The 135,513-nt window shown below is 33.8% G+C and overlaps 2 protein-coding genes across 4 annotated transcripts; one reads left to right on the top strand and one right to left on the bottom strand.

Annotated features, from left to right (window-relative positions):
* Window positions 1–5,870: 5,870 nt before the first annotated feature.
* On the bottom strand, window positions 5,871–9,518 carry LOC145322656 (uncharacterized). The gene is made up of 7 exons (XM_080164834.1): window positions 9,391–9,518; window positions 8,102–9,040; window positions 7,766–7,874; window positions 7,470–7,591; window positions 7,052–7,165; window positions 6,706–6,790; window positions 5,871–6,441 (listed from the first exon to the last, which is right to left on the bottom strand). The coding sequence occupies exons 1-7, from the start codon at window positions 9,450–9,452 to the stop codon at window positions 6,193–6,195; spliced, it is 1,680 nt and encodes a 559-aa protein (XP_080020960.1). The 5' UTR covers window positions 9,453–9,518; the 3' UTR covers window positions 5,871–6,192.
* Window positions 9,519–32,662: 23,144 nt separating this feature from the next.
* LOC145322660 (peroxidasin homolog) lies at window positions 32,663–114,779 on the top strand. 3 transcript variants are annotated; one of them, XM_080164842.1, is made up of 52 exons: window positions 32,663–32,724; window positions 33,279–33,316; window positions 33,944–33,978; window positions 35,058–35,120; window positions 46,095–46,125; window positions 46,516–46,596; window positions 47,339–47,412; window positions 50,328–50,418; window positions 55,653–55,694; window positions 56,579–56,637; window positions 57,168–57,219; window positions 57,590–57,691; window positions 58,362–58,463; window positions 58,901–59,004; window positions 59,648–59,703; window positions 61,548–61,579; window positions 63,153–63,220; window positions 63,873–63,920; window positions 66,272–66,310; window positions 67,427–67,474; window positions 69,643–69,679; window positions 70,454–70,520; window positions 71,648–71,687; window positions 74,949–75,019; window positions 76,618–76,696; window positions 79,060–79,089; window positions 79,460–79,513; window positions 79,988–80,091; window positions 81,478–81,663; window positions 82,245–82,327; window positions 83,555–83,663; window positions 85,155–85,227; window positions 86,328–86,383; window positions 91,466–91,545; window positions 91,971–92,044; window positions 92,720–92,782; window positions 93,591–93,689; window positions 94,627–94,698; window positions 95,098–95,165; window positions 96,779–96,814; window positions 98,741–98,798; window positions 100,101–100,165; window positions 100,411–100,514; window positions 101,260–101,313; window positions 101,573–101,617; window positions 102,292–102,390; window positions 102,866–102,946; window positions 103,891–103,973; window positions 104,755–104,856; window positions 106,960–107,045; window positions 113,670–113,744; window positions 114,479–114,779. In XM_080164842.1, exons 1-52 carry the CDS (start codon window positions 32,682–32,684, stop codon window positions 114,481–114,483), a joined length of 3,546 nt encoding a protein of 1,181 aa, XP_080020968.1. In that variant the 5' UTR covers window positions 32,663–32,681; the 3' UTR covers window positions 114,484–114,779. The 3 variants fall into 3 exon arrangements, with proteins under 3 accessions (XP_080020968.1, XP_080020966.1, XP_080020967.1); XM_080164840.1 differs by having other exon boundaries at window positions 63,150–63,220; XM_080164841.1 differs by lacking the exon at window positions 79,460–79,513 and having other exon boundaries at window positions 63,150–63,220; window positions 79,060–79,143.
* Window positions 114,780–135,513: the final 20,734 nt, after the last annotated feature.

Raw genomic sequence — 135,513 nt, 5'->3', positions numbered from 1 at the left:
GATCACAAGGGATAAGACAATGAACATTAAATTGATATACATCCTCAAACTTCTGTAAATTACAAAAAAGTGGTAGAAACGTTTGGACACTCAACTTAGTGAACCAACTAATCAAAATTCAAAAAAAGTCCTTAATGTTCTTAAGTTAACGAATAAGAAAACGTTATTATAAAATGTTGAGGACTAGTGTATAAACAGCCCAATTCCCCCTCCCTCCCAGGGTTATATGGGGAGTTATCAATAAAAGATGAAGTCAGCAAAGAATGTCATAATGAGAAGAGTTCAGGGATACAGTGATGGGGCAATGCAAAATTAATGTGAAATTTAAAACCATTTTGTTATATTTGTGAATCTGAGCCTTTAAACCAGTGTTGAAATGTTACAAAATGTCTCCAAAACCCACCATTAATGTTGAACTTTTTACTACTGCATAATTCAAAATCTGTAAAATGTTTCAACCAATGACATGTCTGGAATGAATCTATAATGTTATCCTATTGGCTGTTTTAGAGAGTAAGTCTCTAGATTATCTTCATTTTCTTCGTATAATAGTTGAATACAATTCTCAAAAGATCCCAAAAGCTTGAATCTTTTAAAATGGTGTAGTTATGTGTTATTTGAAATTGTGTATTTTTCTCCCCAAGATATTGAAAATTAGGCAATAAAATAATATTTGCACTATCCCTATCCCCACTAATTACCAAGATATTAAATTAGAGTAGTATGGCCCCATCCCAATATTTCTGAAAAAAGGATTAGATTTTCTAAGAAATGTATATCTATCTACTTTAACATAGATCAAGTGGAATGATTTTTTCTCTTTAACATACATTCTTTCTCTCATTATTTAATTATTATTGTTATATGAATACGATTGTTTTCTTATTATACTGGATTAATTAATAGTTATTTATCGCATCATTTTATACACAGCCTCCGGCCCATCTGGGCTAACAAAACTGGTGTTGATTTTATGATTTTTATTTTAACACTCGTGGAAAATTGTCTGTAATGCGAAGGTATACATGATTTTTCAGTATGGCTGCGAACCGGTCCTAATCCAGTGGATTTTAGTCGGTTTCGAAGCTACACCTGTTAGGTAATAATATTGGAGAAGAAAAGAGTATTTTTAATTTATTTGATGACAAAAAATCTAAAATTTTCTCTAACAAATATAGTTTTATTACAACGTTTCCAGACATTTCTTAATTTTGATAAATTTACTATTATCCGCTGGATTAGAATCGGTTCTCATTCGTACTAAAAAATCATGTATAGCATCGTAATGCAAAAAATGTCTACGAATAATAAAATAAGAACAATAATCTTAATACCAGTTTTATTTTTCATTTTAATATCCGTGTAACGCTGTCTATATAATACGATGCGATAAATTACTAATATGCCCGTCTTAAAATTTTTTAATAATATTTTCATATTGAAATTAAACCTTAGAGAACTAATACAAAAATATTTATGCTTTCAGCATTAAAGAACAAGAATAGAATGAACAGCCAAAGATTATATTTTATTTGCAAATTTACATTGCAGTTCTAGTCAAATCATGTAAATTTGTATGAGTTTTAAAGTCAGTATTAGTTCAATTGATATATGTGATAATTTGAAGAAAATCGCTATGGAGAAAAAAAATAATAAAAGATATATTTTGCTATAAATAAGATTTAAAACAAAATTTAAAAATGTTAAAATGTACCTATAAAAGAAGTTGTATCAACTTTTTTTTTTATAGCTAGCCGGTTCTTTTAGTAAGTAGTAGATGTAAAATTTTTCATAGAATTCAAATATGCAATCGGTTTTTTTGTAGACCTCTTATTTTTTAAGTAATTTAAGTTTTTAAAAAAAATAATTAAGTCGGTTTTAAGGTACTAAAACGCAACAAAATAAAAGAAGAAAATGGTCAGTAAGAACAAAAATAGTAAGATCTTTAATTTGACACCTTACTTTTAAAATTCTGTTGAGTAATTATTGAAAAAATCTATTTTTTTAACCTCGGTATAATAAAAACTTTAGACCTAAATATTTTCTCAAACAGACATAAAAAACATGGGTTCATATATACCATTAGAATCAGAAAAATATTACGAATCCATTGTAAGCAAAATTGAAAAAAATTAAAAAATTACAGAAATGGCCAATTATTTTTTTTGTTCAGACAACACTATTGTCTTCCCTTTTTTACCCCCTCTTTACCCCCTCTTTACCCCCTTCCCATTTTTATACTCAATTGAAGAATTAAGACGTTGCCTGTACAACATAATATGATATTTTCATATAATTCCTTTTATTGTAGTTTATATACTATATTGTAAACTTTTTTTTTCAATTTTGCTTACAATGGATTCGTAATATTTTTCTGATTCTAATGGTATATATGAACCCATATTTTTTTATTTGTGAAATAATAAAATTAAGTTCAAAGTTTTTATTCTCGTGGGTTTAAAAAAATCGATTTTTTCAATAATTACCTGACAGAATTGAAAAAGTAAGGTGTCAAATTAAAGATCTTACTATTTTTGTTCATAATGACCATTTTCTTTCTTTTTTTTGTTGCATTTTAGTACCTTAAAATCGACTTAATTTTTTTTTTTTAAACTTAAATTACTTAAAAAATAAGAGGTCTACAAAAAAACCGATTGCATATCTGAATTCTATGAAAAATTTTACATCTACTACTTACTAAAAGAACCGGCTAGCTATAAAAAAAATAGTTGATACACCTTCTTTGTAAAATAATTAAATGTATAAAAGTTGTTTTATGTTTGAGAACTCTAGTGCCAAAAAAGTTATCTAAAATCAATATGTAGGACGCGACATCTAATAACATAATCGATTTTAAAATCTCAAAATGGAGGGAGGCGTTATTTGACTGTAAATTTTTAAGGTACCCGAAGGTTTAAGAGCATGTGACCAATCTTTTCCACCAATAATTTAAAGTTAAATACAATTGAGATGTTGCATCCTATATTTCTGATGAAATTAAACTTGCTCTTTCATTAGTTTAGAACAAATAAATTAGGGTTGGGCCGGATATCCGGTGTGGCCGGATATCCGGCCGGATACCGGATATTGAAACTATCCGGCCGGATATCCGGCCACACCGGATATCCGAATACCGGATATTGAAACTATCCGGCCCAACCCTAAAATAAATAATTACTAAATGTTAAAGAACTGTGTATTAGTCTGTATAATATATTTATTATAATATTTATATGAATAGTTGAAATAAATGTTGTAGAACTACTTAATTTTTAGTAGTAAAGTTACTCTATAATTCACTTTGTTTGTCTGTCTGTCTGTCAGCCCGTAATGCTATGGGAGAGATGTGATGTTCTCGGCTTCTATTGAAAATATTTTGTCCGTCTGTCTGTCGGTCATGCTTTAAAAGATGTAAACGTTGTTTGTTAAGGTTTCATGATTCTCTTTTAGTTTTTGCATATTCTTTCTCTATTTTTAATTTTAATGAGAAATGAATATCTGCTATTTAACTCACTCTGTCTGTCTGTCCATTCCATAATTTATTTGTGCTTCGCTACTTATCATCCTTGTTAATTTACTATTTTTTAAGTTTGTGTATTTAGTAGCGCTATTAGTTTTTAGTTTATCTCAATCACGACATAAAAGGAAAGTAACTCAGGGATCTAATGGGATAAGATAATGGCCGATAAATTGATGTACATCCCCTATGTTGTTACACAAAATTACCCCTTTTGTAGATTGCAATCAGTAGTTGGTTAAAACGTTAGGATACTTAAATAATAAATAAATCAATAAAAGGACACGTGACATTAACTATAAGATTGGGGGAAATACATTTTTCATAAAACAGGCCTCACCAAGCATGTAATATCTAGCAAAGAAATATAAAATTGTTGTTTAATCAGATCGATGTAATTAATTAGTTTCTGATTAGAAATGTAGAATTTATATTTTTCTATAAATAAATTTTATATATAAGCTATCATAGATACAGGAATATGACAATGGACAATAAAATTAATCTTGACCTCTAATAACCCCTGAGATTTGCTCTGTAGCTAGAGAACTATGTATGAAAGTAAGGTTGTAGATTAGTCTAAATTTTATTGTCCCCCCCCCCTGATAAGTTAGATATTCATAAAAATATTTAGAAGAGAAATTAGATTCATAAAAATTAATCAATCCGATAGAAACATGAACAATTTTTGCGTTAGTAGCGCAGCAACAATAAAAAACACCAAAAATTTTGAAATTAATTAATTTTCTAGGTTTGAAAAAGTAAAGTGTTACATAAACGTCCAAGGTTGGGAGTGAAGGGGTGTTTACCCCCTCAAATCTTTAAAACCCTCATTTTTCCCCACTCAAAAACATAATTACCCCCTTCAATATAAGAAAAAAAATAGATTTGTTTACCATCTTAAAACCTTTGAAGTCCCTCATTTTGCCACCGTCAAAATAAAAAGCTTGGACGTTCCTGAAAATGTTAAAAGTACATTTTCATTTCTGGTATTTACTTTTCTCGTATTCAGTCTTATTTGGTGGATAGGAACCGGTTCTCATCCATACGAAAAAACTATGTCAAGCATCGTATTATATCCAGCTTTCTTCAAATATAGAAATGTACAATCTATATCCGCGGAAAGCGGTTTATAATACGATGAAAGAAATAACTATTCTTATGTTTATTTTAGAAAATTACAACGAATTTGTGATTCGCGGACGGACGGACAGACCTTAATTAAAGATGAGCTTCGCCTTTAAAAATATGATACTAATAATCTTAATAATCTGAAAAAAAGGAGATTAAGGGAAATTAGATTATTATGAAAAACATATTTAATAAATAAATTTAATTAATAAAATTTTCCAATCAAATGGAAAATAATGTTTTTTTGCTCCGGTTTCTTGTTGATAAAAAACAAGATATTTTTTTGACACGTCCGTCTGTCCGTCCGTCTTTTTCGTTAATTTAGGCATATTAGAAATGTCCTATCCAGTTCGAACTTTGCATGGTGATTCCTGATCAAAGTAGTTAGGTACGATTAAGAAAGCGTAGCAAGTCTACAATCATTACCAGAATGTCCGGTTGTCCATTTTACTTTTTTAACAACAAATTTTTATGTGATCTATTTATTCGATTGATATGATTTTTGGAATACTGATTTCTAGGACAACATAGTACAATATTATAAGCAAAGAAACTCTATAATCCAGTCCTAAAAATGTAAGTATGCCCATTAACATTATCCTGTATCAAGCAGTTTTTCAACAAACTTACTTCAATTTTGCTTCGACTCTTATACATTTATGTTCTGATTATTCAGTTCTGACACTATCCAAGTGTTAATGTCCATTTGTCCTGACGTTTGAGAACTTCGCATTTATGGATGTTGTCATCCTTGTTTCTTATGCCTTTTTTATTAGATTATACTAGTTGCTTCGCACCTGGCCTCTAGGGGGGTATGGAATGTGCAAGAAAAATAGCCTAAAACAATCCCGAGACATTTGTACAGCTTATTTGGACCAGCAATTATCGAGATCAAGCTTCAGACTTTATTATAATAGGATTAAGTAGTAAAATTTTTGTTTGTATGATAAGTTTGCTAAACAATGAATCGATCGCTAATAAGCTTTATACTGGTCCCAGGGTGGTTTTAGGGCAATATTATCCACCAAAATAAAAAAAGTAGGGCCATATAGGCCAAGAAGTTCTTTGAATATTACTGATACAGACAAACATCCTGTTACTCTTGTTAGGATTCATAACAAGCTTCTTAAATTAAAGTATATTAACTTTGCTTTCGTGTGTGTATTATACTTCTATTTATTTATTCTTATTTCTATCTAATAAATAAGAAATTATATTTAAATTTTTCTGAATTTTTATTATATTTTATAATTATACTGTAAGTACAATAATTGAATAAACTATTTACAATTATACTTTATCACAGGCATAAAAACACTATAAAAATACCACAATATTTATGACAAAAAAATTTTACAAAACAGTTTTCTACTCTTTTTCTCTTGAAAACACTGAATAAAAAGACTAAATAATAATAAAAATAGAGAAACAAACAGCAAAACCATTCGATAAAATTTTTGTAAACATTTCTTTAGCATTTCAGTGAGAAATACTAAAGAAATAATAATATAAAATAATGTAAAACATGCAGAATTTTGAATCACTTAAATGGCCGCCACTGTCTTAACTTGAACATTGCTCCAGGAATGGGGGAAAGAATCAAACAACTCCTGAACCATCAGGAGAATGGGAAGGAGGGTGAAACTTGAGGAAATAATGAGCTCCTCCAGGAGAAGGTTGTATAGGGGTGGCAGGTCCAGCGGGTCCATGATGACCAGGACGGATAGGACAGCGAGCTCCAGGTCGGTCAGACCGGCTTGAGACATCATCTCAGCGATTGTAATCAGTCCGTGCTGAAATTTAAAAAAATAATTATTAGTTTAGATCTAGCTTACATAAAAATACTTTTTATGGAAGTTTAGATAGGTCCTGGAGCTATTTTTTCTTTCTAGAAAATTTAAGATTACAAGAGGCTAGTAATATATATTTATATAAACTTTTTATGGAAGTTTAGATAGGTCCTGGAAATACTTTCAGCTACATTTTTAGATTACAAGAGGCTATATCTATTTATCTTCTATTGTCTTATCCCTGCAGATCCCTGAGAAAATGTGTACCTGTAGTTCTGGTAAAATATCCAGCTGCTGTGGGTACAGAAATTCTCCCCCGGGGAACAGAAAAGCTGAACAATCAGGACGGTACCTAGAATTTGTTTAAGTATTATTAAATTAGAATTGATAATAGCTGGTGGAAAAAATAGAGAAAAAATATCTATGTTTTGATTTGAAAATAAAGTGAATTTTAGATATACAATTGGGAAATAAAAGATAGGTTAAAAAATGGTTAGAAGAGCCCGACAGGGGTTAACACTATAGGGGTTAGAGATAATTTTTATCAAAGAAGGGGGGGGGGGGCGATGATCCAATGGCGGCTATGCGTGAAAGCACTCGAAAAATTCTTTACCTTGCAATAAATCTGAGAAGTTTAAGCTGTCCCAATCCAGTTGTATTAACATGATGTTTTTGGCTTTCTGTCCAATCAGCATAACCCGGCAACTCGCGGATAAATCCTGCGTATCTGCAAAAAAAATCCGTGTTAAACTCTTGTGCTGGTATTATATTAATAGAATAGTAGATTCTAGAATTAAAATGGTTGAACTTTAACTAAACATTTCTCTACAAACAACTATTTATAAAGCTAGCGAGCTAAAAATCTCAAAATAAGTGGCCGGCATTAGTTTTAAATTTCATGAAAGCTTTGTAATAGTCTTGGGGTGTTTTTAGGTCATTTTTAAAACCCCATGCCCTTCCCTAGAGGCTTGAGTTAAAGCGACAAGTTTTTAATAAAATAGTTGACATGCAAATAAAAAGTTTCAACTTACCTTTGAGAAGATGATTTGCTGAGATCAGCAGAATTTGGAAGTGTATGTTTGACCAGGGCTGAGGAGATATTATTTGCGTGTCCGCGGCCAAGGTATATGGCAGGTACTGTCTCCATGTGGTCCTAAAACAATAATCAATTTTAATGTTGAATTTTAAGATCTCGTTAACCAATAATCTAATTAGAGTTATTTATTTTGTGGAAGGGTTACGGGCTGAGTATTTTGGAAGGTAGTTTTGTCACAAAAAAATGTTTTTTTCGCAGTTCATGAATATAAATAATTGAAGATTAGTTTACCTTGGTTAAAGCAAGAACTTGAGCTGGCAATGATAATTTTTCCTTTGGGGACTTCATTTCTCCCTTCACATAGGCCGGGTTCATTCCAATATCAAGACAACGGCGCCATCTACAAGATAAAAAGCAAATTAGTTTTGATTTGAAATAACAATTATTGATGATAAGCTTAGAGAAAAAAGAAAAAAAAATCAATTTTGAGTTTGACAGCAATAGTATTTTAAGCACATCGAGTAAAAAATTAAAATCATTAGAATTTTTATGACATATTCAGTAAATATTAATTTAAAGACAAGTAGTCTTTGATTCGCATTTAGAGAAAAATATTAAAAACATTACCTGCAAAGTTTACAATGGATCCTGCTTCTGCCAGTCAAATCGCAGTTATCACCACGGCCGCAGACCAACTGCTGAATATCGCGCTGCAACACACGACGACGGAAAAATCCCTTGCACCCTTCGCAGACAGCCGCTCCATAATGGTGACCTGGGCGTGTAGGCTCCTTGCAAACACCGCATGGCGGGCCGCCAGCTTTATCTCCGCTGCCGGGGGTTACTCTCGCCACCCTCTTGGTTGTCTCGCCTCCAGGACTGTTGGAAATTTGTTGGGCTGACAGCCACTCGCCAGAATTATACCTGGATTTTTCGCTAAACAGCATCTGGCTAGCCTGCTGCTGTTCATACCCGTATTCATAGGATAGTTTTGACCGCTTGGGAAGGTTGGGGGAAGCGCCGAGGTCATCCTCTATTTTGCGCTTTGTACCAGCTGATCCTTGCTGTTCCAACAGGGACTTGTAGTGGAATGGGGACAGGTACGGGGAATAAAATGATGGACTCTGGATTGAGTTGAGAAGACTGAAATATGGCGTGGCTGGTACCTCATCCTGCAGACGTTCTTTTTTCACAACGGTCTGGGGAAAATTAATCGCAGCTGCGGCAAATGGTGGTGTGTTTTCATTGCTGCCGCTGGTAGTATGTATCTCGGGTGGTGAACTGCCCAGCGAGTTTTCTGTCGGCGGGGAACTGTGGAGGGATGACTGTTCTGGTGAGGTCTGCAGGTTGCTGCTACTGGATGTCGGGGATATATTCTCTGAAGATGAGGGGGACAGGGACTCGGGTGTGTCCCAGGGACGGAATAGTGTGGGGGGCTGTGCAGCTTGCTGCTTGGGGGTTGGAAGCACGGCCTGGTCGCCACACAGGGGGCTGGTTATCTGTTTGTGGGGCTTTAAGGTGGAAAATGTTGGGGATTCAGGGGTTATAACTCCAAAACATGGTATCCTAAAAAGTAAAATAATATTTGTACAAAATATCTTTCAGAATATAATACGAACAATTTACAACAAGATACGTAATTTTCAAATTACTAATTATGGCTTCTTCAATAAACTTTTAGTTAAACAATAAAAGACGATCTTATAAAGACGGAAGTACAATATGCCCAATATAAAGAGAAGTTACGCTGATTTATAACAAGAAATTGATATTTAATTGGATGAACAATTATCTATAACGCTTATGAAATTCAATAAGAAATAGTTATAAAACTGTAAGAAATACGTAAATGAAATTAATGATTCGATAACTAACTATTTGTTATTTTCACATTTTATTGAAATAAAGAAATGTACCTTTTAAAATCTGGAGTAGTGCCGGTATCTAACAAGAGCGAGGATTTCATTGATAAATCCATGTTAAGTGAATTCAAAATTCAAACTGACACCACCAGACACAAGTCAAAGTTTAAATAAACTTTTCAGGCGGTCAAATTATTGGCCAAGATACGATTTAGATTTTCGTCATTCAGTGAGATTAATGCATCTCGGGTGACTTAAATATTTAATCTGGGGTTGGGTTGCAAACTGGGGGTGGGGAAAAATACGATCAGAATTACGTTGGTTACGTGCCAATGCGGGGTTGACAATAAGGGGAGATGGTTATAAGCGTGTACCTTAAAATAGGCGGAGTCAAGTGGGTGAGTAAAAGGGGTCAATACATAAGAGGGGGCGTTTTAGTGGTTACGAGATGTTAGGGGGTGGGGGGGGGGGGAGAGAAGGCAATTATAAATGCAGAAAGAGTGAAGAATTACCCCTCTGGGGTCAAAGCCATTACCCAATTTCCTTGTCCAAATTTAATACATATGGAGAGGCGAGGGAAACTATCGCGTAATATAGCAACCCATCTTAAAATAAGCAGATATTCTAAAAAGCAAAGCTTTCCTAATTTTATAGTCTAAGTATTAGATAGATATTGTAGAATCTCCTACTGAATTTGATATTTGATGATTCCTGAACAGTAAGGTACAATTTAGAAATCGAAGGAACTCAATAAACATTACCCAAAAATACCGAATGTCCATTTTAAACTTTAGATTTTCCCTCAGATATTTCGTATATTTTTTTTGTAGCGAATCTACTCTATAATTCTTTTTGTCTGTCCGTAAGTCAGTCAGTCAGTCCGTTACGCTATGGGGAAAACGTGAATATCTCGGCTCCTATTAAAGAAGGACAGCTGAAATTTTTAGTAAAGATTCCTATGACATATGCTCATCTAATCTACACATTGTTTTTTTCATCTGTCTGTTCTTAGAGGTGCCAGATCGACTCCTAGATTTTTACTACTGGCTGTTGTCATCCTTGTTTTTATTTCATTATAATTCTTAGAATGATTCCTATAGTGATTAGACACCATGTAGCACGAAAAGCTTCTTACATATACATCATTATTCTTATTTAATATTTTCTTTATTTTTTTTACCATACAAGTGATAAAATAGATTTTTTATATTTTTTTTAAAATAAGACATCTAGGACGAATACATTAAAATATGTCGTATCTAAAATAAAAGGATAATAACATAGGTTGTAAATACGTTTTTCTAAGTATGGCCTCACCATCAATGATTATATTTAGAAAATTTACATATAATTTCGATCAAATTTAGAGCGAAGCCAAAAAAAGTACTTTGATGTTACAAAAAAGACTTTTACGTAAATGTTTTTAATTCGGCAATTATTGTGAAATGTTATTTAGAGCATATGATAGGAGATCAATAACATATTATGAAAGAAATTATCAGCTTTTATTATCAAGCGTAGCATTTCCTTAGGTTAAATTATTAAATCAAACAACAGTTAGCCAACAATTGGAGAAGAAATCATTCTCTTAATAAAATATTTGCTTATTATCGGCGCTACTTTATATATCACACTAGCGGCCATGCCCCTAGAATCTAGAAAACTAGCTTAAAACCATTCAAAGACTTAAATCTGAAAATAAAATAGCCTAGAACCACCACAGGACCTATGTAAAGCTAACCTTAAATAGAGAAACCAATTAGATCAGTAGTTAATGAGATCTTAAGGTTCAAAAACCTTACTACTTATACGGAAAAATTGTCAATAGCTCCGCTGCTATTTGATATAGACGACTGAATTTTAAGTAAGGATTCCTCTAACCCTTTTTGTCCGCCTGTGTGAAAATTGCTTTAAATTTTTGAGCTTCGCAGCCTATGAATGTTGTCATTCGAGTTTTTTTAAAGTTTGGCTGAAATGTATATTAACTTCTTACATATTTTTCTATGACCTATAAGATAAAGACTCTATTTACAGAATTCTTTAAACGTTTTCATTAAATAAAGATATTGTTAAATGTATGTGGTTGAATCATATCTATAATACAAAGTAGCTTGATGTCTGTCCGTCTGTCCGTCTGTCCGTCTGTCCGTCTGTCCGTCTGTCTGTCCGTCTGTCTGTCCGTCTGTCTGTCCGTCTGTCTGTCCGTCTGTCTGTCCGTCTGTCTGTCCGTCTGTCTGTCCGTCTGTCTGTCCGTCTGTCTGTCCGTCTGTCTGTCCGTCTGTCTGTCCGTCTGTCTGTCCGTCTGTCTGTCCGTCTGTCTGTCCGCCTGTCTGTCCGTCTGTCTGTCCGTCTGTCTGTCCGTCTGTCTGTCCGTCTGTCTGTCCGTCTGTCTGTCCGTCTGTCTGTCCGTCTGTCTGTCTGTCTGTCCCATAAGATCTCGGTAACCACTGAACCGATCGGATTCTACTCTTCAGGGAATATACCTACTGGTCCTGTGGTGGTTTTAGGCTATTTTCTTGGGGGGTGGTACACCCCCAACCCCCCCAAAAATAAAAAAAATCCAATCCCCCAATTTTTTTTTTACATTTTTTGTAAAATCTCAGTAACTGCTGATCAAATTGGGCTCTTCCCTTCTGGGAATATACCTACTGGTCCTCTGGTGGTTTTAAGCTATTTTCTTGGGAGGTGGGACACTCCAACCTCCCCAAAAATAAAAAAATCCCCACTTCCAAAAATTTTTTTTCTTTAATTTTTTTAAACAAAAACCAGTAATTGGGGTGGGGGAACCCCACTGCAACATGGGGCAAAACCCCCATAAATCCCCCCCCCAAAAAAAAAATCAAAATATATTTTTTTTAATTTTAATTTTTTTGTATACGGCAAACAACCTGGGTTTAATTTGTACAAATTAAAATTTTTGTGCATAAAGCGCACAACCTGGATTTAAGGGGGGGGGGGGGGCGTAATGACATAAGCTCTTAAACCGTGAGCAAAATGGTCTAAATATTGAGCTAGACCCTTCAAACTTGGTATATAAGCTTAGTCCTATAGGTATTACATCTAAATGGCAAAAAAATCCAAAAATTTTTTTTTTTAGGTTAGGTTAGGTAAGAAAAACCCTGCGGAAATGGGGTTTTTAGGCTTTTTTTGGTCTAATTTGATGTGGAAACTTGCCTTAAATTGTTTTTTCTTAGGGTTTTAACTTAAATACACTGTATCTATTCATATGGACATTATTTAAGATGATTCAGCAAGTCGGGGACCGACCCCAGGGGGCTAGGTGGGTGGCCCGCAGGGGTTAAGTTCATTTTGCCCAATATATTTGTTGTGATACATCAAATTATAGGTTTTTTAGGTCAAGGAACTCAAATTCACAGCTAAAATAAGCATTAGACTAATCTGAAGCTAGCCCCAGCGGGCTAGGTTGGTGGCCCGCAGGGGTTAAGTGCATTTTTTCTAATATATATCTTGTTATATATCAAACTATAGGTTTTTTAGGTCAACAAACTCAAATTCTGAGCGAAAATTAGCATTAGACTGACCTGAAGCTAACCCCCCCCCCCCGGGCTAGGTTGGTAATTAAGGGAAATTATGAAACAACAAAAAAATTACAGTTTTTGTTGAAAAAGTACAGTAAAGTTGAAAATTAAAAACTTAGGTGTCAACATCTAAAAATGGTTTTAGCGCATTTTTCTTATGCTCAAATAATCAACCTTTTGCAAGAATGGCTGCTAAACACTTCAAAGTTGAGATATATAGCTAAAAATGTATACAGATACTATTAGGGACATGTACTAGAACATATCAAAGTTTGAAGGTCATATCTCAACCAGGGAGGGAGTACTGGCCCCCCAAAGTCGACTACAGAAAATCCATTTTTTAAAGTTTTTAATTTTCAACTTTACTGTACTTTTTCAACAAAAACTGTAATTTTTTTTTGTTGTTTCATAATTTCCCTTAAAAAACGAAGAAAATAAGCCATTAATCATTAAATTCTGATAACTATAAGTGGGGTAAAATTGCTTTCAAAAAAGTGCTCATAAAAAAAACACACTGTATATATAGATGTTACTAACTATACCGGCCATAAATAATAGTAAGGTATACCTAGTTGACATATATTTTATTCTTAAAAAAAGATTATTCAAGCAAATAAAGATCAAAGTAAAAAGGTTTCTCGTTTTTACATTAAATACATTTTTAAAAATACATTTAAATATCTTTTCTGCGATAAGAGACAGGCTAATTTATATTTATTTTTTTTCTGCCGTTTTAATTAAACAATTAGGCCTTTATTAAGCACCCTTTTACGTTGGTGGGTGCAATTAGTAATCTTATCAGATAGAGGGAATAGAAAAGAAAGAGGGCCATGCGAAATTAAATTTTGAGTAGGGTCAAATTCATGCATAAAGATTATTTCGGGGGGGGGGGGGGGAGGGGGGGTAGTTAAGCCAGGGAGTTAACCACCATTGATAAGACTTAGATATGTGTTTGAACAAGGATTTTTAAATTATACGCGGGAGAACAAAATTCATGATCGAAAAGTGATTAAGGTCAAAATTATGTAATAACAGTATTTTTGTTTACATTAAGGTTTTTTTTATATATCCATATTTAGTAAATAGGATGTTTATCAGTCTGTATTGTCTGCATAATATTGGTCTAGAATAGTTTGAAGTATGATTTTTTTGGTATTTCCTTATACCGTTTGGCGCGAAGCCCTTTAAGACTAGGGGCGAAATCATCCCTTTCTACTCCAATATGTATCTTGGGTGATGACATAAAAAGGTGGTAAAAAAATGCTTGTTCCCCCTATAACTGAAATCATTCCCTATTATCTATGCTTTAAGCTGTAATTCGGTCCCCAAAGAAAAGGACTCTATAAATGGGTGTTTATTACATCTTCCCAATTCTATAGTTTCCATTTTCTAAGCTCTCTGCAGCTCTTTTTAAGTTGCTAAAGTTAAGAAAGTAAATAAGGGGGTTATCCCTCCCCCCCCCCCAACCCAAGGCCCCTATTTTCTTCAAGCTACACATTGTATGGTGAAATCTTTGTACTTAACAGATTTCAGGGAGGGAAGGGACATTGGCCTTTAAATTTTACTGGTACCCAAAGTTTTAAAAACATGTCCACTCGTACTTTATTAAAATCTTATTGGTTGGTTCAAACTAGGAGTATCCAAACTTTTCAACCAACAATTCTAATCTAAAACTTTGGATAATTTTGTTCATAATCATTGGAGATATATGTCAATTTATCGTCCATTGTCTTATCCCTTTTGAACTCAGGGAGGGGTCAATGACCTGTAATTTTATAAAATCTAATTGGATGGTTCAAACTAGCAATGTCTCAACTTTTCAAACAATAATTTTAATAAAAAGGGGGAAATATTATTTATCATCCTTTGTCTTATCCCTTGAGATCCCTGATAAATTTAGGAGAGTTAGAACTGTTCCCCTAGCATTCCCTTGTCTATGCTCTAAGCTGTGTTATTAAGTTTTTCAAAGCTGCATGAGTAGTTGGTAAAGGGTAAGGAAGGATAAATGGATATCAAACTGGGTACTGGGTAGTTGCTAGGCGCAGGGTTCTTAATGGGCGTAATTTTTTGTCTTATTTTTCGCCTATGAAGGCTCCTTAAGGTGTTTCATTGATTACGCATAAAAATAATACTTGTAAATTTTATTTTATAGAAATACTAGCGGCTTCGCCCCTAGCCTCTAGGGGCTTTGACCCAAGAGGTGATACAAAATTTTTGGGTATAGTCCTTTCCACGACATATCTCCATAAGGAGCGATTCTTCGTATTTTACACAGTAGCTTTTCTCCTATTTCTAGCCCCTGCGGGGGGCTCTAACCCTGCGGGGCCAATTACCTAACCCTGTGGGGCAATCACCTAACACAATATAACCTAACCTAACCTAAAATAACCTATAAAAAGCCATTTAAAAAATACGAAGAATCGCTCCTTATGGAGGGATGTCGTGGAAAGGACTATACCCAAATTTTTTTTGGAGAAATTCGTAAAAGTACCAAGGAAATCTTCAGCAAAAAAAAAATGGGGGGGATTTTTTTTTTTTGGGGGGGGAGGTGTTGGGGGTGTCCCACCCCCCAAGAAAATAGCGTAAAACAACCACAGGACCAGTAGGTATGTTCCCTGAAGAGTAGAATCCAATCGGTTTAGTGGTTACCGAGATCTTAAGGGACGGACAGACAGACAGACGAACGGGCAGACATCTTTCTACTTTGTATTATAGATTACATTATCATAGTTTTATTTTTTTAGGATGTTCTAAATGCTTTTGTCTATTAATTTCTGCGTTGTAATTGTAGAAAACACTCTTGCAGATGTGATAAAACACCTTTAGGTCTCCAATAAATGGTTGCTATGGGTAAAGAGCTCTTTTGAAAGGGGGTTGCTAAAAGGCTTAAAAACTCGTCACCAAATTTATCGCAAAATTATTAGGGGGGGGGGGGGTGATTCAATTTGATAAGAAGGTGGTCGTCAGATAAGTTTGAAACGAATGTGATTTCATGTTCATATTTAAGTAACATGTAGTAAATTTCATCTTTGTCCATAAAAGATAATTTTGTGTAATTCTGCCACAAAAATATGCCTAGGAAACTTTCACCTGAACGAACATCCGTGTCAAAAAATTAAGGAGGGATAAGTCTTTTGGCGTTTTTTTTAACGATTTCTCTTGGGAGGGGGACGTGGAACCCTCTCCTAAAATAGTTATAAACCCGCCTAGGACCTATGAGAAGCTACCATGTAAAGGAGAACCATATCGGTTCAGTTATTATCGAGAGTCTTTGGTATACACAGAAAGACACACACAGATCCTGTTTCTTGCACAAATGTTGTCCTTGTTTTGTATTCATGCATAATAATCCCATCTTTTGTAAAGAAAAATCTATAATCCACAGATACCTAGAAATATAATTAATACAAATTTTATGTCAAAACTACTCTACAATGTACTTTCTGGTGCCAGAACGTCCGTCAGTTCTGTACACTGCCTGTACTATAGGTGTCCTAGTATGAATAAATAATTATTGTATGGTCCTTTCCCACAATATTCTTCCTGAGCACTAAAATTCTCCCCAATTCAAAAAAATTGAAAATATGCAGAAGGGGGTGTTATTTTTTTCTATGTCTAAGCCCGGCGGGGCTACCCAGTACCCAATATAACCTAACCTAACATGATCTAAAATAATAGATAAACAAATGAAAAACTACCCTTTCCACTCTTTTTGGTTAGCCGATTTTAACAATTCAAAAGTTGGGTATAGTCCCTTTCGCGGCAACGCCCCTTAAGGGGCGATTTGTCGTATTTTCAAAATGGCTTTTGATAGGTTAGGTTAGGTTATATTGGGTTAGGTGATTGCCCCGAAGGGTTAGAGCCCCCCGCAGGTGCTAGAATTAGGAGAAAAGCTATTGTGAAAATACGAAGAAACGCTTTTTAAGGGGCGTTGCCACGAAAGGGACTATACCTCAAAATTTTTTATCAAACATATCATATTCAGCTAAATAGCTATATTTAAAAATACAGGGTGCGGCACATAAATCCGGACAAATTCTAATTTTTAAACAAATGAACATAAAATCGTCAATTTTAAAGATTTTATTGAATTTTAAAAACTTGGAAGCAAAATAGGTATATGACTAGTAGATTATTCAACAAAATCGCCGCAAGCCTCAATCACCGCCTCTACCGGCCTCCTCAACCGCCGGCAGGTCCAGGTCAAAATGTACCTGTCCAAGCTGGCGTATTTCTCATTGATAGTGACAATGAGGGAGGTCTTTGTGGTATGGGCACGTCTATTGGTGCATGCTTCAAAATAGCCTCAGGCCCAAAAGTCCATTGAATTAAGATCGGGCTGCTGGGAGGCCACATTTCCTTAGGAACATGAGTAACCGCCAAATTGACAAAATCCATGTTTTTGCTCTCATTTGGGCTAGGATTTAGCTACAGTAGACTTTAAGTACTCAAAATGCGTGTCTCAATGAGCTTAAGACACACAAAAAATTTTAAGTCAAATTTCCGACTCCTTCCCTGTCGGGCTCTGCTGTTTGTGATTTCTTAAGGCTCAAAATCTTGAAAATCGACCTCATTTCGGCTAGTATTGAGCTAAAATGGATTTAAACACGGCAAAATGTGTGTCTCAATGAGCCTAAGACACTACAAAATTTGGGGTCAAGATTCCAACTCCTTCCCTGTCGGACCCTACGTTTTGTGATTTTGCGCATTAAACCACCGGCGCATTTGGAATCTGCCTTGTTGAACATATGCGCGGCCAGCTCGGTGTACACGTCCATCTTCGTCCAAAGATTTTTGTGTGCTAAAAGGTCATTACCTAAGCTTTCTATAGTGGGGTCAAACGTCCTGATTGGTCAAGTAGTTTTGACGCTATGGCCGTTTAAAGAATGTCCGGATTTATGTGCTGCACCCTGTATATAAATTAAAACTTATAATGAACATTTATTAAATTCTTAAAATTATTTTAATTATGTTACTTTTTACATAGTTTGCTCTTTTTTAATTTTGCAAAAAAAATCAATTACCTTGTTATTGTTGCGCTACTTATGAACAATTTACTTGTTTTCAAGCTCCGTAGAAATATAATTACTTGATCGAATTTTATTTTAAAGAATAAAGGATTACTTTACCTATAATTAAATAATATTAGATATTTGGATAATTAACTTATCTGAAGCTAATATAATGAATGTATACTTATTGTCTAAACAAGGATGACAACGTCCACAAAAGCGAAGCTCTAAAATCATAAGGAAGAACAAACAAACAATTTCTCTTGTAGAGTTTCACATCTTAATAAACAGAAAATTAATTTGTAGGTCTATTACAAAACTGTACATGAATAGTAATACAGGCTACAGTAAAAGGACATATTTAATTTTTAGGATTTGATTGTAGAGATGCCTCGTTTATAATATTGTACCTTGTTGTCCTAGACATCATTATTCACAAATAAGATGTATAGAATAATTATACCATACTAAAATTTAAAAGTTAAAATGTTAAAAGACTATATGAATAATCTCTTTATTTTAGCAAAAACAGCACATTGTAGAAATAATCAGACCCCATTATTGGTCAGAACGTGTACACTTGTTGTACTAAAGGGCAGATTTTTTCATTTCATCCATACTAGGTCAACTTAAGGTTAAGAATTTTAAAATTTTGTTTGCTTTAAAATTCAATGAGATATAAACAAACAAGGATGACGACATCCATAAAAGCGAAGGACTGAAACGGTAGGACAAACGGACATTAACACTTGTATGATATCTGAACTGAATAATCAGAATTTAAAAGTATTAGAGTCGAAGCAAAATTGTAAGTAAATTTGTTGAAAAAACTGCATGAAGCAGGATAATGTTTATGAACATACTTACATTTTTGGACTTGATTATAGAGCTGCTTCGCTTAAAATATTGTTCGTTGTTGTCCCAGGAATCAATATACCAAAAATCAGATCAAACGGATAATTAGAACACTTGAAAATTTGTTGTTAAAAAAGTAGAAAAATCAACATTTTTAAAATGGACGTACGGACATTCTGGTAATGATTATAGAGTTGCTACGCTTTCTAAATCGTGCCCAACTACTACAGGAATCATCATGCAAAGTTTGAAATCGATAGGACAATTCTAACATGCCTAAATTAACTAATAAAAGCTATCTATCTCGGACGGACGTACGGACGGACGGACCGACCCTAATTATAGAAAAGCTTCGCTTTTAAAAATATGTGGATTTTTTGGTTGGAAAGGTAACTGCTTCTTTATGTACCATCTAGAGTAATAAATCTATTTTAAATAAGCTAATTTTAAGCCTTTTTCATCAACCCAGATTTTCTTCATTTTCTTGAGTAATGACTAATTCCGTTTTCGTGTTTTTGATCTAAAAGTCAATATAAAATTCAATATTTAATTAATATTTTACATTTTCATGTAAGGATCAACGAAACTCTTTATTGCGCCTATAAAAAATGACGTCATACAATACAAATGACGAATGATAGGCCATTACACAGAATAAATTACCAATCACACGCCAGTATATAATTTAATTGACCAATGGTAGGCCAGTATAACGTTATTTTTTATGGACCCTATAAAAAGCTTAAGTTGATACCTGCCAAACTATTTTGGAATAGCTACTCTATAGTTATTGCATAAAATGTTGCAACTTTGGCTACTCTATAATTTACTTTGTCTGTCTGTCTGTAGGCCCACCTGTAAGACTAATGGTTTGATGTGATTTTCTCGGCTGCTATTTAATACAGATTGCTGAAAATTTTGGTGATGATTCAATGCAGCAATTAGCATCAAGTATGTCTGTCAGTCTGTCAATCAAGCTTCAAAAGATACAACTATTTAGTTTTAGTAGCGAAGCTACTCTATAAAATGAAATATCCGTATGTCCGTCTGAAACGTTTTGGGGTAGATGTGATTTTCTCGGCTCCTATAAAATATAAACTAATGAAACTTCTTGTTAATATTGGACTATAATTAAGGAGCTAATAAAAATAATTAGCTCTAAAATTTCCATTGTGGTCGAACTGCTTTTTTTGCAGGTTTTAAGCTATTTACAAAAATTTTATGGATATCGAAAATTTAATCAAAATTAATAATTAATTTTCTTGTCGTACTGTAGAAATACACATGGCGGTCGACTGCTATTTTGCAGGTTTTTGTTTACTTATGGATTTTGTCATCCTCGTTTATAAAGAATTTGTGATTTCAAAAAAGATGATTTTTAGCATATTTCATCTACTTTTTTTCATGACAACTGAACATCTGAGCTGGATCTTTAAATCATTTTAGTGGTGAGCCAGATCGGGGTGAGCCGAATTTCAGCCAATCACAGCGCGGCATTTCATAAAATGCTGTGCTCTCATTGGTGGAAAGTTGGCTCACCCCTATCTGGCTCACCACTAAAATGATTTAAAGATCCAACTCTGCTCTTTAACTCAACTTGTCTGTCTGTTTGTCAATTAATTATTAGTTTGTACTTTGCTATTTTTAATACTAAAATTTATATAAAAAATTTGAGATAAAAAAATGCAAAAAATACAAATACATCACAGATAAAGATAAAAGTATTCTTTATTTTTTGCAAATTTGAAATTTTTTCAATATTTGTATAGGTAATACTGATATGTCATGCTATATTGGATATTTTAAGTACACCACAATGACGTTATCTTTCCAATGTTATGTGCATAATGTTTAACTTTGTTAATGGTATTAAATGTCTTATTTCTTATTTTTGAAAATAAAACTTTTAGATTAATTTCAAATATTTCTATAATTGGTCGTTTGATTGAGATTTGTGTGAATATTTTAATAAGTGAACCTTGTAAAAAGTATTTTGAAACTCGAGAGAAAACAATCGGTATACAGAATGTTTACTACTGTACGTGTACATAATCGGTCTCTGAATTTACCTGTCACATTATTATCATGTAGATACGGTTTTAAAGACTTTTTCATTTAAAAATTACCAATACCTCATAAGGGCGGGTTCCTCCTTCGATTTATGTGACCATCTACAGAATCCAGAGCATCATCCACGTGTAATGAGATGCGATACTCAAACACCCAAGGATATTAGGTTAAGTAACATACATCAGACAACCAACCCTTTGATTGCACGACCTTTGTCTGAGAAGTCTTAACTGTGCATGGAAATGAGTTGCTCCTGACATTCCCCCTACTCTTACTATTTATGTCGTGCATCTGACATAGCTGCAGTAGGAACCATTGTTACGTCTTTAGTTATGACGCAGTGTCGGCCCGAGATTTGAACCTATCACCTCCCCGGCGACGAGGTGATTCGCTACGTGTTGAGCCACGATCGCGAATTTCATTTAAAAAAGACTTGTTCTTAAAAAATAACAAGGATGACAACATCCATAAGTAGCAAAGCACAAAAAATAATGTTTAAGAATACAGTGAAGGAGATATAAAGACTGGCCATCAAAGTGAATTAAATACTGGATGCTCAGAATAAAAGAATATTTTAATTTGATATTATTATCCCAAAAAATTGGAAATTGAATAAAAAAGTTACTTGTCCTTTCAACTACAGATTCAAAAATTCCTTAGAATGACGGAAATTTAATTTTGATACTCGTATATACAAAAAGTTTGAAAATTAGACCAAAAACTCCGAAGATATCGGGAAAAAATATATAGATAGCCGAAAACCAAAAAAACAGTCCGACCGCCTTGGATGTTTTTATAGCTAAATATGCTCCATAATGATGGAAATGATGACAAGAAGTTTCAGCCTTCTATCTTAAGTAGCAGCTGAGAAAATCACAATTACACATAAAGCTATGGACTGATTTAGCAAAATTGTGAGTAAATTTGTTGAAAAACTTCTTGATACAGGATAATATTTATGGACATACTTACATTTTTAGGACTTGATTATAGAGTTGCTTTGCTTATGATATTGTACTTTGTTGTCCCATGAATCAGTATACCAAAAATCAGAACATTCGGATAATTAGATCACATAAAAATTTGTTGTTAAAAAAGTAAAAAATCAACATGTTTAAAATGGACGTACGAACATTCTGGTAATTATTATAGAGTTGTTCGCTTTCTAAATCATAACTAACTACTACAGGAATCACCATGCAAAGTTTGAAATCGATAGGACAATTCTAACATGCCTAAATTAACGAAAAAAGCTATCTGTCTCAGACGGACGGACGTACGGACCGACCCTAATTATAGAAAAGCTTCGCTTTTAGAAATAGGTAACTGTGATATGATATAATCAAAAGATTAAAGCTCAATTTGCAATAAATTGTAAAATCATATTGTTTGCATCATATTTGCAAGATTTCAAGTTTAAAATAATTTTATAGCCACTGAATCCACTGATCTACATTTTTGGAACAGCTAAGCTTATCTTTTTATAGAGTAATTTAGAGTACTTATGGCCGAACTAGCCGCTGTGGTCTCATGAAGATTCCTGAAATGATAAGATTTATATTATTTTTATAATAATAATCATTATATCAATTTTATAATCAAAGTGATGACTAAGGCACGATCTATCTATGTAACTACGACTAAAAAGGGTATTTGCATTCATATAAAAAAGTTAACAAATTCTTCTCAAAAGGTATTTAATTTATTTTGACACAAAATGATATGAGATATTTTGAAGATTCTTCCTATGATTACTAGGTAAATGTTCATTACAACTACGGCTGGAAAGTAAAGTTAATCTTTTTTCAACCTCTTAGTTTTTCGTTTCTTTCGTTATTTAATAGAACAGGTAAGGTTAGGTTATATTGGGTATGGGGTAGTCGCTCAGGGTTAGGACCCTCCGCAGGGATTATGAAAAGTGTTTAACAGACACTTTGAGGTAGAGCACTGATGTGGATTCTTAAAATAAGATTGCCCCACTAATCGCTTAGTGGTGTAAAACTGTTTTCGTGAAATATCCTCCAAAATCACATAAAAAATCTACAAAAAAAATTAAATAAAATCTTATGTTAATAACCCTTCTATGATTTTGTTTAATTTTTGTAGATTTTTAATGTGATTTTGGTGGATTTCACGAAAACAATTTTGCCCGACTAAGCGATAAGTGGGGCAATTTTTTAAAAAGAATCCACCTCAGTGCTTTTTTATGAATGTTGTTATCCTTGTTACCAGATCAAACAAATGCAAATTATTTGAACCTTGAAAAACTTTGTGCCCACAAAATAAAGTTTTTTTTCGAGTTACGCGAAGATTTCTTTGAATTTGACAGGATTTACCTCTCCTCATTTTATTTCACTCTAATTCTCTCATTTTCCACTTGGAAAAAGTTTTTGTAAAAGCGTAGCTTTTTTCATTTAGGATAGGTCCGTTTGTGCGCCTTTAGCCAAAAGTTATGTTGATTGATTTAGTCCTTCTGATTTCAAACTTTTCATGATAATTCTTGTAACACTTAGAAGCCATTGTTCTACATGATTATAATAACATAATTAATTTGAATATTGAAGAGGGTGATTCATAGAACCTTGAGGCATAATAAATATGCGCGATATCTTTATTATTCAATATAAGTACTTCCATAATAAGAATATTGTTTAGACTTTTGAATAATAATCCTTTTCTTTTACATAAAAAGTCACCCTACTTTATTTTTGTGTGTTTGTTTGGTCAAACTGTTTGATAACTTTAGCCTCACTTTAATGGATTTTGTTCTACTTGTTTTTAAAAAGTTTTCTAGTTTGCATACGGTTTCACACAATCCTATCCAATTATTCTATTATGTAAAGTAGTAGGATTATTTTGTCTGTTCATGAGATCGTGTTGAGTTCTCTCTTTCAAGAAAGATTGAGATAGGTCCTAAAACTAATTCAAAACCAAAACTGAAGTCAATGAAGTATTTAAGATATTGATGATTAATTGTCAAGTGTCAATGGAAGAAGACCATCCCGTACTATCAATCACTATAAAAAGTCAAACTGCCATAGACAAATTTTAAATTTTTTGATTTTTCAGTCAGCAATAATGAAAACTTTTTTTAGTGACATATATTTGACATTAACCATTGGTTGGTTCATTAGTTTGAGTATCAAATGTTTTAATTATTAATTGTAATGCAAAGAAGGGATAATTTTCTTTATTATCATTGGGTATGTATATGTACATCATTTTATCTGCTATTGTCTTATCCCTTTATATCTCTGTTTTTACGCCTACCTTTGAACACAAAGTCCCTAGAAGCCAGGGGCAAAGCGTTAAATTAAAAAAAAACAAGGAAAAGTAAAAACATATAATATAATTAAAGATATAGAGATACATAGATAATGACAGAATAGATAAAACAAACGTGTGAGAGAAGGAGAAATTGAAAAAGTTTTTGTATGTCTGATGTAGGAAATGAATTAACAATATTTATGTAGAGGAGAGAACCAGAGAGATAGGGGGGGGGGGGAGGGGAGGGACAATGGACTGTTTGTACACTAGTCCCCAAAGTTTTATAAGAACGTTTTCTTATTCGTTGGCTTCATAATTTTGGGGACTTTAGTGAATTTGGATTGGTTGGTTCATTAAGTTAAGTGTTCAAACCACTAATTCTAATCTACAGAAGAGGTAATTTTGTGTATTATCCTTGGGGATGTACATCAATTTATCGGTCATTGTGTTATCCCTTTAGATCCCAGGGAGAAAACAGGAAAAGAGTTGAACTAAAATAAAGGGAGAGGAGAGATTGAGGTCCTTGGACGATGGTTGGATAATTCTGGGTCAGATTTTGGTCACTACACATTTTGTACATGTTTTTCTCGCCCTTAACAATTTTAAAAAAAGGTTTACTTTCTTAAATGAAAACAGCATAAAGTGCCGCTAAAAAATGACGTCATACAATAAAATGACCAATGATAGGCCAGTATACATTGTAATTGATCAATTGTAAATTATATACTGGCCTCTTATTGGTCATTTTATTGTATGACGTCATTGCTTTGGAGGCATTGTACGCTGTTTCTCTCAAATGGAAAAACAAAGAGATTTTTATTAATTATATCCTACTATATAAAGAAGCAATATCTTTTTTGTCTGTAGCTTAAGATTTCGATATCTACTGAACTACTTAATTCTCCATTTTAAGAAAGCATCTTAAAGGTCTCTGTGTGGTTATAAGTTACTTTTTATATCTAAGTTTGGTTTCAGGCTATTTCTTACTTTCTTCCATTCTCCCTCGAATATAGAGATTTTAGATGCTAGGAGCTCAGCGGCTTGAATTTATATAAAAGCTGTATTTTTGTGATTTTTTTTGACCTTATACTGTACAAGCTTGTGTACATTCTTTGTCTATTGCTTTGATGTCATCTCTAATTTGTGTACATTCTAGTGACAAGGCTTCGCTGTCATTCCTTAGACAAACAAAAAAAAGATAATTGCAGGATAAAGGGTCATAGAAAATGTAATCATATAATAAAGAATACTTTTTTTCTTTCTTCCATACTTTTTAGGTTTTTTTTTTATGATTTTTGTTACTTTTAGGGCTTTACACAAATCCAGGGACTTAAAGGGATAAGACAATCCTTTATAAAAAAGTACCAAAATTTATTGAGTTTGTCTGTTTATAACGAAAAATCTCGGTAACACCTGAACCGAAATGGTTCTCCTTTACAATGTATCTTCTCATGGGTCCTGGGAGGGGGCGTAGCCACTGGTAGGTGATAAATTGATGCACAGCCCCAATTACAATAAACAAAAACATACCTTATGAAGTCAACAAAATGTTTATAAAACTTTGAATTTAAAGTCCATCACCTCTCTCCCTGGGCTAACAATTTTTCTCAAGTTTGTTTACGTTCCCATGACAGTTGAAGGAATGTTTTTGATTGAATTTTGTGTTAATTAACTTTCTAAACTCTAAATGTTCTATGTAGTAAAAAGATTAATGTGATGTTTTATAACACGTCAGCACATAGTTATTATTTACTTTCCACGGATAAGGAGGGATAAGACAATAGACGATTAGTTGGTGTATAACCTTAAATCTTATTATAAATTTACTTTTTGTAGATTTGATTAAGAGTGGAAAAGTTTAAACACTGATAAATTGTACTACTAAATCATGATTTAAGAAAATTCCCCAAAGTTTTTAAACAACAAATTAAAATCGTGGTTATAAAACTTTTAGGACCAGTACAATTTACAGTTCAATGTCCCCTCCCTCCCTGTTACTCTCTCAATCCTACACTTATTATATCAAAAGCTACTATTTAATAGGAACGTAATTAAACAACCAACATCCTTTATAATTACAAAGAATTTTAAAAAAAGTAATGTCCTGCCAATAATGTCCGTTGAATTTCCAGCTATAATTGTTTTGGCCGTTTTTTCCCGAACCGTCAGAACGACAAGGCCCTGGACTGACACTTACCATGGAGGGATAATGCACTTGAAATGCCTAAAACTTGCATGCAAAAGCTATCATTTATAGGAAAAAATCTATTTTAGTAAGTTGAACTGCTAAAATATAGGTTTTAATGATGTTAATATTTTTTTCCAAAGTTAGATATAAAGATGTTTTATCTATCAATAAAAGTTATTGTATTCAATACCTTATTTTTAGTACTTATTAGGGATTACTTAAGCATATATATTTTTCCAATATACTTTAACAAATGATTGGTCAATACATAGACTAATTTACCAATGACAGGCCAGTATACATTTTAATTAACCAATGGCAGGCCAGTATGAAGTAATTTTTTATAGGCACTAAAAAATCCTCCTCCCAATAGTCCAGAAAATCAAGTAAAAATAGCCTCTCTTAGGATAAACCTAAAATCTGACAGGAATAGATATCATTTGCTTGAAAGTTAAATAAATGTTATTGAATGAATTGTTATTTTAGCCTCGAGGTGCCGAAGGCACGGGTTACAAAAACTGATTTTAATCTTATGATTGTACATTTTTATATTCGTAGAAAAGTGGATATAATACGATGCTAGACATAGTTTTTTCGTATGGATAAGAACCGGTTCCTATCCACCGGATTTGAATGAATACGAGAAATGTTATTAAATGACAAATACTGTACTTAAAAATACTTAAGTTGGTGCTATGATAACTTTTATCTTCTTCTGTTAATAAATATAATTTATGATCTTATGTCAAGGTCATAAAAATGCTGGGATGAAGAAAAGTGCATTTCATAATGGATGTAGAATATATACGTGGATATTATGACAGGGGAAAAATTACCGTCTGTAAAAGTTGCTATTTTCCCTGTCATTTTTTAGTCAAGTAGATGGGGAAGGAATGGTGTAAGGTGTGGTATGGTGGAGATCGTTATTTAGCCCGCTACAATTTTACTTTATTAGAGAACATGAAAATCTGGTGTAAGATCCAAGTAATAATATATCCATGATTTTCGTTGGAAAAAGTGATACAAAATGAATTTGATATTAAAGTTTCAATATTTTCGTCATTATATCTATTAACTAGCGGCTACGTCCCTAGAGGTCTCTAGGGGCACTTGAGGAGAGTAGAGTCGAATAGGATAACCTAATTTATTATTTTAGATTTTAAAAGAAAAAGAAAGAAAAAATTTAGTGGGCAGAATTTTTATATTTTTTTTTGGGGGGGGGGGATTAATTTTTTTCTAGGGGCGATTTCTCTTGGGAGGGTGGTGGTACCCTCCCTAAAAATAGCTATAAACCTTCCCGGGACCTATAGGAAGCTACCCTGTTAAGGAGAACTCGATCGGTTCAGCGGTTAGCGAGATCCTTCGGTAAAAACACACAAACACACAGACACACAAACACAGACAAACAGACATCCTGTTACTTTAGTATAAGGATTTTTAAACATCTTTGTGCTTTTTTTTTTTTGGGGGGGGGGGTTTAGTTTAACTCCTTCCAACAAAATTAAACCTATTAATAAAATAATCAATTATTTTTAAAGAATTCTAGAATAGTGTGTTCCTTTTAAGATCCTTTTAAATGCTATTAGAGTAGCGTGAAAAATTCTATATTGGGAGTTCTGAGATTTATCAATTTATTAGCATTGTAATAATTGATTTATATACTATCAGTATAACTATATGCATGTCATATTTTTCGTAGCTAGGCTACTGTACTTCTATGACATGTCTGTCCGTCAGTATGTTCGTTTATTTCAAGAAGGTCATGTTTTCCAATTGTTCACCGTTAACTTAAATATTTTTTTTTATTAATTTAAGCATTTATTATTCTTTTTCTACAAAACGAATTATGCGACGCAAAAAATTCTTTTTTTTGGTTCTATCCATAATTAATATTGCATTTAGTTATTTCAGTGATGATACTAAGAGTAGGCATTAAATCAATTTCAACTATTTGTATCAATATTGTATGTATCCCAGTCATAGAAAATTAAAGAACACTGACGTCATTGTAGAAAATATTTGTTATTGCTGCTTTAGTAAAATATTGTTCTTGTTAAATCGCCAAGTGAGTAAACCTAAACTGCGGCTGTAGCTACTAAACTTAGCGCAGCTGCTCGCCGTTGTAAAGGTTATGGGTTCGAATCTCGGCCCAATCCGCCATAAAGCTGTACATACTGCTGCGATGTCAGATGCATGACTTCAATGTCATGGATATCAGGGGGGGGAAGGCATTCCTTGGCCAAAAAGAGGCCCCTGTTCCAACTTATTACCATGCACAGCACAGTTAGAACTTCCATACAAAGGTCGTGCATTCAAAGGGTTGGTTATCTGTAATATTCGGGATGTTCGTGCCTTGGCTCCTACTCTAAATGTCTTGCCATACGTGATTATCAACTGTTCTAAGAGGTATCAATCAGATTTAGGTATGTATAAAGATTGTTTTTTAACCCAAAATTGAAAAATCTTGTTTTCGCTAATTATTGACAAAATTGTCCTTTTAGATAAATAATAAATAAATACTACCTGACCCCTTATCTACAAGGATCTGTGAACCCGGCTAAATCAGCTGTAATGCAGTTTTTCAATTGATGTTGTCCCCCCAACCCATGTTTATTTATCACATATATATGTAAATATGTGAATTAAGTACGCTGCTTCAAATTTTGTGGGTCGTTTAGGACAGTTCTGGTTTTATCATGTACATGTAAATATTTAATTTATACTTGATTTTGTTGCAATTGGGTTTGATAGGGCATTTATGACAGCAACAAATTTTATTTTAAAAGTTGGGAAAGAAACAAATCAAGACTGTTGTATTATAGTCGTAGCATGTACATATCGTATAAAAGTAACTAAACATATTTCTTTTTAATAATAACATAAGTTTTATTACTGTACATTGTAGGTTTTATACTATTAGTATAAGATTTCTAAGCTTTACATTACAGTTTTAAATATTTACATAAACAAAAAAGCACATTTAGAAATATCTTGTGTCCTTAACATGCCATTCAACGTTAGAATTAAAATTTGTATATCATCCTCATTTTCCTAATTATGCACATCTTATTTAAAAAAAAACATGTTTATATGTTGAATGTCAGTAATAAAAATTAAAAACAAAAAAACTAACATAACTGAAAGGAGGACAGACTTATAGAGTAGCTTCACTACTATAAATCATGACAAATAAAACCATACCTCTAAAATAAATGAAGGGTAAGATTACTTATCAAATTGTTTCACATTAGTTCGGCCATCACTATTTGTTACTGCATTCATTCTTTGTCTGCAGCATTGGATCAGGAATGATGAAATGCTTAAAAAGGAAAACTTTTTCTCATATTCATTTGAATCCGATGGATAGGAACCGGTTCTCATCCTTATGAAAAAACTATGTCTAGCATCGTATTATATCCAGCTTTCTACGAATATAAAAATGTACAATCATAAGATTAAAACCAGTTTTTATAGCCTGTGCCTTCAACATCTCAGGGCTGAAAAAACTGTTTTTAATCTTATAATTGTACAATTTATATCCGCGGAACGCCATTTATAATTAAATACAAATTATTATTTACACTGGATTAAAACCAGTTCTCAGCCATAGTCATGTATAGCACCATATTACATACTATTTTCCGTGAATATCAGAATAAAAATCTCCAATAAATACCTGGGTCTTTGGTCCCTTGGGCTAACAAAAATGGATTGAATCTTAAAATTTTCTTTTTAATATCTGCGCAAAGCTGTCCATGATATTTGCTATTTTCTCTCTCAAAAGTTTAAGTTTCTCATAGAAGCTAGTTGCACTGTTACTAGTGATAAGATTCAATAAGAAAAGGCAATAATTTAAAGGTGATGTTATTTCTAACAACAATAAGATGCTAAATCAGAGACATGGAACCATGATTCTAACCAAAAATTCAAAGTCAAATTTCCCCCCAACCCACTTGATTTATTTCTATCCTTCTTACCCACTTTGCTTTAGTTACGTCACAAAACAAGTTTTACTCAAATACAATCTTTTTCTACATATACTTGTAGAATATACATAGATATTATGACAGGGAAGAATAATTGATGTAAATTTATGTTCCTATTTCCCCTGTCATTTATTGGTAAGTTCGTTCATCCAGATGGAGGGAAAGTGGAAGAAGGGGAATCGTAATATTAGCCGCTGCGTGTTTCATTTATTAGAGAACATGACAGTCTGGTGTAAAATTCAAGTACTAAAAAATCTATTTTTGTACATGAAGTCCGAAATTATTATCACTGTCATTATAGACCTTGTTTTTATCGTCTCAATTTAATATCCCCGCATCTATATGTAACAAAACACAAATAACACATATTAGTCAAATTTTAACATCATTGTGATTACATTGTTAAAATATGCAAGATTTTGTTAGTTTTTATTATAAAGTTAGAAATAACAAGGATGGCAACATCCATAAAAGCGAAGCACTGAAACGGTAGGACAAACGGACATTAACACTTGTATATTGTCAGAACTGAATAATCATAATATAAATGTATAAGAGTCAAAGCAAAATTGTAAGTAAATTTGTTGAAAAACTGCTTGATTCAGGATAATATTTATGGACATACCTACCTTTTTAGGACCTGATTATAGAGTTGCTTCGCTGATTACATTATACTTTGTTGTCCCAGGAATCAATATACCAAAAATCAGAACAATCGGATGATTAGATCACATAAAAATTTGTTGTTAAAAAAAGTAAAAAAATCGTCATGTTTAAAATGGACAAACGGACATTTTGGTGATGATTATAGAGTTGCTAAAGGACGGACCGACCCTAATTATAGAAAAGCTTCGCTTTTAAAAAGTGGGTATTTAAGAAAAGATTTGTATATTCGACTATAGGGTGTATGCACCAAATATATTTTTGTACAATAGCTTTTTGAAATTAAAATAAAATGTTTAAAAAAATTTAAGATTTACCCTTTTATAACGAGTAGTAAGGAACTTTGTGTGAAGCTTTATATCTAACTAGTGGCTTCGCCCCTAGCCTCTAGGGGCTTCACCCCATGAGGTAATGGAAAGTCAACCCTCCAGAATAATTTTATAGTTATATTTTCAAAAAAGTTATTCTTTGCCGAATTACTCTTTGGTAAAATTAAACCCAGGTTGTGTGCCGTATGCACAAAAATTTCAATTCATAAAAATTAAACCCAGGTTGTTCACCGTATATCTCGTACGGGGTGAGCATAAGCGAGTACCCTGCATGTGGCGCAAGCTCTGTTAGTCCCACTGATTGACCACATATACACAAAAATTGAAAACTCTCCTCTGTAAATTATATTTAATACCTATAATTGCAACAACTTTTTAAAGATGTCATTTTTAAAAGTTACAAAAAGCCAAAAAAAAAAATTTTTGGTGAAATTTTTTTTTTTTTTTTTTTTTTGGGGGGGGGGGTTCATGGGGGCTTCGCCCCATGGTGCAGTGGGGTTCCCCCAACCCAATTACTGGTTTTTGTTTACAAAAATAAAAAAAAATAAAAAATTTGGAAATAGGGATTTTTTTTATTTTTAGGGGGGTGGGGTGTCCCACCCTCCTAGAAAATAGCCTAAAACCACCAGAGGACCAGTAGGTATATTCCCAGAAGAGTAGAGCCCAATTTGTTCAGCAGTTACTAAGATTTTACAAAAAATGTAAAAAAAATTTTTGGGGGGGGTGGTTTTTTTTAGTTTTTGGGGGGGTTTGGGGTGTCCCACCCCCCAGGAAAATAGCTTAAAACCATCACAGGACCAGTAGGTATAATCCCTGAAGAGTAGAGCCCAATCGGTTCAGCGGTTACTGAGATCTTAAGCTTCAGACGGACAGACAGACGGACAGACGGACAGACGGTCAGACGGTCAGACGGACAGACATCAAGCTACTTTGTATTATAGATAACTACTGAACTCAAATTTAAAGAAGTTCATTTTTATAGCCTCTTCCTACTAATTGGAAAACTAGATGCTAGTAGACTAGTAAATATCATTATGAATAAATAACGAAATCTAAACCTGAAATCAATATAATTTTTTACCTATTTTGTTAAAATATATCTACATAAATATTCAAGATTTTTTTTCAAAATAAACATATCTTAAAACCTTTTTTGCATTTAATAAGAAGAATTTATGAGCCTTAACTAAGTATATAAATGGGATTATTCTTTTAAATAAATGGAATCACGTACAAAACACATTAATTTCCTTACATTTATTTTGAGGTTTTTTTGAAATATCTTTACATTCTAAAGATATAGCACCTCTATGTACAGTTTACTTTGGGTTATGCTAGGTTAAGAAGATAGTTAGATAAGTTATGAAAGCATTCCGCAAGGTTTAAGCCCCATAATCTAAATTACTAATAATATTTCAGGCTCTACACGATTATAAATGTTTAAACTATGTTTTGTTTGTCTTTTTATTTTTCATAAAGGTAATCAGTTTTAGCAGTAAATCTACTTTATAACAAGTACATGTCTGTTTATCGGTTCGTAACACACTCAAAAAAATAACATAGAAATGTAACTACTTCTTGCAAATCTGGAAGTATAAGAATAAAAAGAGCAATTATAAAAAATGCTTTACATGCTTTAGCTTGTATGTAATGCATGTATGATTATTCTATAGAGTAACATACACAGGGTTTTACCGAGAGATAGGTAGAAGGGGGGAGGGAAGCGCAAATCACACCCGAACATTTTGATCCCTTAAACAAAAAACATAGTTATTTATTCAGACAGATTTACAGTTGTGAAAAAAAAGATAAATGTCAAAGCTGAAATGTATTGGCCATTTTTTCTCATCCTCCCCCTTAGACCCCTGTAAAGGGTGAATTACCCCTAGGCGTTATATTCACCCCCCTTTATTTTTTCTAGGGGGGTAGATGCCCCCTTCCCCTTCTGCAAGCCTCTGATTCTATAAATTTTGCTGCAAACAGACAGAAGAAAATGCATAAATTTTAATAAAAATATTATATTTTTTTGTTAGGTTTTTCTTACATAATTGAGGGACCTTCTAGCATACAGGTCTAGTTTTTTATTTATTTATAATATAGTTTTTTTAGTAGCAAAGCTTCTCTAGATTTTAATTTACCTGTCCGTTCCTCCGTCCGTCAATCCGTAATGCTATGGGGGAAATGTGATTATTTTGAATGTTATTTAATAAAACAGCTGATTTTTTGTGTGTGAAGTTTCCCTATACGAAGAAGCATTCAATGTATAATTTACTTGGTCCGTTGGTCTGTCAGTAATGCTACAATTATAAAACATATCAAATATTTTTCTATCCATGATACATTGTGCTTCGCTGCTTATGTTTGTTGTGATCCTTGTTATTGTATAATTAAATGATACATGACTCCCAGAGGTATTAATAGCACAGATTATACCACAGGGGAGGTCCAAACATTCATACCATATTTTTTTTATTTAAGTAATAGGATGTTTGGAGAATCGGACTTTGTGTTTGTCCTTTAGGATCTCGGTAACCAATGAATCGATTGAGTTCTCCGGTATAGGGAATCTGCTCAAATTTCTTGGGATCATATAAGATTTTTTTTCTCTCGAATTTTCCTCTTATAGGTGTTAAGTGCGCAGCCGCTTGTTTCTTAAACATAATATGTCAGTATACGTGAAAAAAATTATTCTATTTAGGTCAATAAAGGTTCCTCAGCTATTTTACGTTGCAGGTTAATTTCTAGTTGTTTTTAGTTTCATATGCGTAGCATTTCTATATTTATAAGTATCCTCTTCCCTCACTGATTGACTCAATTTTTCAGCATATCGTTTTAGAGTATATGCTTTTAGAGTGACATTAGAGTCAAAACTATTAGAGTATCCTAGTGTAAGTATATGTCAGATTACATAGTTTTTTCAAACTAGTCTATTGATAAACATCATTTCATAGTAGATATAGGTTTCTAATAGTTGTGCTGAATGCTTGAATGTCAACGTAGATACTAGGCAAATTGTCAAATAGTTTTAATATGGACACTAATTTACAAACACAATCTCGTATTCGTTGGCTTTCTTAACTTTAGGGACTTCATTTAATCTTTGTTGGTTGGTTTCAAATATCAATGTATAAACTTTTCGATCTATTATATTAATTTACAGAAAGGGGAATTTTATTTGCCAACTTTTAGGATATACATTAATTTATTTTAAAAAGCAAAGCTTTTCTATAATTAGGGTCGGTCCGTCCGTCCGTCCGTACGTCCCTCACAGAGAGTTAGCTCTTTTCGTTAATTTAAACAGGTTAGAATTGTCCTATCGATTCCAAACTTTGCATGATGATTCCTATAGTAGTTAGGTACAATTAAGAAAGCGTAGCAACTCTATAAACAATACCAGAATGTCCGTACGTCCATTTTAAACATGTTGATTTTTAACTTTTTTGACAATAAATTTTTGTATGTTAAAATTATCCGATTCTTCTGATTTTTTGAAAACTGATTCCTATTACAACAAGGTACAATGTTATAAGCAAAGCATCTCTATAAACAAGTCCTAAAAATGTAAGTATGTCCTTAAACAGTATCATCTATTTATGCAGTTTTGCAACAAATTTCCTTAAAATATTGTTTGTACTGATGCATTAATATTCTGCTAATTCAGTTCTGACAATCTACAAGTGTTAATGTTCGTTTGTCCTTCCATTTCAGAGCTTCGCTTTTATGGTAGTTGTCATTCTTGTTTATTGTGTTATCCCTAAAGAGCCCTGCATACAGACGAGATAAACTTTTGAAATAGTACCCAATGTTTTAAGGAGCTCCATTCCTGGAGCTGAAATATCCTGGACTCACAATGGCCGCCCTATTCATAGTACCAGGTAATCTTTTAAGTAACTCTATAATTCACTTAGGCTGTTTGTACATCTGTCAGTCCGTAACGCTTTGGGGGAAATATGATTTTCTCGGCTGCTATTGAAGATGCACAGCTGAAATACTCAATGAAGATTCATGTAACATATGCTCATTTTGTCCGTCTGTCTGTTAGTTCGAAAGACATAAACCTTATTTTAAAAGGTTTTGTGATTTCTTTTTAAGTTTTGTCATTTTCTCTCTCTTTTCTTTGATATGACAACTGAATCTCTGTTCTAAAATTCACTTTGTCCATTCTATGATTTTTTTGTTCTTCTCAATTTTTTTGTACCGCTTTAAAGTTTTGGATCACAGCAAAATGAATTAACATTCTCACATAAACGACCCCTGAAATAGTGGATGTAAATATTCTTTTTTTCTCCCCGAGGTAGTCATTTTTCTCCTTACGGTAGTCATTTTTTCCCCGAGGTAGTCATTTTTTTCCCTGAAGTATTTATTTTTTTCCCTGGTATCATTTTTATCCCCGAGGTAGTTCTGCACCACAAGCCTCGCACGACTTAAGTTTCCATGTCTATATAGTCATATTTATATGAAAATCTGAGAAAAAATTTTTTAGAAGATTTTTGAATTTTTTTTTTGAAGATTTTAAATTTTTTTTGGGAAGATTTTAGAATTTTTATTAATTACTAAAAGAAAGCATAATTACCTCGGGGGAAAAAATGCCTACCCCTGGGAAAAAAATGAAAATTAAAAACCAAAATTAAACCACATTTTAGCATAAAAATGAGTTTTTGTTTAAATGAGAATGATATTCCTATTCAGTTTTTTGTTTAGGAATGAATATTTTTTAAAAATGTTTTTTTTAAATATTCATTCCTAAACAAAAAACTGGATAGGAATACCCCATTTAAGAAGCCATGACATTAGAGTAAAACACTAGAGGGAGAAAGGGTTAAATAACTGTATCTCCCCATCGCAATCGTCTTGTGCAACCTTCCTAGTGGGTCATTGAAAATCAACCAATGGTATCGCTTATATTAACACAGCTATGTAGCAGAAAATTATTTAGAAGCAGAAGAAAGAGGTCTTTGAAAAATGAAGGGAGTTTGTCTGTATATACATTTATACTATAGATCAGTTGTCATGACTTTTGATTAAATGCGAAAAATCAGCAATGAATGATGACCTAACATTAGCAATCTACGTTTCTAAGTTATATAGAACTTTAAAGGAAAGAATATTGTTAAAAATATTAGTAAACAAGAACATTAATGTCCGGAGAACGTGCTAATATTTTTGAAATTTTGCAAATAATGTAAGCAAACATTTTTTTCAAAGTTTAAAAGTTAAGGAAAAAAATTATATAAAATCACAAAGGTATCTTTATCAGGGAGTAAGAACTTATTAATCAATAATTATAATCATAGAAGGGTAATTTTGTTTATCGTCCCTGGGGTTCTATATTAATTTATCATTCATTGTTCATACCTTATGATCCCTGAATACACCCAATGATGATTCACTATGATAGACCAGTGAGGGACTGGGCATTATGCTATTTATTACACTAGTCACCGAAGTTGTATGATAACGTTTTCCTAATCGTATGCTTAACAACATTGGGGACTTTTATTAAATTTAAATTTGTAGGTTTCATAAGTCAAACGTTTCAACTACTAATTGTAATCTACAGAAGGGTAATTTTGTTTATCATAACTGGTAATGTACAAAAATTTATCGGTCATTGTCTTATCCCTTTAGATCACTGTTAACAGACGCACATTCCTTAGTTATAAAGTAGTTTTGCTACTAAAATATGAATGCTTTGCCTATTCCTGTTAACAATTAAAACTAATATTCCTTGACAATAACATTTTTACCACAGAGAAGGCAATGGCAGCAAGGGAAATGTGGAAAAAAACATTTTCTTTTTTTCTGGAAGCGTATTTATTTTATAAGTATTTCTGTTTTTCCGTCCGTACTACTTAAGTCATGTGCTAAATTTAATTTTCAATGAAAATACCTGTGAAAAAGTTAACAAAATCAATATACAATATTTTTAAAACACGCGTGGTTATTTGTTATTGGGTAGAGGGGGGGGGGGATCTTACATATATTGTATGACATACATGTTTTTACCCACATGAAAATTGATGTTTTCTTATGTTTTACGTCCCCTAAAGGTATCTGTACTTCAATTTTGTCATCCTTGTCCAAATTTTAGTGAAATTGTTACATATATGAACAGGTTACACGTTGCTATTTTTAAAGGTATTGAGAGAAAAAACATTCTTGGATAATATAATTAAACGTTGAAAAATAAAATTGGATTTTTGGAAATGGTGTGTACGCATAGGCGTCCAAGGGGGGGGGGTAATGGGGCAATTACCCCCCCCCCCAAAACGATTTTGGGGGTGCCGTAGTCAACCCCAAAATTTTTTTCATTTTACCCCCCCCCCCCCCCATTTAAAATTTACCCCTACCCTGGGGGTGCCGTAGGCACCCCCAACCATTTAGGAGAGGGTATTTACCCCCCCCCAAACAATTTTGGGGGGGTAAATACCCCCCCCCAAAATAAAAAAATCTCTAATGAAAAAAAATTTTTGCGCGCTTCGCGCGCATTTTTAATACTATATATTTAATAAAATTTTAATTACCCCCCCCAAAAATTTTACCCCGGGGGTAAATTTTGGGGGGGGGTAAACTAAATTTACCCCTGCCAACAGATTTCAGGGGGGGTAATTACCACCCCCAAGCAAATTTTACCCCCGAGGTAAAAATTTTGGGGGGGGTAAAAAAAGTTTGCGGCGCGCTTCGCGCGCCATTTTACCCCCCCAAAAAACGAATTACCCCCCCCTTAAAAAATTTTTACCCCCCCCAAAATAAAAAGCTTGGACGCCCCTGTGTGTACGTTTACATAAGCAGGTTTGAATCGCCCTATTCATTTCAAACATATTATGTAATTCACCAGAGCAGCATTATTTCAATGTAAACTTGTACATTGGGGTAAGTAGCCTGACCCTAAAGATTTAGTTTCTGTACTAAATTTATAGTTTCAAAATAAACAAAGTACTTTTTTACTGAAAAATGGACTGTAAAATAATTCTTTCCAAGTAAAAGGTACTGAAACCTTGTATTTTTTCTCAATTTTAAATATCTTTGTTTTGTTAATGAAACTCTTTATAGTCCTGAGTTTCAAATAATGAACTATTGAGAAAATATTACATAAAAAACAAGGACAATTTAATGCATAAAACTACCTCAGGGTATGGTTGATAACAACGTAGTGCCAGACCCGTGTAATAGTTTGCAAAGCACTTGTTTCGGTATGTATTTCTTGTATTCCCTGGCAAGTTCGAACCCATTAATCCCTGTTTCCTTACACCAGAATTCCCCAGAGAATGAGTGTGTACGCGGCATTCCTAATTATCTCCGCGCGGCGCGTGGCTTGTAAACGAACAAAAGAGACGCGCACTTTTCCTTTGATTAGTCCCACGTGAGGAGCTACGTGAATGAAAATAATGTATTGCTTGAATATACATGCGCTCTGATGTGTGGAATATCTCAAATAAGCCTTCCTGCTTAGTTTGACATCATATGTGGTAAGAATTTATCTTTTAATTCTTGAAAATAAGCGTAGAATGGTACAATTTTATGAAGAAATTTAAATCATTAATTTTTCAATAAATAGACCATTTAACTGCTAAGTTTTGATATACGAATATTTACTTTTATATTATTGATCATTTTATTCTAAAATTATCAATTTCTGATGCTATTTAATATGATTCGTGCCAATTTAAAGTTTTTTGGAAAATTCATATTTTTTATTAAATTGAAATCACGCAACCTCGATGTTACAAAAATAATAACCATTAATTTTATGTATTTAATTCTTATATTTTTGTTTTAGACTTACTGTTTTCATGGTAATAAATACACATTCGTAAACTTCACTATGTTGGTCATTCGGAGGGCTTGGAGATAAGATTTCGAGAACGGCTAGGCATTGCGTTCCGAAACAATGAAAACAAGACAGAACAGATGCAGCTAAGATAATCTGTGAAGTTTTGGGAATGTGTTGGTTGTGATACCTTAACACACATTATTATAGTCGTAATCAGTACAGTTAACTTTAGTGACAATTATGGGTCCTAAAAAGAATAAAGGTGATCAATTGAGTAAGCGGCTGCGTCCAGCCGTTGATGCCCTAACCAGTGAGCTAAGTAGAGTGATGAAGTTGGTCAGTGATACTTCAGAACTTGATGTTAGACATCTCACTAAGGAGTCAATCCTTGTCCACGACAAGTTCGAAACGTTCGACAGCATCATGGGCGGTTTTAGCAAGCTTGGTTTGAGAATCCAAGAGCTTGATGAGTTTAGTGACATTTATTCTGATATAGTTACTGTGCAAAAAGACTATAGTGCCTTGAAAGATGCTCTTGATGCTATAGAAGAGCTTAGTGACATTCAAAGTGTTGTTGATGTAGTTGGTGATAATTTGCCTAACCATCAGGCTGAACTATATGATCGATGTTTGAAGATTGTGAAAGTTATTAAAGGGCCATATTTTCCCTTGCCTGATTCAATTATAAACACTTTGTCTGCATTGATGAAAAAATTGGCTGAGGTTAAGCTTGAACCTGTGAAGCCACCAGCGACGACGGCGGGTGCCTCGACAGCATCGCCATTTGTGTCACCGTTTGGCACACCACAGTTCGGCGCCGGTTCTATGTTCACGCCAGGATATATGAATCGTGTCGACGAACGTTTACTTCCCTCCTTCGACGGCCAGGAAGCAGCCTACGTAAGTTTCAAAGACAATTTTAAAAAGCTTACTGTAGGACAGGACCCGTCATATTTACAGTTATTGTTGAGCAGTGAAAAGGTCTGTAAAAATAAAGAGCTGAGACTCCAGTTAATTCAGATTCAATCGCATGAATCTCAGTGGGCTTACCTTGACGCGCGTTTCAAGTCGAAGACACGTCAAATGCTCTGCCTTTTCAACCAATGGGAGAAGAAGTCTAAACCGTCGGACTCCAACCAGATTGTGACTGTGTTAGCAGAGTTTGGTGGTGCAGTTAGCCAGCTGGAGCAGCTGACTAAAGATGATGAAGATGATGAGGTTACCACAAGCCTGTGGTTGACCGTGATACTTCTGGAGATGTTATCCAAGAAGTTGCCCCGAGATTTTCAAGATAAGCTTAATTTAGCATTGGGCTCGATGGATGTCCCAAATCTGCCAAAGTTGATGCAGATTATCGAGGAGCAGAGGGGCGCTATTTTAATGAGGTGTTCAACTGATATGGACACCCCCTCTAAGAAGAAGGGTAATCCTGCGACAGCAGCTGCCGCCGTAGGTAAACCTGGTAAATCTAAGATGAAGCAGTCATGTTTTGTTAATGGCTGTGATGATATGCACTTACTTTATAAGTGCCCAAAATTTCATGACCTGTCAGTGCCAGACAGGAAGAGTATTGTGGAGAGTGCTGGATGCTGTTGGCTTTGTTTGCAGAAAGGGCATAAATCTGTGGATTGCCCGAAGGCAGATGTAATAGGCGGATGCAAGGTGGACAATTGTGGTCAACCCCATAACAACCTTCTGCATGAGAGTGTTGATATGGCTGCCGCCGTCTATGAAGTACATACTTCCCCTGAGGCGAACCTAATGTTAATGTTACAACAATTAGACGTCGTTGATGTTAATCGCCAGAAGGTCCCAGTGAACGCCATGTGGGACACCGGTTTAACTACCTCAATGGTAACCCAGTCACTTGTTAATAAACTTCAGTTACCTTTTACTGGACGTTCAGCAAGAATTTCTCTAGCTGACGGTGAAGTTAAATGTCTCCCGACGGTCAAGCTATATTTAGTTGATCGACACAAGAATTATCACATGTTAGAACCTGTGGTAGTGCCTCTCATTGGTCCAAAAGAGGCGATCTGCTCCATGAATCCTGTGGAGGCAGCTGTTTTGTTTGATATGAAACCTGAAGATTTTACTTTGGTTAATGGGCAGGTTGAATTGCTCATTGGGCACCTCTGCCCTTCGATGTTTCCCTACTCTGAACGTTCAGTAGGAGAAACCATGCTTTACTCCAGCCTGTTTGGATCTGGATATTTTGCTGTTAGTGCTAATGGATTAGCAAAGAGTAGGTATGTTGTCTGCTCAAATTTCGAGTTGGAAAGTGAAGCTATAGGGTTTTTAAAACCAGAAAGCTCAGATGTTCAGCCGCAGCCGACTGTTGGTGCTGCTTGTGATGCTATTATTGAACCTGTTGGTTCTGCTTGTAACGCTGCTGATGAACCTTTTGGTTCTGCTAGTGCCGCAGCCGTTGACAACATGGCTACGGCGGGTGTTGCCGTGGCTAATATTGATAATGATGTTAGTTGTGCTGCAGTTATTCCTGATGATATTGGTAACGATACTGTAGCCGTTGATAATATTGTTACGGCGGGTGTTGAGCCGCTGAATGATTCGGTTCCAGCCGGACAAGAGCCGACGGGAGTTTCGGTTCCGGCTGGACAAGAGCCGATCAGAGTTTTGGTTCCAGCTGGACAAGAGCCGACGGGAGTTTCGGTTCCAGCTGGGCAAGAGCCGATAAGAAATTCGGTCCCGACCGGACAAGGGCCGACGGGAGTTTTGGTTCCGGCCGGACAAAAGCCGGTAGATGATTCTAAGTTTTATGACAGCCACACTTGGCTGCTGCCAAGCTTGCCGCCCGACACAGGGTAAGAGGCCTGCAATATGGCAGGTGGAAATATGGCGGGTGTTGCCGCCAGAAAGTCATTGAAAATTTTCAAACCACACATATCTAATCTACAACATAAACTATTTATGTGAAAATGATCTTTAAAGAAAAATATTACAAGTTATATGTTGAGCTTGTGAAAGGAACCTAAATCGGTTCTATAAAGAATAAGTATTCATTATTCAACTAATTTTATTGTTCATACCTAAGCACAAAAATTCTACAAAACTGTTTAGACTTTTAAAGCAGATTTTAAAAGATTTTGTTTCTTTAAGTATGATTTTGAAAAGCAAAAGTTCGTGTATATTAACTACCAAATGATTTTTGCAGAATAAAAATACCTCGAAAAAGTATTTTTTTATGGTTCACGTTTACTTAAAAAATGTTATTTCTCAGATTCTCATATGAAATAATGCATTAAAGTAAAGAACACAACATGTAATATTATTATGATAATGTTTAAAATATTCCTCATTATTATTTTAAAAGATTATCGCAAAAAATCAAGATATTTGTTTAAATTTGTAAGCAAATAAAAGTTTTTCTTTCATTCCGGAGGCAGAGATTTTTAACAATTCATGTACAAAAGTTTTTCTTTCACTCTGGGAGCTGGGATTCCTATAAATCCACGCGTTAAGATTTTTTTTATTCCGAGAGCAGAGATTCGTAGTAATATACGTACCTAGCGATTTCGGACAATTTTAAACCTTGAGAAAATACTTTTAGCAAATATTTTCCTAGGTACATATATTTTTCGTTCATGTTTAAGCATTTATAATAATGAACACGATGTATGGCATTATTAAAATATTGATTATTATTTTATGTGGATGTCACAGAATTAATTTAAGATAAACTATGCATATTTTAAATTAACTCTACCTTCATTTTTATCGCATATATTAAAATTGAAGCAGTATTTTTTAAAAGAGAAATGGGTAATTTCATCATTTCTTAAGATTTATAAGTAACGCAAATTTTGATACAATTTCGTTTAAACTTTCAAATCGATGCAAGATTTTTTTCATTTGAAATGCAAACTTAAGTTTTTTATACGTTTTCGCAAGTTTTTTCAATGATTTAAGTCTTTCCGAGACCTGGGATTCTTTTCGAGGAAAATTTCCTAGGTATCTACGCAGATATAAACATTTTTATCCTTGTTGGATTGAAATTTGATATGATAAGAAATTAACAAAATGAGATTTTTTACATCATTTAAATATTTCTTTATGATTTATTACAATCACATAAATAATTTAATATTACATGCATATTAAAATTATTACTATTTACCTTTGAACTGATGTACCTAAAGAAAAAATGCAGATTTTTTTCGCCGATGAATTAAGTAGATTCTTTGAGATTCGTAGAATTAAGCTTAATAAGACCGCTTTACGGCGTACCTTAGCTCTGTTTCCTCGGCCAGGCATGCCGCAAAACGGCAAAACTAAAGCATAAGATAATTTATTTAATTTCGATTTGCTTTGATTGATGATTTTAAAAGTTTCTTTGAATTATTTCATGATTCTTATTATTTTTTGATTTGAATTAAACATCACTAATTATGTTTATTTTCAGTTGATGTAGCCCTGCGCCAGAAATCCTGTTGGAAATTATGCAGTATCAAAAGTTGTGATGGAAAGACATAACGTCCGACAGGATAGCTGGAACATGGCATTTTTAATATTTGATGGATTTGTTAGTTTGTATCTTGAGGGATTCATTCTGACTGAGGCCCCAAATTGCCTTAATTATGACTGTTTGAATATGTATAAGTTGCTTTCTTCTTAAAACAGAGAGAAATTGCAAATTCAGCATTTAGAGGAGTTCTTTTCTTATATTGAGCTTTTGTTTTATTTTGGTAAATTTAATTTGCATATTTCAATTGCAATTTTAATTTTACGCAATTTTGATTCACGAAGATTTAAAATTATGAAATTTTAATTTTCCGAAGTTTGATGATTTTACGGTCATACTTTATTTAGATTTAAGTATCTATTTTATTAAAACATGTTTAGATTTAAGGATCTTACTTATCTTATCTGAGAAATGTTTAGATGTAAGCACGAGTATTTTTCCGCCGGAGAAAAATTCCAATTATTGAGAAGTTTTTATGCAATTTTACTTTTCTTTTCTAGCAAAAAGATTTAGTAGAAAAAATGTCATTATTTAATCTTTCTTTCTTTTGATGAAAAAAGTTTGAGTTGATTATTTAATTATCGATGCGATTTTTAGTATAAAAATCATTTGCCTATTTTATTATGTAGGTACCTAATTGAAGTTTAGGTACTAATGATTATTAATTCATGTATTCGCAATTACATGGTCTGTAATTTTAATTTTATTTGAGATTATGAGGCCATGATATAATGAGATGTGTGAGTGGTAAATGTGCAATTCATGAATGTTGAATGCTTTTCCCATTCCTTATTCCTATCCTTATGTGGTAGTGGAGTCGGTTTGAGTTATTGTGGTATTCGTAAGTTACCATAACCAATTTTAGGCCTTATGGCCATGACATTTTAAACTCTTGTGGTTTATGTGTTGTGAGATTGTGATTTCGTGGACACTGTCTGCACGCATATTGCAAAGATGAGGTATTGTGTTCGATTCCCAGTGAATAGACGGGTGTGTTTCGGTATGTATTTCTTGTATTCCCTGGCAAGTTCGAACCCATTAATCCCTGTTTCCTTACACCAGAATTCCCCAGAGAATGAGTGTGTACGCGGCATTCCTAATTATCTCCGCGCGGCGCGTGGCTTGTAAACGAACAAAAGAGACGCGCACTTTTCCTTTGATTAGTCCCACGTGAGGAGCTACGTGAATGAAAATAATGTATTGCTTGAATATACATGCGCTCTGATGTGTGGAATATCTCAAATAAGCCTTCCTGCTTAGTTTGACATCATATGTGGTAAGAATTTATCTTTTAATTCTTGAAAATAAGCGTAGAATGGTACAATTTTATGAAGAAATTTAAATCATTAATTTTTCAATAAATAGACCATTTAACTGCTAAGTTTTGATATACGAATATTTACTTTTATATTATTGATCATTTTATTCTAAAATTATCAATTTCTGATGCTATTTAATATGATTCGTGCCAATTTAAAGTTTTTTGGAAAATTCATATTTTTTATTAAATTGAAATCACGCAACCTCGATGTTACAAAAATAATAACCATTAATTTTATGTATTTAATTCTTATATTTTTGTTTTAGACTTACTGTTTTCATGGTAATAAACACACATTCGTAAACTTCACTATGTTGGTCATTCGGAGGGCTTGGAGATAAGATTTCGAGAACGGCTAGGCATTGCGTTCCGAAACAGCACTAAAATACCAATTATTGCAGACAATTAGCCCTTTGGTAGAACTAATTCTGTCTGGACGTCTGTGTATGATAATGAGTTGCAATACCTATTGTGCCTATTTTAGGCTCAGGCATATCCCCTAATATTATTGGTACAACTTTTAACATCTTTAGTTATCTGTCTGTCCCTTAAGATCTCGGTAACCACTGAACCGATCTGATTCTACACTTTAGGGAATATATGTACCTATTGGTCCTGAGGTGATTTTAGGGTATTTTCTTGGGGAATGGGACACCCCGAACTCTCACAAAAAAACGAAAAAACCCCCTCATTTTTTTTCTCGAAAAGTTTGAAAATAGTGGATACACCGAAATTTTTTTTAATTACCTCATTGGGCTGAGCCCCTAAAGGCTAGGGGCGAAGCAGCTAACAAGTTTATAATAGTAGAGAAATTAAAAAGAAATTAGTAAAATATCAATTTTATAAAAAATATTGAATTATTTATAAATGATAAATGAGTTCCTTAGAATATGAATTTTCCTAAAAAGAAACCGTACCATCAAATAGAGTTTTAAGTATTATTTTTATCGCCTATATACACACTTTTTTACCTTTACTTAAAGAGCTTTTGAAAAAAATTCGAAGGAAAAAGATCACTTTCAAAAATCATCTAAATAATAAAAACTTGAAAAGAAAACTGATTGATTTGTATAGAGTGCTGGTGGGTGCGGACCTTGCATCTAGGGAGCTCTTTATTAGAAGGGAGGGGAAATAAGCTATCCCCCTCCAACTTATCTTTAAAAATACGAGAGGATTTTGTGCTTGTTAAGCACTTTGAGGACAAGCGCTAAAGAAAGACACATCAATTTAAATCACAAAAAAAAATAATACTATGCATATTTTCATTTCAGAGAACACATATCAGGAGGAAGTAATATTCAGGTAATTTTTAGCAAGGCTCGGAAGACGCATCCGCAATCAGTACAAACGCTTTGTGTGAGCACCCGCAAATGTTAGTAGCTTGTAGGAAACAGCTTTTTTCCACACATGATTCATATATTTTTATAGCCCTTTAAAATCTCACTCGAACTTACTTACCCTAATCCTTTCCAGCATAAAAAATGAGGGCGTGTTTTGGAATTTGAGGTTTAATGTCTAAACATTGATTCTTTCATTGGTCCAGGGAGACTCTTGAACTATAGATTAGACCCGTCCCCAAAGTTCTATTAACACGTTCTCGCATTCATTGGCGTAAAATCTTCTGTGAATTAGAAAAAATCTTTTCACTTATTGGATGTAATTATCCTTGTTTTGATTGCACAATTTTTTTAGATTTTGGAAGATGGAACACTTGTGATACAAAATATATTAAAATCTTTAGAGGGTGTTTACTATTGTACTGAACGTACACAGGTAAATTGTCGGGGTCATGTGAAGGAAACGAAGTTGCGGGTTTCGTCGTATTTTCACAGTTGCCTTTCCCCTAATTCTAGCCAATTTTCTAATCCTGCGGGGCAATCATTAACATTTACCTAACCTAACCTATCCTAAAATAACCTTTCGAAAGCTCTGTGAAAATACGACGAAACCTGTAACTTCGTTTCCTTCACATGAACCAATTGTTTAATGATAATGTCAAGCGCCGGACATTGCAGTAGTATTCACAAGCACTTCATATATTATACACACTAAGATAAATATTTCTCTTCTTTTTAGATAGCTTAGAACCTTTGATTAGGTTTTTTTAAGGGGGGGGGGGGTTGTAATCTCGAGGAAAAATAGGGTTTAGGAGAATCCAAAGACGATGTGGAATATAGGAAGGAAGTGCATAAAAAGATTATTTCTCTAAGAATTGTTTGTCAGAATCCTTGAGCTAGCTAATAAGTTTAATTTAGAGCTTATATTGCATGGAACTAAGAAACCAGGGAGGGAGGGGATATTGGTCTATTTATTATATGGTACAAAAAGTTTTTTTTAAAATTATGTTCTTTTATACTTGGCATTAACAAATTGTATCAAATCTTGATAGGTTGATTCAAACTTGTACTGTTTAAAGTATTCCACCAATAACTTCAACCTACAGAAGGCGCAATTATGTAATTAATAAACCAAGAATTGATCTAAAACATTTTCATAATCTATCTATTAATATAAGGATGGAACGACAGTGTCACGTGCAGGGGAGCTAACTGTTATAGAGAGAACTGAGAAGCCTAGAATTACACACAGGTACACAAATATATTTCTATGTGTTATACAGAGAACTGAGAAGCCTAGAATTACACACAGGTACACAAATATATTTCTATGTGTTATAGAGAGAACTGAGAAGCCTAGAATTACACACAGGTACACAAATATATTTCTGTGTGTTATACAGAGAACTGAGAAGCCTAGAATTACACACAGGTACTCAAATATATTTCTATGTGTTATACAGAGAACTGAGAAGCCTAGAATTACACACAGGTACTCAAAGATGCTGTGAGTATTGTTGCAAAAAATATGACGTAACAAAAAAAAATAGCCAATGAGAGGCCGTTATTGACCAATGGTAAAATTTATAGTGGACTCTCATTGGCTAATTTTTTTTGTTACGTCATATTTTTTGCACCAATACTCACAGCATTGTACTCAAATATATTTCTATGTGTTATACAGAGAACTGAGAAGCCTAGAATTACACACAGGTACACAAATATATTTCTATGTGTTATACAGAGAACTGAGAAGCATAGAATTACACACAGGTACTCAAAAATATTTCTTACTGTTAAACTGAGAACTGATTAGCCTAGAATTATGCACAGGTACACAAATATATTTCTATGTTATACAGAGAACTGAGAAGCCTAGAATTACACACAGGTACTTAAAAATATTTCATACTGTTATACTGAGAACTGATTAGCCTAGAATTATACACAGGTACACAAATATATTTCTATGTGTTATACAGAGAACTAAGAAGCCTAGAATTACACACAGGTAATCAAAAATATTTCTTACTGTTATACTGAGAACTGATTAGCCTAGAATTACACACAGGTACTCAAATATATTTCTATGTGTTATACAGAGAACTGAGAAGCCTAGAATTACACACAGGTACTCAAATAAATTTCTATGTGTTATACAGAGAACTGAGAAGCCTAGAATTACACACAGGTAAACAAATATATTTTTATGTTATACAGAGAAATGAGAAGACTAGAATTACACACAGGTATATAAATTAATTTCAAAGTCTGATTTTCTGTAATACTCCATCAATTAATTGAAAAGCATTGCTGTTTGCTTTCCCTTTTATGTTAAGCCTTAAACCCCCTCCTAAACTAAATTAATTTAAAATGTGGGTAGGGGTTTTTTCCCTATAACTAACCCTGCGGGGCTACCCATAACATAATGTAACCTAACCTAAAGTAATAAGTAAGTTGGTTTCTGAGCTGAACAGTCACAAGTACGCCCATAACAGTAAGGAAAACGCAATCTAATTTGAATTGCCAATCAAACATATAGGTGTATTGTATATGCCTTGAGAAAATTCACATCTATCTGAAATTTTTTCTTATGCTGTTAATCTTATTTTAACAATTTGACCTACTTCAATTTTTAAATATTAGAGTTTATGTGTAGTTTGAATACTTGTGTCTTCGCCCCCATCCTCTTCTAGGGGGGGGGGGGGTTAGGTGTTATTTCTTTTTGGGGTGAGATGGGGGTTTCACACCCAAACAAAAATGGATTAAATCAACGGCAGGATCAGTATCTATATTCCATGAAGAGTATGTATAGCGGTTAACGAAATCTTAAGCTTCAGACACATGCACAAACATATATTTGTCTAAAGAAGTTGTATAAACTTTTTTGCTTTTTATTTAAGATAGCTAGCCGGTCCTTTCAGTAAGTATTAGATGTAAAATTTTTCATAGAATTCAGATATGCAATCGGTTTTTTTTGTAGACCTCTTATTTTTTAAGTAATTTAAGTTTTTTAAAAAAATAATTAAGTCGGTTTTAAGGTACTAAAACGCAACAAAATAAAAGAAGAAAATAGCCAGTATAAACAAAAATAGTAAGATCTTTAATTTGACACCTTACTTTTAAAATTCTGTTGAGTAATTGTTGAAAAAATCTATTTTTTTAACCTCGGTTTAATCAAAACATTAAACCTAAATATTTTCTCATACAGACATAAAAAATATGGGTTCATATATACCATTAGAATGAGAAAAATAATATGAATCCATTGTAAGCAAAATTGAAAAAGTTTTAAAAAATTGTAATAAAAAATAGAAAAAATAAAAAAGTTATTTTAAGAATTGTAACTACTAAACTAGCCAATCACAAATCGCAAAAATTGACGAATCGGGAAGCTTAATCTATAAAATTAACCTATAGAATTGCCAGAAAAAAAGGAGAACGTTCATACAATATATACAATAGATACTACAATAAATATAGTGATATTAAAGAACATGTAAAGAATGAAAAATTATGAACAAATATGCATCAGTCTGTTTATAAACTTCAAAACAATGCAGTTAAAAATACATTATTGTTTCTTGTGTTTAAAAATATCTGCTACATTGCATTGTTTTTTGTTTAGGTTTTATTCAGGTTTTATTCAAGCTAACCCTTTAAAGCCGAAAATTATGATTCTTAAAATAAACTTATTTTTTTTATTATAGTTTTATAAAACTTTTTCAATTTTGCTTAGAATAGATTCGTAATATTTTTCTGATTCTAAAGGTATATATGAACCCATGTTTTTTATGTCTGTTTGAGAAAATATTTAGGTCTAAAGTTTTTATTAAACAGAGGTTAAAAAAATAGATTTTTTCAATAATTACTCAACAGAATTTTAAAAGTAAGGTGTCAAATTAAAGATCTTACTATTTTTGTTCATACTGGCCATTTTCTTCTTTTATTTTGTTGCGTTTTAGTACCTTAAAACCGACTTAATTATTTTTTTAAAAAACTTAAATTACTTAAAAAATAAGAGGTCTACAAAAAAACCGATTGCATATCTGAATTCTATGAAAAATTTTACATCTACTACTTACTGAAAGGACCGGCTAGCTATCTTAAATAAAAAGCAAAAAAGTTGATACAACTTCTTTGTAACTATCTACCTGTTTTATTTAGACCACTAGAAACTAAAGTAAAACTTGGAGATATAATTGTGCTGGACTGCCTGGCGAGTGGATATCCCCCTCCTACATATACTTGGTATAAGGTATCTATGTATATTATTTATTTATTTCACTACTAGAGTCCCTAGCCTCTAGAATTTTCATTCACATTCAACAATTTTTATCTTGTTCTATGCTAGAGAAATAAGCAGTAGATAAGATTAAGATAGGATAGAATTAAATAATCAATAAAAAAAAGTAGCAGGATATCTATCTGTCTGTGTGTAGCGAATGTAGCGGTAACCAGGTAAGGTTCTTAACTGTGTAGGGTAGCTCCACTCTTGAAAGAAATCGGCCCTAGAACATAAAATCTCCACTTTAAAAAAAAGATATTTTATTTTTTTAACTAGGACTGAAATTTGAGGGTTGACCTACCCCTTCCCTTTCCCTCAATTGCCCTAAGAGGCCTCAGAGGGCGTAGCCGCTAGTAGTAAATAAGAAAACACTTATACATATATTACTTGGGGGTCGGATGCGTCCTCTTCCCCCCGTAAATTAGCCTAAAACCATCAAAGAACTAAACCTAAAGTATTGTGAACAATTCAAAGGACCCTTTCAGAAGTTATTGTTTCTTAAAAAGTTGATTTAACTAACTTAAATAAGATAAAAATATAATTTGATAGGTGTTATCAAAATCAAAATAAACAAGGATGATAACAGCCATAAAAGCGATGTTCTAAATTCATACAACTTGATAAGCAGAATATAAACAAAATTGTCTGGTATAATTTTGATGTAAAATTACATAACATGATACTTATGATATTCACGTTTTGCTAAAAATATTGTACCTTGTTGTTCTTGAATCATAGTTCCAATAATCAAAGTTGAAAATCAACAAGTTTTAATAGTTATTTTTCGCATCGTATTGTAAATAAACAGCCTTCGGCACCTCGGGGCTAAAAAAACTGGTTTTAATCTTGTAATTGTACTTTTTTATATTCGTAGAAAGCTGGATATAATACAATGCTAGACATAGTTTTTCGTATGGATGAGAACCGGTTCATATCCACCGGATTCGAATGAATACAAGAAAAGAACTTATGGACTTTTTGGTAATGATCATAGAGTTGCTACATCTTTTAATCCGTACCTAACTGTTACTGGCCTAAATAAATCATGAGAACAATCCGTTACTTACGAATGGATATTATAGTTACATAGTAGCACCGCTACTAAGATTTAGTTAGAATTAAAGATAATAAAAAGAGAAAAATAAAAAGCAAAATTCACGAGAGAAATCTTCTTTCTTTATATCTTGACACAAATCAAATTTTCACCAATTTAGAGCCAAATAAAAAAATATATAAAGTGCATAGTAATAGACTTGTTCAGTATTTTCTTTTTTTTGTTGTCAAGGACAATTTGTCCATAAGTAGCTCAGTTTTAGTAGTTGTAATAGCCTGGATAAAAATTTAACAATACACTTGTTTTCTACAAATGAATTTGGAAATAGTAATAGTTATTTCTCGCATCGTATTATAAACGGCTTTCCGCGGATATAAAATGTACAATTATAAGATTAAAACCAGTTTTTTAGCTCCGAGATGCCGAAGGCAAGGGCTAAAAAAACTGGTTTTTTATCTTATGATTGTACATTTTTATATTCATAGAAAGCTAGATATAATACGATGCTAGACATAGTTTTTTCGTATGGATGAGAACCGGTTCCTATCCACCGGATTCGAATGAATACGAGAAAATATGTTATAAGTTTTGTTACATACTGTCCTAACAAAATTATTTGAGTATTAGATATGTTCTCCATGCATCATTTTCAACTTTTCAAACCGGAGGGACCCTATTCCTGCTTTACTCTCATAACCCTGACTTGACCCAGCTTAAATTAAGTATTTGTTTGTTGTCTTCTGTCCATACAAGAAGAATTAAAAGGAAAAAAAATGTAGGAAGATTTGAAAAAAAATTTCTTGCGCTATGTACATGTAACTAAAGCCAAAATGTAAATATCAGGCAATTTATGCCTTACATGTGATTTCTCTTTTAGTCGACAAAATTATAAATTTAGCTTCTTAACTTGTGTACAACTCGAAATGGAAAATGTTTAAAACTAGCCTACAGCTCACGTTGTTCACTGTTCTGTAATATTCTTGAGAATATTAAATATCCGTACTGGAAAGGTAGAAGGCTGATGCAAATATTAAGGTATAAAATCCGATGTATTAAGAATTTGTAAAGGGCACGATCTTTCAGGGTTAAGACAGAAGGCTTATTTTATGTTTGCTGACCAATGCATGTATACTCTAAGAATAATATTATCTGTCGGTCTATCGGTAATGCTCTTAAATAATTTTCCCAGCTTTTATCGAAGATATTTTTTGTGTAAAGATTCAAATACCACTAAGTATCATTACTCAGTATGTCTGTCTTTTGTGCACCCTTTTTGCTTTCATTTGCTTTGCCTTTTATTTTTTTAATTCAAGAGCTTCTCTCTTTTTTCTCTATCCCCTCGTTCTCTCTCTCTCTCCCCCTCTCTCTATATCCACCCGTTCTCTCTCTTTCTTTTAAAAATATTAAGTTGCACATAAAGATTACGACTTTAACGTCATAATTTATAATATCTGTTTAACTGATTTATTCAGTAGTTTTTTGTTTTATCTATGTTTAATGTAACAATACACGATTTAACGTTTTGCTTCATTTTTTTAAAACATTTTTTAAAGAATATACTCCTAATATTTTTCATTTCAAATTTTCGTCCTGAAAGGGTTAAAATGTTTAGTTTAATATCAGACCACATTACGGGAGTGTCGCACGAATCAATTTATATTAGAACTAAGTTTTCTTAGATTTACTATATTATAAATTTAGGTTTTCTGTGTTATGAATAGAAATCAAATACTTCAATGTTATTCAAATAGCAACATGAATTAAAAAAACTGAATTAATGATGCTAAAAGTAGAATAATGGGTCTTATTGTTCTGGCCAATGAGAATTTAATAGAGATTATTGGAGCACTATGAGTTTTTAACACTCTTTTCTTGGAGAATTCGAGCTCATATATAGACGTTTATTTCCTGTCATGGATCTTGATGCAATACAGCAGGCCGTTTTGTACATGTTAAAAATTAGAAGATTTCACTAAATAAAAGTAATCGCAAATATACTTAGTAAATTATGAACAGTTCTTGTGCAGGCTTACAGCTTAGTTTTCTAATTTAATGTTTTTCTTTATTATCAAAATTATAGTTATAACAGGGATCTTTGAAAGATAAACTGATTTACATCCTCAATGGTGATACACAAAATTATCCCTCCTCTAGATTGATATTATTGATAGAAAAGTTTAAACCAATCAACCAAAGTTTAATAAAAGTACCAAAAGATTTTAGGCCGACGAAGAAGAGACAATTTCCATAAAACTTTGGGTACAGTATCAGTATGATTTACAAATTTCTCCCCCAAATTTTTTTACCTTAAAAACATATTTTCAAATTTTATATTTGAATTTAGTTTTTAAACAAAACTAAGAATTTTTATAGGAAGGTATAGTTATAATGTAAAATAAAAGTACAAAACATCAAAAAGTTCTTTAAATTACATTAGACCGAAAAACACAGCATATTTTGAATTTCTACTGAAATGGATGCAAAAATAAAAAAATAAAATTCAGGTTTTTACCTCACAGTGTATATCAATCACTGAGCACCCTCCCTCGTTATTTTAAAATAAATTGAATATAAGTGGGGAGGAGAGTTAGTTTTTTCTTCCTGTGCCTAACCCCTGCGGGGCCAAAAACTTCAGCACCTTAATCCTGCGGGGCAAACCAGTACCCAATCTAACATAAAGTTAACTTACCTAAATTAATAAACAAACAAATGAAAAACTTACCCCCCCGCCCATCTTATTTTCGTTTATTTTTAAAAAAAAATAAGGGGGGTTATATCTGTACTCGACAATACAATTCGAGGATAAAGGGCCAAAAAACATATTTGCAATGGGATAGCTACATTATGATTATCCAGATTTTATTTCTACTGACAAGCCTATATTTTTTATAACTATTAAGGTAGTGGTTAAAATTTAACAAATTCCAATAATACACAATTTAAATAAAATCAATATTAGACAAAAAAGTGAACACAATTCATGTATAGAAAAGATTTGACTTTAATAGTCTCTTAATCAGAATGTTTTGTTTCATTTTTAAAATTTGAAATGATTTGGTACTCATTTATATTTGTTATGTGTTATGTGTATAAATATGGCATTGTACTTGTTTATTTGGAAATAAAACGTCAGTAAAATTTTTGAATATTCAGCTTTTTAATTCAAGATGAGATTGTAAACTTGAAATTAAATAGAATAAAACAAAATTTCTTTTTACCACCAAAAGTTACTTAATCCTTTTATAATAATTGACTGAAAGTTAACATAAATAGGAGATTTGACAGCAATTAAAATCGTGGTGGGGTGAGCTGTGACTATTTACAGTCGAACTCGATGCTAAAAATTGATGCACTTACATTTAGTGGCTTGATTGTAGAGATGCTACGCTCTTACCACAATTTCTAGTCACCCTATTATTAATCATTTTAAATTCAAGTATATAGTTTAATCATTTCATAAAACAATTGTATAAGGTGAAGTCAATAATTCAAATTTAAACAGACAAAATCGACCTTCAAAGGTATTTGGAATTACCGAGCCTTAATGTAGAAAAATTCGCTTTTTATAATTAGATTCGCTCTTATCAGGGTATTCCTTTTATCTATTGGATACAGTAGTAAGGTTTTTTTGTTTTGTTTAGATCTTAAATTCCACTTAACCAATTGAAGTCTCTATAATTTTGGAAACAACACTAAGGTCCTAGGACAAACGCAGGAGTCCCAAACGTCGGAGTGGACAAACGCAGGAGTGGACACTAACCTATTTTAAACCTTATTTTAGGTTTTTTAAATGCATAACCCCTGGGGGGGGGGGGGGGCTTATTTGTATATTTATATCTTAACCTAACCTAACCTATATAGAAATACTTACTTAATTTAATATTTTAACACTCTTGCGTTTGTCCACTCCGAGACGTTTGGGACTCCTGCATTTGTCCTGGAACCCATTTAGGTCCTAGATTGTTTTTCGGGTATTTCATTTTAGATGTTAGTACTAAAATAGCTTTAGGCTATTTTCCGTACCCTTTCAAAAAAGAGCCCGTAGGTGCTGTTGGTGAAGTTCCAAGTAATTAATAAAGAACCGGTAAATGTATGCATGTCTCAATCATAACAGATTTATTAAGTGAAAGGACAATAAAATATAATTTAGGATGGAGGACAGCTGAGCACAGCACATCACAGATTTCATCAGGAAACATTTACTTCTATAATTGAAACAGTTATCTATCGCATCGTATTATAAATAGCTTTCCGCGGATATGAAAATGAACAATTGTAAAATTAAAACCCAAAGATTCCGAAGACACTGCTAAAAATCTGGTTTTAATCTTATGATTGTACATTTTCATATTCGTAGAAAACTGGATGTAATACGATGCTCTACATAATTTTTCAGTATGGCTGCGAACTAGTTCTTATCCACCAGATATTAAATCGGTTTCGAAGCGATACTCGAAATAGTCTTACAGAGATTGTACTTTGAATCAAATATATCTTTAATATCAATAAATTTATTCTTGAAAACTTGAAATTTATTAAGTGCTTTTTCTCAAAATGACTGTCGAGCATTTAAAACCTTCCTTCTTATTTTTAAAATAATTTAAAATACGAGCGGATATTTACAGATAACCCATGCAGGGGGGCATAACCTTTCGAGCATCAACCATGTAAGGCTATCCTGTACCTAATACAGTGTGTTTTTTTATGAGAACTTTTTTGAAAGCAATTTACCCCACTTATAGTTATCAGAATTTAATGATTAATGGCACCCCCAAAGTCGACTACAGAAAATCCAATTTTTTTCTTGCAAAGGGTAGAAGATTTAGGCATAAGAAAAATGCGCTAAAACCAATTTTAGATGTTGACACCTAAGTTTTGAATTTTAGATTTTACTGTACTTTTAAAAAAAAACTGAAATATTTTTTTGGTATTCTATTAATTGCATTAAAAAACGAAGAAAATAAGCCATTAATCATTAAATTCTGATAACTATAAGTGGGGTAAAATTGCTTTCAAAAAAGTTCTCATAAAAAAAACACACTGTATAACTTAAATAACAAGAAGTTGTGTGGTTAGATGACAAATGGTTCCTTGATAATTGAGAATGCTCAATACGACGACGCTGCACATTATAGGTTTGTCCTTGTTCATTTGTATTTTCTTAATGATTCAAGGATTAATTAATCCACTAAAAAAAAACTATTGTAAACAACAAACTCTTTGATTGCACGACATTTGTCTAGAAGTCATACCTGTGCAAAGTAATGAAATGCGCCTATTATTTAGACAAAGGCATTTTATTTCTCCTGCTCTTATCAAAATTGTCAAGCACATGACATAGCAGCAGTAAGAACAACTGTCAATTCGAGCCCATCACCTCCAAAATGACGAGCGGATGCGCTAAATATTACGCTACCGCTTTCTAGCTTATTTGTTTTGTACAAAAGCGTCTATCAATTCTTGAGGAGCAAATGAGTTTAAGTCTCAAGATAAACTTAGTTATAATTAAAAATTAAACCTTCTGTTGCTATACAAGATGTGAGAATGCCTTGGCTCAAAAACAATAGCTATACATTAATATTTATCATTACGATTTGAAGGCATAGATCGAACAATCAAGTTGATAGATTAAATAATAACATTTAAAATGATTTTTTCTTTTTAGGTGTTCAGCTTCAAATTATCTGGGAAAAGCAAGTTCTTCAACAAGAGTATTGGTAAAGAATTAATCATTAATCATATAACTTTTATTCTTGAAATTCTAACTGTGCTTTCTAATGAACGTGTCAGAAATAGTTACTGTTCTTTTGTTTCTCTAGTATAATGGGGTATTGTCAAAATTAATAAAAAAGACACCTTTGCCTTTCTATGAACCTCAATTTATTACTATCCGTCCGACTGATATGCTTCGTTTTTTATGGATGTTGTCATTCTTATAATTTAATCTTTATTATAAAGAAGAACTATATTTCCACAGTTTTTTCTAATATATATTAACAAGTGTAGTCTTTTAAAACCGTAGCTTTGGTATTATTAGGGCGTGTTCATCCGTCCGTAACGGACAGCTCTTATCATTATCTTTTTCAGGTAGAATCAACAGAGCCACCTTCCGCCCCACGGATAACAACGAAGCCACGCAGTCGCAGACTTAGGGAAGGAGGAATTGTAGAGTTGACTTGCGTTGCAAGGGTAGGTTATCAGGGATCCAAAGGGATAAGACAATACCTGATAAATTGATGACCCCTAAAGATGCAAAAACAATTCTGCTTCTAAACTTTTATGATAACAGCTACAGAAAGATTTTTAGTTAAAATGCAGAATAAATACATGTTGCATGCATGATAATCATTTTGTCTACAGGAAATATGCAGTTAAATTATTTTTTTAAAGTAACATATCCTTTACTTAGGTTAAGTTTTTAATAGCTTTGTTTATTTAGAATTTTTCTGTACAGTGTTCAGGTTAAAAATACATTTACATACATGTTATACGTTTTTAATTATCATTAAAGAAATGGCTAGACAATTAAGACATTGGAAAACTATAGTTTTTCGATAATGACTTGTTTAGTAATGAACATAATAATAATTTCAACGTGGAATGATAATATGTAGAAAAATATATATTATACGACAGTTGTCCGCAGATAGAAAAAAAATACAATAGGGATGAATTACATTAAATACCCTTTTTTCGAAGATACGAAATATGTTTTTCTATCGTCTGAAACGTTATCGGCTACTATTTAAGATAGATGGCTAAAATTTCAAGTCTGCATTTCTGTAATTTATGAAGCATATTTAAGTATAAAACATCCATGGTGGTCAGGCTGCTTATAATCAGCTTTTTTTTGTTGCAGGGTAACCCGTATCCCACTATAACCTGGTGGAATAATAGAAGACTTGTCACAGGATCCGCTAGGCTGAAACTTTCCAATGGTGGTCAGCATCTTAGGATTCAGGTAAAACCGGTTTGTTTCCGTGAGGTAATATTTGTATGCCTCTGGTTTCATATTGGATAATAAAAACAGGGACTATATATTTATTTGTTTGTTATCAAACACTACGCTAATGTCAATCTACCTTTTATTAACCAATTATTTATACCTTGGAATTAAAAAAATTGGGAAATTGGGAACTTTTTATTGAAAAAAAGAATATATAATAAAATTTTAATTTCATGTTAGTTTGCATCTTGTAACTTATGGCTTAAACATATGTTTTTAGAATAAGAAAGTGTGGGAGGGTGTAGAGGGTTTCAGTGGTCAGCAATATAGTTTTGAGTGAAAGCAACTTAAAAGAATATATCATCAATATACTTCCACAGTCAGTTTATTGTTCTTTTTTTCATCTGAGAAGTGTTAGTGTGTGATTAACACTGAAATGGAATTTTCTATAGGACTTGGAAGTGTATGACTCTGGTTGGTATACCTGTGTGGCGGAAAATTCACAGGGCAAAGAACAAGTCTCGGCTAGCATACAAGTTTTATCCGATGACTATAGGTACAACATGATTTTTTTTTTTTATTAAAGCTGTACAGTCGACATACCAAGTTTTAAAGTTACGCGGACATTGTCATTTGACTTTAGATGCGCTTAATTGCAAGATCGTTGTCTCCAAGTCCTAATTTTAAGAGGTAATACGTTATGTTTTTTTTTTTACTCATAATATAGATCTCAAACGTCTAACTTTCCAAAGCATGGGCAATAAATTAATAATAAATTTTTACTAGAGGCAATTTTTAAGGGATTTCTTTTTAAATGTTCTATTTAATCATGATTTTAAATAAACTATTCGATAATATTTTTTTTGTGGTGAAGCTACTCCATAAGTTCCTTTGTATGTCCGTCCATACGTCAGTCTGTAACACTATGAGGGAAATGTGATTTTCTTAGCCATATTTTCAAATAGACACCTCTTTCCAAGAGCATCCAGTATACAAATTACCGTCAGTTTGTCGTTCATGCTTCAAATGAATGAATTTTAAAAGAGGGTTTCGTGATTTCCTATTAAGTATCATATCCCTCTTTCTCATTCTTCCCAATCTATTTTTAATCAACATTGAACATATGTTCTTCAAGTAAATCTGTCCCTTTGTCCATATATAATTGTACTTTGCTACTTATTGATGTTGTTAAATTTTAGAGCTGACGAGAATGCAATAACAACAACCTCAGTTCAAACAAAAACGGCAATTTCTGGTAAGGCTATTAACCAATTTAAAAAAAAAAATAGTGATAAACACGGAGGGAGGGGACATTGCGCTGTTTATTACACCAGTCCCTAAAGTTTTACAATAACGTTTTCGTATTTGTTGCCTCAACAACTTTGGAGACTTTTATAGAATTGTGATTGGTTGCATCATCAATTTGAGTGTCCAAACGTTTCAACCACTAAATGTAATCTACAGAAGGGGTACTATGTGTATCATCACTGGGGATGTACAATGTACATCAATTTTTCAGCCATTGTTATCTCTCTAGATCCCTGCCTGAGATGTATATATTTCAATGCATAAAATCAAAATCTTCTTTTAAAATCATTCATAACTACTAACATATAACTAAAATTTATTGTATTGGAACTCTTGATTGAAAAGTTGTGAAAAGTTTAAAAATTTGAAATTGTGAAAACTAAAATTTATTTAACACAATGTTTGGTAAGGAAGAAAGGGGACAATGGGCTGTATATTACAGTAATCTAAAACGTTTCTTAATAACATTTTCTTATTCGATGGCTTAATAACTTTGGGAACTATTCACAGATTTTGATTGGTTGATTCATTAAGTTGAGTTTCCAAAGAGGGAATTTTGTGTATCAACATAGGGGATGTACAGTACATCAATTTATCGGCCATTATCTTATCCCTTTAGATTTCTGATGTTTGGTAATATTTTTATACCATCTGTTGTTAAATCTAATTTGACACTCTATTGATAAATTTCAATATTATAATCTTATGAAATTCATTTTAAAATTAAGATGCTTATCTACAAGTTATTTATTTTGTCTGTGTATAAAACCTAATCTAATCCAACCCCCTACCCCCACCATTTGAATTAAAATTTTTACCCTACCCAAAATAAAACAAGGATGACAACATCCATAAAAGCGAAGCACTAAAACGGTAGGACAAACGTACATTAACACTTGTATAGAGTCTAAACTGAATAAGCATAATATAAAAGTATAGAGTCGAAGAAAAATTGTAAAAAAATTTGTTAAAAAACTGCTTGATACAGAATAAAGTTTATGGACATACTTACATTTTTTGGACTTGATTATAGAGTTGCTTCGCTTATGATATTGTTCTTTGTTGTCCCAGGAATCAATATACCAAAAATCAGATCAAACGGATTATTAGATCACATAAAAATTTGTTGTTAAAAAAGTAGAAAAATTAACATGTTTAAAATGGACATATGGACATTGTGGTAATGATTATATAGTTGCTACGCTTTTTAAATCGTACCTCACTACTACAGGAATCATCATGCAAAGTTTGAAATTGATAGGACAATTCTAACATGCCTAAATTAACGTATAAAAGCTATCTATCTCGGACGGACGGACGTACGGACGGACCGACCCTAATCATAGAAAAGCTTCGCTTTTAAAAAATTGAAATGTTTTTCATGCTCTGTTTTAGTTTTTGTTTCGCCACTTCTAAAAAGGTTGTTAGTTTGTCATTATTGTGTTTCTTTTATACAAACTAGCGGCTACGCCCCTTGAGGCATCTAGTGGCACATTAAATGTTTTTTTTTGTTCAAGTATCTACGATACCTCTTTATGTTGCTTTTAAGTCTCTCAAATATTTAATCTTTTTTCGATTTTTTGGGGATTTCTCTTGGGAGGGTGGTAGTACCCTCCTCCAAAATAGTTATAAACCTTCCCGGGACCTATGAGAAGCTACCCTGTTAAGGAGAACCCGATCGATTCAGCGGTTAGTGAGATCCTTCGGTACAGACAGACAGAAGCAGAGACACACAGACAAACACACATTCTGTTACTTTATTATAAGGATTGAAATTTCAAATTTTTTTAGGTACAGTTATAACATTGGAATGTAATACGCAGGTATTTTTTTGTTATAAATTTTGATCTTGTTTTTTTTATAGACGTGAAAGTGCAATATGATAAATGATAAATGTAATTTATATTAAATATATATACACTAGCCTCTAGGGGCGTGGGGGGGTGGTTAGTCGACCTTTCTTTTTAAATTTTAGTTTAAATTTTTTTTTTTTTTTTTTTGGGGGGGGGGGTATTTTTCATTTTTTCGGGGGGTAGGGGGTGTCCCACCCCCCAAGAAAATAGCTTAAAAGCATCACAGGACCAGTAGGTATATTCCCTAAAAAGTAGAGCCTAATCGGTTCAGTGGTTATTGAGATCTTAAACTTCAGACAGACAGACAGACAGACAGACGGACAGACAGACAGACAGACAGACAGACAGACAGACAGACAGACAGACAGACAGACAGACAGACAGACAGACAGACAGACAGACATCGTACTACTTTGCATTATAGATATTTAATATGAACGTAACAGTATTTTTCAAATACAGATGAGTGGACAAATGCCGAAATATTAAGGACATTTTTTTGCCCAGATTCAAGTTTAAGTTTTATAATTTAAACACCTCATAAAAGGGAAGGTAGTCTTTTTAAAAGCGAAGCTTTTCTATTATTAGGGTCGGTCCGTACGTCCGTCCGTCCGTCACAAACGGATAGCTTTTTTAGTTAATTTAGGCATGTTAGAATTGTCCTATAAATTTCAAACTTTGCATGGTGATTCCTTTAGGTAGGTACGATTTAGAAAGCGTAGCAACTCTATAATCATTACAAGAATGTCCGTACGTCCATTTTAAACATGTTGATTTTTTACTTTTTAAAAAACAAATTTTTTTGTGATCTAATCATCCAAATGATCTGATTTTTGGCATGTTTATTCCCAGGACAACAAAGTATAATGTTTCAAGCGAAGCAACTCTATAATCAAGTCCTTAAAAATGTAAGTATGTCCATAAACATTATCTCGTACCAAGCAGTTTTTCAACAAATTTACACTTACAATTTTGCTTAACTCTTACACATTTATATTCAGTTCTGACACTGTATTAATGTTAATGTCCGTTTGTCCTACAGCTTCAGTGCTTCGCTTTTATGGATGTTGTCATCCTTGTTGAATTAAAGTATAGTACAATGTACAAAGTTAAACATCCATCTTATAGTATATTCCCTATTCATAGAGTAGCTGATCTTCTAAAAAAATAATTAATCACAATGAGCCTTGGGGAAATCATTGGCGACCACAGGGTTTTGAATGGGGGTATGAAAAAGGGGAGGAAGCCCTTCATAATTTTTGATTAATAAATGAAACATATATGAACAATAACATTAAATAGCTTTAGTTTTAAAATTGCCTGATATTCTCTATATAAATGGATATAAAACATGTGAATATTATGAGATTCTCACATACTCTAATAAAATGTTTTATCTAGCTGGCTAATAAAAGATTACCCTCACCGTACACCCCCCTCCCCCATTATGAGAGTTTACCCTATTATCTCCTCTGACCATAGATGAACGTATTCCCCTGTCGCAATGTCAAAGTATACATTATTCTTATATATTTATTAGCAGGGGGAACCTGCTGGAACCATAATCTGGACCCTAAATGGATCATCCATATCTGGACCTGGATTCCCCAGGTAACATACATTTCTATCATCCAATGTCCTATCCCTACTAGACTAAAATTTTTTGGCGATTTTCCGTCCCTCTCGGACTATCCCTAATATATAAGCAGGGAGGGAGGGGGAATTTGGCTATTTATTACACTAGTCCCCAAAGTTTTATAATTACATTTTCTTATTCGTTTTCTTATCAACTTGTGACTTTTATTGAATTTTGATTGGTTGATTCATTAAGTTGAGTTTTCAAACGTTTAAACTACTAATTGTACTCTTCGAAAGGTGTAAGTTTGTCTTTTATCATTGAGGATGTACATCACTTTATCGGCCGTTGTATTATCCCTTTATATCCCTGAATATATTAGCAAGATGTATCTGGAAGAATTCTCTAGATGTTAATTTATCAATTTGTTAGGACTAATTAATTATTAGCAGATGTAATATTATTATATTTCTTTATATATCCTTACTATACTATAAGTAAGGTTCTTGTCTGTCCATTAAAATCTTGATAACAGCAAATCCCTATTTCTCACTTAAGAAAGCTTTATTTTTTACCCAAAGTAGTTTTAGATAATTCTATTTCGAAATTTTAGTCTTAATGGTTAGTTTTAGGCTATTTTCTATGTCATGTCTCACTTATAATATAATACAAAATATTTTTTTCTAGATATTTTAAAGATGGTAGAATGCTGAAGATTTATGATTCTAAACCAAGGAAATCATTATCACTTTAATTTAATAAATAATTTTGTAATCATATTTTTATAACTCGTCGAAACGCCCCCAGAGGCTTCCACGGACACTTGAGGAAAAGGGGGGTGGGTTGAATGTCTCTACTTTCAATTTTAGTTTTAAACAGAGATTGGTTTTAAATTTTTTTAAGGGGTGATTTCTCTTTGGTGGGTTGGTGCCCCATTGAAAAATTCACTGTAAAGGAGAACCATATTGGTTAAGTGGTTAGCAAGTCAGAGAGATAGACGATGATATCCTGTTACTTTTCTATAAGTTCATTTTATGTATTCACAGCTGTGTATTTGGCCATAACCTGTATCAAAAACATAAGTTTATAAGATGCTTACAATTTTACAACAAGCCTAAAGAATCATTTTAAAATCATCTTTATATTTTAAGAAAAAATATATTTTTATCAGAGTTTTGTCAAATACATGGTCGTGCTTACATTTATCAAATAAACACATTAAAGTTCAAAATCTAAATTTAATTTACCTCCTTTTATAATCCTATTTTCATTTAAAGATAGTATACTATCTTTATCTTTAAATGAAAATAGGATTATAAAAGGAGGTAAATTAAATTTAGTGATAGCTTAGATAATCATATTAAATCAAAATATTTACTTCATTCATTACAATTAGGATATAGGATTAGGTAAATATCTTGGCCCGCGCAGAGGTTTCTATCCTTTAAGGGCCTAGTGGGTAAGGCGCTAAGTATGAAGTATGGGTTGTGACCGTCATAGCATTACTGACAGGCCAACCGCATGATCAATAAGAGGGGGGGAAGTTTTGACACATTTGCGTAAACAGTGAGTATAGGCTTTATCTTTGGACTGAGAGGATAGGTTATTAGGGATAAAATCATTCTTATATGATAAACTTTCCCAAGTTTTAAGATTTTTTAGATAGGTCTCCAGGTTCAGGAGCTGCAGGTCTCCAGGTACAAGAGCTGCAGGTCTCCAGTTGGTCTCTGGACAGGTAAAAATAAAAATTGAATTTTTTTTGAAGAGATAGAGGTCAACTTATTAACAAAATATGCATCTTTTTTCTTCAAATATGTAAATAACATTTAAAAATATGCATATTTTGTTATATAAAATGACCTCTAACTTAAAAAAAAAAATTATTTTGATTTTTGCCTGTCCAGATTCCACCTGGAGGCCTGCAGCTCCTGAACCTGGAGGCCTATCCAAAAAATCTGAAAACTTTAGAAAGTTTATCATATAAGAATGATTTTATCCCTAATAACCTATCCTCTCAGTCTAAAGATAAAGACTATACTCACTGTTTATGCAAATGTGTCAAAACTTCCCCCCCTCTTATATACAGGATGCTAACTGGTAGAAGGAACCATACAAAAACATTCTGACGTTTATCTTGAATAGCAGCTAAGAACCCTTTCCCAAATACAGTTTTTTACAGACAAACAGAAAAAAGACGAAAAGAGGAATGAACATATGGACAGACAGAAAAAAAGACAGACAAATATTTAAAATTACAGAGAGGCTTCGTTGATTAAAATAAATATGTTGCCTGTAAAAGGGATGACCATAATTTAGAGTAGCTGCGTTATCAAAAAAAAGAAAAACCCTAAAGAAGAACAATTTACATTTTATTTTATTCCTGATAAATTTGCAGCTAGTGATAAAATTTTCATCAAATTTATCAGAAGAAAATATTTTGACAGGTGGAGAATCTTTTAGAAACTTTTTCATCAATTTTTCATGACATCTATCAAAAGTTCACCAATATGTAAAAAAAAATTACTTGCTGTGCAACGATCACACCTTCATAGGGCTCGGCAGCCGCCTATAAGCCGCTGAAAAGCCGTTTGACACTTTTTGAATTAAAGATTAGGAACAGGTTTTTTTTAAAAATGAGTAATTTAAAAAAAATGGTTTTTTACTTTTTGAATTACTGGTTGCTTAACATGCGGCTGTCAAATTCAGGGAGGTTTTTTAAAAATGATATATTATTCTCATTATCAAAATCTTAGAAATCCTAGATGAACAAACAATCAAAAAGATTTTTAACAGAAGTCATGAACAATAGTATCACAGTATAGAAACAATCATTCCATATTATTTTTTATTAGTTAAAGAGTTTACACATTTTGGCATGAAAGAGCATTTAAAATTTTTTATTTAATTAAAAGTTCTTACGATAAAGCTTTGATAGAGTAAAATTCTTTACTAAAAGTTTCATCGCTCTAATTATATAGGAAGAATCAAATAAGACCAAGTATAAAAAGTCTGCTAACAGTTCCTTCTTAAATTATGGATTTATATTAATAATTCATTTTGTTGTAATAATGATGCTTGGCTTGCAGTGATTCTGGAGAATATTCCTGCTCTTATTCGGGTTCCAGGTAAACCACGGCATTTTCTCTCAAAGAGTCTTGTTGATCACAGAAACACCCCCCCCCCCCCTTTATTTTTTAGACAAATTAAAAACATGTAGACGGAGGGGCTAGCTTTGTGTTTGACAATGCTTTAGTTCAGGCAAGGTTATATTGGGTAATGGGTTGCTGCAGGTTGAGGACAAAAATAGGGGGGGGGGGGGTGAGTTCAATGCTCGACAGGCATTTGGAGGAAAAATAGTAACGAAAAAGCAGCGCACTTTATATTTTATTATTAATCCTTCTTAATTATGGTTATGGGCGTTGCTACAAAAGACCAACTCTACAAAAGACCAACGCCTACAAAAGACCAACTTTACAAAAGACCAACGCCTACAAAAGACCAACACTACAAAAGACCAACGCCTACAAAAGACCAATAAATATATATTGTTATATAAACATCAAATAAATGTCATGGCCGCAGCGCTCGGCCCCCTGGCCTGCCTAGCCGCGGGCGCTCGGTCCCCTAGCCTATAACCTAACCTAACCTAACCTAACATAAAAATTGTAAAAACAATAATAAAAATTGTAAAAATCTACCAACCACTTTTTGTAAAATCTACGAAATTCTAAACCACCTATGTATTAACAGTTGAGGATATTTTTCTCAAATAAATGTCCTGGGGCTAACATAGGATAGGATAGGTTAGGTTAGGTTATAGGCTAGGGAGCCGAGCGCCCGCGGCTAGGCAGGTCAGGTACACCATTTGCAGCTATAGACCTTCCAGCTCTACAATTTTTTGTAGGCGTTGGTCTTTTGTAGTGTTGGTCTTTTGTAGTGTTGGTCTTTTGTAGGCGTTGGTCTTTTGTAGAACCGACTAGTAGGTCTTTTGTAAGCGTTGGTCTTTTGTAGAGTTGGTTTTTTGTAGCAACGCCTGATTATGGATGTTTTCTGTTTCAAAACATACGTGTGCAAAATGATTCCATTAAGGAATTCCAACATCTGCACCTAAGCTCCTAGCCCTTGTAGGAAACCCAAGCCCAAACCATAACCTATCTAATTCCGCTTCTAACGTTCTTAATAAAATTAACTTAAAAATAACTTAGTTTTAATTGATTTTTTATCATAAAATTTTTGTTTAGGGACATACTATCAATTTATACACTTGTTATAACCGGCGAAACTGAAAGGTATTTCTTTTTATTTTATTTAAATCTTCCAAAATTATTGTAAAAATCCTTTAAAATTTTTTTATATTAAGATCTATATTACTTCTGAAGAGAGCAAACTGATCGGAATAATTTGTAATTTCTAAAAAAGTGTAAAACCTTATTATTTCAGTAACAGATCTATAGTATAGATGTATATACAGACAACTACCTCCTTTATTTTTCAAAGACCTCTTTCTTCTGCTTCTAAATAATTTTCTGCTACTTAAATGTGTTAATATAAGCGATACCATTGGTTGATTTTCAATGACCCAATAGGAAGGTTGCACAATAAGAGATATAAGTTTTCCGGAATTGTAATGTAGGGAGTAGATTTGAAATCTGCATCAAATTTTAAGGATTTTTTTTATAAAATTCGTTTTTTTGTGAAATTCTTTATCTAAAAGCGGAAATACAAATTAAGTTAATTAATTTTGGCATCCGTGATTGGTGGATTTAAAAAATCTGCGCTCTGATTGGATGTCGTACATAATTCAACCAATTAGAGCGCAGGTAGTTTAAAATCCACCTATCCTATTGGTCAAAATTAATTAACTTAAAATGTATTTCCGCTTTTAGATAAAGAATTTTACAAAAAACGAATTTTATAAAAAATCCTTAAAATTTGATGCAGATTTCAAATCTACTCCCTACATTAAAATTCCGGAAAACTTATATATCTTATTGCACAAGACGATTGCGATAGGGAGATAGTTATTTAACCTTTTCTCCCTCTAGTGTTTTACTCTAATATTTAAGTACAGCTACTCTATAACTAGAATTTTCCCCTTCTTCCCCGACCTTCCTTCTGTAAGTTATTTATAGATCAGTCTACAGCATGTATTGCAGTTTTAAATCACACTAAAATAATCTAGTTGTCGCTATGGATAAAATCATCTTTTTTTATTAGAATTAAAAATATTTAACCCCTTACAGTCGGGCCCCTTGCCACACCTTAATCAGTCGGGGGGGGGGGGGAGGGGGCGTTCAACGTCCCCTCCCCCTAATATCTCAGTTCCTATTAGAGCTAGAGGGCTAAAAAATTTTGTGCAAGTCCCCTGGTTATGATGAATTTCCGACCTCAAGTAAGTCAAGGTCAATTTTCGCTTCCTTCACCCTTTTATTTAACAACCTTTGTTTTTAGGTCCTTTTTTACCTATAAATTTCAAACGGCTGTAATTTTTTTATTTTTGAAGCCAGAATAATTTTTTTTTTGCAGAAAATGTTTATCTTTATGTAAATTTTATATTTGAAATATCAAAATATAATTTCAGCGGCCGCAGCTTGCAGCCGCCGCAGTCGGCGGTCGGCGGGAAAACGGCGGCGGATCTTTATGAATTTTATTACATTATGTAAACATGTGAGATAAGGTTAAGTTTAAAATTTGAAGTCTCTAAGTCAAAAATTGCGGCCAGAGGAGCCTTTTAAAGATTTCTGGAGACCTGGAGGATCAGGACCTGCAGGATCATACCTGGAACCTAAAATTGACTTGAACACCTGTATTTAATATGAGGATGTACTACTAGAGGATTATTTAGTATTTTGGTATGATAAATTGCTTTGTTTAAGTCAAAAAAATATTTTTGCTCTTTACCTGGATGACCCTGCCAGGTTTGCTGGCATCCTGTGCCCGCCAGGATGGAGATATTCAAAAAATTTCAACTCTCAGTTATGTCTCATACCCACACTTAAAAAGTCAAGCATTTTTGGCTTATTTCTTAAGGATATAGTTGTAGTACTTTCCAGGTCTTGCATTTGTGCATAATCCTCAAATTTAAACCCTCATGTGTGCAAAAATAAAATTCTGAAAAAATGGATTGTCTGCTTAGGAAAAGGTTTAGAAATCTAGCTGAATTTTTATAAAATGACGATTTCACTGAGGCTTACACCTGGCTGAAACACGGCTGTCGAGCCCTGATACTTTCTTAAGAAATTTGATCAAAATAAGATCAATATCTTAAATATTTGAAAATTAATTTCGTAAAAGTACATACTGAAAATTTACGTACTTTTAAGGCTTCTTTTTGAAAAATCTAACCATACAGATAATTTAAAATATGTATAATGTATATAGTTATCATTGTCCATAATGTAGGCTTAAATGTCATGGGAATAATTATATAACCTTTAAATTGTTTTTGATTTTTTAGGACTGATATTCAATCCGTAGAGGAACCAAGAAGCAGAGTAAATTTTGCAGCAGGGCTTCTCTACAATAAGCTTTCAGTTTTGGTTTGTTGGTCAGGGTCTGCATGCAATGCACCCGCTCTCTTTATTATTCACTTTTATCAACTTATACAAGTTAAGCTTTGCTGATATTCGAAAAAATTTGATAAAAATATATATACCTGCAGCTTCACAAATAATATCTGGGGAAATCCCAAAAGCTGGATTTATTTGACTCTTCCATAAAATAGAGAACTCAATCGTTTCAGTAGTTATCGCAATCTTAATCAACCAAGCGACTAAATAAACCTATACTGCTTCAATTAATTAGACTGGGCAGTTCTGGGTGCTCTTTTTAAAATCTTTTGAGGTACTAAAGACCGACAATGAGACTTTCTACTTCTTTGAAAATATTATACCTGAATCTTAAGCTGCTAGACTTTTTTAGTTTGTAAGGGACAGTAAGACAGACATCCTATCACTGATATAATAGGATTTTACGAAGCAGCTTACAGTGCCTATGAAAAATGACGTCATACTGGCCTATCATTGGTCAATGAAAATGTATACTGCCGATTATTGGTAGTTTGTATTGCATGACGTTATTTTTCATAAGCACTTTAAGCTGCTTCGGATTATACTGAATGAGTTAGATTTCAGACTATTAAAGATAGCGTTCCTGACTCTAGAGCAAGCTTAGTCAAATCGTTTGATAAGTTGGAATAGACAGACAGACATTCTATCACTTTTACAACAGGATATATGAATATATATAATAAATATGTTTAATTTCAGAGTATTGAAGACAGTGTTCTTGAATCTAGAGCAAGCTTAGTCGAATCTTTTCATTCATTTACACCAGGTCAATTCAAAATAAGTTTTACCCCCCCCCCCACTCAAAAAAAAACGAAAAAAAATAGCTTAGGTTAGAACTTACATGTGTGTGGGGGTTGGCGTTGGGGGAGGGAGGGATAAAACCCCCACTTTAGTTATTAATTGTAAAAATTCTCCCAATTAAAAAAAAGACAACTTGAAAGCATGACTAAAAAATATTTTTTTTGTGGTGGTTTTTAAATTTTTGGGGTTATAAGTATTCCAAATATTTGATGTTATCGACTTGCTGGTATTCAAATCACATTAAGATTACATATGACATTTATTGAAATATTGTACATTATTTATTTAAAGAATTTAATAATATTTTTTTATTTCCTTAACTTTGCATGTAGTTGAATGTAAGGAAATTAAAAAAATGTTTTAACAAGATTAAACACTTACAAAAAAAATAAAAGAAAAGCAAAGTTTGATCACAACAGAGATGGGGTTTTATAAAAAATGCCGCGTTTTTCTCCATTGATTGATTGAACGAAGGCGATAGGATTTCAACAGAGTATACAACTTAAGAATTCAAAATTTTAAAATTATTATTTTAGCCATTTGTATAATGTCTAATATAGCTCTAAAAAGATGTATTAATTAATATGCAGCAAAAATGGATTTAAGATAATTTGTTTTTCTTTTATGAAGGCTTTACCAACAAATGCGAAATAATGCTCTGTTTAGATTTCGCGAATGCCGCGCTTGTTCTACATGTCTAAAAAATGTCGAAAAAACGCGGAATTTTTTATAAAACCCCATCTCAGGGGTCTTAAAGGATAGGACATTGGACGATGCTAAACAAAAATCATCTTATACCAACAACGAAATTTATTCGGAAAAAAATCTCTAAACATATACGTGTTTTTCAGTTGTCGATGGGGGCCAACACATAGTAGAATAGACCTTTTTATCCGCCCCCAAATATCATTTTGTTTATGAATTATTTGTCGAAAAAAACAATCAAGATTTGATATATGTGATGTACCCAAATTTTTAAACCCAATTAATGAGAGATCGTGTTTTAAAAACTTTTGGCACTCTTATAATTTACAGCCCCTGTTCGAATTTGAGCACTATAGAACACTTGACTTTTTTTATGTTTTTGCATAGATTTTCCAAGAAATGAGATTCAGAATGATGAAGAAAGTAGGTAGGTCGATATATGGTGTTTTAGTAGCGTATATACTCTTATAATTATAGAATATGTAATCTGAAGGAATTAGAAAATGGACGAATAATTATGTAAAAATATACCAAAATAAACAAATCAACCCTTCTTTAGATTGAAAGTATTGGTTGAAAAGTTTAGCCATTTTGAAAGAAAAAAACTGTATAAGAATATTACTTTGTAATAAGTAAAATATCCACTTATACATAGGTAAAATACAAATAAGATTAAAATTAGAAATAGCCATTTAATCACCCCCCGCCCAAGAAAAATATAGGTTTCCTGTACTACAATTACTTTAAAACGTAGTTTGGATGCTTTCCTTTCTTAAAAGTCAGTGCTTTCGTAAGGACTAGAAGCCTTTCGTTAGTAAAGTATAGAACCTTTTCAACAAATAATTACAATTTTCAGCAGGGGTGATTTATTTGTCATAATTGGGTGTTTACATAAATTTTTCTTATCTCTTAAGATCCCTGGATATTAACACCTCTTTTTGGTTTAAACACTCTTTTTTTCAATTGCATTGACGTTAATTAATAATTATATTGAATGAATATTGTGAGTTGAACTTCCTTATATTATTACAATAGACATAATAAAATTTGAATTATAGCTCTTTAAATGTAGAATCAAATAATTACATCTATTTTGTTGTTCATTCATTTTAACGAAAAAAAATAATTTGCAAATGTTTAGCACACCTGCCCATTTCCAATATTTGAATATGATTTGTGTTTTTTATATATATTGGGGAGGTTAATTTACCATATTTTCTACTAAAAAAATCACCCTATAAAAAATATTTTGAAGTAACCATTCTTTATAATTATGAAAATAAAAAAATATCTTTAAAGAGGCCTTAGATGGTTAATTGCTATTATGTATAACACAGATAGGATGTATGTGGCAGAATTTACAAGGAACCGTGCTCAAAAACTTAAAAAAGATAGAAATATTTTTTAAAAATCTTTAGTTAGAAAAACAATTGGCTGTTTTAAGACATAACCAAAAAGGTACTCGTGTATCAAACCTGATTTTTCTTGACCTAACTTAATGTAACTAAGAACAAAATAGGAACCCCTAGTAAACTTCATAAGGTACCTTAAAGCTTCCCTAAGTCTTACTTAACATTACTACATTTAGGAATACTTAACAATAACTTAGAAACTTCATAGGGATACTTAACTAAAAGCTTACATAAGCCTGACATAAGAAAATACCATTAGGAACACTTATCTTCGTTCGTGATTCTCACTAATATATCTAGATAATCCATCTGACCCTATTTTTTGTCAAACTTAAAAAGGAATATCTAGCCGACACAAACCATTTTTTTTTGGTAACACACGAGATTTATTCAAGAAAAAGCGCGAGGAACTTTTTGACGATATTATTTTTAGAAATCTAACTTTATACCAAGAAAATCAATTATTTATAAATACATTATTATGCAGTTTGTCATGTGCTTCACATTATATGTACAAGGATTAAATTTTACATAATATATTTTACCCACAAAAAAAGCCTTATCCTAAGACACAGGACAATTCATAGCTGACTCATAATGCATACGAAATAAAAAAATTATGCCCTGACGTACTCAATTCTGTAAAAATATTTTAACAATAAAGATACTAAGAAAGAGAGGTAATGTCTGATTGAGCCAATAAATGAATCGCATCGGAGCATACATGAAATCTCATTGGTTGAATTAAACTGAAGTTTTTTCATTAGAGTTAATTACAGCTGTTCTTAAACTTTTACTTGAATCAAGTCCATCACATGAAGTACTGCCTTTATATTGTTGTTTAACATATATGTTTTATCTGTGCATTAATAATAAACTAGCGGCTTCGCCCCTAGCCTCTAGGGGCTTTATTTCTGAAGGTTCAGGGGAGAATTTTAAAAATTTTGTTTACATATTTTTAGATATTTTTTGTATTTTATAACATTTTATTACTCTTTATATCATTTTATAACTCTTTATAACTCTTTATAACTTTTTATATTGATTTATATTATTTAAAACCTTTGAAATTTTTCTTTTTTTTATTGTTTTTTAAAATTTCTTTGCCATTAGTCTTTTTGGGGCTTCGCCCCCACAGGAGAAGGAAGTTTTCACAATCTTTTTGAATTTGATAAAACAAAGTCTAAAAGAAGAAAAGAAATTTAAAAAGAAGAAAAATAATTAAAAATATAAAGAAAATATAAAAAAGTATAAAAAAATATAAAAATTAATAAAAATATATAAAAATATATAAAAACATAAAAAAACATAAAAAAACATTAAAATTAGAAAAAAATATGAATTTTTTTTTTGGGGGGGTTAAGGGTGTCCCACCCCCCAAGAAAATAGCTTAAAACCACCACAGGACCAATAGGTATATACCCAGAAGAGTAGAATCCAATCGGTTCAGTGGTTACCGAGATCTTCAGCTTCAGACGGACGGACAGACAGACAGACAGACGGACAGACATCAAGCTACTTTGTATTATAGATATGCTTCATCTATTGCAATCATTGTAAAATAATAAAAATCCCTTTATGAATTTAAGCTAATAAAATCATATTTTTTTCTTGAGTTTCTATTAAAACAAAAAAATAATATCTTGGACTTCAAATGTACATGATTTATAATCTTTAATTTGTAATTCGTATCTATTATAAACATTTAAAATACATAAATTCATAGTTTGTTTCATGTTTACTTCGAAATAAATTATATAAAAATAAAATAACAAAAAATAGTAATACAACAGTACGTTTGTTACGTTTTCAACAGGACCTAGCGTTGTTCTGTGTAAAGGAAAGGGCATATTTTTTTCATTTTGTTCATATAAAGAGTCAGCTGTAAATAGTCGCATTTCTTAAGACAAAGCTTTTCTCACGCAAATTATATCGTGTTAAAATTTATTTTCTAGTATAGTGTAAAGCATATTACAAATCCTTTAATAAGTTAGCTATGAATTGTGGAATTCCTTAATGTAAAGTTAGCTTTCTAGAAATTATATACTCGAAAAATTTTAAAGTTTTTTGTCAGCTGGAGGAGTTCCTTTGTCAGATTTACGAAAAAGGGATTCACACTATACTTCTTCTCTCCTAATTCTATTATTTTAACCAATGACAGGTCTGTGATATACCCTCACTATTCTCCTATTGGCTGATTTGGACAATATGTCTCTTAATTATTTCTATTATTATTACCTTGTTTTTCTTAAGTTTTTTGAAATTCATATATTTAGATATGATTCTGATTTATCCTATGACGTCAGAGCTGCAGCAGCTAGAGAGCAAATAATATTAACATCTATAGGTAAGTAGTGCAGCTGCTCTATAGGTAGGGAATATACTCTTATATATCCTATGCTGTCACAGCTGCAGCAGCTAGAGAGCAAATAATATTAACATCTATAGGTAAGTAGTGCAGCTGCTCTATAGGTAGGGAATATACTCTTATTTATCCTATGCTGTCACAGCTGCAGCAGCTAGTGAGCAAATAATATTAACATCAATAGGTAAGTAGTGCAGCTGCTCTATAGGTAGGGAATATACTCTTATTTATCCTATGCTGTCACAGCTGCAGCAGCTAGAGAGCAAATAATATTAACATCTATAGGTAAGTAGTGCAGCTGCTCTATAGGTAGGGAATATACTCTTATTTATCCTATGCTGTCACAGCTGCAGCAGCTAGTGAGCAAATAATATTAACATCAATAGGTAAGTAGTGCAGCTGCTCTATAGGTAGGGAATATACTCTTATTTATCCTATGCTGTCACAGCTGCAGCAGCTAGAGAGCAAATAATATTAACATCTATAGGTAATTATTTTTCTATAATAAGCCACCAAGTAATTGCACTCTAATGTAAATGAGGATCATGGACGAGGGAAATCATGATTAAAGTTGCTTTATAGGTAGAATCCTAACTTCCCACAAATCTCTCTCCTTACAATCTAAGGTTGTGTGATTATATTTTGACAATTGCAATAAAATTTGTCATCCTATGTCGTCAGAGCGGCAGCCAATAACAACTGGCTAAAACGGAAATAATTTTCTATTGCTTACAAAACAAGGATGACAACATCCATAAGTAGCGAAGCATAAACAATTAAATAAGAATTTAGATATTAGTTGACAAAAGCATGCATATTAGGAAAAAATCACGAAACCTTTTCAACATTTGTTAATTTCTTAATATTTATTTATATTTCAGTACTATGACTAACAGACTGACGGTCAAAGTAAATTACATACTGGATGCTCAGAACAACGGGAAATTTAATTTTGATATTTTTAACTACAAAAACACCAAAGATATGAAGAAAAATGTGAAAAATATAAAAATAGCCAAAAACCTGCAAAAAGGCAGTCTGACCGCCATTGATGTGTTCTTGAAACGAAAGGAAATTTAATTTTGATATCTATAACTGAAAAACTTTGGAAATTGGGCCATAAACACCAAAGGTATGGAGAAAAATGTGAAAAATTAAAAAATAGCCTAAAACCTGCTTAAAGGCAGTCTGACCGTCATAGTTGTTTTCTTGAAACGACAGGAAATTCAATTTTGATTCTATAACTGAAAAGATTTTGGAAATCGGACCATAAACACTAAAGATATGGAGAAAAATGTAAAAATAAAAAAATAGCCTAAAACCTGCTAAAAAGCGGTCCTATCGACATTGACGTTTTATAGTTAATTGTGCTCCTTGATAATGGGAATGTTGTCAAAAAATTTCAGCCTTTTATCTTTTATAGAAGCCGAGAAAATCACGTTTCCCCCAAACTAAGACGGACATACGGACAGACGGACATACGGACATACGGACAGACGGACAGACGGACAGACGGACATTTCAAATTATAGAGTAGCTTCGCTACTAAAAAATATTTGAGATATTTTTTTTTAATTTAGAGGAAGCCCGTAGAACTGTTGATAGAGCCCTGAATTATACAGTCCAACTTCTTTTTGCACATCAGACTCATACTAAAAGGTAAAATTACAATAAAACTTGTTTTTTGCTGCCGTTTTTTAAATACAAATTTGTCCTTATCAGGGACAAGGGAATGATATTCTGACAAACAACTCTAAAGGAAATTTCCCACAACCCCCTTCCCCTTTTCCTCACCTTCTTTCCCACCCCTCTACACTTACATGACAAAAAACAAACTTTATCACCTGATACCCCATAAGGTTTCGTGATATTTTGTAGAATTGTTGGTTATACTGGCTACCACTGGTCTTTATGCTTTTCCATTATGCCATCCTGCTATAGGCTATTCTTATATAAAAGTAACAGGGTGTCGTTTTGTCTATCTGTGTGTATGGAAATATCTCCAGACAGGTCACAGTTTTATTAGCCTGGCCCTGCGGCCCCTTGGGGGCTAACAAAACTGGTTTTATTTTATAATTTTAATATCCTTGAAAGCTGTCTATAATACGTTGCGATGAATAACTATTTTTATCACAAAATCAAAATAAACAAACTCCGTTCTGAAAAATCGTTAGAAGTAACATTTTTTAAAGAAAAAAATTGCCAATTAACTTCTATGTCATTAACAAACAAACAAATAGAACTCGGACTCCAACTTTTAAGAATCATTAAGGAATTCCAGTTTCAATTGAAATAATTAAAAAGTTTTGATGAAGTAGAAAGTTTGAGACGACCAATCATAATTAGAAAAAAGTTTAGTCATGGATGTAGGGATTGGGCAATAAACTGGACACGATTTGGTCTGTTTTTTTAAAGATAAATTTGTAAGGTGGTGGGTCGTGGTCACAATTTTTTTTGTGTGGGAGGTTGGGTAAAATTTCCTACCAAAAAATATTTTAGAGATATAACTGCCTCCCACCTTCAATATCTTAATAAAGTTGGGAGTATTCTACATATTGTTTTTTGGAGCTGGAGGGTTGTATTTCTCCATTAACCTCCCTCCAGCTCTTGGATGTTTTTTCCTTAAACCATGTCGCTTTTTGAGCAATTTTTACGGGTTGGAAGGACTTTTATTGTCCCTTCTTCCTGCTCTAAACTAAATCCAACATTTAAGCCTTTTTTCCCAAAGGGTTATGTGAATTTTTCAGTTTAATTTTTAAATGAACAAATTTCCTGGTATTATTAGTATTTTTAAAGCAAAGCTTTTCTATATTTACAATCGGTCCGTCCTTACATCGGTTTGGAACGGATAGCTTTTTTCGTTGATATAGGCATGTTAGAATTGTCGATTTCAATCTTTGTGTGGTGATTCCTCTAGTAGTTAGTTACGATTTAGAAAGTGTAGCTATTCTATAATCGTTACCAGAATGTATGTACGTCCAATTAAAACAAGCAGATTTTTTTTACTTTTTTGACAACAAATTTTTGTATGTTATAATTATCCTATTCATCTGAAATTTGAATACTGATTTCTATTACAACAAGGTCCAATGTTATAAGCGAAGCATCTCTATAATTAAGTCCTAAAAACTTCAGTATGTCCTTAAAGAGTATTGTGTATTTAATCAGTTTTGCAACAAATTTACTTACAATTCTGTTTAGACTTAATATAAAATTTATTCAGTTTTGACACTCTACAAGTGTTAATGTTCGTTTGTCCTTCCATTTCAGAGCTTCGCTTTTATGGATGTTGTCATCCTTGTTCAGTAAAGTTTTTACTAAACAAACTTCCTGGTATAATTATTATTTTAAAATCTATAAATTCCTTAACTTTTTAATGTTTGTGTCATAAATTTATTAAGAAAAAAAAACATTTATAAAATGCATTACAATGCAGTTTTTATCAAAGAACTTAAAATCAATATGTATTGAAGTTATTCTTATTTTTTTGGAAAGAATTTATGGCTTTAGCAGAGAACATGTTGGGAGTTGTGGGTTGAATCATCCCCATCGTGGTAGGAGTGACAGAGGGGTAGAATACAGTCTTCAGATAAAAAAGGCCTGGTGCCAATAAAAAGTTTCTCTGAAACTTGTATTACAAAAATTACGGGTATAGCAACGCCACTTAAGGGGGTTTCACAGTAGCCTTTCTCCTATTTCTAGCCCCTGCGGGGCAATCACCTAACCCAATACAACCTAACCTAACCTTAAATAACCTATCAAAAGCTATTTTGAAAATACGACGAATTGCCACGAAAGGGACTATACACTAAATTAAGATGTATCACAAGACAACTACCTGGATCCCCCTGTTGGAGAACTTTTTCGTCTGCTCTTTTGCAGCAACTTGGCTGTGTTAATATTGGTAGAATTCCAGAGACCCAATTGAAAGTCGGCACAGGATCTTCGGGGTGGAGACATACAGTTATTTAACCCCATCCCCCTCCATTGTTTAACTCTAATGTTTTGATTATTATTTTCAGGACCCCGCACCAGCTGTTGAGAATATTCCGGTATCCTTCAGGGACTGAGAGGGAGCTTGCCAGGGCGGGAGAAATATATCAAAGGTGAGTTGATACATAGATAGGTATCCTTCAGGTACTAAGAAGGAGCTTGCCAGGGCGGGGGAAATATATCAAAGGTGAGGTGATACATAGATAGGTATCCTTCAGGTACTAAGAGGGAGCTTGCCAGGGCGGGGGAAATATATCAAAGGTGAGGTGATACATAGATAGGTATCCTTCAGGTACTAAGAGGGAGCTTGCCAGAGCGGGAGAAATATATCAAAGGTGAGGTGATACATAGATAGGTATCCTTCAGGTACTAAGAGGGAGCTTGCCAGGGCGGGGGAAATATATCAAAGGTTAGTTGATACATAGATAGGTATCCTTCAGGTACTGAGAGGGAGCTTGCCAGGGCGGGGGAAATATATCAAAGGTGAGGTGATACATAGATAGGTATCTTTCAGGTACTGAGAGGAAGCTTGCCAAGGCGGGGGAAATATATCAAAGGTGAGGTGATACATAGATATATTATATGTATATTATTGTTATAATTATGCTTTTATATAAAATAGCAAGGTTTTTTTTGTCAAAAGATCTCAATTACTGAACTATTAAAATATAGCTTCGCATAGGTCCTGGGAAGGTTTTTAACTATTTTAGAGAGTGTACCACCCCCTACTAAATCGCTTCTAGAAAAGAAATGCCAAAAACTATTCATTAAAAATAGGAGGTGCTACTGTATTACTTAACTGACTTCTCTTCTTACATGGGTGTCGAAACTTTTTCTTTTTAAAGCGACACCTCAAGGCCCCCTTAGGTGCCTCTAGGGCCGTAACCGCTGTCTAAAAAATTATAGAGACCCCCATCTACTTCAAAATAATTGATTATAAAATATTTTTATTTTCAGAACTCTGGAGTTGGTAGAGAGCAAAGTAAAGGAGGGAGATGTTTACAATTTAACAACTTTTTCTCTTGAAAAGTTGATATCACCAGCTAATTTGGAACTAATTGGTAACATTGTTAATTTCCCTTCAATTGTAATCACTATGGCAGACAGAGGGACAAAAATTATTAGTAGTAATAGTCATTAAGTTGGACGGCTTATAACTTTCTGCGGATAGGTTTTTTATTAGATAACAACACTTAACTTGATGAAATTAAAGCGTATTTCTAAACCCAGTGATCTAAAGGGATAAGACAAAAAATACCCTTCTGTAGATTACAATTAGTGGTAGAAACGTTTGCCCACTCAACTTATGAACCAACCAATCAATGTAGAAAAAGTCCCTATACTTGTTAAGCCAATGAATTAAAAAAACGATATTACAAAGCTTTGCGGACTAGTGTAATAAGCAGTCAAATGTCCCCTCCCTTCCTGCTAAAACCATAAACCAGCGTTGCGGAGCCGTTTGATTTGGTGCGGCTCCTGCTCCGGCTCCGCGGGCCCGTCTGTGAAGATGGCAACTCCGGCTCCAACCAAAAATCAAGAAAAACATATTTTTTCTCGCGTCTATTTTTGACTTTTGAAGGTTTTAAAAGTTCAATTTTTGATAAAAATGGACTTGAAAATCTTAAAAGGGGCATTTGCACATGACAAAAGAGAGTTACCAAATTATAATTAATAAAAAATGCCGAAGCAGTTTTTTAACGAAAATGACGGCTCCAGCTCTGGCTCTGGCTCCAGCAAAATATGGCGGCTCCACGGCTCCCGGCTCCGGCTCCACAACGCTGCTACCTAGTATACTTACTTAACATTTATAGACCACTAGTTTTTTTTATAGAGGAGCTACTCTAGAATTTGGGTGTTGTCTGCAAGGATGTCCAAGATGGGGGGGAGGGGGTGGGGGGTAGTAATGTAAAATATAGAGAATTATATCCTTATTTATCTAAATTATATCCTTTATCAGCTGTGTATTAAAAATATAAAAACTTTTATAACCATCTTCTTATTAAATTTCTATTACTTATCTAAGAAAATATATTTATATTAGCATTATTATATCAATAGATAAACAAACAATTACTGTAAATAAAAAAATTCTATTCTATAATAAAAAGTAGTAAGATTTTATTGTTTGAAGATTAAGATCGAGGACATCACTGTTCCTAATTTGTTTTACTACAGAAAAGCTTCGGATGGTTTTAGGCTAATTTGCCTAAAATACCCTAGCCTTAATTCAATTTATGAAACTAAAATATTATTTATCAGTTATAAATAAATGTTCCTTACGTAATAAAATAGTTTTTATATTAGAATTCCTTTTTACTTGGCCATATACCAAATAGATTGATGTCATTGTGTAGGTTCAGTAAATTCTTTAAAACTATTAAGTTTACCTTTTTAGGAAAAATTATTTTTTTCCATTTAAAAAAATTATAATTGATTTTAATTAAAAGGAAATTTGTCTGGATGTGAGGCTCACAGACAAGAGTTCAATTGTGAAGATGTCTGCTTCCACCGGAAGTACAGATCAGCTGACGCCACGTGCAACAACTGGAGTAACGCGGCATGGGGCGCATCTTTGACTCCGTTCCGCAGAATTTTGCCTCCTCAGTATGAAAATGGATTTAACACCCCAATAGGTTTGATATTCATTAACAACAATTGAAATAGAATATACATGGATATTATATAACAGAGAAAAAATTATCGTCAATTAGCTAGCTACAAGTTTCACTTTATTAGAGTACATAATAATCTGGTGTTTAAGATCCAAATAATAAAGATTACATTTTAACAAAACAAGGCTGGGAATATGTAGTTGATCATGTGACACTTTTGCAGACAACTAATGCTTTGATTGTACGTCCTATGTGGATAAGTACTAATTGTCCAGCATGGTTATGACTTAAGGATCTTATTTGGTCAAGACATTCTTCTAACAATGTCAAACACATGAACACAGTAATAGTGTCTGACTGATTATGACGTAACAAAAAAAAATAGCCAATGAGAGGCCGTTATTGACCAATGGTAAAATTTATAGTGGCCTCTCATTGGCTAATTTTTTTTGTCACGTCATAATCAGTCAGACACTATTACTGTGTTCCAAACACATGTTTTTCACAATTTGCATGTTGTAATGCGGGTTTAGATGCTATTCAAACCAAATAACTCACCACCCAATAGCAATTAAAATTATTTTTGTTTTTTTTCATCTTAGGGCATGACCCAGATAGATTATACCATGGTCACAGGAAACCAAACCCCAGAAAAATATCATCTTTACTAATTTCATCAAAGCAGGTATTAACAAGTAGACAATTTTCCAATAGTTACATCTAGACATGTTAAAGAACAACATGAATAAATTATTAGAAAATACTAAATCTTTGTTTTTTTTCCAACAAATAAATATCTAAAATTTTAAAATTCTTCTGTGGAACTTCCAACAGTGTACATTTGTGACAAGGAAGGAAAGGGATATTTACTGAAAGTTGTACTGGAGCCCAAAGATTCATGAACATGTTTCCTTGTTCGTAAGTTTAAAAACTTTAAAAATCGATCGGATGGTACAAACTAGATGAGTCCAAACTTTACAAATAATAATTTAATCTCCAGAAGGAGCAAATTTGTTTATCATAATAGAGATTAACATTAGTTTATCATACATTTGCATTGTCTTATCCTTTAAGATTCCTGTTCTTATATATACATGGTTGTCTTACTTATTACAGTTCATGATTGCACTGTCTGACTGTCGGTATAATTTTTGGGTTAAGATATACCGTACTTTTCAGTTTCAAGCATATGAATTGGTCCGTCGTCAGTCTAGTTGCCATGATTCAAAAGACATACTTATTTACGAAAGGTTTTGTGATTTTCTATTGTCTAATAATATGTATTATTATTATTAATATTATGTCACATATATAATCTTTCTTTTCATGGCCACTGAAGATCTGCCTTTTAACTCACTTTGTCCATTTGTCCATCCAAATGCTTAGCTACTTATGGATGTTGTCAACCTTGTTTCTCAACTATTTAACATATAATCATTAATTTAAAAGCTTATCACAAAAGGTTATGGCAAGAAAATAATAAAAAATAAAAAATATTCACATCCCACACATTGCATTTTTCTTACTAAAACTTCCATTATTGAATATTTGTCTATTATTAAAAATAAGAATAAAACACACAAAAATAGCATAAGATCTCAGTATTTTGATTCTTTTTATATACATGCCGTGTCTTAATACGTGACTTTAAATAAACAGATTCTCAGAGAACAAAATTGAAAACAATTCAAAAATCTTCCAAATATCCAAAATTTCCGAAAATGTGGAAAAATCTTTCCAGTTTAGCTGCGAAACCGTTTAATATCCGCTGGATAATAACCCTCTGGACTAAAAACTGGAATTAATTTAATATTTTACTATCCACTGAAAGCTGTCTATAATACGATGAATAAATAATCCAGTACTTTTTTTTGTTATTTTTTGCTTGTTTAATTTCTTGTCAAAATCTTAGGTGAGTGATGACCCCATAGGAACAGTTATGGTGATGCAGTGGGGACAGTTCCTAGACCATGATATTGGACATTCTATGGAGTCTGTAGCTAGGCAAACTTTTAGAACAGGTATTCTATTCTTATTGTTCTATGGCGCTGATAATTAAAAATAATAGGCTTGTTATTTCTTTTCTATGTTTTCGGTAATTATTCAGAACAGGTATTCTATTCTTATTGTTCTATGGCGCTAATAATTAAAAATAACAGGCTTGTTATTTCTTTTCTATGGTTTCGGTAATTATTCAAAGGAGAACAGGTATTCTATTGTTATTTTTATATGGCACTGGTAATTAAAAACGACAGGCTTTCTAATTCTCTTCTATGGAGTCTGTATCTAGGCAAACATTAAGAAAAGGTATTTTTATTGTTCTGTGGACGCTGGTAATTTAAAACTTCAGGCTTTCTAATTCTCTTCTATGGATTCGGTAATTATTCAATGGAGTTTTTCAGGGCAGGTATTCTAATATTAAGTCAAACATTTAGGACATATTTTTTATTTGAATTGTTAAAGAGTCTGCAGCTAGTTAAGCCCTTAATACAGGTTTTCTATATTAATTTTCTATGGTTTCTTTAGCAAAAAGATTATTTCGGTATTCTACTTTGATGTTTTATGGTATTTTATCCCTTAAAGTCAATAGTTTAACAAGCAAATATGTATATGACTTTCATTCAGTTTGTTCAAAAAATTATTTGTACAGGTATTCTACTTTAATCATTCTTTGCAAATAGTAAAAATTTTTTAAGATCCCCCATCCCCTCCCTCCGTTAAAATGCCTCTTAAGGGGCGTTTCGTCGTATTTTTACATTAGATTTTCTCCTATTCTTTCCTATCAAAAGCTACCGCGAAAATACGATGAAACGCTCCTTAAGAGGCGTTGTCACGATAGGGTCTATACCCCAAAAAAAACTTACCAGCTTACACAAAGCTATCTGATTTCATCAAAACACAAAGACAGAAAAACACAAACTATAAAATCGAATGGTCAATTGAAAAACCATCAAACCCTTACAATCAAAATTCCAAAAAATGCAACCTTCGCTTAACAGAAAGCTTCGAAATAATGAAACTTTGCAAACTTTAAACACCAGAAATGAAATCTTCAGCAAGTGTCCTCATAGAGACAAATTCCTTCTTTCAAAGTGCATGACGTGAACCATATTCAAAGCAGTATTTTTTTTATATATATTATGCATTATATTGTAACTGCAAATGATAAAATGTGACCTAATTTTTCTCTTTGAAGATTCCCTTTAAACACCTCCCCCTTTTTATATAAAGATGCTAATCCCCCCCAAGCCCATAAAGGATATAAGTTGTAAAAACCCCGCAGGGGCTACAATTTTCCAACACATTCTTTTTTCTTATTATTTAGTCTATTTATATTAAAAGGATTCAAAATGCAAGGACATATATTTTTTAACTCTTATTTTATACATCTTAATTGGACCTGATGATCTATTTAATAGTGAAACAATTGTCTTCCATCAATAAAAAGTTAAAAAAGAAATAACCTGTGTTTATATATATAATACTTTATTTAATAGGAGGATATTTCTTAGGAGAGACATGCAGTGGGAGTTGTGATAATGAGCCTCCCTGTTTCTCCATACCTATACCCCCTGGAGACCCCAGGTATGTAGTGGGAGTTGTGATAATGAGCCTCCCTGTTTCTCCATACCTATACCCCCTGGAGACCCCAGGTATGCAGTGGGAGTTGTGATAATGAGCCTCCCTGTTTCTCCATACCTATACCCCCTGGAGACCCCAGGTATGTAGTGGGAGTTGTGATAATGAGCCTCCCTATTTCTCCATACCTATACCCCCTGGAGACCCCAGGTATGTAGTGGGAGTTGTGATAATGAGCCTCCCTATTTCTCCATACCTATACCCCCTGGAGACCCCAGGTATGTAGTGGGAGTTGTGATAATGAGCCTCCCTGTTTCTCAATACCTATACTCCCTGGAGACCCCAGGTATGTAGTGGGAGTTGTGATAATGAGCGTCCCTGTTTCTCCATACCTATACCCCCTGGAGACCCCAGGTATGTAGTGGGAGTTGTGATAATGAGCCTCCCTGTTTCTCAATACCTATACCCCCTGGAGACCCCAGGTATGTAGTGGGAGTTGTGATAATGAGCCTCCCTGTTTCTCAATACCTATACCCCCTGGAGACCCCAGGTATGTAGTGGGAGTTGTGATAATGAGCCTCCCTGTTTCTCAATACCTATACCCCCTGGAGACCCCAGGTATGTAGTGGGAGTTGTGATAATGAGCCTCCCTGTTTCTCAATACCTATACCCCCTGGAGACCCCAGGTATGTAGTGGGAGTTGTGATAATGAGCCTCCCTATTTCTCCATACCTATACCCCCTGGAGACCCCAGGTATGTAGTGGGAGTTGTGATAATGAGCCTCCCTATTTCTCCATACCTATACCCCCTGGAGACCCAAGGTATGCATTTTTTAGTCAATACTCTATAATTCCAAATTTGTAGGGGTTAAAGGGTGAACAAGTTTACAAAATTCTTTTATGTAAAGGAGAGACTAGTAAGGCCTTTTTAATGATTCATGACTTTTGAAAGAGAATTGAAGAAAACAATGAGAAAATAATCGAAGGGTGTTATAATTATTTATTCTCTCTGAAACTTTAAGATATCTAAAATGGCTAGAGTTTATGAAATATATAGATTTTTAAAATAACCTTTCAACTTATTAATAAGTTATTAAAATGTTCAGGATAGGTCCAAATGAGTGTATTGAATTTACAAGAAGTGCAGCATCTTGTGGCTCAGGTTTTTTTTATCTTTAGTAGCGGAGCTACTTTTTACCCAAGTATTGTCCTTCTGTATGTCATAACTTTACTTGCACTCGTTTAGAAAAGTGAATTTCGTTTATTATGATACAAAATATATTTAAAGGTCAACATCTTACTAATTACAAACCCTTTATTGTTCGATCTTTGTCTATGAATATTCTTTTTGGGTATGTTTTTAAAAAAGGTCATGCGATTGAGATAATAAGAGTAGGTACCATTTTAACGTCTATAAAGTTTGTAATTTACATATGTTTTAATGTGTCGAGGTTTAATCAGTTTAGAAAAAAAATTATTTGCCTAAAGCATATATAAAATCAAAATATGCAAGTTTGGACTTATGACTAGCGGAAAAGTTGCAGAAACTCTTAAATTCATCCTATCATATAAAGTAATAAACTTTTTTGTCTGTAGGGAAGTATTTCACAAAATGCTGAACCCATATGGTTCTCCTTTACCGTGAGGCTTGTTATAGGTCCATGGAAGAGTTTAAACTATTTTGGTGGAGGGCATATCCACTTTCCCGATAAAAAATGACCCCACCAACCCAGCATTTTTTAAAATCCTAAAATGAAAATAGGGGGCCAACTTCTCCCTTCTCCACCCGTACCTTAAGTGCCCCTAGAGTCTTCTAGGGGCGCAGCCGCTAGTTATTCAAATTGTACTAAGAAATACGTTATGTAAAATAAATTTATTTCCCAATGATTATTTATTCCATCGTTTTATGTAAAACCAAATATTTAAATTTGAAATGGATCCAAATTTTGCTTTCAACTCTGTGTCTCTTTCATTTCTCTCAAATAATTTGGTTCAAATAGTTTTAGCCGGGAGGGAGGGAGGGGACATTGGACTGTAAATTATACTGGTTCTCAAAATTTTATAAAACACGTTTACTTATTCACAGGAATAGGTATAACCAACAAGCAAAATAAATATAAAATAATATTTGGGGGGCAAATGGAGTGGTCGTAAATTTTATGATGTTTTGCCCCCCAACGACAGCAGAAAAACATGTATAGGTTTTGTGATATTTTCCCGAATTAATTTGGTTATTGGTAGAAGCTGACTTATTCATTGGCCTAAAAACATTGGGAACTTTTTAAAAATCTGTTTTACAAACGAGCAGCGTCTAAACTTTTTTACCAATAATTATAAATGTTTATTGGGAGTGAACGTACATTGATTTATCATGTATTGTCTTATCCCTTAAGATCCCTGAGTTAAAGGAAAATAAGATTTCAAATTTATCTGGAGTAAAGTAATGGTAAGATGGGGATTTTAGTTGGTAAAAGTCGCAAATGGATGTTATTGTAGAATATACGTGGATTTTATTGACAGGGGGGAAATTGTCGTCAAATTAGCAACAGTAGGAGAGGAGGGGGTTGGGCAAAGGTGGAAGGGGGAAATCGTTATTTCGCCCGCAATGATAATTGATGTAAGAACTTAAGTGATAATATATCCATTAAGTCGCAATACGCGTTAATATTTTTAAAAGCGAAGCTTTTCTATAATTAGGGTCGGTCCGTCCGTAACGGATAGCTTTTTTCGCTAATTTAGGCATGTTAGAATTGTCCTATTGATTTAAAACTTTGCATGGTAAGTCCTGTAGTAGTTAGGTACGATTTAGAAAGCGTAGCAACTTTATAATCATTACCAGAATGTCCGTACGTCCATTTTAAACATGTTGATTTTTTTACTTTTTTAACAACCAATTTTTATGTGATACTAATTATCCGATTGATCTGATTTTTGGTATACCGATTCCTGGGACAACAAAGTACAATATTATAAGCCAAGCAACTCTATAATCAAGTCCTAAAAATGTAAGTATGTCCAAGCAGTTTTTCAACAATTTTACTTGCAATTTTGCTTCGACATTTATACATTTATATTCTGATTATTCAGTTCTGACACTATACAAGTGTTAGTGTCCGTTTGTCCTACCGTTTCAATGCTTCGCTTTTATGGATGTTGTCATCCTTGTTAGGTTTGTTCTTCGCTATGATCTCAAGGGAAAAGACAATTAATAAAAAAAATGATGTACACACACGTATGATTCACAAAATAACACCATCTCTACATTAAGATCAGTTTGTACCATGCACTTAATCAAGATTTAATAAGAGCCCCTTAAGAGTTTAAGCCAACGAATAAGAGAACACGTTTATTAAACTTTTGGAACCAGTATAATCTTTTGTCAAATTTTCCTTCCCTTAAAACTTTTGAAAGCTATATTTAAGTCAAAAAGACATAAAACTGCTATAACTCTGATTTACTTTTATAGCCTTTAGAAGCCTGTATAAAATTTAAAATGTTATTACTTGGATCTAACACAAAATTTTTATGTTTCCTAATAAAGCGAAACTTTCAGCGGGCTAAAATAATGATTTCCTCAGTCCACCCCCTTTACACCATCACCTCCCTTTCTACTGGATGAACAATCAGACCAAATTGACAAAAACGAGTTACATGTAAGCAAGCTAATTTAATGACAATATTTCCGCTATCATAATATCCACGTATATTCTACATTAATTTGTTTAAGATATCACATAACTAAAGGTAAAAATTTTATCAAAAGCAAAAATCTAACAACCAGCTTTTATGATGTTTATGCTGAAGATTATTTTGAACACAGTAAAAGTGACGTAACAAAAAAAATTAGCCAATGAGAGGCCACAATAAATTTTACCATTGGTCAAAAAAGGCCTCTCATTGGCTAATTTTTTTTTGTTACGTCACTTTTACTGTGTTCGAAATAATCTTCAGCATAAACATCATAAAAGCTGGTTGTTAGATTTTTGCTTTTGATAAAATTTTTACCTTTAGTTATGTGATATCTTAAACAAATTGATGTAGAATATACATGGATATTATGATAGCGGAAATATTGTCATTAATTTAGCTTGCTTACATGTAACTCGTTTTTTTCAATTTGGTCTGATTGTTCATCCAGTAGAAAGGGAGGTGATGGTGTAAAACGATTGGAAGGAGGTAATCATTATTTTAGCCCGCAGAAAGTTTTGCTTTATTAGGAAACATAAAAATTTCATGTTAGATTCAAGTAATAATATATTAAATTTTATACAGGCTTCTAAAGGCTATAAAAGAAGCAAATATCTCAGAAATGATCAAACAGTTGAAATTGTAATTTATAGAAGTTGCTACTAATCCTATAATGTTTTACTTTTTGTTTTCAAAGGAAAGATACACCTTCAAAACACAAAATTCCAACAACAAAAAATAAACCACGAGTTTGGATAAACATTAATTTTACTTATTTTACGGCATAAATTACTACCGAATTGTAGACTTATTTAGCTATACCACAGTTCCTGCAATAATATTGGAAAATTTGTCAACTACATATGTGAAGCCAACTTGATATATAGAATTTTCACATTCATACTTTCAAAGCCTATACATAAACATTATATATTAACAGGAAGGGAGGGGATATTGGGCTGTTTATTACACTGGTCCCAAAAGTTTTATAAAAATATTTTCTTATTTGTGGGCTTAATAACTTTGGGGACTTTCAATGCATTTTTATTGGTTGGTTCATCAAGATAAGTGTCTAAACGTTTCAACCATTAATTGTAATCTATAGAAGGGGTAATTTGTGTATCATCATTGGGGATGAACATAAATTTATCGGCTATTGTCTTATCCCTTTATATCCCAGTATATTGATTTAGTATTTAGTATCGAAGCTACCCTATACTATCTATATACCTAAGGTTTGTCCATCCGTCTGAACGTCATACAGGATAGCTCTTATATTGTTAATATTTGCATGTTTTAATCATTCTTTTGTTTTAAAACTGTTCCGTTCCGTTCACAACAAAATGATGCTAAAAATCTATTATTAATAAACGTACAAAGAACATTAAAATCTGCCATCTGTATAGTATGAAATTAATTCTGTTTCAAGAAGCTGCTCTTCATGTGGACATTATCATTCTTTCTTCAATAGCTTCGCTGCTATTGCAACAAGACAAATTTGCAAGAAATGAAATAGATTTTCTAAGTCAAAGCCAATAAGATCGATATAAATCTTCCTTTCAATTTAAACAAGAACAAAATTGTGGACGAGTAAGACAATATATATGAGAAATGATAGCTAATTGGAATACAGTATTAGCACAGAAAAGGTTTCAAGGGCCTGCAGTAAATGTGATACTTAATTGACAACAACTTGAATAATGGGAAAACTTTAAAAATAAAGGGGGGGGGGGGGGGTAAAATGTGGTGACTCTACACACGATATACCAGCAATTTTATTTTGGGCGCTACTCCCTTAGTTTTAGAGATAATTAAGTGAAATCTTTTTGATTATGTCACTAATTACCCAAAGTTTTGGTATTTTAAAAAAAAATGGCGGCGGGACTGTTGCTTCCGCCGTTTACCGCCAGTTTTCGACGTCGCCAAAAAAAATTTATACCATGTTATTTTTTTCAAAAAATTTCCTTCTACAAGCCACCCTGCGGGTGCTTCTCCTGTGCTTTTAAAGATATTTGAACAAAATCTTTTTAGGTTGGTCAGTAAAAAAAATTTAATGAAAATTATATGATTATGAAAAATTTGCTTCTTTCGTAAGTTTTTTTAAAGTAAATATTCTTTTTTGTACGTCCTGCCGGGGGACATTTAAACGCCGTTTTCCGCCGTTTTAAAAATGTATGAAAGAAGCAAATTTTTGATAATTATATTTCTTTTCAATTAATTTCATTCAACTGAAAAGAAGACTTAAAAGATTAATATGACATTGATTTGATATTTGAAATCCGTGTATTTTTAAAAAATATTCTATTCAAACTTATTACTAACTTATCCTTATAAATTAAAAGATAGGGATTACATTAATCATAGAAGCGAAGCCTAAAATTTCAAAAGATAAGACAAACGTTAACAAATATATAGTTTCTGGTAATGATTATAGAGTTGCTGTGCTTTCTAAACCGAACCTAACAATTAAAACTTAAAATAAATGAACGCTAAGAGCTATCCGTTTGGACTGACGGACGTACATATCGACCTGAATTATAGAATAATTTTGCTTTAGGTTCTACATCTGTATTCTTTGAACGGCTGCAGCCGCGTGAACAAGTTAATCAGCTCTCATCATTTATAGACGCATCACAGGTAACCCATGGCCATAAACCAGTTCTCACAGTGGACTTTGAGCCTTAAGGAAAATTGTTGTTCGTTAATTTTTTATAATTGCCATATCAAATTAGTTCTCAGCTTTTAAAGTTATGATTTGACGATTTCACTGAGGTTTATTTTCTTAATTAGTTGTTAACCCCCCCCCCCCTCTCCCATATGAGAAAAAAATTAAAAATCATTTGGGCTGATTATAGTCACATTAATTTAATAAGTAGCCTCCAAGATTTTTGTTTCACTGCAGCCGCTGATAACTGCTATATATTTCAATATTCTTGTAATCTTTATTCAAGCCATTTTTTTTCTCACGATGATCAGATGCTGCTAATTTGCCAAAAAAATTGCAGCTACAAATCCATCAGAATAAATTCTATATTATTCTGATAATAAATGAATTATTTTAGGTGTATGGAAGTGAAAGAACCCTAGCCTTAAACCTGCGCAACCTAACCAATGATTTTGGACGGCTAAGAGAAGGAATACAATAATTTATATCGCCATAGGGGGCCACCCCTTACCCGTAACCAAACCAATATTTTTAAAAGGGTCTATGCAGTTACTTTCTAAACAAGGATGACAACATCCATAAAAGCGAAGCACTGAAACGGTAGGAGTAACGGACATTAATACTTGTATAGTGTCAGAACTGAATAATCAGAATATAAATGTATAGGTAAGAGGCAAAATTGTAAGTAAATTTGTTGAAAAACTGCTTTATACAGGATAATGTTTATGGACATACTTACATTCTTAGGACTTGTTTATGGAGTTGCCTCGCTTATAACATTATACTTTGTTCTCCCAGGAATCAATATACCAAAAATAAGATCAATCGGATAATTAGATCAAATAAAAATTTGTTGTTAAAAAAGTAAAAAAAATAAACATGTTTAAAACGGAAATATGGACATTTTGGTAATGATTATAGAGTTGCTTTGCTTTCTAAATCGTACCTAACTATTAAAGGAATCACCATGCAAAATTTGAAATTGATAGGACAATTCTAACATGCCTAAATTAACGAAAAAAGTTATCCGTTACGGACGGACGGACGTACGGACGGACCGACACTAATTATAGAAAAGCTTCGCTTTTAAAAAGATGTGAAAGGGATTTTGGTGGCTCATTGTCGATATTAATTATTTTGTGAAGGTCTGACTTACGATCATGGGAAACCTTTGCTTCCATTCAACGACAGACATCCTATTGATTGTAGGTAATTATACAATTTCTTATTTTAAATTATTTTAAAGCAAAAGAATGTCTGTTTGTCTGTTAGTCTTATAATTGACAATAGGCATTTTTCAGAGAAATAATTTTAGAAAAAACAAACTGAAAAACAGTGGTTTTAAAAAATTCGGATTTACAAAGGAGTTTTTTTGTTATTAGATAGCATGAATAGGTAAATTTAATTTTAATAACCATTTAAATACTTTCAGAACTGGATAATAACTTTTCTCGTATTCATTCGAATCCGATGGATAGGAACCGGTTCTCATCCATAAGAAAAAACTATGTCTGGCATCGTATTTTATCCAGCTTTCTACGAATATAGAAATGTACAATCATAAGGTTAAACCAGTTTTTTTAGCCGGTGCCTTCGGCACCTCGGGGCTAAAAAACGGAACCTAGTAATAGTGTCTAACTTTTTATCTTTGTGACGTAACAAAAATCGAAGGGTGAGAGGGGAGGTGGGAAAGGAAACCCCTAAAAAAGAGATGGATTTTTGTTACGTCACAAAGATAAAAAGTTAGACACTATTACTAGGTTCAAAAAAACGCGGAAAGCTGTTTATAATACGATGCGAGAAATAACTATTACAAATTATCTAAAACAATCTTTAGTCTTTAAATCATACTTTTACTATTTTTTAAGTAAGTAATTTATAAAGATCTGCAAAACAATCTTATTTAAAATGATCACCATAAAAGTATCGTTTAAGCAGGATTTTTTCATTGTTTCATACATATAATTTTGGTTACAAACAATAACTTAAAATCTGTCAAGACACCTATTTATTTAAGACGTGACCTGCGCGAGTCAGATATTGGATGTTTCCTGGCGGGTGACGTCAGAGCTAATGAACAGCTGGGTCTTCTAGCCATGCATACACTATTCTTCAGGTATACGTTTGTTTCCTAGCAGTTGACGTCAGAGCTAATGAACAGCTGGGTCTTCTGACCATGCATATTCTGTTCTTCAGGTATAAGTTTCCTGGCGGGTGACGTCAGAGCTAATGAAAAGCTGGGTCTTCTGGCCATGCATACACTATTCTTCAGGTATAGTTTCCTAGCAGTTGACTTCAGAGCTAATGAACATCTGGGTCTTCTGACCATGCCTATTCTGCTTTTCAGGTATAAGTTTCCTGGCGGGGGACGTCATAGATAATGAACAGCTGGTTACTAGCCATGCAGACACTGTTTTCAGGTATAAGTTTCCTAGCTGGTGACGTCAGAGCTAATGAACAGCTTGGACTTCTGGCCATGCATACACTCTTCTTCAGGTATAAGTTTCCTGGCGGGTGACGTCAGAGCTAATGAACAGCTGGGACTTCTGGCCATGCATACTCTTTTCTTCAGGTATAAGTTTCCTTGCTGGTGACGTCAGAGCTAATGAACAGCTGGGTCTTCTAGCCATGCATACACTATTCTTGAGGTATAAGTTTCCTGGCGGGTGACGTCAGAGCTAATGAACAGCTGGGTCTTCTGTCCATGCATACTCTGTTCTTCAGGTATAAGTTTCCTGGCGAGTTACGTCAGGTTTAAATTAAGAATTTTGTAATGGAAGCAGGTGTTCTAAAATACATTTGCCAACTATTACCCATTTTGTCTCCAACTTGTACTACTGGTAAAAAAAAATCCTTTTTATTAATATTTTATTTATTGAATTTTTTTTTGTGTCGCAATTGTTAATTTTAGAGAAATGTATATAAATGGACATGGATGGGGTAAAGGGGTTGGATGGGGTTGATTGATATTTTAGCCAGCTTCAAGTTTCACTTTATTACAGTACATAATATAATCTGCTGTAACATCCAAGTAACAATAAATCTATTTTTAGAGAGCACAACAGATTATCTGAAGAATTAAGAAAATTGAATCCACATTGGGATGGTGAAACTATTTATCAGGAATTTCAATCATTCTAGTAACAACAAAGACATGGCTACGCTACATGGTGGAACATATAAATTATGGTTGCACAAAATTGTAACTGACAAAAGAAGGCCCACAAATAACCTAGAATAGTCATTACCTAATAATGCACACTTATCTCGCAATGCACATAAATGCGCGAAAAATACTTTATCTTCAGTGAAGCTCCCTGTGCATCATTGAATCTTGGCTATTCCAAATTATTTATAGGCCTTTTTATGCTGCTTAAAACGATGTCCAGGCATGACATGACAGCTAGCAGCCTTCAAAGTTAATAGAAAGTATACTCGTTACCGGGAACATTTTACTATGAACTGCACTAGACAGAACTTGAGAGTAGCTGCCAAATGGTGAAATATACATAAACTGTACAGGAGGCAAGGAAGATACAAGGAGCTGTTATGCAACATATAACTTATAAACATTGGTTACCACTCATAATAGGTAAAATACTAAATAAATTAAGAATGATACAAAGAGTATCATAGCATATTACTTATAAACATTGGTTGTAAGAGGTAATTTACTTTACGAATTAAGAAATATACTTCATATACTTAATATACTTCATTAATCAATAATGATACACAGAGTATCTATGCAACATATTACATATAAGCATTGGTTACCACTCATAATAGGTTAATAGGTAAATGCTTTATGAGTTACTAGCGGCTTCCCCCTAGCCTCTAGGGGCTTTGCCTTCCACGCTGAAAAAATTGCAAATTGGTCGCCAATTTTCGCGAATAAATGACTAATTCACAAAACATATGCAAAATAAATTCTATAAAAAAATGGGGGGATTCTTTTGTTTTTGAGGGGGGTTGGGGGTGTCCCACCTCCAAGAAAATATCATAAAACCACCACAGGACCAGTAGGTATATTCTCTGATGAGTAAAATCCAATTGGTTCAGTGGTTACCGAGATCTTAAGCTTCAGACGGACGGACGAACGGACGGACAGACATCATCCTACTTTGTAATAAAGATAAAGGAAGACTTCAGGCAATACACTGCTCTATCTGCTGACAGACTGTCACACTCACAAGTGATCCAATATACCATATTTGATGCCCCTACACAAAATATGTGTCTTAAAAAGACATTTTAGGGAATATCGAATATTTAAATTTAAAATAAAAAATTTACAATGCAAATGCCAGTGCCTGGTTACATTTTTACAATAAAAACAACTCTTTTCGCTGTTAAAATCTATCAAAAACATTACGTTTAACTTCTGTTTTGCCAAATGAGAAAACTGACATTTTTACTGGTAAATGTTAGTTTCCTCATTTAACCGCCAGGATTTTACGTTTCGATGTTTGTGCAATATTTGGGTTGTACTTAAACATGAATTCACGTGTTCATTATTAATTGAACTAATGAATAGGTTTGAGGAAACTAAATGATACAAGTCACAAATCAAAAACCTTATATTATGATAAACAAATATATCCGGTTTATACAAAATACAAAACCTGTCCTTTATAAACTTTTTAGCGGTTGTGCCATAGTATCTGAGGGATCTGTATTCAAAGGGGTATATAATGGGCTGGGCATAAATATAGCATAAAACCATTAAAAAAAAAACTATAAACACAAGAGCCTTAAACCATCCAAGGACCTAAGTGACGCTTCCCCAAAAAGAAGAACTCAACCTTCAGACAAAGAAACCTTACTTCTTAAATTATTAACCATTTAAACCATATCAATATTTTACTTAATGATTCTTGAATGAATACATAATCGTACGTAAGGGTGGTGCAAGGGGGTGTCAACTTTGAATAGGACCGCCTTCCTTGTTACACCATCTAATTGTTCAACTTCACAACATCTATCAAAACCCTGTGCACACTTCTGAACAAAAATAAAACAAATAAAAATGATCTATATAATGTTTTCATTGTGTAATTTAAGCCTAAGCTATAATCTTAGCATAAAAATTTGTTGAAATTTTAAACGTTAGGTAAGGTTATTTTATCACATGATTTAAGATTTGAGCTAAAATCATAATAATTAAGAAAAAAGAGGACAATGCTAATGAATATTATAATTAAGGAGAGTCTGGAATGGAAGGACTGTCCAATTATCAGGAATTACCTTTTTTACAAATATTATAATTGGTATTTTTCAATTTTTTACTGGTAATTAAACAGAGTTTATATTCAGGGATCTAAAAGGATAAGACAATGGCTTTTAAATTGATGTACATCCTCAATGATGATACACAAAATTACCCCTTTTGTAAATTATAATTAGTCGTTGAAACGTTTGGACATTTTACTAAATGATCCAACCAATCAAAAGTTAATGAAAGTCCCCAAGGTTGTTAAGCCAACGAATAAGGAAACGTTTTTATAAAACTTTTGGGACTAGCAGAATAAACAGCCCAATGTCCCCTCCCTCCCTGATTTATATTACAAGTAAAGAATTGGGTAGCGGGAAAAAAAAACACTTCAGACAATCTGTCCATGAATTAATTCATAATCAAATGTCCCTTTTCAGACATAATAAGAAATTTAACTTTATTCAGGGAGGGGGGATGGGGTCATTGGGCTGTTTATGACATTAGTCCCCAATGTTTTATCTTTTATAATGTTTTCTTATTCGTTTGATTAACAACTTTGGTACCTTTTATTGAATTTGATTGTTTGGTTCATATTAAACGTTTCAACCACTAATTGAAATCTACAGTAAATTTGTGTACCATCAATGGGCATTTACCTCAATTTATCGGCCATTTTCTTACGCTTATCCCTTGAAATCCCTAACTATTACTTGTCTTTAGATAAAATGCCTATCACTGTCTAATAAAGAAGAGTTTGTGGGGGGGGGGGGGAGTACTAGTTAGGCCACCGGAAAAAAAGAGATTCATTCAAATATAATGACACTTAGCAAAGCAAATGATAATGATCAACGTTTTTCAATGTTAGCTCTTCCGGATTTTACTGGAATATTGTTTTTTCAGTAGAAGAGTCAACATGATCATTTTTTATTCATAAGTAAATATAATAAATATAGAAAATCTAGATGAATAACCACTTAACTATACCAATAGAAACTAAGTGTACAATTTGACCACATGAATAAATTGGTATAAAACGCGTGGTAAAATAAGCTGCAAATAAATTTTTGTATGGGTATTTATAATTTTTTTTTAAATTTTGCTTAAATTATAGGATTAAATCCTCCCTACGACAAAAAGTTTACTTAATATAGACAAAAATCTTAGTCTGCTTAAAATTCCTCTTTAGATTAACGTATCAAAGTGATCATCTATGTTATAAATCTATTGTACAAATTTTTTTATTGATAATTGGCAATTATTAACTATAACTTATTTTTTTCTTGGAAAATAGAATAGCATGTGTTCAGTTGATCATTAATGCATTGCTTATAACAACGACAACCTATCGTTGTGAACTTTAGCCAATCCATTTCAGACGCTATTTTTTCAATAGCTAGTCATATTCTTGTACCCAAAGTTTTATAAAATCTTTTATCATTTGTTAGCTTAACAACTTTGGGTACTTGTATTAATTGTTTGGCACAAACAAGCAGCTAACAAACTTTTCTATCAATAGGTTAAATATACATAAGGTATGATTGTATTTATCATAATTTGGGGTGTACATAAATTTATCGTCCATCAACTTGTCCTTTAAGATCCTTTAAATGTCTTATTTAAAAGTAGCATTTTAAACAAAAATTTATAAAGTGTAAAATTGTTTATTGCCTGCAGGTTTTGGGCTATTTTTGAAATGTAACAAATTCAGTTGTACAAATGGATATAACATTACTTTGATGTTACACCAGATTTCCATGTTCTCTAATAAAGTAAAACCGCAAGGGGTAAAATAACAATAACCCCTATCCACTCTTCACTTAATCCCCTTACCTCCTACTATATTAAGGACATGACCTAAAAATGAGCTCCGTGTGAGCAACCTGAATTTACAAAAAAAATATCCACGCATATTCTATATCCATCGATATATAAAAAATGTAATTGACTGCAGGGATACAACGCCAGCTTGGATCCTTCTCTATCTAATGTATTCACTACAGCCGCTTTCAGGTAAGCTGTTTTGAAGGTGATTAAAGTCCCTCAACAGATTATGACGTCATACGATAAAATAACTAATGAGATGTCAGCATAAATGTTACCATGTTGGTAAATTGTAGTGTATACTGGCCTCTTGATCAAAATTTATATGTTTACTAGGTTTGGTCATACACTGGTGCCTCCTGTACTATTTAGACTAGGTCAAAATTTATATGTTTACTAGGTTTGGACATACACTGGTGCCTCCTGTACTATTTAGACTTGATCAAAATTTATTTGTTTACTAGGTTTGGTCATACACTGGTGCCTCCTGTACTATTTAGACTAGGTCAAAATTTATATGTTTACTAGGTTTGGACATACACTGGTGCCTCCTGTACTATTTAGACTTGATCAAAATTTATATGTTTACTAGGTTTGGTCATACACTGGTGCCTCCTGTACTATTTAGACTAGGTCAAAATTTATATGTTTACTAGGTTTGGACATACACTGGTGCCTCCTGTACTATTTAGACTAGGTCAAAATTTATATGTTTACTAGGTTTGGACATACACTGGTGCCTCCTGTACTATTTAGACTTGATCAAAATTTATATGTTTACTAGGTTTGGTCATACACTGGTGCCTCCTGTACTATTTAGACTTGATCAAAATTTATATGTTTACTAGGTTTGGTCATAAACTGGTGCCTCCTGTACTATTTAGACTAGGTCAAAATTTATATGTTTACTAGGTTTGGACATACACTGGTGCCTCCTGTACTATTTAGACTTGATCAAAATTTATATGTTTACTAGGTTTGGTCATACACTGGTGCCTCCTGTACTATTTAGACTAGGTCAAAATTTATATGTTTACTAGGTTTGGTCATACACTGGTGCCTCCTGTACTATTTAGACTTGATCAAAATTTATATGTTTACTAGGTTTGGTGGTCATAAACTGGTGCCTCCTGTACTATTTAGACTAGGTCAAAATTTATATGTTTACTAGGTTTGGACATACACTGGTGCCTCCTGTACTATTTAGACTTGATCAAAATTTATATGTTTACTAGGTTTGGTCATACACTGGTGCCTCCTGTACTATTTAGACTAGGTCAAAATTTATATGTTTACTAGGTTTGGACATACACTGGTGCCTCCTGTACTATTTAGACTTGATCAAAATTTATATGTTTACTAGGTTTGGTCATACACTGGTGCCTCCTGTACTATTTAGACTTGATCAAAATTTATATGTTTACTAGGTTTGGTCATACACTGGTGCCTCCTGTACTATTTAGACTAGGTCAAAATTTATATGTTTACTAGGTTTGGACATACACTGGTGCCTCCTGTACTATTTAGACTAGATCAAAATCTTCAACCAATTCCAGGTTAATATTTTGCCATTTGATAAGCTTTTTGCTTTTATGGATTATCTATGTTGAAGTCTCAATTTTTTACAAAATTAGTTACTAGTTCCTAGTTTTACATCTTTTCCCAAAAAGAGGGTGGGGCTTATCACCCTACATTTGTTTTTTAAAAAGAAGAAACAATCTTTTGTAAGGAGAGGATAAATTTTCCCCCTCCCTTTAGCCAAATAGTCAAAAACCTGTCATGGACTCTAATTATTTTTCAGAGGGCAACCTGAGGTTACATGAGGCATTTTTTGCCCCCTGGAGGCTGGTGCAAGAGGGGGGTCTAGATCCAATTATCAGAGGATTAATTTCAAAACCAGCAAAGGTGAAAATTATATAGCTTTCTAAAACGTCATTGTCTTTTATAAAAATTATTGTGTTTTACACTAAGCAAAGTAGGTTTGTTTTATTCAAGGCTTGGCAGCCGCGCGAGTTTTAAACTTAAACCCGTTTGGATGATTTGAATATTTTTTGAAAAGAGGGTTTAGGTCAGACTTAGACTTCCACCTGATTTTTTAAATTTTTCTTAGGCTTACAGGCGGCTGCCGAGCTTTATGAATTTTTGAGATATTTTTACTCAACCTTTCTTTTAATTTCTTTTCAAAAGATTTTGCCCTGTTACTTGCCGAACCTAGGAATAGTGTCTAACTTTTTATCTTTGTGACGTAACAAAAATCCATCTCTTTTTTAGGGGTTTCCTTTCCCACCTCCCCTCTAATCCTTCGATTTTTGTTACGTCACAAAGATTAAAAGTTAGACACTATTACTAGGTTCTTACTTGCCTATTATTTTGAACCAAAACAAAAGCACAGTATTTGTTTCATTCGGATTTTTTAACTTATAATGAATATATTATTACTTGGATTTTACACCAGATTTTTATGTTCTCTAATAAAGTGAAACATGCAGCGGGCTAAAATAAAGATACTCCCCTCTCTTTAAATTATTCCCTCCTCTCCTACTGGATGAACGAACTGACCAATTAAGGCGTTATATGTTAGCAACCTAAATGAAAATTCCCCTGTATATTTTACATCCATTAAATTATTATTGAAAATTATTGCATCTAGTTGGCCTCCCAGGATGCAGCCATGACAGAGGATCTCACGGAAAGATTATTCCAGGTAAGGTAAAGATGATGACAGTCTGTCTGTCTATTAGGATCAAATTTTGCTTCGTTATAGCATTGCCAAAAAAGAAACTTTAAGTTTGTGCTTTCCTTGATAGTGACTATCGAGCAAAGAACAGCCTTTTGTTTTGGGATAAGTTGAATAAAAGCAGAGGTAGTTTTTTTATAACCTTTGGGAAACCACCTTAATGTCATATTATAATACATTGTAAATGATACAAACAGAAATATTTCTTTCAACTTGTTTTATCTAGGCTGCTCATGTGGTTGCATTGGATTTAGCAGCTCTTAACATACAGGTAAGAAATTTCTTTTTTTATAACGAATTAAAACAATTAACAAAGAGCCAAATCCTTTAAAATTTATTAGGCTAGCCTAAGTATCCCTAGGTCTTACATATTCGATTCCTTTATACCTAATAAAGACTAAGGTAACTTAGCTATTAAGCTAGCCTAGAATTTCACATAGGATTTGGCCTAAAGAAATTTAGATATGACATATGTAGATTATTGATTTCGTTTTCTATCCTGTTACCATGGCATAACCTATCCTTTCATAAGATATCAACAATTTTCTTATGAAAGTAGCTTATTTATTATAATTCTATTTTATAAAAGGAAACATTAAGTAATACAAAAATCACTCTAATATTGGGTATTAAAAAACATGACAACATCCATAAAAGCGAAGCTCTGAAACGGTAGGACATACACACGAACATTAACACTTATAAGTATAAATTTATATTTCTGAACAAAATTCTAAGTAAATTTGTTCCAAACTGTTTAATTGGGCGTAGGGACATTCTAGTAACAATTATAGAGTTGCTACGCTTTAAAACTCGTACCTAACAACTAAAGTGTATATGGACTCTAGTAAGGATTATAGAGCTTTAAAACTCGTACCTAACAGCTAAAGTGTATATGGACGCTAAAGTGGCAAATAAGTAGTTTTACCTTTCAATTTTATTTAGAGAGGACGAGATCATGCCTTACCTCCCTACACAGAATGGGCCAACTTCTGTAACCTGGATCCTGTTCAGTCCTGGCAGGATCTAAGAAAATACATACAGGTAAACAATTTTTAATCGCATAACTTTTCTCTAAAAGATTGTGAATGAAATGTTAGTATTATTTAATGGCAAATATATATATCTCTATTCTAATAAAGCATTTTTTCAACTGCAGTTGTCACTTGCCTAACAACGAGCTAAAGTTTCTTTCTCCTTATATAAGCAAAGCAGTATACTTTTATGACATTTTTGCTAAGTTTTGAAAATAAAGTTGTATGATTTCTATCTTTTCAACAAAATAAATTTTTAAATTCTTTCTCTTCAATTTATGGCCCTAATGACCTGCAAAATAATGGTCTTCAAAAGTTTGCTTTTTTACTTTACTTTTTTCTTCGAATTTATAATTTCTTAGTCTGTAAGTTTTGTGAAATTAATGCTGTATGTTCTATGTGTTTTTTTTTCATTTCAAAAGGGCATGAGTTTTCATAAACCCTAATCCTGCTGTTTTTTCATCTACTGTATAACTCATTTGAAGGATGATGCCATTATTGAAAAGTTACGGGGATTATATGGAGATGTTAGAAATATTGATCTCTGGGTGGCGGGAGTTCTTGAGGTAAATGGTTAGGTAGACCTAGATAATAAGATATAAACATCTATATAGAAATAGGGGATCTGCAGCAGTTCACGGTAAAATATTGCTGGTAACGAATATTGCCAAAAATCTATGAATTTTAAAGGCTACTAGCTGCCAAACGGCTGAACGTACAGATCATGCCCGCACACTGTTTTAAGCGGCATAAGAAGGCCTACAAATAATCTGGAATAGCCATAATTCAATAATGCATAATTATCTCGCAGTACAGATAAATGCGCGAAATAGACCTATTTTATGTGTTTTTTCTTCAGTAAAGCTTTCCCTGTGCATCATTGGATCTTGGCTATTCCAGATTATTTATAGGCCTTCTTATACCGCTTAAAATGGTGTGCGGGTATGATCTGTACGTTCAGCCGGTTAGCAGCTAGCAGCCTTTAAAATTCATAGATTTTTGGAAATATTCGTTACCAGGAATATTTTACCGTGAACTGCAGTAGATCCGAAATAGGTACTGATAGATAATAAATGTAATAGCAGGTATATGCAAAAAGGGAGGAGACATCGGGCTGTTTATTACACTAGTCCCCAAAGATTTGATATAACGTTTTTTATTCGTTCGCTTTACAACTTTGGGCACTTTTATTGAATTTTGATTTGTTATTCAGTTTATTGTAGAAAAGTCTCACCACTAATTGAAATTTTCAACAGGGTATTTTGTGTATCATCATTGGGTATGTGCTTCAAATATTCGGCTATTGTCTTAGCCCTTAGTTCCCTTGGTATAATTTCCTCTGATGATAATTTTAGCTAGCATTCTTATCTAGAAAAAAAAATTAAGAAATTTGAAGAAAAATCATCCTATGAAAATTAAATAAAATATGCTTCTTTGTTAATATTCGATTCTCAGACCGTCTTATCTGTAATGATTTATTTCATAGATGTTGTCATCCTTGTTTTTTTAGAATCTTGTAGCTGGAGGCAGAGTGGGACCAACTTTCCAGTGCTTGATTATGGAGCAAATGATTAGGCTCAGAGATGGGGACAGGTCATTTTTTCAAAACTACCGGATACGCTCCTAGGGTCCCTTGAGAGTTAAGGGGAAAAGTCGACCCCTTTTTCATTTTTAGTTTTTAAAAGAAAAAATGAATAGAACTTTTTGGGTTGGCACATTTTTTACTATGGGTGAATTCTCTTAGGAAATTGATGGTACCCTCTCCCAAAATATTTATAAATCTTCTCAGGACCTATGAGAAGCTACCTTGTAAAGGAGAACCATATCAGTTCATTAACAGATCTATAGACAGACAACTACCTCCCTTCCTCTTTCAATGATCTTCTTTGTCTGCTTTTACATTATTTTCTGCTAGTTGGCTGTGTTAATATAAGCGACACCATTTGTTGATTATCTTTGACCCAATAGAATGGTTGCACAAGGTGGAGATACAGTTATTTAACCCTTTCTCCCTCTAGTGTGTTACTCTAATAGTTCATTGATTAGTAAGATCTTTCGTTACACACAGACACACACACACACAAAGGTCCTGTTATTTTATTAAAAGGGTTTATTTTAAACGCATCTCTATCAACAAATCTTAAAATGTAAAATCCTTTTTTCATTGAATAATGGACATAATTAAAATATTTTTGAAATTCCACGAAGCTTTTTAGAGTGCTCATAAAAAAATAACGTCTTATTGGCCTACCATTGGTCAATTAAAATGTAAACTGGCCATCTATGGTAATTTAGTTTGTGTAATGGCCTATCATTGGTCATTTGTATTGTATGGCGTCACTTTTATAGGCACTATAAAGAGCTTCAAATGCAGGTTTTGGTATGAGAGACCAGGTATATTCTCCCAGGAACAGCTGGACCAGATTAAACAGATCAGCCTGGCCAGAATTATCTGTGATAATGGGGATGACATCAGGTACGGGTTTTCAGGTAGAACAGCTGCAATTGATTGATTGATTGATTGAGAGCCATAGAACTTAATATTAATAAAGCTTGGAGTCCTTAGGTAGAAACAGCTGCAATTGATTAAAACCCATGAAACCTAATATTTAATAAAGCTTTGAGAGCTCTATAAGGATAGGTCTTGCATCAAGGAAATCCAGTGGGTGATGGGGTAAAATCCCTTTTTAAAATTTGCAGATTTTCCGCAACCATGTAAATTTAACCCATAGGGTATTTTTTTTGGGGTGGGGGGGGGCCCTTAAAAAGATTTTACAAACTAAGGGTGCCATTTAATCCTCAATGGTAGGTGAACTTGATTAGCTTTGTTTCTGATTAAGATACTAAACATAAATGGTCAAGGTTGAAAAAAATATTAAACCCCAGAAATATTTTATATTCTTGAAGTATATTAAAAGTATAAGTAAAAGCCTTTAAAACAATAAATAATAATAAAAAAAACATAAAAGACAAAAAAATAAATGTATTTTGGTCTATATCCAAGAAATTTTATGTCAGAACAGTCTATTGTTCTATTCTTTAGGCAGTGCTCTTTTAGGGAGCTATCTGGTCTATACTTTAAGTAATCTTATAAGTTTTAAAGAAAAAAATTTTTGGCGTATCTATTTAAATTATTTTTCCCCGTATTTTTGCAAATAATCAAAAAGTTTTTTGTACAATTTTATGCGTATTGAAAAGAAAATTCCATATTCTTAATTGAAATTTTTTAAGCATGAAATACTTCTTTCTGGAATAAGAGTAGATCAAATTAATCTGCTCACCAAATATAGTTATAAACTACTAACGGTATATTCAAACATATGGAAAGGGAGTATAAAATTATTTTCTCTTCCATTATACTATCTAGGTATCCCTTGAATTCTTCTCTATTGACAAACATTTTCAATTTAAATTTAAAAGCAATTTCGATTTTGCAAATTGAGCACATTTTTTGCATTTACTATATTTTATTAAATCTAAATGAATCTTTGAAATTAATAGTACAATAAATGATTAAAATTAGCCTAGGTTAAATTGGGTATTTTCCTTCAGGGATACGACAATGGGCCAAAAATTTTCTACTGTACCAATTAATAAAAACAAAATTACCACTTCTGTAGATTAAAATTATGGGTGGAAAAGTTTTTAAACTAATCCAACAAATGAAGGCTCATAAGGTCAACGAATTAAAGAACGTGTTTGCAAATAAAAACATTAGGTACCAGTGTAAATATAATTTTTAAACTTATAAATCAATATTGTATTTAGTAAGTTCTGATATTCTACATTATCTAATGTTCGTTTGTCCGCTACTACATAGAGCCTCGCTTTTTATGTATTTTATAATCCTTCTTATTATATTTTTAGAGTTCCTCATTATTATGAACGGATACAATTATATTTATATTTATAATATGACAAACTACCTAATACATATCAATAATAAGTGATATATCAATTATACATTCATTACAGAAACATAACATTTCAGTATAACATTTCATAACATTGTATATTTATTGGAGAGATAAAAAAACTATTAGAATGAGAATATGATATCAATTTCATGCATATATTTTTGTTTCAAGAGAAGTCTTCTAACTTTTTATAATTTCCAGCAATTACGCTACAGCATCAAGTGGCTCTGCATATAATGCCAGACAGGGGCTAGTAAGCAGCTTGAAACCATCCCAAGACTTAAGTTTAGAAATGAAATAGCCTAAAACCATGAAAGAGCCTATATAAACCTTACCTCTAATAGATAACCAACTCGTTTAAGTAGTTGAGATCTTAAGCTTCAGAAAAAAAAATTCCAACTTTAAATAATTAAATTATATCTACCTTACTAGTAGCTGCGCTCCTAGCGTTTAGGGGCTCTGTATTCGAACTGGAGGGAGCGGGCATAGAATTTGAAGATTAAAATTAGAAAACACTCTATGACCTGCATGGAGATTTTAGAACCATTTGACCGAAGCTTTATGTGTCATAATTTTACTAAACAAAATATATTTCATTAGCTCTCCAAAGCATAGCAATCCATTCATGTTCCTGACTGTTTACATAAATATATATTCTTAAGGAAAGTAAAGAAGGATGTTTTTCTGAATTCTGGATCAGAAATTGACTGCGCAAAAGTTCCTCGTATGTCTCTCCTTCCTTGGAAAGGTAAAAATAGTTATTCATCGCATCGCATTATAGACAGCTTTCCGTGGATAATAGGATGAAAAATTCTAAGATTAAACCCAGTTTTGTTAGCTCCGAGGGGCCAAGGTACTAATTTTATTTGTATATTCGTGGAAATCTGAAATATGATATTTCAGTATTTAAGAGAACCGGTTCTAAATCGAAGCTTTTCTATCATCGGAACGTACGTTTGTGTGTGCGTCGTACAGGAACTAAAAACTATTCGAAAACTCAGAAAGCTTTTCTATCATTAGGGTCGTTCCGTACGTCTCTCCTTCTTTGAAAGGTAAAAAATGATATATTCATAACATATTTTTATAAGCAAAGCTTTTCAATCATTTGGGTCGGTCCGTACGTCGTACCGGAACTAAAATCTATCATAAAACATAGAATCTTTTTCACATCATAAGGGAAATTAATTTCCCAATATATCTGACACCAGGAATTTTAAGGGATAAGACAACGGCCGATAAATTGATATACTGTACATACATCCCCAATTATTATACACAAAATTTTCCATTCTGTAGATTGCAATTAATAGTCAAAACTTATTAGCAATTAACTTAATGAACCAACTAATCAAATTCACTCTCTGATCTGACATAAATTTTTTATCTATTTGGCTATATTTATTCCTGAATTATAACTTGTATAATAAGATATATAAGTTTTCCGGAATTTTAAAGTTAGGGGGAGATTTGAAATCTGCATCAAATTTTGAGGATTTTTTATAAAATTCGTTTTTTCTATAATTCTTTATCTAAAAGCGGAAATGCAATTTAAGTTAATTAATTTTGGCATCTGTGATTGGTGGATTTAAAAAATCTGCGCTCTGATTGGATGGCGTACATCATTCAACCAATTAGAGCGCAGGTAGTTTAAAATCCACCTATCCTATTGGTCAAAATTAATTAACTTAATTTGTATTTCCGCTTTTAGATAAAGAATTATACAAAAAACGAATTTTATAAAAAATCCTTAAAATTTGATGCAGATTTCAAATCTCCCCCTAACATTAAAATTCCGGAAAACTTATATATCTTATTGTATAACGTGTAATTTTTATTTATTTATCTGAATATTCCAATTAAACTGAAAGGTCTTTATTATATTAACAAAGTTACAAAGTCATTAATGTCAAAAGTGAAAAAAAACATCTGAATAAAACCTTTTAAGTAATTGTCATTTTATGGACGTAAACTTGCATAAAACATGTTAATTCATTTAAGATTACTAGTGTCTTCGCCCCTATCATTTAAAGACTTTCAATAGAGGAAGTGAAGACAGGAAAATAGCCTAAAACTATTTTTGTTCAAAATAAAATTGCCTAAATCCATTTAAAGACCAATCTAGCTATCCTAAAATGGAGAAAACTACCAGTTCAGTGGTTGGCAGGATCTTAATAGACAGACATAAAAACCCTGCATCTTTATATAATAGAACAACAACAATAATGTGTCAGTCTAAAAAAATGGATGTAGAACATACGTGGATATTATGACAGTGGAAATATTTGTCTATATAGGTTACTATTTCCCCTGTTATTTATTGGTTAGTTCGTTCATCCAGTAGAAGGGGAGGAGATGGAATAGGGAGGTATCGTAATTTTATCCCGCAACAAGTTTCACTTCATGATGTTAATGATTTTCTGGTTTAAGATCAAAGTAATAGTATATCCATTGTCCAAAACAAATGGTATAAATATTGTTAAATAATGAATGTCAACACAGAACTACCAAGTCTCACAGGGAGAAGATATGTTTACTTCATTTATATGGTTAATGTTGATAATTGGTCAACCAGACATACAAATACTAAATATTAACAAGGATTATGTAGTAGCATCTAGAGAAAACATGTATATCAAGGGTGTGCAAAAAAATGCGGACATTTTTAACATTGAAATCGCGCGGCTTGCGTTAATAGTATAAAAATGTCCGCTTTTTTACTACAAAACAACTGTTTCCCTATTTTGTTATTAAACCATCTAACAGTTAGGGAGTTGAATCCATTTTTATAGAAGCAGAAATATAATCTATGATTATGGTTTGGACCTTCTAAAACTGTAATCTACCTTTCCACTTTCCCCTCTCTTGGTGAAGATATCTTCAACAAGAGAGACAAAAGAGATAAAATCAACCTTATTCGACATTCACTGAAAGCCCAAAAATAATGGACTTAAAAGTGTATTAAACTGTATATAAGACATTTGCGAATATATTGATACCATTAATTTGCCTCTTAGATAGAAAAAAGTATGTTTTTTTAATATTTTTCTATTGCTACAAATCAAATTTCAAATTTGAGTCACCAAAAATGCTAAACTAATTTTTACTCTAGAAGAATCAATTTTTGGAGTTAGAAAGTGCTTAATACCTCATTTTAATCGCCTGGCATTGCTTTATAATATACAGGTAATGACTTGGTTTTTTATGGAACAGCTGACTAAAAAATCGAGGTTTTGTGATAAACGCACTTTTGTTGTTGCTCCATAAATGATATTTTTTTCCCCAATTTTTTTGGCTGTAAAGAAGCTTTATATATTCATATAACATCCACCTAAATTTGACTTTTGATATTTTATTTATAACATCACCAGAGGGAATTGAATTTTGGAAAAAAAATATCAATTTATATTTTACACTGCTATGCATTGTTCTTGTTCTTGTTTCTAAAAAAAAATTATATTATAAAAAAGAGAATTATTTAACGCTTCTATAGGTATGTTTATCATTTTTCTAGGCTAAATATAACTATAATTACACCATTTTAAAGTTAGACATCATAACATATTAACACAATTATTGAATCGGTCTGTATTATTAGGCTGGCAACTCTTAAAACAGCTGCATTTCATTATCCTATTATATAAAGTAGTAATCTTTTTTGTCTTCAGCTTAAGATTTCGACCATTACAGTACCTATTGAGTTCTGTGTTTTATGGATGCTTCTTATAGGACCCTGGATAGTTTTGGAATTTTGAAAAAAATATCAATTTATATTTTACACTGCTATGCATTGTTCTCGTTCTTGTTTCTAAAAAATATTTTCATAATTAAAAAGAGAATTATTTAATGCTTCTATAGGTATGTTAATCATTTTTCTAGTCTAAATATAACTATAATTTCAGCATTTTTTAAACATCATTATATTCAAGTTATTGTAATTTTTAAATAAAATATCAATATCAAGAACTATTGGAACAATTTTTACCATGCAAAACAAGGTGTTATAAAGTGTAGGATCCCTCACAATATCTATCTGTCTGTCTATAATGCATTACACATGTAATGCTAATAGAGAGGATGCTGTAAGAGTGCTCTTATAATGTGAACTTCTCATAATTGAATGGGCTTCCTGAAACCAGAGACCATAAGGTTGGCCTAGTCACTACAAGGGGGAGTGCAGGAGTATCCAGGGGGAGGTGCTTGTAAAAGGGTAATTTTTTTTAGGGATGGGGTAATCACCCCCTGTAATATATTATGGGGGGTATAAAACCAGCCTTTTAAATTTTTTTTAATAGGAGTAAAGAAAATCCTTAAAACAAATCTAGGAATCAAACTAGCACCCCAACCAATAATCGGTTCCATGCCAAATGTAGGAGTGGAAAAACATTGGAGGGACAAATGCTTGAGTCCCAAACGTCAGAGTGGAACAAACGCAGGAGTGGGACAAACGTTGGAGTGGACAAACGCAGGATTTTTGGGACAAACATCGGAGTGGACAAACACAGGAGTCCCAAACTTTTTTTTTCAATTTTGAATTTTTTTTATACAAACACAGCCCCCCCTACCTTTGTCCCGTTACTTTTCTTAGTTAGGTTAGGTTAGGATATAGGCTAGGGGGCTGAGCGCTCCAGCCATAGTCATTATTTTGTAGACAAGGGTATAAAAAATTTCAAAATTGTAATATTATTAAAATAGTAGACACTCCTAGGTTTTATTTAAGCAATGTCCACTCCAATGTTTTCCACTCCAATGTTTGTCCACCTTGATGTTTGTCTACTCTGACGTTTGTCCACTCCGATGTTTGGGACTCCTGCATTTGTCCACTACAACATTTGGGACTCCTATGTTTGAGGTAGAACCCCAATAAGTAAATCTCAATAAAACTTGATAAAATTATGCAAAATATCAAAGTATTCAATCCTGGAATTTCAACCATCTAACTTGAATAGGAGTAGAGAAAGTCATGAAAACTTGAAATGTAGGAATCGATATAGCCCACCCCAGTTTTTTGGCAAATCCTAATGAAACTTGATGAAAATATGGAGTATTGATAGAGAGAGAAAATATTAAATCCATGAAAATTTCAGCCTTCTATCTTTTATAGAAGCCGAGAAAATATCGTTTTCCCCTTTCTGTCTCAGACAGACAGACATACCAATGAACAGACATACAGATGAATGGACAGACAATGGACGGACAAATATTTTGAATTATAGAGTAGCTTCACTACTAAAAAACTAAATAGGATAATTGTTGTACACAAATTGATTTCAGTATGTTTTAAATGAGCTTACTTAATCAAGGACGTCCAGGCTTTTTGATTTGGGGGGAAGGGGGGGGAATTGAAATATCTAAATTTGGGCATCCCCATGTTCATTTTGTGGGGTAATCTTTATATAATAGAGGCAAGGACGTCAAAGCTTTTTATATTTTTTTTTTTTGGGGGGGGGAAGGGGAAGATTAAAAATTATGGGGTTGCCCCAAATTAATTAATAACCCTTAACCCCCTCCCCCCCCCCCCCACCGGGACATCCCTTTACATAAAGTAATGATTATAAAGTTGCTAAGTACCTTACTGCTACAAAAATCATCTTCCAACATTTAAGATTAATTCTAACACGCCTGAATTAACAAAAAGACCTAACCATGGCGTGGATATACACATCCTAATTGTAAAAATGTTTTGCTTTTTATAATTGTAAATCAATTATTCAGGAATCATTTTACTTTGTTTATTTACTAGCAGCTGCGCTCCAAGCATCTAGGAGCTCTGTAATTAAAGGAGTAAGGAAATTAGTAAAATAGCCTTATTTATACTTTACCAAAATCTTAAGCTACAGACAAAAAAGCTTTATATAATATGTATTAATTTGTAAAACTGCAAATGATAAAATATGACCTATTTTTTTCTCTTTAAAGATTCTCTTCAAACACATCCCCCTTTTTATATAAAGATGCTAATTCCCCCCCAACCCTAAGAGGATATAAGCAGTAAAAAACCCCGCAGGGGGCACAATTTTCTAACACTTCTTTCTTATTTAGTCTTTTAAAAGGATTCAAAATGCATTAACATATATATATATATTTTTTTAACTCTTATTTTATACATCTTAATTGGAACTGATGATCTATTTTTACAGAGAAACATATGTATTCCATCAATAAAAAGTTAAAAAATTAAGTGTGTTTATACATATAATAATTACTATATATAATAGGATAATGAAATTCAGCTGTTTTAAGGGTTGCCAGCCTAATAATACAGACCGATTCAATAATTGTGTTAATATGTTAAGATGTCTAACTTTAAAATAGTGTAATTATAGTTATATTTAGCCTAGAAAAATGATAAACATACCTATAGAAGCGTTAAATAATTCTCTTTTTTATAATATAAATTTTTTTAGAAACAAGAACAAGAACAATGCATAGCAGTGTAAAATATAAATTGATATTTTTTTTCCAAAATTCAATTCCCTCTGGTGATGTTATAAATAAAATATCAAAAGTTAAATTTAGGTGGATGTTATATGAATATATAAAGCTTCTTTACAGCCAAAAAAATTGGGGAAAAAAATATCATTTATGGAGCAACAACAAAAGTGCATTTATCACAAAACCTCGATTTTTTAGTCAGCTGTTCCATAAAAAACCAAGTCATTACCTGTATATTATAAAGCAATGCCAGGCGATTAAAATGAGGTATTAAGCACTTTCTAACTCCAAAAATTGATTCTTCTAGAGCAAAAATTAGTTTAGCATTTTTGGTGACTCAAATTTGAAATTTGATTTGTAGCAAGAGAAAAATATTAAAAAAACATACTTTTTTCTATCTAAGAGGCAAATTAATGGTATCAATATATTCGCAAATGTCTTGTATACAGTTTAATACACTTTTAAGTCCATTATTTTTGGGCTTTGAGTGAATGTCGAATAAGGTTGATTTTATCTCAAAAGTGGAATCTTATATTTCAAAAATCGTATCGGCGTTGAAGATATCTTCACCAGGTGAGGGGAAAGTGGAAGGGTAGATTACAGTTTTAGAGGGTCCAAACCATAATCATAGATTATATTTCTGCTTCTATAAAAATGGATTCAACTCCCTAACTGTCTAATATGTCGGAAGAAAAAAAAAACCAAAAAAGTCTCTAAAACCATCCTTCCACCTTTTTTGATGAAACTTGATCTCGAAAACCGCTGATAAAACAAATCATTCTCTCTTACAGTGAAGCTTCTTGTAGGTCCTGTTGCATAATCCATGGAAGGTTTATAACTATTTCGGAGTGAAGTGTATCTCCATCCTGCGAAGGTGTGGGTCGACATCTCCCCCACCCCTAAGGAAGAATCAAAACAAACTTTTTTTGATATTCTTTAGAATGTTACGAGGAAAGGAGTGGCACCTCATTCTCTGGAAGTGGACCTTTCAACAGTATCTCAGCTTCTTTTCAAAGTAACATATACTTTGTTTGTAGCGCGGTTACTCCATAAGTGGGATACCAGGAAGTCCTTCTGTCTGTTTTAGTGCTCTCTTACGCTTTAGTTGATTTTTGTCTACAAAGTACAACCTAGGGTGCTTTTCAGCCACTTAATTCCAATTGAAAATGCCGCAATATTTAATATTTTCTTGGAAGAAAGTTGGAGTGAAACTTGTTTTTTCGTAACTGAAGAGGAGTGGGTAAGAAGGGGAGAAAAAAAGTAGGTGTTTGTGGGGAAATTTTCCTTTAGAATTGTTTGTCAGAATCACATTCCCTTTTTCTTGAGTATAACTATCTTTGGGCATTCCTATGACTATAAATTAATTTATCAGTGTTTTAATAGTTATTTCTCGCATCGTATTATAAACGGCTTTCCGCGGATATAGAATGTACAATTATAAGATTAAAACTAGTTTTTTTAGCCCCGAGTTGCCGAAGAAAGCCGTTTATAATACGATGCTAGACATAGTTTTTTTTCGTATGGATGAGAACCGGTTCCTATCCACCGGATTCGAATGAATACGAATAAAATCAATCATAGACTTTTGTACAATCTTTAATGCCGACTTCTAATTTAGCATTGAGATATTAATAGAAGATAAATATACTTTTAAGTTACCAATTGAATAATTTTACTGTGTATGAACTATGAGAGAGTTAATCTATCTTCCATAGACCTTTCCCTGAATTAATGAAATATTTGTTTTAGATTGAATTACGCAATAGATGAAGAAAGAAATTATTCATACATTAGTCATATTGTTTTAAATCATAAATTGTGATAATATATCTAAAAATAAATAAATCCTTTAGACTTTTTAATAATGAAAGTTACTTTTTAACGAAGGTACTCTAAAACTTCTTTATGTGTTTATTACATGATCTGACTTAGTGGTTTTTTTTATGAAGATTCCCTTTCAGATTGTAATGCTTGTTTAGTGGGTTTTTTTTAATTCAATTTTGTTTTACAAATTAAATGTTATTTTCCCCAATAAAAAGTTAAATTATCTAATTTTCTTTATGGGTGTTATAAGATTGTTTTGTTAGTTGCAAAATTGGCCGGGATATAGGAATATGAATATAATTCTGGTTACCATGACTATGAGCTATTGTTTAACATATAATGCAACTATTTTATTTTAGTTTATAGCTGCCTCAAATGGATTTATTATTTCTTACACCAGATTATCAAGTACTCTTACAGAATGAAACTTGTAGTTGGCTAAATAAATATTCCCCCCCCCCTCTAACTCCTCCTAATGGATGAACGAACTGACCAATGAGTGATGTCTATGTTAGCACCTAAAAGACGACATTCTTTTCCCATGTTATAATATCCACATATAAATTTTATATCCATTCTGCCTTTCAAAATTATCCCGCTGCGAGTTTTACCTTATGGGAGAACATGAAAATCTGGTGTAACATCCAAGTAATATTAAATCCATTGCGAAATATAATTGATAGCCTATAGCCCTTTCCCTTTTCCCTTGCAAAATTGGTCATAAGTGCATCGCAAATTGGATAAAAGTTAAAAGAAACAAAACTTTCACCATCATCTGTCATGGAGGTAGGGGACATTGGGCTATTTATTACAATTGTCCCAAAAGATTAATAATAACTTATTTTAATTCGATGGCTTGGGGACTTAAGGTACTAAATTTTAGTTAGTTTTTTTCACGTTGAGTGTCCAAACGTTTCAACTATTAATTGCAATAAAAAAGAGGCACTTTTAAGTATAAACATTGGGAATGTGCATCAATTTATCGGCAATTGTCTTATCTCTTTAGATCCCTGATAAACTACTGTGGGTTTCCTTAAAAAGTTAAGGAAATGTGTTAAAATAAGTACACCCAAGAACACGTATAGTATATCAGAAAGAAAGCTCATAAAAAGAATCATGGAAAGAAAACGAATTAGCGGGTTTCGTCATATTTTTACAGTAACTATTGATAAGTTATTTTATATTAGGTTGGGTTAGGTAAATGTTAATGATTGCTCAACAGGGTTCGGAAATTGGCCCCAAATTGTTAGATCCCCCCGCAGGAGCTAGAAATAGGAGGAAAGCTACTGAGAAAATATGACGACACTCGTTACTTCGTTTTCTTTCCATGATCCCATAATTTTTTGGCTGGAAAAGTTTTCAATTAAAGACAGAAAAACCACCGATGCCTTTTGCGGAAAAAATCGTATGCATATAATGTTTTCATATCCATACTCCTAATCCATAATAGAATAAGATAATAGAAAATAAATCAAACCCCAACTGCGATAACAAAATTATCCTTTTTGTAGATTAGAATTATTTGTAGAAGAATTTGGACACTGCTAGCATCTACCAACCAATCAATAATAAACCAAAAGTTTTTAACAGCCGATTGAGAGCATGTACTTATAAACTTTGGGAACCATTTTATCATACACAATCTAATATTCTTAACACACTGGTGATAATACACTCTGTCAACTTTTTGAGGGGTATTTGCAAATTATTAAATACCTGAGCACGCTCCTACCAAATTCTAAATATAGTAAAATTCTCATAAATATTTTAACAGGTACAATTTCTTCCATAACTAGCTTAAACATACGAAGGTAAGAAAGGGTGGGTCGATTTTGGACATATTTATTTGAGACCTAAGCGGGAACTTGCACATGATTTTTATAAATGGTCTCAAAATGTCCAAAATTGACCCACCCTGATAGTTAACTTTATTTTTATAGGTATGCTATTAAATCACTGAATAGGACCTTTTCAATTTTCAATAATTTAATTATTTTCTAAAAAATATTATGTTAAATTGGACTTTTTTTGGTTGCGAGAGTAGTTAGGCTTTCTTATTTCCAACATGCCTAAAAATTAATAATCACTGCTATCTGTCCCTAAATATAGAAAAGCTTCACTTTTAAAAAGAATAAAGATTCTAAGAAACCATAATGAAAAGAAGAACTTGTGTATTTCCAAAACTTGACAAAATGTCTGTGTATAATTTTAAGAAAAATACACTTTTTCTACCAAGAAAAAAAAAGAAAGCAATTTTAAACTTTAATAATACAAAATTTAGAAGAAAAATTTCTTTTGATGAATTTAATATGATGTATATGATGAATAAAAGCAAATATCATTTCTAGGAAAAAAACACGGTGGTTTAACTCAAGTGCAAAGTCAAGCATATACTCCCCCCTACCACAAAAAAGGGGGGGAATAGTGGTTAGGTTATATTTAATTACGTACTGGGTAGACCCGCAGTATTACAGACTCCCCCCCCCCCCTGCAAGGGATATGCAGGAAAATGAGGAAAAGTGTTTTAGCGCTCATTAGGCACTTAAAGGAAAAGCACCAAAAATACAAATTGTTGAAGTTTGAAACCAAGAAAGTGATATAACAGTCCAGTTTTTTTTTTTGTAAGATATACACGGTGCGTCACATAAATCGGGACATTTTATAAACGGCCATAGCGCGAAAACTACTTGACCAATCAGGACGTTTGACCCCACTATAGAAAGCTTAGGTAATGACCTTTTAGCACAAAAAATCTTTTGACGAAGATGGACGTGTACACCGAGCTGGATGCGTATATGTTCAACAAGGCAGATTCCAAATGCGCCGGTGGTTAAGTGCGCAAAATCACAAAACGTAGGGTTCGACAGGGAAGGAGTTGGAATCTTGACCCCAAATTTAGTGGGTGTCTTAGGCTCATTGAGACACACATTTTGCCGTGTTTAAATCCATTTTAGCTCAATCCTAGCCGAAATGAGGTCGATTTTTCAAGATTTTGAGCCTTAAGAAATCACAAACAGTAGGGCCCGACAGGGAAGGAGTTGTAAATTTGACCCAAAATTTTTTGTGTGTCTTAAGCTCATCGAGACACGCATTTTGAGTACTTAAAGTCCACTGTAGCTAAATCCTAGCCCAAATGAGAGCAAAAACATGGATTTTGTCAATTTGGCGGTTACTCATGATCCTAAGGAAATGTGGCCTCCCAGTAGCCCGATCTTAATTCAATGGACTTTTGGGCCTAGGGCTACTTTGAAGCATGCACCAATAGACGTGCCCATACCACAAAGACCTCCCTCATTGCCACTATCAAGGAGAACTACGCCAGCTTGGACAGGTACATTTTAACCTGGACCTGCCGGCGGTTGAGGAGGCGGGTAGAGACGGTGATTGAGGCTGGCGGCGATTTTATTGAATAATCTACTAGTCATATACCTATTTTGCTTCCCAGTTTTTAAAATTCAATAAAATCTTTAAAATTGACGATTTTATGTTCATTTCTTTAAAAATTACAAAATGTCCCGATTTATGTGACGCACCCTGTACAAATTTTCGAATACTTTTTTAGATAAATAAGTATGTAATCTATAACTCACTTTCCATCAATTAAGATAGGGTTTTAAGAATCTATTTATTTTGTATTTTAGTTTAAAAAGTTATTTGTGTAAAAAATATACAATGCACAAAATCGGACAATTAAAATCATGGGATAAAAGATAACTTTTAATTCAAATAAGTGAATATGATAATGAAATTTCTTTAATGTTTATATTAAAACTTATTTAATGAAAGTGTGTTTTTAGATATTTTTCCCCCATAAAGATAGTCAGATGCATACGATAGAAAAGGTCAAAAGCTGCCCCCCCCCCCCCCCCCCAACACATCAACAGGCCCCTAAACCCTCCGCCCTATTCTTGAAACAATTTTATTTATAATCTGTATTGAGGTTCAAAATGTTTACAACTTTTAAGATTTCATAAAGCCATTTGATGACGTCATTTTAGCATTGATCCAAAAAATCTGGTTCCTATACCTAGTACCATGACGTCATTGTTAAGCTTTGTGCGTGATATGGTTTTTCCAACGTAATTATATACACCACAACATATTGGTAAATAACCGAATTTATTTTAGATTTAAACAAGATTAAAAAATTTCATAGTTTAGAAAAGTTATGCACTCAAACATTTCAAATATCCACAAAATTTAATAGTTATTTATCGCAACGTATTACAGAAAGCTTATCGCGATATTTAAATGAAAAATTATAAGGTTAAAACCAGTTTTGTTACCCCCGAGTGGCCGAAGTCTGAGAACGGGCTCTTATCCAGCGGATATTAATCGGTTTCGAAGACATACGGAAAAATTACTTCGCTGTTATGTTACCTTATTTACAATCCTTATATACAATCCAAAATATATAAGATATCCCCAAAGTTTTTAGCTCAATGAATAAAAGGTTGTGTAGAGAAAACTTTGGGTCTATCTTCTTTGCTTTGGGTACAAATATAATTTATGTCCAATGTTATCCTTTTCCCCGAGATAGTTGTATTCTTTACTTTAAAGTGATTTCTCTAGATATTAACACAAAATTTTGGTAAATTACTGTTTTTACGTAAGCAAGAATGATGATAATGTGGTATCCGCCTAGGATAAATGGCAGACACCAGAGTTCAAATGACTACGGCAGTGTGAACAGACGTGGACACCTATACTATAGAGAAGCTACGCTTCTCTAGCAATCACTAAATAATAAACAGAGTCTATTCAGTTGTTTCTTTATTCAGGGTCTAAGGGTTACTAACTTTATATACAACAAACAATAAATACACAGATAGGAATAAATAATCATAAACAAAATCAATATAATACATATACAATAGTCAGTTTGGGCAATAATGATCCCCCATCCCTGGAAAGGGTGGGGGGAATTAACAATACAGCTTAACCATAATAAGGCTGTCAGAATCTATCATTAATTTTAGGCATAGGGAGGGGGTCGGCAGACCCCTTCCCCAGGACTCGGGAGAGGGCCCTTGGCCCTTCCCCGAACCCAGGTCAGGGTTGCCATAGGCATGGTTCATGGTTGCCGAATACCACAACTCTCCCCTCGGAAGGCTGGGAGGGGGGTCTCCCTGCTAGACTTCCGACAGTGGTTGAGGCCTTCGGCCCGCTCCTTAGGGCTAATTTATATACAAGCGATAATGATTCAATGGAATCCTAGTGGTGATTTTCAGGGCTGATGGGCTCCCAACGTGGGATAGAAGGTAGAGGCTGGCTTTTGTTGGACACATAGCTCGGCGCCAGCAGGTGTCAGGTTGGCGTGGGGCACAGCCGCTGCGGGGCCGGTCAGTAACAGGGCATTCTGGTTGTTGTTGGCAGCGGCTGGGGCACTGGCTACCAGGTTGACCGTCTGAGCGACAGCCTGGCCTCCCGAGGGGCCGCGGGGCTTTCCAGAGTGTGGTCCAGGCCTGCCTGGGCGGTCATTCCCACTATCGGCTGATTGCATGGACACCATTTCCTGGGCTGCTTCCCGGCCGATAGGAATGGCATCCCAGTCTACTGAAAAGTCCCGGGACTTGGCATGGGTGAGTCTGGCTCTGGCCAAGGCCTTACGATACAAGGTTGGGTGGTACAGGAACACTTGTGACATCGCGTTCATGGCGGCCCGTACACCTCCTTGTGCGGCTGCCAGGGAAATGATGGTTAAGTCTCCCAGCAGCTTGAGAATCAACAACAGCAAACACAGTATGGCTGCGCCATCTCCCCACTCGTGAATAGCCTGTCTGAACCCAGCCCAGACATCCAGGGCTGCTTCTCCTTCCTCCACCAGTCGGTCGATATCGTAGGACACGATCCCATGGTCTCCGGTGGCTGAACAGCTACCTTGCTGAACGCATGAGCCATACGACAGGCCGGTCAGCATGGCGGCCTTATACGCTGGGAACGCTAGCAGCTGCTGCCAGTCGTTCAGCTCAGCCTGCGAATACAAGCCTCCCGAACTAAAGTCATCCAAGGGTTCTGTCAGCAGCTGCTTGGGCGTATCCAGCGGGGGTGGCCTCTTCTTAGGTGCGGGGGTTAGCTCTATCCAGCCTTCCTCCGCGTGCACAGTTAGGGGGTAGGTGGAGGAGCAGGGAATCTTGGTGGCGTGGCCGCTATACACCTTTGTCACGGCATCTACGAATCCTGTGGGTTCCACCGGCACCTTGTCCCAACATTCATTGCTCTCACGGACAACATATTTGTTGCGTTGGCAGGTAAGCTGGAGCAGTACATCTCCCCTCAGCACAGAGAACGTGCTCCCCTGGACACGCACCGGGTGGGCCGGGTCTAGTTGCTGGAGCTTCCAGCAATTGGCCGCTACTTCTTCTGCTGCGGTGCTTCTCATTCGAGTCTCCAGGGTAAATCCGATGTAACCTGCATGTATCTGGGCCTGCAGGGGGACATCCACATCCCTGGCCGATACTCTGGGCAGCGCTGCCGCGGCCGGGTCGGCTGCCACGAACAATTCTGGATGGTTGGTGGCATGGGCCTCAAAGTCGCAGTTCACTATTGAGGTGGGGGTAGTCATGTTGATGAAGAATTGGGCTTGATGGTCAACCAGGAACGCATCCATTACTAGGCTAGGCTGGAGGCTGCGGATCAGCCTCAAGGGGCAATCTCTCCCCAGGTGGTCCCACACGTAGGTGGCCTCCCCAGTGATGCAGGACAGCTCAGAATGGGGACACTCTAGGGTCAGGTGGTCACACTGGGACTCCACCCGTCCATTCTCGACTACATAGGTCTCTTCCTTGACCAGCAGCCGTCGTTCCTGGAGCACTAATTCATTGCGGTACAGCTGGCCCTCGAAATGGACGTCCTCCCCTTCACAACCCACCCCCTCGGGGCTGTTGACCAAGGCGCCCACCATATCGAGGGTGAAGAACAGGGGATGGTTCAGCTGAAACGTCAGTGGCTGGGTCTTGCCTGGCAGCGTGTAGACTCGGTTCCTGGCCAGGTCTCGGCACGTTTCTGGATCAATCTTGGTTGGCCTCATGAGGGTGGGGACCGAGGTCACCTTGAGGTGACCCCATACTCCACACCTAAATGTCCACTGGGACACGGTGAGTTGACAGCTATATCCCGTTGTTTCCCTAATCTTGACTTGCTGCAGGACATGTACCTCATGGCCCAAGGGCACCTCCTGGTGTAGCGGCTCCGTGCTACACATCTTCTCCTTGTTGTAGGCTGTGACATGGGTGGGGTTGGCACAGTCCCACCCTACCAGGACGTAGCTAGTTGTAGGCCACACGGCTGCGAGCAGTAGTCCCCACAGAACCATCCACCAGTGTGAGAATCTACCAGACAGCCATCGACCTCGCGCACGCAGCTGGGGATCCTCGGCTCGGGCCACGGCTGCTTCTTGGGGCTGGACACTGCTGGGTTGCTCCTGGCTAGATACAAATTTCCATTGAGCGTTATCTTTGGGTGCCCGGGGCATCCTGATACCCTCCCCAATGACAGACTGACAGGCGACTGGCGCCTGCCTGGGTGTCGGCTCCCCTAGCCCCAAGGGGTCCCTTCCCTTGTCCATGGCATGCCCAGTGGCATGGGGCTGGAGTGCGTGTGGCACAGGCTCGCCCTGGATTACGTCCCTCCCCTGCCCTAGGAACTCAGGTGCATGTGGCACAGGCAAGTCCTTATATCCCCAAATTTCAATCTCCCCAGCCTCTGGTGCGGGAGGCACAGGCAAGGTTGGAGGGTTACAATACTTTGGATACAATACATTTGTCAAATTTAACTTATCCTGGCTCGGTTGGGAATGGTGGGCAGCTGGGTTCTCCCTACGGGCTGGTGGCGCTGGCTGACTGGGGGTGACGGATGTCACCCCTCTCTCTGGGGCTGCTGGCTCGTTCCAGGATCCAGTATCTCGGTGGCGGTGACGGTTGTCGCCCCAGGCACCAGGGTGGGGGCGCTGGATAGCACCCCCCAGTCATCGCAGGTGGCGGCGGCGGTTGCCGCCCCAGACATCAGCTTGGGGGTGCGGGGGCGCACCTCTCGTCCTTCCCAGGTGGCGGCGCCGGATGGCGCCCCATACATCGACTCCGATGTGCTGGCTAGCGCCTCCTGCCTCTCTCGCTCAGCGGCCGCCAGGGCCTCCCCGTACACCGTCTCAGTGGCGCTGGGTAGCGCCCCTCCACTCTTGCTGGGTAGACTCGGTCTGGCAGGCCCCATCATGTTGAGGCTGAAGGGTTGAGGCCTCAGGACTTCTGGCTCTGCAATGTTGGTGGGCTGCACAAACTCCGGCCCCAGGTGATTGAGGCTGAAGCCCAGGCCAACCCGGTTGGGTTCAGCCGCTCCTCCCAGCACGTTGATCCTAGCTGGGACGGTTCCAAACTGCGGCATTCCGTCGGCTTGGCCCGCTGCGTTGGGGGCGGCTGCTTGCTGGAGTGTTGCTGGGGGCGCGCTCCCTTCCATGTTGGCTACTCTGCTGGGCTTTCCTGAGGGAGCGCCCTTGTCAGCGGCGCGCCTCCGGCCGGCTACCTGGTCCCAGTCGGCTTTGCACTCGGCCGCCGTATGGCCGGCATAGTGGCAACGGTCGCATTTGGCAGGACGGTCACGGCGTGGCTGGGTGCGTCTCTCTTCTAGGCTGACCTCCATAGGCGTCGGACAGTCTCGGACTCGGTGGCCTTTCCCATGGCAGCGGTAGCAGCGACCTGGTATCTTGTCATCTGGGGCGACCTTCCCCATCTGGTGGAGACCCGGAGCCAAGGCGCCAATCTCCATTGGCTCCGACTCATCATACTGGGGCAACTGGACGCTGGCTGATCCTGTGAGCCCGTCGGTGGCGTCCACTAGGCACACACCCTCCTTCAGCTGCTTGGTGATCATTGTGACGGTAAACATGGCTCGCCTTGTGTACTCAGGTACCGAGGCGATCTCATGACCCATCATTTCACGTTTCACATTAGCGTTACGAATGCCACGATTTAATTCGTCTATCAACAATTCAAGGTCCTCATGGCTATAGGCCTCCCTATACAATGCACACTTTGTGGATATGTATGCTTGTATAGGTTCTGTCGAGTGTTGCCTATAATCCCTGAAGGCTTGCTTCAAAGTCTGGGATTCAAAGGCTGGACGAAATAACATTTCACACTCGGCCTTGACTTGTTCGTATGTCAAGGCTTGGCCTGCCTCGCCAAACAGATGAGAGGCCATCTCCGCCGCTTGCCCCGCCAGGGATAGTAAAAGGGCGTTGCGGCGGTTTAGTGTGTCATGGGGAGGCACACGGTAAGCCGCCCATGACATATCGAGTCTCCGGATGTGGGAATTCCAGGATTGCTTGGGCGGTCCTCGATACTCCGGCAGGTTACTCAGCATCAGCTTGCGGTACTCGGCTGGAGCCGGTTGGGGATCATCCTGGAGCCATCCTTGGAGCTGGTCGCCTCCTGGCGCTTGCGGCTGCTCCATCGGGTCAAAGGTTCAGCGGCGGGACACGAAGTTTTAAGTCAATACTATAAATGGTTTACACTTGAGGCTTTCTAGCCTAGCAGCCAACACTGTTTATCACTAGGTTGGTAGTTTAACTACAAAGATTTAAATTAGGTGTACCTAAAGTACTTGTCACTAGTTTTCTGAGTTGTAGAGTAGGCTGGTAGGGGTAGATAGCTGTTGAGGGTCTGAACTGCTGTCAGGAACTGATTGGGTTTTCCTTATCACACTATAGATAGGAGGGAGAAGCTTGCAAGTCTTTTTTTCTAAAAATATCTCTGTTGGATGCTATGGAGTAGCTCCGCTCCTGTGTGTGTGTGTGTGTGCGTGAAATATCCTTTCCTTGCAACGCGCTTACGCACCGGCAGATTCGCGCACACAGGTAAAACGCGCACCTATCCCTCAACCCGCTCTCTCATTGGTCCGCTTTGTCTTATTCGTCCGTTGAATTTTGTTATGCGTCCCGAGCTCTGCTGCGCGACCCGTAAATGGCGCTCTGTTCTCTCCACACCGTGGGCGGACTTATTCAAGTGTGGGTAGGAAGGGGGAGCGCGTGAGGGGACGGGGTAAAACCGTCCGTTCCCCCCTATGGAGAAGGGGGGGGGTTGCTGTAGGTTTGAAGTAACTGTGTGGTGAGGTAATTGTGCCCTTTCCTTAATCCTGAGCTTATTGTTATGTCACCTCGATTGTATTTTCTTCAATGGATGGTGGGCCCCTCCCCTTCCGTTGGAATAAGGGGTGTATTTGTTGTGCTGAAGGCTTGGGGGGTTAGATTGTTTATCAATGCATTGTTATATTACATCTAGGTTCTATTTTTGGCTTTATCACAATACACAACAGATTTGCTTACCAAGCCTGTTCTATTTTTAGTTTTATCACAATACACAACAAATTTGTTTACCAATCCTTGCTCATAAATCTATTGTTCAGCCTTCACACTAGGGTGGTAATCCCTACAATGTGATATAATATCTGTTTTTCTAGATGGGTGGCTGCGCTGTAGCCTCTCAGGATACTTGGAGTTAACGTAGTTTTCTTCTGCTTGGTACACTACACTCGTATGTTCGCTCGCAGCTCGCAGCTATTTGGCTTGTTTCAGCCTGTCGACGGCAGGGAATGTCCCGTCCTGCAGCGCCGTGTATCCGAATCCGGCTGGTGGCGGCAGGGAATGTCCCTTCCTGCAGCGCCGCTGGTTCGAATCCTGCTATCTCTTGCAGTAAATGTTGGCCTATTTTCAGCCGTTTACACTTAGTTGGCCTGTTTCAGCCCGTCCGCAGGCCTGTTTCAGCCCTTGAGCGCTCAATTCTCCATTAGATGTCGGCGCTTCTCGCGGTTCTCCGTCAAGTTTCGCTGCTCTCCGCAGTCTCTTGTCCGATTTCGCTACTCTCCGCAGCTCGGGTTCCGCCACACTTAGTGGTCTTTCGCTAGGTTTCGCTTCCACAACTGCCGGATGCAGAGTTAGACCTTGCTATCCAGGGTGGGTAATTCAGGTTGCTTGTGTCAGTTTTGCCAGTTTCACTGCTGGGAGTACCTTAGCCTCAGCTGCGCGTCTGCTCTACACTTGTGGTTTGCCGTAATCTCACAGCTGACACCAAAAGTTGTGGTATCCGCCTAGGATAAATGGCAGACACCAGAGTTCAAATGACTACGGCAGTGTGAACAGACGTGGACACCTATACTATAGAGAAGCTACGCTTCTCTAGCAATCACTAAATAATAAACAGAGTCTATTCAGTTGTTTCTTTATTCAGGGTCTAAGGGTTACTAACTTTATATACAACAAACAATAAATACACAGATAGGAATAAATAATCATAAACAAAATCAATATAATACATATACAATAGTCAGTTTGGGCAATAATGATCCCCCATCCCTGGAAAGGGTGGGGGGAATTAACAATACAGCTTAACCATAATAAGGCTGTCAGAATCTATCATTAATTTTAGGCATAGGGAGGGGGTCGGCAGACCCCTTCCCCAGGACTCGGGGGAGGGCCCTTGGCCCTTCCCCGAACCCAGGTCAGGGTTGCCATAGGCATGGTTCACGGTTGCCGAATACCACAATAACTTTCTAGAAAAAAAACATGGATGGCCACATCCATAGAAGCGAAGCTCTAAAATTGTAGGATAAACAAAAATTAACACTTACAGAGTGTTAGAGCTCAAAAATATAAACATTTTAGTCTAAACCAAATTGTAAGTAAATTCGATGCAAAACTGCTTAAATAAAGAATAATGTTGTTGCTCCTACATTATGGAGTTTTTGGTAATAATATAATTAATCATACAAGAGATTTTAATCAAATTTTTTTTTTCATTCCGAATAAATTCTCTATTATCTGTTTAAAAATTTATTAAAAATTAAACTAAAAAATTTTGCCTTTTAAAATGACGAAAACTAAAGCATACATTAAAGATTTAAAAAAAAGAAATATACAGTATACGAGAATACACATTATAATAATTATTGAGTATTAATGCTCTGCAAAAAAAAAACCGATACGTTGGTTTTACGATGCTTGATTTTAACGACATGGGAAACTACTTGAAAAATAAATTTCTCAAATAATTTGTTAAAATTTGCACCAGAATTAAGGAAATGTCCCTTCAATCACCAGTGGTGATGCTATATACCACCTCATATAAGGGGAAAATGGACTGTATACAAAAAATCAAAAATATGTATATCATTCGTTGGCTAAAATTCTTTTAGGAGTTAAAGATTTAATTTTCACCAATAATTCTACTCAAACTTAGGTTGTTATTTTTCTTTCCCATTTAAAAGATTTTTTTAGGGGGGGGGGGGGTCAATATTACGTACACTAATAAATTGGAATTATAAATTCTTTTTTTTAATTCTTTCTTCATAATTATCGGTTTCTGATTTACCATTCTAAGGATTCGAAATATGCAGAATCTTTAAAAATTCTGTTTTTGTTTTTAGTTAAAAATTTTAAGTAAAAAATATATTTTTTAAATTATGTCCAAAACTACTCCAACTAATAACAACAAAGCAGGATTTTTTATCGTTCAAAGTTTTAAAATCTGTCAATTAACCAAGAAATTTTAAAATTATCTGAAGGAGTTTGGGGCGTATGGAACACTTTAGTTATACTCATTAAAAACAAGGATGACAACATCCATAAAAGCGAAGCTCTGAAACGGTAGGACAAACGGACATTAACGCTTGTTTAATGTCAGAACTGAATAATCAGAATGCGAATGTATAAGAGTCAAAGCAAAATTGTAAATAAATTTGTTGAAAAACTGCTTGATACAGGGTAATGATTATGGACATACTTACATTTTTAGGACTTGATTATAAAGTTGCTTCGCTTATAATATTGTACTTTGTTGTCCCAGGAATCAGTATACCAAAAATCAGACCAATCGGATAATTAGGTCACATACAAATTTGTTGTTAAAAATGTAAAAAAAAATCAACATGTTTAAAATGGACGTACGGACATTCTGGTAATGATTATAGAGTTGCTACGCTTTCTAACTCGTACCTAACTATTATAGGAATCACCATGCAAAATTTGAAATTGATAGGACAATTCTAACATGCCTAAATTAACGAAAAAAGCTATTTAAAAAAGTAAAAAAAAATCAACGTGTTTAAAATGGACGTACGGACATTTTGGTAGTGATTATAGAGTTGCTACGCTTTCTAAATCGTACCTAACTACTAAAGGAATCACCATGCAAAATTTGAAATCGATAGGACAATTCTAACATGTCTAAATTAACAAAAAAAAAGCTATCCGTGACGGACGGACGGACGGACCTACCCTAATTATAGAAAAGCTTCGCTTTAAAAAAAAAAATATTTAGTTTCGCTTTTCCAAAACCTATCATATCATTTTTATCCCATTCTTCTTGTTTATGCCTCAGGGAAAATTTGGCAGATAAAACTCTGTGATAATGGATTTATTGTTACTTGGATATTACACCAGATAATCATTTACTCTAACTTAGTGAAACTTGATGTTGGCTATAATGAAGATCCGACCCCTTTAATGCATCACATCCCCTACTGCTGGATGCAGGAACTTATTAATAAATGCTGTCAATGTTAGCAACCTAAAATATGTCAAAATATCCACGTATTTTGTGCATCCATTGGTAAAACTTATATATGTGAGTGAGCGTGCGTAAGACTGGTCTCGTCAAATGCGTATCTTCAAAGCCGACCCAACGCGGACGCATATAAGGTGTCCATACATTTAAGTCAATTTTTTCAAAGCGCCCAAAAGCAAACTATTTTGAAACCGGACTTTTATTGAATGATAGAATTAGTTACAAATTTGATCATAATTTTGACTTTTAATTGTTTGTCGACTTTATGGCATTTTATAACAGTGACCACAGCTGACAAACTAACGAAATATATTTTTGTCGCCATTGTGTTCAATACCTAGCAGTGGCCGTGATTCAGCAAATTAATTCATTTGAAACTGCTGAAATTTTTTTGTGGCGTAATGTTGGCGTTAAACTTAAAACTTGTTTTGTGTTGTAACGAAAGGGAGTTGGGTAAGATTAGGGGGGGAGGAAAAAGAAGTGGGTTGGGGGAATTTTTCACTTAGAATTGTTTGTCAGAATCCTGGCCCCTGCTCCATGACCAAATATTGCTAATAGAACTCTACATCACAATATAACGCGCACATTGAAATAAGATTGGGTTTAAAATATTGCCACGGTCGTAGCGGTCATGCGTCTTGCGTCATATTGGCAGGGTGACGCAAATTTCAGATCTCGTTTTTCGCTGATTTTTCTTCATAAGATAAAAGCGATGCTTGCAAGATTATTTAATTCGCTATAATATAAAGATAATTTTTATTCAAATCGCAAAATCTGGGATCTGAAATTTGCGTCACCCTTCTAAACTGAAAGTGGGGAAGAGAATAAGGGAGGGGGTAGAACCGGTTATAATAATGTTTTGTTTTCTTGACTTTAGATTAAACTTCACCTTGAAATAAGTAGATAGTAAACAGGTTGTCCAACAATTTTTTTTCTCGGTTTGATGTAAACAGGGCAATTTTACATGTACGTATTTTTCAACCTGATTTTTTTGGGTTAACCAACAAACTTGCAAACGCAGAAATTAAAAGTATTTCTATTTTTATATAATTCTACTTTTTTAGCCCTATCAGGGTTGCTAGTAATGTTGTACTCTTCTAAACTAAAAATAGCATTAAACCTGACCTTGTGGAATAGATTTATTTCATGATATTATTTTTTAAATTTTTGTCTATGTCTATAAAGGATCTTATAAACCGTTAAACTGATATGGTTCTTTTTACAGATATGATTTCCTAGGTTCAGAGAAGGATTATAGCTATTTTTAGGTTTTATACTTCCCCTTTCAAGAGAAATAACCTTTGTAAAAAAAAATCTCCCCCCCCCCCTTTGAATTTTTCACCTTTTTTAATATTTAAAACTGACATTCAAAATGGAGTGTGAATCCCCCTTCTTCTTTTCCTTTAGGTGCCCTAGTATAAATTACAATATCTTATTTTTAAAAATTCATTTAAATTTTACTTTGATTTGCTATATCAATTATTTTAACATATTTGTTAAAACATATTAATCTCAGTGTGTGTGTGTGTATTTTACTTTGGAATTTTTACGCCAATAATCTCAGCTGTAGTAAGTAATAGTGTGTTTTGTGTATGCTTCACCATCTACAATACTAATGCTTGCTTAAGTGGTTTGTTAGTCATTTCGTCTGTCTGTCTTAATCAGTCATATCTCGTCCTGTCTGAAGTGCAGATATACAGTGATTTTTAGAGATACGATTTTGTGATTAATTGTGAATGTTAAATTATGCTTAAAAGTGAAAAACTTTAGGTTTTATTTTTATATTTAAATATAATTCAGAGAGAGTTCAGTTTTATCTGGTTTTATATGTAAATGCTTTTTAGGTCGCCTAAAAGTTGCCTTTGCTGACACAATATCAATATATTGTCAGTTTATGTTGATATAATAACGTCACAATTTTTTGGGGGCTGCCTTTTATATAAGAGAAAAAATAATAAGAATAAAAAAATATAAATTATATTGGAAAGGGTGTGAACCTGTCTGTCTGTACCGAAGGATCACGCTAACCGCTAAACCGATGGTACTTTGGGGGAAGGGTACCACTACCCTCCAAGAGAAATCGCCCCCTCCCCCAAAATAAAAAATATCTTTCTTTTCAAACTAAAATTAGAAATAGTGGTGGGTTGAATTCATGTTGGAAGGTAATAGTGAATAAAATAAAAATTAGTTTAATATCCCTAATTATTTTTTATTGGGAGGGTGGGTTCTTAATACCCAGGAAAAATTATTAAAGCCAAGGTATGACCAGTTGATATATTCTCTGTAAAGCAGAACTCAGTTGTAAAGTAGAACAGATATATACTATTCTATTTTGTAAGAAAGATTGTCTGAACATTTAAACTTCGTGATAAAGATTTGTGGATGGATGAAGAAAACATAAGATATGGCCTGATTTTAATCTATAGCTTTGTTTCAGTATCTCCTGGCCTGTATAGCCTCCCTAAAATGAAAAACTCAATCGGTTTCCCAGCGAAACTTTTTTACTTTTAAAAGTAGCTTGCTACGTTGTTTGATATCGTTGGCGATAAACGTTGGAAAAACGGTCAAGAAAAGGTAGCATGCGAGTTCGACATCGATATCGTAGCAGAGTAGCATAAAGTAATGCTGCTCTCTATCCGGTTCTTTCTATAGCATAAAAGCCTCTCAGATCTTTTGTTTCACTTCTTATATTTTTATCATCTCTCTCTCTCTCTCCTCTCTCTATCTCACTCTCTTTTAATTTATGCTACTATTGTGCGACTTCGCCCCATTCTCTGCTACGATATCGATGGCGAACTCGCATGCTACCTTTTGCTTGAAAGGCCGATTTTCCAACGTTTATCGCCAAAAAATTAGGTGTTAATTCATAGCGAATGGGATTCGAGGTAGCATAGGAATCGGTTCATATATTGCACGAGCTCGAAGGCGACTCTATGGCGACTCTATCTTGCTGGGTTAGTGGTTAGAGAGATCTGTAGAGACAAATAATTTTTTCTGTTGCTAGGGATTACGATGACTAGTAAACCTAATGCATTCTTTAATATAAGGAAGCTTCACATTGGTCCCAGAGTGGTTTTGGGTATTTTATTTTAAGATTTATGTCTTTGAATAGTTTTAGGCCATTTATTAATCTTTAAATATGTAACTCCTTGATGCTAGGACGCAGCAAATAGTCCTTATGTAAAAAAATATAAAATAACAAGGATGACAACATCCATAAAAGCGAAGCTCTGAAACGGTAAGACAAACGGACATTAACACTTGTATAATGTCAGAACTGAATAATCAGAATGTAAATGTATAAGAGTCAAAGCAAAATTGTAAGTAAATTTGTTGAAAAACTGCTTGATACAGGATAATGTTTATGGACATACTTACATTTGTATGACTTGATTATAGAGTTGCTTCACTTATAATATTATACTTTGTTGTCCCAGTAATCAGTATACCAAAAATCAGACCAATCGGATAATTAGGTCACAAACGAATTCGTTGTTAAAAATGTAAAAAATCAACATGTTTAAAATGGACATTCTGGTAATGATTATAGAGTTGTTAAGCTTTCTAACACGTACCTAACTTCTACAGGAATCACCATACGAAGTTTGAAATCGATAGGACAATTCTGACATGCCAAAATTACCGAAAAAAGCTATCCATTACGGACGGACGGACCGACCCTAATTATAGAAAAGCTTCGCTTTTAAAAATATTATTTCAATATCCCTGAATTTATAATTCTACTAATGTTCTTATTCTCGCAGCTACTATAAAATTAAGGTTTGCCCATACGTCAGTCCGTCTGTCTGAGTAATTGACGGCTATAAAATTTTGATATTGTGTAACATTAAATTGTAGCAACATTCAGGGATCTAAAGGGATAAGACAATGGCCGATAAATTGATGTACATTCCCAATGATGATACACAAAATTACCCATTTAGAAGACTAAAATTAGTGATTGAAACGTTTTGACACACAATAAATCAAGAAATCCAAATTCAATAAAAGTCCCCAAAGTTCTTAAACCAACGATTAAGAAACATAATTACTATGGGGACTAGTGTATTAAACAGCCCAATGCCCCCTTCCTCCATGGAAAATGAGTCGCTACCTTACAACCTGAGGCCGCATTTTACCCGCATGAGCGGCTGTATAACCATCATTAACACAAATATGGGCTTGTTTATCCTTTATCTTATCTTATCAATCATAATTTTAGGCTTCCTAGCACTTTAAATAAATAATTGACCATCGACCCTTTCATATATTTTTTAGTAGCGAAGCTACTCTATAATCCATTTGTCTGTCCGTCAGTCAGTCCGTAACGCTTTGGGGGAAATGCGATTTTCTAATGATTAAGGACTGATTTTTTTTTGTAAATATTCCCTAACCAATGAGCATCGAGTATATAATTTACTTTAACCGTTGGTCTATCCGCATAATTTAATTGTTTTGAGAAGATTCAGTTTTTGATCTTTAACTTTAGTTTACATTTTGTGCTTATCTATTTATAAATACTCTCGTCCTTGTCTTTAAATCAATAAGTTAAAGAGATTTATAGTTTTATTGCTTATTTAAAGATTAACAATATTTTTTTCAAAGATAAAGAAAAATAAAACAATAAAAAGCTAGTTTTTTTTATATTCGAGAAATACTTGTATAATCCCGCGTTTTACTTCTATAGCTACTACTTTTTATGTTTGCAGTTTTTAACAGCTTTCTTACATTCAAGGAAAGTCCGTAGGTACGTCTGCTTGCGTAGTATTATGGATATATACATAGTTTAATAAGGGACGTCCAAGCTTTTTATTTTGAGGGTAGTACTATGAGGGGTTTAAAGGCTTTGGGAGTGGTATTCTAATGTATTTTTTTAATAAACGGTTTGAGGGGGTAAACACCCCTTTATCCCTTTCCTTAGATGGCTATAAGTTAAATAATAATTAAGTACAGGCAATTAAAAGGTCAGATATTGTACAGTACATATTCTGTACTTATGGATTTTCTCTAGTTTTAGGAAATTTTTCAAATGTTTTTTTTAATCAACTATAAAAATGAGTTACAGATTTTTAGAAGCATTTTGGTGGTTATTTGTACTTTTTAAACTTAATATCATTCTCGGTCACTCTAGCTTTAAGTAATGCTACTCTTAACTATTCCTGGTGTTCTTTTACCTTTTCATCTCCCTTATTGATCATCACTTATATGTATGTTGGCATCCTTGTTGCGTTTATGTATATTATGCAATATGTTTTTAAAAATCAGCAAAAAAATTTCTTAAAAATTACATCATTGCAATATGAAATAAAAACAGGCTTTTTAATGAAACTTATTCGCAAAAAAAATGGGAAGTCCCCCACCCATCACATGATTTTAATTTTTGCACTTTGACCTGTACAATTTAAATACACTTATGATATACAAATACAATACATACACTGTACGTTATTTAATATTAAATAAGCATAAAATAATAGCATTATTGAATTTTTATTGTTTTATAAACTAAAATTCTTAAATTTAGTATTAGTAGAGCTAATAGATTTTCATATATGTATATTCTCCAAATTTACTTATATTTTGTTTTGTTTTATGAAAATATCTCTTTGACTTTCTCTCATCTGTAGTAATTTCAGGGAGGGAGGGGACATTGGGCTGTTTATTATACTAGTCCCCAAAGTTTTATAATAACGTTTTGTTATTAGTTAAACAACTTTAGTGGACTTTGATTGAGTTTTGATTGGTTGTTTCATTTAACTAATTTTGATCTACAGATGTATCATCATTGGGGATGTATATCAATTTATCGGCCATTGTCTTATCCCTTCAGATCCCTGAGTAATTTAGTTTCAAAATAAACAAAACAAAAAAAGCCAGTTGAACAAATATCTTTCAATTTTCTGAATTAAAATGTGAATGTTGGGATAATTATATTCATAAGTAGCACAGCTATAACTTTGAGATAAAAAGCACAATTAATTGTTATACAGATAATCGAGAGCCATATATCAGTTTTGAAATTAAAGTAGTAAAATAAATTGAATTTTGAGAGGAAAAAATTAAGCAATTAATTGTTACATAAGTTAAAACATAAGCGTGCAGAAGAGGATGTCATCAAGTCAAGTGCTGTGCTGTGCACGCCACTTAGTGAAAATTATGGAGTAGTGACGCACGTGTATTGTGATTCTCCAACAAGTCCTTGTCTAATATTTCAATTATTTTTGTAATTCATGCAACTTTTTAAATAAATAAATGTTAAGTCATTTGCAAAACTGCAGGGTGAAGGGATATAAAAAATATAGTTTTATAGTTTCTTATCTTTTAAGATCCCTGACACAAAACACCTTCCAGACTTGGGGTTTTTAGGTTTATGAAAAATCCACCCACATATCAATTTCAGACACAAGTTGGGGATACCGCAATCCTAAAACCTTTGAAAATCCTCAAAAAAGGTTCAAACCCTTAGTTTATATGTATAAAATCAGTTGAATTTTAACATTTCACGCAAAAAATGTGGATTTAACCCCTCATCCTGAATATTTCACGGGGGTTAATAATTTTGGTAATAATTTTGGGGTATGAATTTAGATTTTTTGAATTAATAAAAGGCTTGGACGTCCATGGCGTCACTAATTCCTGGAATACAGCTATTAATCACAATCAAACTCTAGAAATGGAAATGCAGTTAAATCTTCTTCAAGTGGGAATATTTTATCACAAGAAAATCTATTTTGGCTTAGATTTTTATCTCCTATGATATCATTGTAATAACAGCACAATAATTGTACACATTAAATATGCAGGAAAACCACGAATTCTTTTTAAATTATTATAGAAAAGTTTGTTAGAAATCTTAAATGCCCTACTCATTTGAATTTAGAAATTTAGTATAATACTTTAACAATAATCTTTAAAGATGAACATAGTAATCAAGTTTCAGAAATTTACTAGTCATTTTTTTTAATATTACGCCGATGTAGTGTAAGACGCTTATTTAAGAGACCAGCAGGGAGCCAATGTTCCCCAATGTCTCTCTATTAAAAGGAATATAATTTTATTTCATATATAAACCTAGTATTCTCAGATTTCAATCCTTAGGGTTATGATAAAAATATTTAGTAGTAAATGTATTCCCCTAAGAAACAAAAATGACCCCCTGTCATTTTCTCACAGATTTTATTCTCTCTCCATCCCTTCCTCTCCTCCCTTTTTTCCCTCCCACCTACCACTTTTTTTTTACTTCTCCTTTTTCAGATTTTACTCCAGGGGGTTAAATGGGGGGTGTTTTCATCCCCCTTATAAACATATTTGGGAGATCTACCTTCCACTTTATTACACCCCCTTAAGATTCACCTACCCCCCTCATAGTGGCCTGCGGTGGTGGAGCATATAGGGGTGTAAACCCAC

Source organism: Acartia tonsa, chromosome 6 (assembly GCF_053477335.1).
Source record: "Acartia tonsa isolate MP-2025a chromosome 6, ASM5347733v1, whole genome shotgun sequence".
Lineage (NCBI taxonomy): Eukaryota > Metazoa > Arthropoda > Copepoda > Calanoida > Acartiidae > Acartia > Acartia tonsa.
This window is presented reverse-complemented; position numbering and strand designations above follow the sequence as displayed.

Excerpts from the sequence above, each read along its gene's own strand:
- LOC145322656 (XM_080164834.1), bottom strand. The coding sequence starts at position 9,452 with ATGGATTTATCAATGAAATCCTCGCTCTTGTTAGATACCGGCACTACT. Across the intron at positions 9,041-9,390 it reads ACTACTCCAGATTTTAAAAG|GATACCATGTTTTGGAGTTA; the intron begins GTACATTTCTTT and ends TTTACTTTTTAG. Across the intron at positions 6,791-7,051 it reads CTTCTCAGATTTATTGCAAG|GTACCGTCCTGATTGTTCAG; the intron begins GTAAAGAATTTT and ends AACAAATTCTAG.
- LOC145322660 (XM_080164840.1), top strand. The coding sequence starts at position 32,682 with ATGTTTAAACTATGTTTTGTTTGTCTTTTTATTTTTCATAAAG. Across the intron at positions 58,464-58,900 it reads GTCAGCATCTTAGGATTCAG|GACTTGGAAGTGTATGACTC; the intron begins GTAAAACCGGTT and ends AATTTTCTATAG. Across the intron at positions 86,384-91,465 it reads TGCAGCATCTTGTGGCTCAG|GTTCTACATCTGTATTCTTT; the intron begins GTTTTTTTTATC and ends ATTTTGCTTTAG.